This window comes from Mustelus asterias, chromosome 22 (assembly GCF_964213995.1).
Source record: "Mustelus asterias chromosome 22, sMusAst1.hap1.1, whole genome shotgun sequence".
Taxonomy (NCBI): Eukaryota; Metazoa; Chordata; class Chondrichthyes; order Carcharhiniformes; family Triakidae; genus Mustelus; species Mustelus asterias.
In genome coordinates, this window is record NC_135822.1 from 22,626,220 (window position 1) to 22,744,788 (window position 118,569).

The 118,569-nt window shown below is 46.7% G+C and overlaps 1 protein-coding gene and 1 non-coding gene across 10 annotated transcripts; one reads left to right on the forward strand and one right to left on the reverse strand.

Moving 5' to 3' along the window:
• Positions 1-22,393: 22,393 nt before the first annotated feature.
• Positions 22,394-110,103, reverse strand: c1qtnf12 (C1q and TNF related 12). 9 transcript variants are annotated; one of them, XM_078238892.1, is made up of 10 exons: positions 109,798-110,026; positions 109,133-109,357; positions 82,203-82,340; positions 71,125-71,241; positions 68,139-68,250; positions 60,754-60,935; positions 41,895-42,003; positions 36,207-36,297; positions 30,065-30,143; positions 22,394-23,876 (listed from the first exon to the last, which is right to left on the reverse strand). In XM_078238892.1, the coding sequence occupies exons 2-10, from the start codon at positions 109,271-109,273 to the stop codon at positions 23,778-23,780; spliced, it is 1,068 nt and encodes a 355-aa protein (XP_078095018.1). In that variant the 5' UTR covers positions 109,274-109,357; positions 109,798-110,026; the 3' UTR covers positions 22,394-23,777. The 9 variants fall into 9 exon arrangements, with proteins under 9 accessions (XP_078095018.1, XP_078095020.1, XP_078095013.1 ...); XM_078238894.1 differs by having other exon boundaries at positions 71,131-71,241; positions 109,798-109,919; XM_078238887.1 differs by having other exon boundaries at positions 22,394-23,955; positions 109,798-109,894.
• Positions 28,855-28,961, forward strand: LOC144510307 (U6 spliceosomal RNA). The gene has a single exon (XR_013500611.1). It is a non-coding gene; the product is annotated as a U6 spliceosomal RNA (small nuclear RNA).
• Positions 110,104-118,569: the final 8,466 nt, after the last annotated feature.

A 118,569-nucleotide genomic window follows, 5' to 3' on the forward strand; every position in this document is an offset into this window, starting at 1 on the left:
ATGTGCGGGTTAGGTTGATTGGCCAGGTTAAAAATTGTCCCTGAGATGTGTAGTTAGAGGGATTAGCGGGTAAATATGTGGGGGTAGGGCCTGGGTGGGATTGTGGTCGGTGCAGACTCGATGGGCCGAATGGCCTCCTTCTGCACTGTAGGGTTTCTATGATTTCTATGATTTCTATGAATCCAATTCTGAAGCTACCTGTAATAAGTTGCAGTGGTTCAGTCATTTTCTTTTTATTCTACCATAACTAACCATGGGACGCTTTTTACAGCCGTTTCACTACATTTAATGGACTAACAATTGTGATTCAATCTATTGTTCTATTTTCGTTCAATCAAGCACTTAACTTTTCTTAACTTTCCATCTTTCACTCAATACTTCCTTCATTTCCAAAGACGTGAGTGAAAGGCTCTTTATGACTTCCTTTAACCCCCTGACCCATCCTTGAACCTTTGGGTGGCTGAGAGGGGACCTTAAATACCTTCCATATTATCCAGGAAATCCCACTTAAGGGGATGTGACCATTAGTGACGAAGCTTGGTGGAATTTTTAATCGCATGCTCCCTTTCCCAAGGTGCCATTCAACGGAACGTCCAGAGGTCAGCAATTCCTATTGCCGGATTGTAATTATTTTGACAAAATACAGGACTCCCATTCCATTTGCTGCTCCTTTTTACTTTGTTAGTGTCTAAGAAAGATGACTCTCTTAGGTCCCATGAGTGTCCTGGGTTTGCCCTTATGTAATTAACCTTATCTATCCAAGGACTGCGCTCCATTAATCAGCCTGACACTCTGAAGGCAATGGGGGAATCTTGTTTAAGCTGCCAAGTTATAAACTACAAAATCAGCTGCATGAATCTGTTCTCTGGCATTTACCCCAATGTGGAAACATTGAGGTTTCCTTAGTTTCTTGGTGAAGAAGGTAACTGATAGAACCATAGAAAATTACAGCTCAGAAACAGGCCTTTTGGCCCTTCTTGTCTGTGCTGAACCATTTTATGCCTAGTCCCACTGACCTGCACTTGGACCATATCCCTCTACACCCCTCTCATCCATGAACCCGTCCAAGTTTTTCTTAAATGTTAAAAGTGACCCCGCATTTACCACTTTATCCGGCAGCTCATTCCACACTCCCACCACTCTCTGCGTGAAGAAGCCCCCCCTAATATTCCCTTTAAACTTTTCTCCTTTCACCCTTAACCCATGCCCTCTGGTTTTTTTCTCCCCTAGCCTCAGCGGAAAAAGCCTGCTTGCATTCACTCTATCTATACCCATCAAAATCTTATACACCTCTATCAAATCTCCCCTCAATCTTCTACGCTCCAGGGAATAAAGTCCCAACCTATTCAATCTCTCTCTGTAACTCAGCTTCTCAAGTCCCGGCAACATCCTTGTGAACCTTCTCTGCACTCTTTCAATCTTATTTACATCCTTCCTGTAACTAGGTGACCAAAACTGTACACAATACTCCAAATTCATGTTTAACTGATATCCAGTTAAACATGGCAAAGACTGCCATCTAAAAAGAGGCCAATATATCATAGAATCATAGAATCTTACAATGCAGAAGGAGGCCATTTGGCCCATCAAGCCTGCACCAACCACAATCTCACCCAGGTCCTATCCCCGTAACTCCACGTATTTACCCTGTTAATCCTTCCTGACATTAAGGGGCAATCTAGCATGGCCAATCAACCTAACCTGCACATCTTTGTACTGTGGGAGGAAACCGGTGCACCCGGAGGAAACCCCCGCAGACATGGGGAGAATGTGCAAACTCCACACAGACGGTGACCCAAGGCCGGAATCGAACCCGGGTCCCTCGTGTCGTGAGACAACAGTGCTGACCACTGTGCTGCCAGGTCCTACATAATCATGGGATGGTAAATAACCTGTAATACTTTAAAATAACTCCTGCTAAACTTAAGGGGGCTAAACAAAACTCAAATGCAGGAGGGCCAATTTTCCTGTTCTCTGCCTCACCTCTCCCCTGAGAACCCCTCCCTCCCCGATACCAGGCCACCCAGGCAGGCAATGCACGTCTGAATGTGTTCCATCTGCAATAACACACAACTTGTCAGGAAGCTATCCTATCCCAGCACAGCCCTGCCATAGGCCCACTCCCTGGAAGAGTGTAGCAGCCAGAGACAGGGTGGGATGGGAGTACAGCAGTTGTTCCAGGTTGTCTGTCATTGTGACCTCACCATGATTTGAATTCAATGATTCGATTCTGCCCCCGACAACATCTGCAACCTACCCAACTCCTTGCCGGATATTCTAAGCTTTGTCTACTTCTTTCAGGTTTGAAGCCTTTTACTCAGCTATTTTCGAAGAGAAGAATTGAATAGAATCCCTACAGAGCAGAAGGAGGCCATTCAGCCCACACTGACAACGATCCCATCCAGGCCCTATCCCTGTAATCCCACATATTTACCCTAGCTAATCCTCCTGACACTAAAGGGCAATTTAGCATGGCCAATCCACCTAACCAGCGGTTAGTGCTGCAGCCTCACAACACCAGGGACCCGGATTCCTGGTGCTGTGAGGCAGCAGCGCTAACCACTGTGCCACCGTGCTACCTCATGTTTCTGATCTGCTTTTTGTTTAGGTTTTCCAGATGAAAAGACTGCCGGATAAGGCCAGGCTAATCTCTGATAGGAAAATGAAATGCCAGTAACATCTTGTAACTCGGAAGGTTAATCCTTCATTAAGTGCAAGAACTTCCCCAAAAAATGGACAAACTCAGGTGAGTGGCTCCATCACTGACATTCATCACATCACTGACAAATTCTGGTATTATCTAACCTGATCTGGTCATTATCTAATGAGTTCCAGTACTCCCTTCCATTATCTAGTACTATCTAACCAGGCTGATACTGGTGAACCAGGTCTCATACTGTATAACAAGGTCCAGCACTGCCTACTGAGCTCTGGTACACTCTAACCTGGTCTAGAACTATCCAATGAGGTCTGGTAATACATAACCAGCTCTGGTGCTGCTTAGCTAGTCAAGAAGGGGATTTTGAACCAACTAATAAGATTTATCGGCAGAATGCAATCTTTCAGAGTACAGGGGATCAGTAAAAGGTTAACTGATTATTGGGCAAGCTAACACGAACAGTTCACACATATGTGACTGCAGCAAGTGAATCAAAACAAGTAATTATGATTTTAAAACATATAAGCTGATATTTTAAATATATTTTAATGTATTGTACACTTTAGTCAAGCAAAGTTACCAAAAGGCATTGCGGTAAAGGTCATTAGTTTAAAACCAGAGGTCTGGGAACCAGTTAGTCAGCAAGTCTTATCAGGAGAATTCCTATGAGGGTACATATCCTGTAAAATTATTCCATAGATGCATTCACTGTCCCGACACAAGGATAGATATGCCCCTGGATGTAGGAACACATATCTATTCAACTTGCCAGTGAGCCGGTGGGAGTATCTATTTTGACCTTGCGGTAATGTCTGCTGTTACCAGGCAACAGGGATGTAGTTAGAGCCAAGAAGGGAGACTACATCCGTATTAACTGGGCAATGAGATATCACCATGCTATTAAATATCATATGGTTGGCTGAGATTTATATTGATGTATGACTGTTGAGTGAAATTGATTTTAAGCTAATGAAAGGGGAATTATTGATTAGAAAAAGTATAACTGATCTGTATTTGACTCTGTGCTTCAGTTCTTTCGGAGAGGTTCTGTTGCTCTGTCCATAGAGCTATTTAACTCTTTTGGAAGTCTCCGGTTGGCTGTACGTTTGTTTTGTTTTTTCTATGTTTTATGTGAAATAAATTTTGTTACATCTTTGCACAAAGATATTTGCCTTGCAAGTTTTGAATTGTCTAAGACACCACTGGCCACCTTGAAATTTTTTCACAACAGCTAGGTCTGCTACCGCCTAACCAGCACTGGTGCGACTTAGCTAGGTTTACTAGAACCTATCCAATTCTGGTACTTTTTATCTAGGTCTACTACTTCCTCAGCAGTTCTGGTGCTACTTAACTAGGTCTACTAGAACCTATCCAGTTCTGGTACTACTTAGCTAGGTTTACTAGAACCTATCCAGCTCTGGTACTACTTAGCTAGGTCTACTAGAACCTAACCAGCTCTGGTGCTACTTAACTAGGTTTATTAGAACCTAACCAGTCCTGGTGCTACTTAGCTAGGTCTACTAGAACCTAACCAGCTCAGGTGCTACTTAACTAGGTCTACTAGATCCTAACCAGTCCTGCTGCTACTTAGCTAGGTCCACTAGAACCTAACCAGTCCTGGGGCTACTTAGCTAGGTCTACTAGATCCTAACCAGTCCTGGTGCTACTTAGCTAGGTCTACTAGATCCTAACCAGTTCTGGTGCTACTTAGCTAGGCCTACTAGAACCTAATCAGTTCCTTTTAAAATTAACGTTTATTTATTAGTCACAAGTAGGCTTACATTAACACCGCAAGTTACTGTGAAAATCCCCTAATCGCCACACTCCGGTGCCTGTTTGGGTACACTGGGGGAGCATTTAGCATGGCCAATGCACCTAACCTGCACATCTTTGGACTGTGGGAGGAAACCAGAGCACCCAGAGGAAACCCACGCAGACACGGGGAGAATGTGTAAACTCCACATGGACAGTGACCCAAGCTGGGAATCGAACCCCGTCCCTGGCGTTGTGAGGCAGCAGGACTAAGCACTGCTACTTAACTAGGTTGACTAGAACCTAACCAGTTCTGGTGCTACTTATATAGGTCTACCACCGCCTAACCAGCTCTGCTGCTATCTAATGAGGTTGGCTGTTATGTAACCAGCTCTGACACTATCTGACCACAATATGAGAAAACAATCTTTGTCTCAAAGTTTTATACTTAATGCAATGCTTCAAATTAACTAAAGTAACAATGCCATGACAAATCCAACATTTGGATTTAATTTCGTGTTTTAACTTGATTCTGGGGAATTGAGCCTCTGACGCTACATTAATATTCAGCCAGCAATAAAAGATTGATGTCTTTGCATAGCTTTACACCTCTTAAAACAGGCTTAGTCCTGTCTAGTATCAACCGAGTGTGAAAGGCCTCGACTGTATCATGTTACTAAATGTTTTTATGTGACAGCACGAGCCTGTCTCATATCTGCTTATTATAAAAATATTATTTAGAGTCAGGGAATTGTTGTCTGTGGGTTCACTGTGGGTTATTCAAACTTTCTGGGACAATTTATTCACTTGGGTTCACCCACGATTTGGTTGTTTCAGGTAGAATTGCCGGAATGTTCTTCAGCACGTGGAACCGGACAATAAATTCACCGTTGATCGGAGCCAGTAAAAAAATTACCGCAGCAGCAAAGGGGCAAAGCCTTTCTGATTATTCAACAAGTGACGAACTGCAAAGAGCCATTGGACAAGAATTTGCATGGCGGACTCTCACAATCATCTACTGTCACTACATCCAAAAACTTCTGGAGAAACAGCACAGATATTGGGTGGATTGGCCATGCTAAATTTCCCCTTAGTGTCCAAAGATGTGCAGGTTAGTTGGATTGGCCATGCTAAATTTCCCCTTAGTGTCCAAAGATGTGCAGGTTAGATGGATTGGCCATGCTAAATTTCCCCTTAGTGTCCAAAGATGTTCAGGTTAGTTGGATTGGCCATGCTAAATTTCCCCTTAGTGTCTAAAGATATGCAGGATAGGTGGATTGGCTATGATAAATTGTACCTTAGTGTCCAAAGATGTGCAGGTTAGGTGGATTGGCCATGATAAATTGTACCTTAGTGTCCAAAGATGTGCAGGTTAGGTGGATTGGCTATGCTAAATAGACCCTTAGTGTCCAAAGATGTGCCGGTTAGATTGATTGACCATGGTAATGTGTTGGGTTATGGGGATAGAGCGGAGATTGGGCCTCGGTAAGATGCTCTTTCAGAGAATTGGTGCAGGGGCTGAATGGCCTCCTTCTGCACTGTAGGGATTCTAGGATTCTATGGTTCTAATGGGCTGAATGGCCTCCTGCTATGACACTCGGAATGGCAGTTTTTAGCCATTCGCATCAGTTCGCCTGGAGTGATGGCAGAACATCAAGAAAATGCCCAGCTGAATTTTATTTTGTTCTGGGGGGTGTCTTTGGCATGCTGTAGCTATAATTCACCCCTAGACACACAAAGATCCACTGGTTCTGGTAGAAGGCAGGATTCAATTGTAATATGGATGGAGGTTCTAGGAGACGGTGGAATGGGAGCGTGATTCCAGTAAAAAGTCTCACCTGGATTGGTCTCTCTAGACCTTGGCGCCAACTCTCATGAGGTTACCAGGAGGGGAAGCCACCATTGTTTCCCTGCTCAGGCTCTGGGGTTAAAATGGCCGTTGTGCCTTGGTCTGCATGTTGGGAGGCCCAGTGGTTCCTGGTGGATATTCGCCTTGCCTGCTCTGAATAGCAAGTCAAAACCAACACTAGAGAGAATGATAGGGTCCGTGGAATGGTGAGATCCTGGGTGATTTAAACAGCCTGTTACATGGTTTCCAGGAGGAGAGCTAATTAATCCCTCCTCCAATTCAAAAAATGGTTCTAATCTGTGTAAACATTACTCTCCTTCAACAGAAGTACTGTGTGTATTGATTGTTCTGATGTCATAGAATATCATAGAATCCCTACAGTGCAGAAGGAGGCCATTCGGCCCATCGAGTCTGCACCGACCACAATCCCCACCCAGGCCCTATCCTATAACGCCATGCATTTACCCAAGCTAGTCCCCTGACACTAAGGGGCAATTTAGCATGGCCAATCCACCTAACCTGCACATCTTTGGACTGTGGGGGGAAACCGGAGCACCCGGAGGAAACCCACTCAGACACGGGGAGAACGTGCAAACTGCACACAGACGGTGACCCAAGCCGGGAATCGAGCCCGGGTCCCTGGCGCTGTGAGGCAGCAGTGCCAACCACTGTGCCACCGTGCCACCCTTTTTTTTATTTGCCACCATGCAAAGTAAGTGCAACGAGTTGTGAGGTTCTGCCGAGCCTCTCTCAGCGCCTGTATCTGTGGAAAATGAATGCCTCCCAATGCTTCCTGATCAAATCTCAGTTAGGAGCCACCCTCTCCTAGAGGCTGAAGCTGATAAGGTGCGAGCGAAAGTGTTCACCACATTGGGAACTCAGCCAGGTGTGGGAAGTAGAGGTTACAAATCCAACTCCTTCCAACAGATCCATTTGCACTTGGTTAAGTTGTCAGTGCATCTTACTGGAAATTGCAAGGGGGTGGGGGTGGGGGGATGGGTGGGGGTGGGGGGAGTGGGGGGGGGGGGGTGGTGGGGGGGAGGGTGGGGGGGGTGGGGTGGGTGGGGGGGGAGGGGTGGGGGGGGGGCTGCCTTGCGTCTTAACGAGGCATTTGGTCTCCTTCCCTGGGAAGAAGAGACATCCTCCGTGATTCAGAAGTCTTTCGGGGACCCACCCTAAACTTCCACAGGGAAAAAGCAACTCAGATTTATTTAGTACTTTTAAGCAGGGACAAAAAAAACATTTCAACGTGCTTCCCAGTAGCGCAAGGAACAACAACGGATGTCAAGCCAAAGAAGAAGATATAGGACGAGTGCCCAGATGCTTGGGTGGAGAGATAAGTTTCAAGTAGGGTCCCAACACGGTGGCACAGTGGCTAGCACTGCTGCCTCACAGCGCCAGGGATCGATTCCTGGCTTAGGTCACTGTCTGTGCAGAGTTTGCACGTTCTCCCCGTGTCTGCGTGGGTTTCCTCTGGGTGCTCCGGTTTCCTCTCACAGTCCAACGATGTGCTGCTTAGGTGCATTGGCCGTGGTAAATTCTCCCTCAGTGTACCCGAACAGGCGCCGGAATGTGGCAACTAGCGGATTTTCACAGTAACTTCATTGCAGTGTTAATGTAAGCTTACTTGTGACTAATAAATAAACTTTACTTTAAAAGGCCAAGATGCAGGGAGAGGGTGAGAATTCAAGAGAGTTGAGTCCAGACGGTTGGAGGCATTGCTGCCAATGGTGGGCAGATGGGAAGTGGGTATGCAAACAAACCGCAGTTAAAGAAAGCCATAACATGCAGGAGCAGAGTTGGGCCATTTGGCCCATCATGTCTGCCTCGTCATTTAATGAGATCATGGCCCTGTCATAGGGCGGCACGGTGGCACAGTGGTTAACACTGCTGCCTCACAGCGCCAGGTACCCTGGTTCAATTCCAGTCTCGGGTGACTGTTTGGAGTTTGCACGTTCTCCCCGTGTCTGCGTGGGTTTCCTTCGGGTGCTCTGGTTTCCTCCCACAGTCCAAAGATGCACGGGTTGGGTTGATTGGCCATGCTAAATTCCCCCTGAGTGTCAGAGGGATTAGCAGGGTAAATACATGGGATTACAGGGATAGGGTCTGAGTGGGATTGTTGTCGGTGCAGGCTCGATGGGCCGAATGGCCTCCTTCTGCACTGTAGGGGATTCTATGATTAATTTAATGAGATCAACTTCACTTTACCCGCCTTATCCTCATAACCCTTGATTCCTTTTCTGATTAAAAATCTGTTAAAGGAGGGGGGTTTTGGTGGTCTCGAGGATGTTACGGGGATAGGGAGGAGTGAGGACCTGAAGGGATTTAAACACAGACGGTGCCCCTGAAAGATTTCACAAAATACTTCAGTGACACAATTATCTCATGTGTCAGGCACTGTTTTATCCTCTAAATGCACTGCAAACAGATCTCAGCAAAAACCTTGCAATTATTTTATTCCTTCTTGGGATTAAGCATTTACAACCCATTGCTGGTTGTCTGAGAAGATTGTTCCACTTTTAGAACCACTAGTTGTTTTGTATAAACTGTGGTTTGCTGTTATTTCGGAGGGGAACTGAGAGTCTACCATACTGGTGTGGAACTGAAGACCGGATTTTTTTTATTATTCATTTGAGGGACATGGGCGTCACCGGCTGGCCAGCATTTATTGCCCATCCCTAGTTCCCCGAGGGCAGTTGAGGGCACCAGACATGGGGTAAGGACAGCGGGTGTCAAATAAATATACAACATTGACAGATGGGGAAATACCAGTTGGATGGTTCATCGAACCTGCCCCTCAGCTTATGACAATTGCAGCATCGTAGCAACGCACCATCCCCGCAGTAGCGAACCCTACTCCTTCCTCACCCCTGCCACAACCATACAATCACTTGACAGAGCCAATTAAAACAGAAAAAAAAAATCCCAGGACCAGTAAGAGGAAAAAGGGAATCGGAAAACTCTCCCTTCAGCCTTCTCATACAATCCTTCCTGAATGGACATTAATGAACAAATGGGTTTTCATATTTCACCTTCCAATCTCCAAAAGAATATTTCACAGAGTGTCAAATGGATGCAAATCCGACCACTATTGTCATCAAACCTCAAGCGAACACAAGCATGTTGAATCCCCCTTCACTTCCAGCTCCACACCCTCATATTCTTGGAGACAAATTGTTTTTTTTCCCTCAAAATTGTGTTTTGTGGAATACGGTTATGGGGTGAAAGCAGGATTCGGCTACTGAGTTGGACAATCAGCCATGATCGTGATGAATGGCAGAGCAGGCTCAAAGGGCCGAATGGCCTCCTCCTGCTTCTATGTTTCTATGTTTCTATCTTTATTATGAACAAAGCATACATGTGACAAACCACATAGGCAGAATACTAACATTAGAGGATTCATGTAGGGGGGAAAATCCTGTGTGACACCTTGACCTCTGCTCCCGTCTCCATGGTAAACCCTCACAGGAAGCACATCATAGGTTTCGTAAGATCTACCTCGAGTATTGCTGAAAAAAGACATTGTTGTCGAAGCATTTTGTCTTGCATTTATCAGGACAAGAATACACAACAACAATTTATACTGCATGAGATGACAGTGCCGAATGGTTGACAAGTGGCTCTGATTGGTAGAGACATTGCCATGCAGATTGCACCAGTTACTAATGACTGATACCTGCCTTCAAAACTACTGGAGATACTGCCATTGAAGACCATAAGAACATAAGACAAAGGAGCAGAATTAGGCCACTCGGCCCATCGAGTCTGCTCCGCCATTCAATCATGGCTGATATTTTTCTCATCCCCATTCTCCTGCCTTTTCCCCATAACCCCTGATCCCCTTATTAATCAAGAACCCATCTATCTCTGTTTTAAAGACACTCAATGACCTGGCCTCCACAGCCTTCTGCGGCAAAGAGTTCCACAGATTCACCACTCTCTGGTTGAAGAAATTCCCCCTCATCTCTGTTTTAAAGGACCCTCCCTTTAGCTTGAGGTTGTGCCCTCTGGTTCTAGTTTTTCCTACTGGTGGAAACATCCTCTCCACGTCCACTCTATCCAGACCTCGCAGTATCCTGTAAGTTTCAGTAAGATCCCCCCCTCATCCTTCTAAACTCCAAAGAGTACAGACCCAGAGTCCTCAACCGTTCCTCATACGATAAGCTCTTGTGAAGGCACAAGACTTAATTTGTTGTGGGGTTTGGGGTCACCTGGATCCTCAGCAGAGGTAGTTTCCTCCTTTGCATATTTTTCATTATTTTGAAGTTTACAATTTACACAGATATCTCAGTTTTCATTCAGGTTAGAAAGATAATCAATTGCACAATTTAACTTACCATTATTAATTTCCTGCATATTTTAGGTACTCTTTGTCACAATTTTGGTGATTCATCAATCGCTGTTAGGGTGGCGAGGAGAGGAATTTGTTTTATAATTGCTGAAAAAACAATGAAGGATTTAACTCCACCCTCCCAGATCGTTCCAGTCAGGGATGCAAGGAATTTCAAAATATCTACATTCCCTACAAATGTTACCATTTTCCGCTTTCTCTTATGGTGGCAGGATCTGTCGGGTGGACTCAGCAAAGAAGCTTCCCAACAACTTTGACATCAGAAGTAAAGCATCCTGGTCCATCTGAAATACTTTATAGTTGACACATTTTTAAGCCAAATGTCTCGACATGGTGGACGTGGACAGGATGTTTCCTCTTGTGGGAAAAGCTCGAACTGTTTAAAAATAAGGGGTTGCTCATTTAAGACAAGGTGGCACGGTGGCACAGTGGTTAGCACTGCTGCCTCACAGGACCTGGGTTCGATTCCTGGCTTGGGTCACTGTCTGTGCGGAGTCTGCACGTTCTCCCCATGTTTGCATCGGTTTCCTCCGGGTGCTCTGGTTTCTTCCCACAGTCTGAAAGATGTGCTGGTTAGGTGCATTAGCCATGCTAAATTGCCCCTCAGCGTACCCAAACAGGAGCCAGAGTGTGGCGACTAGGGGATCTTCACAGTAACTTCATTGCAGTGTTAATGTAAGCCTACTTGTGACTAATAAACTTTTTACTTTATGTGAGGAGAAATTTTCTTTCTCAGTGGATCCTGAGCCCTTGGAACTCAAAGGCGGGCTGTGTGGTGGCACAGTGGTTAGCACTGCTGCCTCATAGCGCCAGGGACCTGGTTCGATTCACAGCTTGGGTCACTGTCTGGGCAGAGTCAACACGTTATCCCTGTGTCTGCTTGGATTTCCTCCGGGTGCTCTGGTTTCCTCCCACATTCCAAAGATGTGTAGGTTATGTGGATTGGCCATGGTGAATGTGCGGGGCTATGGGGATAGGATGGAGGGGAGGGTCTGGGTGGGATGCTCTTTCAGAGAGTCGGTGCAGACTCGATGGGCCGGATGGCCTCATTCTGCACTGTAGGGATCCTATGATTCTGTGAATGGTGGAAGCAGAGTCTTTGGATATCTTTAAGGCAGAGCTAGATAGATTCTTGATTAACGAGGGGGTGAAAGGTTATTGGGGGTAGGCAGGAATGTGGGATTAAAGTTACAATGAGATCAGCCATGATCTTATTGAATGGCGGAGCAGGCTCGAAGGCAGCATTTGACCGCATGTGGCATCAAGGAGCCTGACCAAAACTGGACTCAATGGGAATCAGGCGGAAAACCCTCCACTGGTTGAAGTCCCATCTAGCACAAAGGAAGTAGGTTATGGTTGTTGGAGGCCAGTCATCTGAGTTCCAAGGCATCGCTGCAGGAGTTCCTGAGGTTAGTGTCCTAGGCCCATCATAGAATCCCCACAGTACAGAGGGAGGCCATTTGGTCCATCGAGTCTGCACCGAATCTCCAACAGAGCATCTTAACCTTACCCTATCCCCGTAAACCCACACATTTATCCCGCTAATCCCCCTAACCTACACATCTTTGGACTCTAAGGGGCATTCAACCTAACCAGCACATCTTTGGACTGTGGGAGGAAACCGGAACACCCGGAGGAAACCCACGCAGACACGGGGAGAACGTGCAGACTCCGCACAGACAGTCACCCGTGACTGGAATTGAACCCGGGTCCCTGGCGCTGTGAGGCAGCAGTGCTAACCACTGTACCACCGTGCCTCCCTTCCAACAAAAGATCAGAAGTGGGGACATTCTCTGATGATCGCGCAATGTTCAGCAGCATTCGCAACTCCCCAGATACTGAAGCAGTCCATGTCCCAATGCAACAGGATTTGAACAGTATCCAGGCTTGGGTTGACAAGTGGCAAGTAACATACGTGCCACCCAGGTACCAGGTAATGACTATCTCCAACAAGAGAGAATTAACCATTGTGCCTTAACATTCCATAGCATTGCCAGCAACATCGTGGGGGTTACCATTGACCAGAAACTGAACTGGACTCGCCATATGCATATGGTGGCTATAAGAGCAGGTCAGAGGTTAGGAATCCTGTGGTGAGTAACTCACCTCTTGACTCCCCAAAGCCTATCCACCATCTACAAGGCACAAGTCAGGAGTGTGATGGAATACTCCCACTTGCCTGGATGGCTGCAGTTTCAACAACATTCAAGAAGCTCGATACCATCCAGGACAAAGCACCACATCCACAAACAGTCACTCTGTCGATCACCAATGCTCAGTGGCAGCAGTGTGCACCTAGAAGATGTGCTGCAGGCACTCACTAAGGCATCTTAGACATCACCTTTCAAAGCCACTATCATCTAGAAGGACAAGGGCAGCAGATACATGGGAACACCACCATCTGGAAGTTCCCCTCCAAGCCACTCACCATCCTGACCTGGAAATATATCATAATTCCTTCACTGTCGCTTGGTCAAAATCCTGGAACTCCCTCCCTTTCAGCACTATGGGTGTACCTACATTATTATGGACTGCAGTGGTTCAAGGAACCAGCTCACCCTCACCTTCTCAAGGGCAAGTTGGAATGGACAATAAATGCTGGCCTTGCCAGCGACACCCTCAACCCATGAATGAATTTAGGAAAAATTCTGACATTTGATTTGCTCAAAAGACACCTCATCACTCATTTCTTCATTCAATTCCTCTAATCACCCAATCTACCAGTTGATGGATATTTGGATTTTGCAGTGTCCTAAGCACAGAGAGGTTGAGATTGCCCTGTCAGCAGTGGTGTTCTGGTGGAGCCGCCTCTTCCATTATCAGTGAAACATGAACAGGGTCCATCCCATGAACAAAGCTGGTTCCCGGCAGTGTTCTGCGCACGGAGAGGGATCTGGTTACAGAATCTCGGTGGTCTTGCAAGGTTACAGATGGGAAGGTTGGCTCCTCTAGACCCCGTTTCCATTCAATGTCCCTCAAGCCCATTCAATGTCTCTCAAGCCCGTTCAATGTCCCTCAAGCCTTCTCTCTTTCCATTCAACCTGGTAACAACATGGAGTGTGGGGCCCAGGCTTTTAAAAGGCTGAGGCCTGAACTTTAATGAGATATTAAACAAGACAAAATATACTTCAATTGATACAATTAATCACATTGTGAAGTAGTTATTTTTGGAATTGAACCCTTTTTTAATTTAACTTCTTATTTTTCGGACATTGGAAATTTCAGTTACAGAGAAAAAAATATTTTGGTCAACAATATTTCCAGGAAAGATTGGAGCGATTCCTAAAAAGTGCCACCCATTGGCTCCAGCCTGCAACTACATGATAAAGAGCTTGAATGGCATCAAAGATGAGGGGTGAAATTAATCTATGCCAGTCACGCCCATCTTGAATCAGCCCCCATTTTACATCACCATTAATTTTCCACTCCACTGGGGTCAATGAGCTTGTTTGGGCTCTTCACATAGGCCAACTCCTCCCCCAGCACCTCCCAATGGGATCACTGGTACTCCAGCTGTAGTGCCATCTATTGGAACCAAAGTGGACCAGCTCTGTGTAGACATTGTACCGCGACACTTGCGTAGGAATGTTTACATAGGACTTTTCAATGGAAAGAGTTGACAATTTTACAGTGTAATGGAGGATCTATTAATATTTTTTTATTCATTCATGGGACATGGGCATCATTGGCTGGCCAACATTTATTGCCCATCCCTAGTTGCCTGAGGGCAGTTGAGAGTCAACCACATTGCTGTGGCTCTTGAAGGTCAGACAAGGACAGCAGATTTCCTTCCCGAAAGAACATTAGTGAATCAGATGGGTTTTTCCAACAATTGACAATGGTTTCACTGTCATCAGTAGATCCTTAAATCCAGCTTTTTTAAAAATTGAATTAATTCCATCAGCTGCCATGGTAGGATTTGAACCCAGGTCCCTGGAATATTAGCTGAGTTTCTGGATTAATAGTCGAGTGATAATACCACTAGGCCATTGGGGTAAGTGGCATTTGGGGTTGGTGGGATAATTGAAATGGTTAAGAAATGTAGTGGGAAGTTATTTAGACCGAGAAGCATGAGAGTGAAAAATAAGACAAAACTATATAATTGGAAAATTTTGTACAATTGTAGAAGATCATGGATAAAGCAAAAAAATGTGAAATATATAAAAATTAATCTACGCCAGTCATGTGAAATGGTAGATTGAAATGAATTTCTATATGTTTGTATAATGCATATATATATATATAGTGTGTACAGAATAAATATATCTATCTATAATACATTAGTAATCTTATGTCTGCATCTATGTCCATTATAAACTTCTGTGTGAACAATTATAATGGAAAGTACTTACGTAAAGTTGTCATGCAGTAACAATGCCTATTTGCTGGAGTGTCTCAATGTTGCGCTTCCAGCTCATCCACCTGTACCACAGAGAAACCCAACCAGCAGAACGGTGGCACAGTGGTAAGCACTGCTGCCTCGCAGTGCCAGGGACCCGGGTTCAAATCCTCGCTTCAGGTCACTGTCTGTATGGAGTCTGTATGTTCTCCCTGTGTCTGTGTGGGTTTCGTTGGGGCGCTCTGATTTCCTCCCAGTCCAAAGATGTGCAGGTTAGGTGGATTGGCCATGCTAAATTGCCCCTTAGTGTCAGGGGTAGCAATAGGGTAAATAGATGGAGTTATAGGGCCAGGGTGGGATTGTTGTCGGTGCAGGCTCGATGGGCCGAATGACCTCCATTTACACTGCAAGGATTCTATGATTGAATTTTACTCCTCTCCATCCTAAATTGCCATAGATTTCCTAATTAACCATAAATAATTACTTTAAATTTCTTCATGGAATCTGCCATGCTCCCACTGTAACTCTAGCAGAACCCATTGGCAATAGCTGAACCCCTGTTGTACTGATTTCTGGTGGGCCCCAGTAGTATTCCCCCCTCCCCCAACCCCCCCATAAAATATGACCCTCAATCCAGTCCTTAAATGCCAATGATGCCCAGGGGTGAAAACTGGGTGTGGGGACTCGCTTTGCTTGTAGGTCCTCCTTTCTTTCAAGGAAAAATTAGATATCGCTCTTGGGGCTGAAGGGATCAAGGGATATAAAAGTTTATTTATTCGTGTCACAAGTAGGCTTACATTAACACTGCAATGAAGTTACTGTGAAAATCCCTTGGTCATCACACTCCGCCTGTTCGGGCACACTGAGGGAGAATTTAGCATGGCCAATGCACCCTAACCAGCACATCTTTCACACTGTGGAAGGAAACCGGAGCACCTGGAGGAAACCCACGCAGACATGGGGAGAACGTGCAGATTCCACACAGACAGTCACTCAAGACAGGAATCGAACCCGGGTCCCTGGCACTGTGAGGCAGCAGTGCTAACCACTAATGGGGAGGGTGGGGGGAGGCGGGGGGGGGGGGGGGGGGGGGCGGAAGTGGCGGGATCAGGAGATTGAATTTGATGATCAGCCATGGTTAAAATGAATGGCAGAGCAGGCTCGAAGGGCTGAATGGCCTACTCCTGCTTCTAGTTTCTATGTTTCATAGTCTCTGGAGAGATCAGATCTAATACTGAACACTACAGAGTGGTGAGTTGTACTGATCACCAGAATGGCCTCACTGGGGGCTCACCAGTTGTGGGGTTTAGGTGAGTGAAGAGAAAAACGCTTGTGTTTGTGGTTAAATAAAAGAGTACTTGTAACACTTTTCACAACATCAGAATGTCCCAAAGAGCTAATTAAGTATTTTGAAAATGTATTGTCATTGTTGTAATGTAGGAGGCAGAGCAGCCATTATGTGCACAGAAAGCTCCCACATACAGCAACACGCTAATGAACAAAGAACGGAACAGCACAGGACCAGGCCCTTCGGCCCACCAAGTCTGCGCTGACACATGGCGCCTTTCTAAAGACCTTTCGCCTTGACATTGTCCATATCAAACTATTCCATGCCCCTTTATGTATCTGTTGAGGACAATGACCTGATAAATCTTTCTTAGTGATGTTGAAGTACATCAGTACAGGAAGTACTCTGAACTCTCAAAGACAGGCACAGTTTTAGGTCCCCTTACACAGGGGGTCAGGGGGAGAGCTGGATGGGGTCAGGAGGGGGCACGACCTTTGCACCCAAAGATAATAGGTAGATATTGTCAATTCCAAGCAGCACTAAGCAGGCTGTGGCCTGATCCGCCCTGAATGAAACACTCGCTGCTGATCTCATGCTAAAAGGTGCCTCGCTGCTGACATCCAGATTCTAGCGGGGCCCCTGTCAGATGACACCCTCCCCAACAACCAGAAACAGAGCCTGAGGCCTAATGATATAAATAAAATCCAAGTATTATACAGAAAGATAGTAAGAAGTCTCACAACACCAGGTTAAAGTCCAACAGGTTTATTTGGTAGCACGAGCTTTCGGAGTACTGCCCCTTCATCAGATGAGTGAAGGGGCACCTGATGAAGGAGCAGCGCTCCGAAAGCTCGTGCTACCAAATAAACCTGTTGGACTTTAACCTGGTGTTGTGAGACTTCTTACTGTGCTTACCCCAGTCCAACGCCGGCATCTCCACATCACAGAAGGATAGAATGCCTATCTTTAGAAAAGGGATGGTATGCTGTAGATAGGCAACTTGTTCTTGTTCACGTTTTTCATTTTCTGTTCAATATATAAACATGGGGGCGGCACAGTGGTTAGCACTGCTGCCTCATGGCACCAGGGACCCAGGTTCGATTCTTGCCTTGGGTCACTGTCTGTGCGGAGTCTGCACATTCTCCCCGTGAGTGCATGTGTTTCCCCCGAGTGCTCCAGTTTCCTCCCACAGTCCGAAAGACGTGCTGATTAGGTGCATTGGCCATGCTAAATTCTCCCTCCGTGTACCCGAACAGGCGCCAGAGTGTGGCAACTAGGGGATTTTCACAGTAACTTCATTGCAGTGTTAATGTAAGCCTACTTGTGACACTAATAAATAAACTTTATAATTGAGTTTTCCTGTGCAAAGAGCTGCCTGTAACTCTCTCTTGACGAACATTCGCCCAAAATGCTTTCCCACCTTTTTCAATAACTGAGATTAATAAGGTACAAAGCTATGGATGGCATGGTGGCACAGTGGTTAGCACTGCTGCCTCACAGCGCCAGGGACCCAAGTTCAATTCCGGCCTCGGGTCACTGTCTGAGTTTGCACGTTCTCCCCGTATCTGCGTGCGTTCCCCTGGGTGCACCGGTTTCCTCCCACAGTCCAAAGATGTGTGGGTTAGGTTGATTGGCTATGCTAAATTGACCCTAGTGTCAGGGGACTAGCGGGGTAAATATGATGGGTCATGGGAATGGGGCCTGAGTGGGACTGTGGTTGGTGCAGACTCGAATGGGCCGAATGACCTCCTTCTGCACTGTAGGGATTCTATTCTATGATAAAGCAAGTTTTAAAAAGCGGTACCCTATGATTAAAATGAACAACCGCGATGTCTTTTGTGCTCCATAACACCTTGATTAAGGTTTGAGTTTTGAGGCCTCGGCCTATCGCTATTTTACCTCACAAAATTTGAGAGCTTTCTGTGTCAGTCGCAGATTTTCCCAGCTTGCAATTAATGGATCAACAGACACTGTTCCTTCATCCTGTAAGAATCTCGAATGTGCCTTTTTTCCTTCCAAAAATCACTTCTGGAAAAGAAACAGGATGTGGGAGCAGTGTGTGATTGTGTGGTAGTTGTGGGAGGCTGATGATGCAATTCAAAGAAGCGGTGTCGGAATCTCGGTGCATCCGAGATAGTTTTAGAACCGGGGGGGGTGTGGGGGGTTCTGGGGAGAGGCGGGGGGGGGGGGGGGGGGGCATTAGAACACAATGCAAGATGGGTAAATGGGAGTCCTTGAAATGGAGGCCTTAGCGGGCAGAGAGGGTTGGAATTCCAGAGAGGTGGGAGCCAGAACAGAACACAAACAGAATCAAACATTGGCAGCAGAGAGAGACTTGGGAACAAACAGAGAAGGGAACTTAACAGAGAAGTGGACTTAGAAGCAAATAGACACTTATAGAACAAACGGAGAAGGAGTTCGAAGCAATTAGAACAGGAGCTACAAATGCAAACAACGGTGGTAGTCTTACAAATGAAAGAGAGAACATATTCAGGAGAAATCTCTCCCCCAACTCCCCCCACCCCCACTCCCAATAACACCTCAGACAATGAACGCTTGTATAATCCAGAAAAACAAAAAAAAGTTGTTCCACAATCTTCACACTCTGTACAGACTGTGACTCGGGGGCAAGGCTGGCTCAGAGCAGGATACATTTGAAATGCTGTTCCCAGCTTGCCTGACTCGTGGTTGGGACCCTGGGCACAAGGCCAGCTCACGTCCAGAGACAACAACAGAAAAAAAGACTCAACCTCTTGTTTCTAACTGGGAATTTGCAGGCGGACTGGTGACTGGAGATAAAATTGAAGCCACTGTGTTCTGGGGACAAGGCCAACACAAAGCTGACGATGACACTGAAGGTGCGTCGCCAACTGCAACGTCAGCACAAAGTTGTTCTGTTCGCAAAGTCACCGCAGCATCTGGATGAAGCCGATTTCCTCTCACATCAATACCGGAGATACCGTTGAAATCGAGCATTGAATCACAGGATACTACAGTGTGGAAGAGGCCCTTTGGCCCATCGAGTCTGCACTGATGCATGAAAAGCCCTGACCTGCCCACCTAATCCCACTTGCCAGCACTTGGCCCATAGCCCTGAATGTTATGGTGTGCCAAGTACTCATCCAGGTACTTTTTAAAGGATGTGAGGCATCCCGTCTCCACCACCCTCCCAGGCAGCGCATTCCAGACCGTCACCACCCTCTGGGTAAAAAAGCTTTTCCTCAAATCCCCCCTAAACCTGCCAGCCCTCACTTTTAACTTGTATCCCCTCGTAACTGACCCTTCAACTAAGGGGAACATCTGCTCCCTGTCCATGCCCCTCATAATCTTGAACACCTCAATCAGGTCGCCCTCAGTCTTCTCTGCTCCAGAGAAAACAACCCAAACCTATCCAACCTCTCTTTATAACTTAAGTGTTCCATCCCAGGCAACATCCTGGTGAATCTCCTCTGCACCCCCTCCAGTGCAATCACATCCTTCCTATAATGCACTGCTCTAAATTCTTGCCCAGTCTTACTCACAATTCCCGCTGGACTCTCTGTGTGACAAAGTTGTGGCTCAGTAAATGTGACAACAGGAGGCTGTGCACTAGACATGCTTTGAATATATTATTTGCCACCAGAGTCTAACCCTGACACTGTGACAGAGAGTTACATACACTGGAGGAGTGAGAATCGATCTGCTTCACTTCATCACTCATCTACTCTGCAGGCTCTCTGCTTTGGATCAACACTAAACCTCCTAATGGGATATTAACGCACCATAACACACAATTCCTGGGCACATGCTGCAGATGTGATGGCAAAGTCATCTCAGAAAAAACAAATTGCTAATGCTGTTCCCAGCCTGGGCGGGTGAAGGGGGGCGGAAAGGAAAATAAATGAACCATGTTCCTCAAGCAGGCCACTGTAAATCCTTAGGGGCACAGAGCAGCTTAATAAAGGAAAGACATCTCCAACATCGCATTGGAGCCAGAACCTGCAGACAGGCCATTGGACGGACGGGGAAAAAAGGAGAACATTGAAAGCCAGACTTCATTAGCATGCTGTTGGGAGACTGAACTTTAGTGAGGCTGCATTTGGAATATTGTGCGCTGTTCCGGTCGCCATACTACCAGAAGGACGTGGATGCTTTGCAGAAGGTTCACCAGGATGTTGCCTGGTCTGGAGGGCTTTAGATATGAGGAGAGGTTGGATAAACTCGGATTGTTTTCACTGGAAAAACGGAGGCTGAGGAGAGACCTGATAGAGGTTTACAGAATGATGAGCGGCATAGACAGGGTGGATAGTCAGAGGCTTTTTCCCAGGGTGGAAGGATTGACTACAAGAGGGCACAGGTTTAAGGCGAGCGGGGACAAGCGTAGGGGAGATGTGAGGGGAAAGTTTTTCACGCAGAGGGTGATGGGTGCCTGGAACGCGCTGCCAGTGGAGATGGTGGAAGCAGACATGTTAGCAACGTTCAAGGTGCATCTTGATAGACCCATGAACGGGAGGGATAGAAACTTCGTATGGGCACAGGCTTGATGGGCCGAAGGGCCTGTTCCTGTGCTGTCCTGTTCTTCGATTGGAGTTGAACAATTACCGGAGAAAACACAGCCAATCGAAGCGTGTACAAGTTGTGAGGTTGGAAATGAAGGCCCGATTTTAACATAATCTGCCCAAAGTGAATGGGAACCAATCTGGGTCAGATTCCTCCTCTAAACCCTTGCCCAATCTTACTTACAATTCCCGCTGGACTTTCCGTGTGACAAAGTTGTGGCTCAGTAAATGTGACAATAGGAGGCTGTGCACTAGACATGCTTTGAACATATTGCTTGGTAAATGCCGTGGGGCATTTCGCACTGAGTCAGAGGACATGCTACTTTATAGTCAAGAGGTGTAAGATCGGAGCAATGGATGACCCTATCCCCTCCCCCCTCATTTGCACTGGGTAGCTGATCGAAAACAAGACAAAGTTACAGAGAAGCCAATGGCCATTTAATGCAGGGAAGTAGCAGCAGTAACATTGGGCAGGGTCCCCCCCCACCCCAGCACCTCCCCCTCTCCAGGGTGGCACAGCCAGCTCACCTGGCTGCCAGCTGGAGCATCACGTCCCATCTATGGTGTTTTGCACGGCTTGACCAGGAAACCCACCACAGCAGTTGCCTTGGGCAAGACTGGAAGATCTTGCCAAGTGGGAATCATAGAATCCCTGCAGTGTAGAAGGAGGCCATTTGGCCCATCGAGTCTGCGCTGACTCTCTGACAGAGCAGCCCACCCATGCCATATCCCCATTACCCCACGTATTTAGCCTGCTAAACCCCCTAATCTACACATCTTTGGATACTAAGAGACAGTTTAACATAGCCAATCCACCTAAGCTGCACATCTTTGGAAACTAAGGGGCAAGTTAGCATGGCCAATCCACCTAACCTGCACATCTTTGGAAACTAAGGGGCAAGTTAGCATGGCCAATCCACCTAACCTGCACATCTTTGGAAACTAAGGGGCAAGTTAGCATGGCCAATCCACCTAACCTGCACATCTTTGGAAACTAAGGGGCAAGTTAGCATGGCCAATCCACCTAACCTGCACATCTTTGGAACTAAGGGGCAATTTAGCATGGCCAATCCACCTAACCTGCACATCTTTGGAAACTAAAGGACAAATTAGCATGGTCGATCCACCTAACCTACCCATCTTTGGACACTAAGGGGCAAGTTAGCATGGCCAATCCCCCTAACCTGCACATCTTTGGACACTAAGGGACAATTTAGTATGGCCAATCCACCTAACCTGCACATTCTGGGAAGGATGGGAAAATCTTGTCATTATTTCCAAAGGGAAAATCTGGGAATACTATCAACTGTTAATCCATTTATGTAAAAATCATAATCTGTCTGAAATAAAAGCTTTGAGAATTTGATGGTTGCTTCCCATGGTTTTTTTAAAAATCAAGCACAGGCATTCTCAAATATGGTGATGTGATGGGAACTTTTCTTTCAACTCCTGTTAATATACAAGACTATTCTAGGAAACCGGAAGGTATACAATGTTCAGAATAAGCATTAACAGCACAGAAAAAGGTCGTTCGACCTCACTGTTTATACCAGTGGTTCATGCTCCACAAAAGCCTAAACGTGTATCAAACAGCTGGGAGATAAAGTTAACCAGCTGTTGAGGTCGTGAAGTATAAAGAACTTTAATGAAGGTATTACAAAGACAATTCAGTGGGGGATTATCATAGCGAATTAAACCATATTCTCACAATTGTATTTGCTACCTTCCTTTGGACAGTAGCCATTTCAGTTATAAAGACAAAAAATGGCAGTTCTTAAACACATTAAGTGATCTGTGGGGCAAAGATAACATAGCGTCGCCTAATCATGTAATAGGATGGCATCTTCTAACAATGGGATTTACACTTCAGTGCCACCGAGTGGCATTACAGGTAACAGTTCGTGTACCATTGGTATAATTATTCAAAGTTTCAATGGAGTACACATAACACACAAGATTTCAAACCAAATATATATGGTAGCTACATGTAATATATCAAAACCGTACTTCAAAGATGTTTGAAATAACAGCCAAGAGTCACAGGTCTAAATCTTGGAGGGAAATGCCAAGAATAAAATGTGCTTTGCAATTCCCACTTCTGAGTCCACAAATTTACCCCTCGGGTTCTCTCGCTTTTTATACAAATATAATGTGCTTTGCAATTCCACTTCCAAACCCACAAATTTACCCCTGGGGTGCTCTCGCCCTTTACACATTGGTTGCTCAACTAGCTTCAGATATTAATATCTCTCGTTGCTCAAGTCCTCTGGATGTTTGCTTTGCAAGCCATTTGCTTTGAGCCTCCAACACAGTATTGGACTCTTTTTTTGTTCAAGTTCCTGTGTGTAATGTCCGGTTTCTCCCAGACGCCAGCTTCCCTTCTATTTAGAACTTCCTGTACAATTTGGGGGGCCTCCCCCCCCCTCATGTGAATCCAAAGGCCCATCCCAGCGACCCAGTGTCCACCGAAACATCTCAAAAATTGCTGGGCGGCGTTGGATTAAGGTAAAAGCCGCCAGGTACCATAAATCGCTGAGCGTCTGATGATCACGGTTCCAATATTTAAATGATATCTGATCAATAAAATTAATAATTCCATTGTCACAAGGAGCTTCTTAACGTCATTAGCGAGGGAATAAGAGCTCGAATGTACACCTCATGTTCAGCCTTTCTACTGTCTTGTCTGACTGAGTTGGTCACAATCACATATTGCAGTCCAGTGTTGCTGATAAAAACTTGCCGCGGAGGGTGACATTATGCATGCTTTTGGAGCAAAGGTTCTAATGAAATGTGGATTTCTAAAAGGCTGATGATAGGACCCCGATGGACAGGGTACAAAGGTAAGCAGGTTGTTGAAGGTAAAATCCCACCAATGTTTCTTCACATCCACAGCTGAATGAATAATTCCATCTCAGATTCATTTGTTTTTTTAAGGATTGAGATTCTAATAACGTCAAAGTTGGTGTTAAAGTTAGTTTCTTCTTAACGGGAATGCAACTTGCTATACACCAACAAGTATCCCCATGAAATCGGATCCAGTCTGGATTGACAATGGTGCCCCAGCACTGTTGTCCACGAATATGGAGGTATACTGTCCAGCCTGAAAAACACAAGAGAAAAATACACCAACCTGAGCAATGGTACAGTTTCTGTCGCCTGCAAGTAGCCGCAATCTTTCTCTGAATAAAAACACAAATCATTTTATTGTAACCATTGACACTTGAATCACTGATTAAATGGTGCAGACGGGAGTTGAGGGAAATTTCCAATTCAAATGAAGTTAATTGAGAGAAACTGATTAGTGTCAGGCCACAGACAGAAGTACACAGCGTCATAGGATTGTTACGGTGCAGGAGGAGGCCATTCGGCCCATCGTGTCTGCACCGGCTCTCCAAATAGCATCATGGCTTAGTGTCATTCCCCTGCCTTTTCCCTGCACATTGTTTCTATTCAAATAATCATCTAATAGAAACATAGAAACTAGAAGCAAGAATAGGCCATTTGGCCCTTCGAACCTGCTCCGCTATTCATTTTGATCATGGCTGATCATCAAATTCAATATCCTGATCCCCTCCCCCTCCCCCCATAACCCCTGATCCCGTTGGCCAAAGAGCTACATCTAATTTCTTCTTGAAATCAGGCAATGTTTTGGCCTCAACTACATTCTGTGGTAGTGAATTCCACACATTCACCACCCTCTGGGTGAAGAAATTTCTCCTCACCTCAGTTCTAAAAGGTTTATCCCCCAATCCTCAAACTATGGCCCCTAGCTCTGGACTTCCTCCACTATTGGGAACATTCTTTCTGAATCTACCCTGCTAATCCTATTAACTATCCTCTTGAATGCGTCGATTGAACCTGCCTCCACCACACTTCCAGGCAGCGCATTCTAGACCGCCAACCACTCACTGTGTGAAATGTATTTTTCCCTCATATCACATTTGCTTCTTTTGTAAAATCACTTTAAATCTGTGCCCTCTCGTTCTTGATCCTTTTACAAGTGGGAACAGTTTCTCCCCGTCTACTCTGTCCAGCCCCCTCACGATTTTGAACATCTCTATCAAATCTCCTCTTAACCTTCTTCTCTCCAAGGAGAACAGTCCCAATCTCTCCAATCTATCCTCGTAACTGAAGTTTCTCATCCCTGGAACCATTCTTGTAAACCTCGTCTGCGCTCTCTTTCCAATGTGTTCACATCCTTTATGTAGTGTGGTACCCAAAACTGTACACAATATTCCAGCTGAGGTCTAACTAGTGTCTTGTACAAGTGCAGCATAACCTCCTTGCTCTTGTATTCAATGCCCCATTCATAAAGCCCAAAATACCGCATTTCCTTTTATTCATTCATGGGCGTCGCTGGCTGGGCCAGCATTTATTGCCCATTCCTGGGAGCATTTAAGAGTCAATTGCATTGCTGTGGCTCTGGAGTCACATGTAGGCCAGACCAGGTAAGGACAGCAGATTTCCTTTCCTAAAAAACATGAATGAACCAGATGGGTTTTTCCGACAATGGTTTCATCAGTAGATTCTTAATTCCAGATTTTTATTGAATTCAAATTTCACCATCTGTCATGGTGGGATTCGAACCCCGGTCCCCAGAGCATTACCCTGTGTGTCTGGATTACTAGCCCAGCGACTCTACCACTATGCCTCTGCCTCCCCAGCTTTATTAACTGCTCTCTTCACCTTTCAGTGGTACACCTGCCATGAAGCCAACCTTGGTCCTCAGTTAGTGCTAAAGGACCTCGATTGTACATTCGATAATGTCATGGCATGGCCAGCACTCAATGTCTGTTGGTGCTTGGCACAAAGGGGCAATGTGCCATGGTCAAATATGGTACTCTTTTGCTCTTAGGTTGGGACCATTCTTGGGTTCTAATCCTACATACACTTGCTGTCAGAATATCCACTTGGAAGATCTTAATTGAAGATGCCAATTCAAAGAACGGGAGGGCAGGTCCCTGAGGCTATATGTCCAATCAGAGGGAATGGAAGGAGTACCGCCCCATGGTAAAGGCACTGCCACTTTAGGATGGAGACCACAATGGTGCCTCCATGTTGATGCACCCTCTGAAAAGTGATATTTAACAATTGACAGCCAGGTCAGGCCTGTGGAGGGAAAGCCTCTCCTCAGAATGTCTGACGTTCACAGCTGAGGCCCACTGATGCTGCTGCTTCAGTGGTGGCGCGGGGGGAAGGGGCGGATGGACGGACCGCGGGGGGGAAGCTTCGGACATCGAGGCCTTCCTGGCCAACCACCTCCAGGACCTCCTGTCAGTCGGGGTCCTGTCTGCAGTTGGGAAGATACCAGCGGCATTCCCAATCAGCACACACATGAGTATTTAATGAAGCAGGTTGGGGAGCTACCATTGGTAGGTGGGTAGCCTCTGCCAGTGCTGACCCACCTCCAGAAAGATCACCTGGAAACGGGAATGCATTAGGCCATTGATCCGACAGAGAGAGACGCATTTCTCAGACGTTCCTCCCAGTCCCACTCCCATGGAAGTGGGAAGATTCTGTTCTTGGTTTCACAGTTATCCATTTCCTCTCTCTTTAAGGTAACAATGGTATAAACAATTGCCCTGAAGACACTGACCATACAAATTCCCACACACACACATCTATGAGTGACACGGTGGCACAGTGGTTAGCACTGCTGCCTCATAGCGCCAGGGATCCAGGTTCAATTCCAGCCTCGGGTCACTGTCTGTGCGGAATTTGCACATTCTCCCCGTGTCCGTGTGGGTTTCCTCTGGGTGCTCCAGTTTCCTCCCACACTCCAAAAGTGTGCAGGTTAGGCGGATTGGCCGTGCTAAATTGTCCCTTAGTGTCCCAAGATGTGTGGGTTAGGGGGATTAGCGGGGTAAATTTGTGGGATTCTGGGGATAGGGCCTGGGTGGGATGCTCTGTTGAAGAGCCGGTGCAGACTCGATGGGCCGAATGGCCTCCTTCCGCACTGTAGGGATTCTATGATTTTGGTTCAATTTCTGAATCAATGTTCTCAAAGTTCCTGCACGAGGATGTTCCGAAAACACCTCAACGTTTCATAGCGGGCATCAGAGTTTGACTGCCATCAGTGAATTCCTGAGCTCTTGCAAAGCCAGGAAGTTTTCCGAATGGTGCTTGATGCATTGAAAAATAAATTATGGAGCAGAATGAGGCATCAGTCACCAGCCTGCATGGAAACTTGGATCAGGCAGCAAACGTCTCCAATGCATGCCAGAAACAATCTGAAGGCACAGAAACTCTGGGTCATGGTGACTTGTACTGCCAATGGCATGCCAACAGTAAATTTGTTCTGGGCTCTTTTATTTCCCAGGTGGCATATCACTGGCGTGGCATTCCAGCCTAACCTTGGATTCTTTAGCACTGCTTCAGTAATTCCCAATTATATCCAAGGTGGTCACACTAACATGCTCCCTATGGATGCAACGCTATTAATGCCAACCGGCCATTTGAGGTTGGCCAAGAGTTTGATGGATGGGGTTGCGATGATGCTCTGAAATCTCACTCCTTCTCTGCTGGGGGGAGGAAAGGGGCTGCTTGGGATAAATGCAGACAAAAAGCTTTTAATTTTGTGCGAAACGGGTTAAGCATGTTTGTGGAAAAGCTAATTTTTTGAACACTGCCTATTGTGGGTTTGCACTCTTGTGATGATAAAATGCAACAGGGCAAAACAATAGCCAAAATGGGAGATGAAAATGGTAACCTGACAGATATCGGTGGGGGGAGGCACATGCGCTGAACTGTCAGCGGGGAGATCTGTGCATGCGCAGTAGCCTCGCACTGCAGGCCTCCCGGTTGCTGGCCAGCTCCATCGCTGGCCCTCCTACCCCCACCACAGCCTGACCCGCTGGCCCCCTGAACATGCCTGGGCCCAGCCATGACTACATCCCCCCCCCCCCCCGCCCGCTTCAATGTCCCCTCCCCAGGGCACCCCCGCAGCCCTGATCTCCTGAACCTCCATGCCCACCCCGGTGGCCAGCCCTGATCACTGGCCTCCCTCTCGCACTCAGCCCAAATGCAGAGTGGCAGCTGGAGCCCCACCCCCACCGATTGCCTCCAGAGGCCCCGCCCCTTCAGGCCCCACCCCATATATTCTGCGCCCTTGGCACTGTCCTATGCCCGGTGGGCAGTGACAAGGTGCCCCCTGGGAATTGGCACTTTGCCCCTTGGGCAATGCTTTTGGCACTGCCAAGGTGGCAATGTCCGGGGGCACCCCCGGTGCTTGGACCTCTTGGGGGTGGGGGGGGGGGGGGCTCGATTGCCCCCCCTTCTCTCCATTCGGGATTGGGCCACCAGCTCCCCGCAAGTGGGGAGCTATAGTAAACCCTGCTGGAGTGAAATCTCCTGGTGGGGGGTGAGGGCAGGGGGGGGGGGAGTTCTAGCAGGCCCGGAGACTTCAGTCCCAGGCCCGCTATTGAAATTTAAAATAGATGGAAATAGCCATTTCCATCAATTATGCAGCTCTGCGCAAATGTCTGGCATGGAGCTGACGACACCGGAAATCCAGCGCGCAGAAAATCGCGGAGGCCGTAGCGTCCAGTGGGGAGCCCACAAAACAGCCTCCATTTGAGTCTCCCAGCCCGCTGCACTACAAAAGCAGCACAAGGGGCTGGGAGAATCGCCCCCATATTCACCCTCTCCTTTCCCTCACCCCTATGGACTCTATGAACGGTATGCCTTGTCTGTATAGCGCACCAAGAAACAATACTTTTCACTGTATCCCAATACATGTGACAACAATAAATCAAATCAAAACATTGCGTACGTCAAGTGAAAGGATAACAATGGGGTCCTGTGTTACACTGTGTGTTACGAGCGTTCCAGGTACACATGAGTGAATAAATCCAATTACATTTTCATTACATGCTATTCTGGGATTTTTTACTAGTGCTTTGGAGTTTTAAACTCCTGGCCCAGAAAATCCATGGGTTGTTGGGAGGAGAGAGAGATGAGGGTCACACTGTAATCTTACTGGGAGCCCAGTGGAAAGTGATGGAAATCCGGCTGCTCTGATTCCCCTGTTTGCGAGGGTTTCTGATGTGTCAGGAACGGGAGCAGCACAGCGAGGATACGAGCTCGCTTCAGCAGCACATCTACTAAAATTAGAACGATACAGAGAAGATTAGCATGACCCCTGCGCAAGGATGACACGCAAGTTCATGAAGCAGGGGCGGCGTGGGTGGCACAGTGGTTAGTACAGCGCCAGGGTCCTGGGTTCAATTCTGGACTCGGGTCACTGTCTGTGTGGAGTTTGCACATTCTCCCCATGTCTGCGTGGGTTTCCTCCAGGTGCTCCGGTTTCCTCCCACAGTCCAAAGGTGTGTGGGTTAGGTGGATTGGCCATGCTAAATTGACCCTTAGTGTCAGGGGATTAGCAGAGTAAATGTGTGGGGTTACAGGGATAGGGTCTGGGTGGGATTGTGGTCAGTGAAGACTCGATGGGCCCAATAGCCTCCTTCTGCACTGTAAGGATTCTATGAATCTATGATCCATTCACCTCTTGCAATGCAAATGCCAAGTTTTAAGTTTTAAAGTTTTTGGGTTTTATTTATTAGTGTCACAAGTAGGCTTACATTAACACTGCAATGAAGTTACTGTGAAATTCCCCTAGTCGCCACACTCCGGCGTCTGTTCGAGTACACTGAGGGAGAATTTAACACGGCCAATGCACCCTAACCAGCACGTCTTTCGGGCTGTGGGAGGAAACCCACGCATACAGGGGGAGAACGTGCAGACTCCACACAGACAGCGACCCAAAGCTGGAAATCGAACCCGGATCCCTGGCTTTGTGAGAGGGCAGTGCTAACCCACTGTGCCACCCCAAGGAGAAAGATGCAAGGGTTCTCAATGTTGGGGTTCAGTATATCTGTGAAGACCATGGTGTTGTAGAAGTTTAGGCTTACTGACCTCCGAATGGGGGAACCTGGCCCACAGCAACAGAGACCTGGATCACTGAAGGGGACAATACATTTTTTACAGTTTAGTTATTGGGCCAAGTTGAAGGACTGAAGGAGGGACATGGCTGGTCTCACGGTAATAATGACAAGATGAGTTTCCCCAATTGGAATCAATTTGCAAGTGGTTTTTTTAAGGAGCGCGGGAGAAAGTCGAGGTCAAATAGATCAGACTGCACCTATGAGCTTTCCGTCACACTTACAGACAAGGGGTTACGTACCCCTTGGGCTGAAAATAGTCTAGCGATAATACCACGAGGCCATCACCTCCCCACTGTGCAGTGCCAGCACTCATACGGATGATCTTTTGTTAGAGATGCACACTGACCTGTAACTGGAGTAGTCCGTGCACATAGACTGTGAATATTTTGCTGTTACTCTCAAGTCCGGCTATAACTTCAAGGGAGCTGAAATAGAGGAGGCAAAAGATCACATCGGTATGCTATTAAAAGTCAGTGAAAATAGAATGATGCAATTTGTGGGCTGATATCACCATCCGACTCAAAAAATAAACAGAAGTATTGTTATCGGAGTCTGGTTTGAGAAGAACATATTTCCCGTGTGTGGGGAGATCTGAAAAGTTTTGAAAAATTTGGGAAGGGAGGATAAATGGAAAGATTGTCCGAGAGAAAAAAATCTGAGGGAAAGCAACTGCGTAAAATAAAATATGATACTAAATGCCAAATGTCTACAGACACAGTAAAGGTCAGATTCCTGTATAATTATGTGTTGTGCCGTTCAGCAAAAAAAAAACCCACAATAAAAGATCGATTCACATTTGTAATTAACAAAACACTTGAGGATTGTCCCTGACAAAATGCAAAAACAAAACACCTAATGCCCGCTTAGGCAAGTGTGGCAAAAAAAACTGAAGGTTTGTGGACTATTTTGCCCTCTTTCTAGTTGGTCACAGCAACCATTGGGCAAGAATGTTCCTGTTAGCTATTCCTGAAGGCAAAAAAAAAACATAGGCATCTTCTACTGGTCAACATGTGTAGGTTGACTGCTGTTTTAATAGCATTTGGATGGAGCCCCATCCCACAGGTCACGTGTTTGGTGCGGGCCCATGAATTGAAGCTATTCATTTCAGATCAAAGCGTCTTGTCTGGCCGCCTGCAGTCCCTCTCTACTTTGGCAGCTTTCTCTTCAGGACGGCCGCCATTTTGCATCCTGTGACTGGTTAATCAGCAAACAAAATTCAGGGATGTATGGGTTTTTAAAATCCTTTTGTTTTTGAGACACCTTCAAAGAAACCAGGAATTGGACTTTGAGTGAACTGCAACCAAAGGGTGGCATGGTGGCACAGTGGTTAGCATTGCTGCCTCATTGCGCCAGTGTGGCACCCAGAACGGTACACAATATTCCAGATGAGGTCTAACTAATGTCTTGTATAAGTTCAGCATTAACCCCCTTGATCTTGTACCCGGGTTGCAAATCACCCTCGGGTCACTGTCTGTGGGGAGTTTGCACGTTCTCCCCATGTCTTCCTCCGGGTGCCCCAGTTTCCTCCCACAGTCCAAAAACATGGGTTAGGTGGATTGGCCAGCTCAATTGTCCCTTAGTGTCAGGGAGATTAGCAGGGTTGACGTATGGGGTTACAGGAATAGGGCCTAGTTTTTTTTTTGAAGTTTATTTATTAGTGTCACAAGTAGACTTACACTAACACTGCAATGAAGTTACTGTGAAAATCCCCTAGTCACCACACTCCGGCACCTGTTCGGGTACACTGAGGGAGAATTTAGCACGGCCAATGCACCTAACCTGCACGTCTTTCGGACTGTGGGAGGAAACCAGAGCACCCGGAGGAAACCCACACAGACACGGGGAGAACGTGCAAATTCCACACTGACAGTGACCCGAGGCTGGAATTGAAGCCGGATCTCTGGCGCTGTGAGGTGGCAGTGCTAACCACTGTACCGCACATTAAGTTCCCTGTGGAGAAGTGTGAGGTGATGCATTATGGCAGGGAGAACATGCAGAGGCAATATAAAATAAGGAGTAAAATTCTGAAGGGGGTGCAGGAGTAGAGGAATCTGGGTGTGTAGGTGCATAGATCATTGAAGCTAGCAGAACAGGTAGAGAAAGCAGTTAATAAAGCATATAGTATCCTGGGCTTTCTTAATAGGGGCATAGAGCACAAGAACAAGGAGGTTAATGCTAAACTTATACCAGACATTAGTTGGACCTCAGCTGGAATATTATGTACAGTTTTGGGTACCACACTACATAAAGGATGTGAACACATTGGAAAGAGAGCGCAGACGAGGTTTACAAGAATGGTTCCAGGGATGAGAAACTTCAGTTATGAGGATAGTTGGAGAGATTGAGACCGTTCTCTCGGAGAGAAGAAGGCTAAGAGGGGATTTGATAGAGATGTTCAAAACCATGAGGCGGCTGAAAAGAGTAGACGGGGAGAAACTGTTCCCACTTGTAAAAGGATCAAGAACGAGAGGGCACAGATTTGAAGTGATTTGGCAAAGTAACAAACGCGATGTGATAAAAAGTTTTTCCACACAGTGAGTGGTTGGGGTCTGGAATGCACTGTCTGGGAGTGTGGTGGAGGTAGGTTCAATCGAGGCAGTCATGAGGGCGTTAAATGGTTACTTGAATAGAAACAATGTGCAGGGGTACGGGGAAAAGGCAGGGGAAATGGTACCAAGTCATGATGCTGATTTGGAGAGCTGGAGCAGACACGATGGTCCGAATGGCCTCCTTCTGCATTGTAACAATTCTGTGATCCGCTTCCCTCAAGGACCTGAGTGAATCAGATGGGGTTTTATTTACAATAATCGATGACAGTTGTCATGGTCACCATGACTGAGACAGGATTTATAATTGCAGAGTTATTAATAGAATACAAATTCCACCGGTTCCCATGTCCAAGGCATTGGCTGGGGCCTCTGGATTTCTACTCTAGTGACAGTACCACTGGGCCACCATCCCCCCATTATGTGTGTCAAGGGTCAGATTAACGATGAGGCTTAATGCCAGAGAAATGGTTCTCTTGTTTGACATTTTGGGAGCAGAGAATTTTGAAATTATTCTGAACTGATGTGTCTGTATTAATTTCCCGGTTAACGTTCAATAATTTGTTAATTCCGTTGCTTGAGCAGCCCAGTCACAGAATGTGTATTCTTCGGCCTATTGCAGAGGATGAGGCAAATGGGACGGCATGGTAGCACAGTGGTTAGCACTGCTGCCTCACAACGCCAGGGACCTGCGTTCGATTCCCGGCTTGGGTCACTGTCTGTGCGGAGTCTGTACGTTCTCCCCATGTCTGCGTGGGTTTCCTCTGGGTGCTCCGGTTTCCTCCCACAGTCCGAAGAAAGATGTGCTGGTTAGGCCATGCCAAATTCTCACTCAGTGTACCCAAACAGGCGCCGGAGTGTGACGACTAGGGGATTTTCACAGTAACTTCATTGCGGTGTTAATGTAAGCGTATTTGTGACACAAAGTAATAAATAAATAAATAATCACGGGGCGACACATGTTACAGCGAGAGCAAGGTGATAGATGATGATAGATACCCTACAGTGCAGAAAGAGGCCCTTCGGCCCATCGAGTCTGCACCGACCACAATCCCACCCAGGCCCTATCCCCATATCCCACCCACTAATCCCTCTAACCTAGACATCTCAGGACTCGAAGGGGCAATTTTAGCATGGCCAATCAACCTAACCTGCACATCTTTGGACTGTGGGAGGAAACCGGAGCACCCGGAGGAAACCCACGCAGACACGAGGAGAATGTGCAAACTCCACACAGACAGTGACCCAAGCCAGGAATCGAACCCAGGTCCCTGGAGCTGTGAAGCAGCAGTGCTAACCACTGTGCTACCGTGCCGCCCAATAGGTGCAATAGGTGTTAAAGATGCAAAGGAAATGAAGGCAAGTCTGTGGAAAGTGGTGAGGGGGAGGTGAATGAGGTAATTGCTGTTTTTTTGGGAGTTTGTGGGAAAATTGGCTGTTTTGCTTCCCCAAAGTCACAACAGTGATAATACTTCAACGATACAGCTCACTGGCTGACGCGGAGTGCTTCGGGATGTCCTGGGGTGATGAAAGGTGCTGTTATAAATATACCTTTTCCTTGATGCTTTCATCCTTTAAAAGCACCAGACGGAGCTGGCAGAAGGGGAAGGATGAGTTAAATGAAGAGGGGTAACTCACACAAATTGTTAGCTTTTTTAAATTGAAAACAAGAGTGTGGGTGTGGCGTTAAGTCTGCCTTTCCTATAGGGCAGGGGAGGAGGAACAGGGGGAGACACAGCTTTGGCATTCCATTACGTTCTACAGGATAATCTGAAAAGTCTTATATCTCCGAGAGTCGTAGAGATATACGGCATGGAAACAGGCCCTTCGGCCCAACTTGTCCATGCCGACCAGGTTTCTTAAACTCAACTAGTCCCATTTGCCTGCGTTTAGCCCATACCCCTCTAAACCTCTCCCATCCATGTACCTGTCCAAATGTCTTTTCAATGTTGTAATTGTACCCATCTCCTCTGGCAGCTCATTCCATTCACACACCACCCTCTGTGTGAAAAAGTTGCCCCTCAGCTCCCTCTTAAATCTTGTGCTAACACTGTGCCACCGCGCCACCCCCCCATAATTTGCTCAATAACTCAGACTTTAAAAGAGGCCTGAAGTTGTGATGTTTATTAAAAATGAGCAATATCAAGGAATTGATGGAATGGTTCCTTATTTTGGGCATGTTTGCAATAGGTTAACTAGATCTTAATGCGAGCGATGGTGCTTTTAATGGAATGATATTGGAATCCGATGGAAGAATGATCTAAAGCATGTAAGCTAAAAAACCTGGAGTAACAGGAGTAGAAAGTACCCAAAATTAGAAGTTCATGCAAAGGAAGAAAATCGATTTATCCAATGCTGACACTAATGGTTCAACAGGTTCAATTAGCAAGTCAACCATTGCATTAAAAATGCGTGCAATGTATTTGCTGTGGACATGTTAATGAACAAACCGCCAGAGTAAATGAAACTTCAGTGGCATTTTAGAAAGAGAATTGCCCCGTTTCAGCTTTGATATTCCTTTTGCTAATTGTATATTAATTGTTATGCATTAACTGGAGATTCACTCGAGTCGGTACGAACAGACACAGACTGAAACTGCAGTCAGCTTCGGAGATTTATGCTTGTAACCTGTAGCTCTGTGAATTAACATTGAAGTATGTAAAGATTGGACACAAGAACATAAAAAATAGTGGCACAAGTTAAGCATACATCTCTTGATCCCATTCAATACAATCAAAGTTGATCATCAGCCTTAACTCTACTTGCCCCCCGAACCCCACCGCCGCCACTCCCCATTTCCCTTAATTCACTGAGAGACCAATAGTCTGTCCCAGCCTTGAATGTACTCAACAAAGGAGCATCGACAATCCACAGAGAATTCCAACAATTTACATCTCCTCTGAGTGAAGAAATTTCTCCTCATCTCGTTCTAAACAATCGGCTTCTTACCCCGGGGCTGCACCCCCACCCCGCCGTGTTCTATATTGCCTAGCCAGAGGCAACAATCTCTCAGTGTCTACGCCATCAAGCCCCTTCAGAATCCTCAGTGCAATCACCTCTCATTCTTCTGCCTCACAGCGCCAGGGACCGGGTTCAATTTCCGGCTTGGGTTGCTGTCGGTGCAGAGTTAAGAATCCTATAGTGCAGAAGGAGACTATTCGGCCCACTGAGTCTGCACCAACTACAAATCCCACCCAGGCCCTTTTCCCCATAAACCCATGGATTTACCCAAGCTAGTCCCCCTGACACCAAGCTAGTCCCCGATCCACCTAACCGCACATCTTTGGACTGTGGGAGGAAACTGGAGCATCTGGAGGAAACCCACGCAGACATGGGGAGAACGCACAGACTCCGCACAGACAGTGACCCAAGTCAGGAATTGAACCCGGGTCCCTGGCACTGTGAGGCAGCAGTGCTAACCACTAAGCCACCGTGCCCCCCTATCCCCACCGCTCCCAATTTCCCTTGATTCCCTGAAAGACCAAAAAACTCAGCATGTTCTCCCTGTGTCTGCGTGGGCTTTCTCCGGGTGCTCCAACTTCATCCCACACTCCAAAAGACGTGCTGGTTAGGTGCTATGCTAAATTCTCTCTCAGTGTACCCGAACAGGCACCAGAGTGTGGCGATGAGAGATTTTCACAGTAACTTCATTGCAGTGTGAATGTAAGCCTACTTGTGACACTAGTAAATAAACTTTAAACTCTAAACTCCGCAGAGTACGGACTCATTTACTCCGCCTCAGATTCGAGGACAATCCTCCAGGTCTATCCTTGCCTTTCTGACAGAACAACTTCAGCCTGTTTTCTAATTCTCACATTAAAGTGATGGCTTTCAGTGGATTCGATCGTTTGGTCAGTCTGTAGAGACATCTTGCTAAGAATTAGGAGGACACCCGAGCCAATAATTGGCGGAGTCAGTTCAAAATGAGTTTCGAGCACTTACATATTCCGTTGGCAGAGGGACTCGATACAAATGAGAACTCGCACATTGTCTCTTGGACGGAGTGGTCCTTTGCTCTTCATTTCGCTGTGATCTAGGGCGGAGAGAATGAAAAGTCAGGCGATAAAAGAGCATTTCGAATTAGATACAGTGAGCTATTGCTCCAGCTAAGAAAATGTCAAGATTCTGGTTTCTTCTAATAAAAATGGAACAATCAACATGGTGGCTGAAGAATATTTTTTTTTCCATTTGCAAGCAAGGCATCACAGTGTAAACACCATTCCTTGTTGATCTAAACTCACTGTGGGAGACTATTATGAGTCTAGTACAATTATCTCTCATTAACATTGTCTACCAGATTCTCTGACGCTGTCTCCATCATGTAGACTTGCCGTCTGCCCTAAGATCACTAGCAGCGTTGCTCAATGTTAGGGGATAATGAAAGCCGTGTAGGACAGGGACTAACCCTCTGATTTTCCCTTTCCTTGAAGGAATTTGCCTCATCTTTGCCTGGTACCTGCTCCCCAGAGCCAGACTACTGCAACCCAGATTTGATTTGATTTATTATTGTCACATGTATTGGGATACAGTGAAAAGTGTTGCTTCTTGCGCGCTACACAAAGCATACCGTTCATAGAGTACATAGGGGAGAAGAAAAGAGAGGGTGCAGAACGCAGTGTTACAGTCATAGCTAGGTAGGTCCATTCAGAAGTCTGATGGCAGCAGGGAAGAAGCTGTTCTTGAGTCGGTTGGTACGTGAGCTCAGACTTTTGTATATTTTTCCCGACAGAAGAATGTGGAAGGGAGAATATCCGGGGTGAGTGGGGTCCTTGATTATATTGACTGCTTTTCCGAGGCAGCGGGAAGTGTAGACGGAGTCAATGGATGGGAGGCTGGTTTGAGTGATGGACTGGGCTACGTTCACAACCCTTTGTAGTTTCTTGCGGTCTCGGGCAGAGCAGGAGCCATACCGAGCTGTGATACATCCAGAAAGGATGCTTTCTATGGTGCATCTGTAAAAGTTGGTGAGAGTTGTAGTTGACATGCCGAATTTCCTTAGCCTCCTGAGAAAGTAGAGGCGTTGGTGGGCTTTCTTAACTATAGTGTCGGCATGGGGGGACCAGGACAGGTTGTTGGTGATCTGAACATCTAGAAACTTGAAGCTCTCGACTATTTCCACTTCATCCCCATTGATGTAGACAGAGGCATCACTGTGCTTCCTGAAGTCGATGACTATCTCCTTTATTTTACTGACATTGAGGGAGAGATTATTGTCATCACACAAACTGGCTCGTGCATCAAGCCACGCATTTATCCCCCATCCCAGAAACAAACACAGCTCAACTCCCACTCCCACAAACATTGCTCCCATTCTCACTTCTCTTTTCCTACACTGTCAGCCTCCCTGGCTGTCCATTCTACATCTATGTCAGGGAGGAAAGGTGGTTTTGCACCTTCCCTCTTCCAAGCTTTGAGCCACTAACCCCTTGTTTCAGAGGCTGCAGTAATCCCAAACTTCAAGTTCTTTGTTCTTTCAGGAACCTGGAATGTTTGAACCAATGAAACTGAATTTCTTACACCCTCTTTCCAGGGTGGTGACATTCGCCGCGTGCGTGCCTCTGGCTTTAACCGTGTGGTTGGGGAATTCACCTCAGCAAACCTCAAGCAGAATCATAGAATCCCTACAGTGCAGAAGGAGGCCATTTGGCCCATTGAGTCTGCAATCCCACCCAGGCTCTATCCCCGTAACCCCACATATTTACCCTAATCCCCCTGACACTAAGGGGCAATTTAGCACGGCCAATCAACTTTACCTGCACATCTTTGGACTGTGGAAGGAAACCGGAGCACCCGGAGGAAACCCACGCAGACACGGGGAGAACGTGCAAACTCCACACAGACAGTGACCAGAGGCGGGAATCGAACCCGGGTCCCTGACGCTGTGAGGCAACAGTGCTAACCACTGTGCTGCCCGAGGCTCCCCCAATGCCAGCAATGCTGCACCGCAAAGAACTTTAAAGGAACAACTGGCACAGCAATGCTTTGTACTCTGAACTCTGAGCCCTAAAACGCAAAGCAACAGGTGGTTGGTGTTTTATTTGAGTTATGTTTAAGTTTAAGCATTAGTGTCACAAGCAGGCCTACATTAACACTGCAATGAAGTTACAGTGAAAATCCCCTAGTCTCCACCCTCTGGCATCTGTTTGGGTACACTGGGGGAGAATTTAGCATGGCCAATGCACCTAACCAGCACAGTACAATGGTTCTGCATCCCCCCCCGCCCAGCACCCCCACCGATTAGTCCAATGCACATTATTCATGGTTAAACTTTAAACTGTCTGTTTATCTCACATCACATGATGCAATTCTATATGTTCCTTTCAACCAAGTGGGGTTGGATAAACAGGCAGGTCCCCTGTCACACAATTACAACTCCTTTCACAACAATCTCTTCACTCTGCCGTTTAGCCAAGTTTTAATCCAATTTAGATGTTTGCCACATCCTGTTTTTTTTTTCCCTTCTCGACTAATTCTTCATATAACATGGCATCAAAATCCGTGCTGAAATATTAGAAGCACAGCACGAGTTGCCAGCAAGGCCCACAGTCCTCAAGGAATTCCAATAAATTGTTCGGCAAGACCTCCATTTTTCTGGATGCTTCCCGACCTTCCCGTGCCAGATGAATTCAACTCCCCAAACTGCAAATCCCTCATTGAGAAATCCTAATCGAGACTGTCGTTCCTTACCTCGTGCCCAGCTAAGTTTTCTTTAAAGCTAACAGTTTCTTTATTAGTGTCACAAGTAAGCTTACATTAACACTGCAATGAAGTTACTGTGAAAATCCCCTAGTCGCCACACTCCGGCGCCTGTTCGGGTACACTGAGGGAGAATTTAGCACGGCCAATGCACCTAACCAGCACATCTTTCGGATTGTGGGAGGAAACCCACGCAGACACGGGGAGAATGTGCAGACTCCACACAGACAGTGACCCAAGTTGGGAATTGAACCCGGGTCCCTGGCGCTGTGAGGCAGCAGTGCCACCGTGTCGCCAAGATGCTTTTTCAGAGAATCAGTGCAGACTCGATGGGCCAAATGACCTCCTTCTGCACTGTAGGGATTCTATGATTCTATGAACTTGCCGTTTTTGCTGGGATGGCATGGTGGCATAGTGGTTAGCACTGCTTCCTTACAGCGCCAGGGACCCAGGTTCAATTCCGGCCTCGGGTGACTGTGTGGGTCTCCCTGTGTCTGCGTGGGTTTCCTCCGGGCGCTCTGGTTTCCTCCCACAGTCTAAAGATGTGCGGGTTAGGTTGATTGGCCGTGCTAAGTTGCCCCTTAGTGTCGGGGAATTAGCACGGTAAATACATGGGATTACGGTTATAGGGCCTTTGTGGGATTGTGAATGGCGCAAGCTTGATAGGCTGAATGGCCTCTTTCTGCACTGTAGGATTCTATAATTCTCCATGACTCGGCAGCCCACAGAGATCCAGGGCTTTGTAAGAAGTCTATTGTGGTGTTTTCTCATGTGGGAAATGAACGAGTGTGTTCAAAGATTAGGGGCGGGATTTTCCAGCCCCAAAACTGGAAAATCTCGCCCGAGATCAACAGACCTTTGCAATGGTTCGCCCCTCTGCCCGCTACGATTCCCGTGGCGGGTGGGACGGGAGAATTCTGGTCTAGGATTAGGTTGGGGCTCAGCGTAGGAGATGTGCTTTTGACAAGACAGGTAAAGGGTCACTTTGTCTTTGTGAGGTTATGATGCTGACATTAGGGGCGGGTGGTGATGAGGCTGAATGAAGAAAACCAGCCAGCAACAAAACTGAGAAATGTAACACGTGACCAGCTGCTTCTTTGAGCATCCACGCATAGAACGCAGACCGTGCTGGTGTTTTATCTTCCTTTAGAAATGGTTTTGCTGCCTTGTTGCAGAAGGCTGTCAGTCTCTTACGCTCGGCAATTGAGACATTTTAATGTCATCCCAGCCTGCATCCTTTTCCAGTGTGGCTTGGTTAAAGACAGGCCAATAACAGACCTCCTGTTAGTCAGATGAGCTGATTCACCTGTCTCACTCCCGAATCACTCATTATTCCCAGTTACAAACTGCTTACCTAGATCATGCAACCCATTCCCAACTGAACTAAAAGAGGAATCTCATAGACAAACCAGCATTCTCCTTCTATCCCCACACCTTCATACCAACACTAGCTTTCCCTCTTCCTCTACCTACTTAGTTGGCACAACTGTGTTGCCCTGTTTACCAACTTCCCGTAAGCCTGCTTCAGTTGTTATTTCCGCCACCGCCCAGTACAGCAGCACCCATTCACTCCCATCTTTGACTGAATATTATTCCCAGCACGTAAATCACATCTTACAGCAGGCAGAAACGGATTTCAAGGCAAGTCAGAAGGAGGCTATTCGACCCATCGGGTCTGCACCGACTCTCCCGACAAAGGATCTTTCCCAGGCCCATCCCCTGCCCTATCCCCATAGCCTTGCGCATTTAACTCGCTAATCCCTCTAACCAACACATCCTGGGACATGTTGGTAGCACAGCGGCACAGTGGTTAGCACTGCTACCTCATTGCACCAGGGATCCGGGTTCAATTCCGGCCTCGGGTCACTGTCTGTGCGGAGTCCCACATTCTCCCCGTGTCTGCGTGGCTTTCCTCTGAATGTTCCGGTTTCCTCCCACAGTCCGAAAGAAATGCTGTTTAGGTGCATTGGCCATGCTAAATTCTCCCTCAGTGTCCCCGAACAGGCGCCGGAGTGTGGCGACTAGGGGATTTCCACAGTAACTTCATTACAGTGTTAATGTAAGCCTACTTGTGACACTAATAAATAAACTTTAACAAAGGGGCAACTTGGCATGGCCACATCCAACTAACCTGCACATCTTTGGTTCGATCTTTGGAAGTTATTTGATTCTAAATTCTTCAAACTGTTTCCCCAGCGTTGAAACATATTTGCCTAAAGCTCCACTGATAACACCACATATACAATCAATAAAGAACCTACTTGCTTATGTAGAGTATCTGGCAGTATCTTTAGAATTTCCTGAATCACTTCTCAACCCAATAGATTACTCCTGAAATAGTCACTGTTGTTATAACTTTATATACCATTCCTGCACTGTCGCTGGGTCAAAATGTGGTATTGTCGCTGGACTAGTAATCCAGAGACCCAGGGTAATGCTCTGGGGACCCGGGTTCGAATCCCACCACGGCAGGTGGTGAAATATGAATTCAATAAAAATCTGGGATTAAAAGTCTAATGATGGCCATGAAACCATTGTTAATTATCGGAAAATCCCATCTGGTTCACTACTGTCCTTTACAGAAGGAAATCTGCTGTCCTTACCTGGTCTGGCCTACATGTGACTCCAGAGCCACAGCAATGTGGTTGACTCTCAAATGCCCTCAGGGATGGGCAATAAATGCTGGCCCTGGCAGCGACGCCCATGTCCCATGAACAAAAAAAACCCTGGAGCTCCCTCTCTAACACACCGTGTGGACTGCAGTGGTTGAAGAAGGCAGCCCGCCACCACCTTCTCCAGGACAACTAGGGATGGGCAATAAATGCTGGCCAGCCAGTGATGCCCTCAATCCTTGAATGAATAAAAGAAGGAATGACTGTTTCCTTTTAGGCAAACATCTACTGAAAAAGTATTGGATTCTGAGTCGGCACTTACCAATGTGTACGTTAGCAGAAAACTGGTAGATGCCAGTTATGGGTGCTGTAAATCGCCCAGTCGATAGATTCATTCCCGTTCCTCTAAGGAATGCACCTTTTGCAGGTGGCTATAGGAAAACAGGACATGTTTTTGTAAATGAAACTAATGCAAAAAATTACTGCCCATAAATCACTGCCGGTTCTATTAAATAGCAGCAAACGTGTTGGCACCTTCCTACGCCTGGAGACATCAACAGGTCTATTTGAAAATAGGTTAGTGGCTGTATTGCAACAGACAAAACAATGTCGGAAGCAATTATTAATTGGCTTCTAATTTTTGCCAGCAATAAATTCTAAACTTTGCCATACTTTGCTTGATATCTGCTTGAAGATTTTTCATCCATCTGTAACCTCATCAAACTATAAAATGATTTTATCCTGTCTGCACACTTAATACTTTCGTGATTTCAGATAAGCACAGAATAAATAATCTCAAAACATACAACCGCAGTTTAAGAGCAGGATTAAGGAGTCCTAGATGAGTCCAGTTTAGCAGTCTGCTGGGGCTAAAAGACTTACGAAATCATTCATGGGCTAAGTAACCGTGGGGGTGATGAGGACTAGAAGAGTAGGACACAACCTGACGTAGCCATTGTTAAAACATCTTGTCCCCTCTCCATCCACCATTCTCTTTACTGGCCCACTTACAGATCCGGCTGTACCTGCAGACTCCCTCCACTCAAGTCAACACATCCCTGAAGACATTTAGAAAATAAACTGCCCTCTTTTTCAAATCAAGCACGGAGCCAATTTCTGCACATATATTCCTGGTAAATGCCAGGGTCACAGAATGATTGGATGCATTGGCCGTGCTAAATTCTTCCTCAGTGTACCCGAACAGGCGCCGGAATGTGGCAACGCAGGGATTTTCACAGTAACTTCATTGCAGTGTTAAGGTAAGCCTACTTGTTACACTAATAAATGAACTGAAAGTGGACCAACACACTTTAATGCAATCAGATTGTCATCTTATACAGAATCACATGATTGTTATGGTGCAGAAGGAGACCATTCGGCCCATCGTGTTCCGGCACCGGGCTCTCCAAATAAGCATCATGACTTAGTGCCGTTCCCCAGCCTTTTCCCCAATACTCCTGCATAATGTGCCTGTCCAAATAATCATCTAACGCCCTCTTGAATGCTTCAATTGAACCTGCCTCCACCACACTTCCAGGCAGCCCATTCCAGACTCCAACCACTCGCTGTGTGGAAACCTTTTTTTCTCACATCACATTTGTTACTTTTGCAAATCACTTCAAATCTGTCTCCTCTCATTTTTGATCCCTTTATGAGCGGGAACAGATTCTCCCCGTCTACTCTGTCCGGCCCCCTCGTGATTTTGAACATCTCTATCAAATCTCCTCTCGGCCTGGCTTCGCTCCAAGCAGAACATTCCCAGCAGTGGGAGGAATCTTCCAGTCTCCACCTGCAGTGGGAAGCATGGCCAGCAGGCGGGAGGACGAAAGGAACCTTCCCGACGGCAGGATGAACTTTGGCATTTATGTTCCCAGAACTTTAAAGGTGTCCCAAGCTTCCTGAGGATGTCGGGAAACCCTTTTTGCTTGCATTAACCAGTCACGCGTGCTGATTAAAAAGCCGTAATTAAGATCCCCCCCCCCCTCTCCAAATTATGTTCCCCATCAGCGAGAAATCAGAACATTCATTTTTATGGCTGCACATAGTGATGTGCACCGGGCGAGGTAGAACTCTTCCAATGGTTAATGATGAGTTGCCGCTGTATTGTCCTGTTTGGGGAATGTGTATTTACACACAGTGAAAAGTATTGTTTCTTGCGCGCTATACAGACAAAGCATACCATTCATAAAGAAGGAAAGGAAAGGGTGCAGAATGTAGTGCTATAGTCATAGCTAGGATGTAGAGAAAGATCAACTTAATGCGAGGTAGGTCCATTCAAAAGTCAGGGAAGAAGCAGCTCTTGAGTCGGTTGGTACATGATCTCATACTTAAATGCCGGCCTCTGCTCGAGATCGGGCAGGACGTAGTTGCGCTAAAGATGCCCAAGGAAGGGAGGAAGGCTTAGCGGAGAGTGTAGGAGTGAGGGGGGTGCAGAGGAAGGGCAAAGGTGGAATTGAAGGCACCGGCAGACTAGGTGCCCTTTAACTATGGCGCCCGCACCTTTGACCCCCATGAGGTAATGGCAGAGGATGGTAACTTCCTGCCCGCCTTCACCATGCGATTCGATGAGCTCCCTTTGGATTCATATTTAACGACTTGAACAGAGCAAGGTCAGCGGGTGGTCAGCTGACCCGTCCCATACAGCGGAAAATCACTCCCACTTCCGCCATCAGCTTCAGAATGGAAAATTCCGGCTTTATTTAATAATAAATTAACCTCAAAATTGCTGTTAACCACTCACGCAGTTTCATACTTTTATAAAAGGTGTAATTGCCTCAACACGCAAAAAACGTTCTGAAGAAATAGTTCTTCAACTTTCCATGGCAGTGTAAATCTGAACAATCACAGATGCTGCTGATCACCAATTAGCGTCAGGGGATTAGTGGGGTAAATATGTGGGTTACGGGGATAGGGTCTGGGTGGGATTGTGGTCAGTGCAGGCTCGATGGGCCAAATGGCCTCCTTCTGAGCTGTAGGGATTCTATGATTCCTGTTACTGAACAGCTCAGAATAGAGAAAAGAACCTGCATTTGTTAATAAATACCAGGGAAAGATGCGCGGGTTAGGTTGATTGGCCATGCTAAAATTGCCCCTTAGTGTCCGGAGATGCGTAGGTTGGAGGGATTAGTGGGTAAATATGTAGGGATATGAGGATGGGACCTGGGTGGGATTGTGGTCGGTGCAGACTCGATGGGCCTAATGGCCTCTTTCTGCACTGTCGGGTTTCTATGATTCTAAAGAATAGCTTCAACAACGTAAACTGCCTCCCAGGTTTTTTTTGGATAAGGCAAAGGAATTCTCGATTCCTCCCAGGATGAGGAGAGAGATCCAGCGAACAATCCAATCACAGGCTGGGCAAACCGCACATGCTCAGAATACGCAGGGTGATCAACTGCTCTTGGTTACTGAAATATCCACTCCATAGAAACCCTACAGTACAGAAGGAGGCCATTCAGCCCATCGAGTGTGCACCAACTGCCTGACAGAGCATCTTACCCAGGCCCACCCCATAACCCCACATATTTACCCTACTAATTCCCCTAACCTACGCATTTTGGAACACCAAGGGGCAATTTAGCGTGGCCAATCCTCTTAACCTGCACATCTTTGGAGTGTGGGAGGAAACCGGAGCACCCGGAGGAAACCCATGCAGACACGGGGAGAACGTGCAAACTCCACATAGACAGTGACCCGAGCCGGGAATCGAACCCAGGTCCCTGGCGCTGTGAGGCAGCAGTGATAATCACTGTGCCACCGTGCCGCCCTGTCAAGCTTTTGGAACAGGCTGAAGCTATAAGGTTTCACAGGATATTAAAAGGCACAAAATACAGGGTGTATTAATAGCACCGGTTGCCCTTGAGAAGGTTGTGCTGAGCCGATGCCCTGAATCGCTACAGTCCTTGTGGGGCTGCCGTGTTCTCATTGATGTTCTGCAGGAAGTCCAGTAACAATGAGGGTCCAATCAGGACAGTGCGTACACCATTCACACATGTAATTGTGTAACTTTTATTGTTTCATTTAAAATCTTAATTTGAACAATTGAGCTTTCTGTTACTGAGTCTAATACAGCAACAAACTATATTTTCAACCAAGAAAGCTCGATAACGTAGCAGACAGTGAGAAAGTCCATGCTGTAGGGTGTCGGATACCATTTCCCAGTTGTGACGGGAAACTGAATCCCTTCCCACACCCCGCGCATTTCCACAGTTTCTCCATGGTGCTGGTGTACGTGTGTCTTTCCAGCTTGATGACCTTTTGGCAAAGGTCAAGTGTAAGCACCCACGGTAGCCAATGAGGTTAAACCGAGGCTTTACCTGATGTAATTTTTTAAAGCCATCTGGGCCTTTTGGCTAAGATGAAATATTAGACCAAGCCCAGCAATGGGTGCAATGCATCATCCTGTCAGCTTGGATCTTGTTTGATCCAGCCCAAGATGAGATGTATATCTTGTCTTGTCGGCTTGGATCTGGTTTGTCCCTCATGTGGGGACTCAATTGGCTTTTTGGTCAGGGATGGAATCGGCAACAAGGCAAAACATACCTTTCGGGCGGCACGGTGGTTAGCACTGCTGCCTCACAGCGCCAAGGACCCGGGTTCAATTCCGGCCTCAGGTCACTGTCTGTGTAGAGTTTGTACGTTCTCCCCGTATCTGCGTGGGTCTCCTCCGGGTGCTCCGGTTTCCTCCCACAGTCCAAAGATGTGCGTGTTGGGTTGATTGGCCATGGTAAATTGAACCTTAGTGTCAGGGGGATTAGTAGGCTAAATATGTGTGATTATGGGGATAGGGCCTAGGTGGGATTGTGCAGACCCGATGGGCCGAATGGCCTCCTTCTGCACTGTAGGGATTCTATGAATAAAGTACCAAGAAAAAAGGTTGATGGTCAGTTGAAGCCAGACACAGAAGATGTGTACAGTTTCTCCTCGGTGTGCTGTTTTTTCAGGTTGTGCAACTGGTTAATGTTTGGCAGGTCCTAATGGAGATTTCATAGCCTCGGGTAGGTGTTACAGTGGTCATGAAGGAAAGGGGGGCATCATTAATAGATCTCCCTGTGGGCGTCGTGGAGCATGCGTTTTCCCACTGAGCGAGCAGGAGTTTGCCAATGAGAGACAAGTGGCGAGAGTTTAAAACCCGCAGCCTGGAGTGTGGGTTATGCAGAGCAAAGGCCTTGGTTTGCATTGAGTACTGAGGCCGTTGCAGCAATGCCATCATCGTGGGGGATGCTGGTGTAGAGTGCCGAGACATCCATTGTGACGAGGAGTGCTCCTGGTTCAACTGCTCCATGTGTGTTGAGTTTCTGCAGGAAGTCCGTAGTGTCACGACAAAAGCTGGGGGTTCTTTGTACAATGGGTTTCAAGATGCCCTCGACATAGCCGGAGAGGTTCTCGCACAGGGTTCCGTTTCCTGAAACGATGGGACGGCCGGGTGTGTTCGCCTTGTGTATTTTTGGGAGGCAGTAGAGATCTCCAACGCGTGCTCGGATGAGGAGGATCACAACAGACACCTCCAGACGCTGAAAGATGCCCTCATAAGCACAGGATATGGCGCTCGACTCATCGATCAACAGTTCCAACGCGCCACAGCGAAAAACCGCACCGACCTCCTCAGAAGACAAACACGGGACACAGTGGACAGAGTACCCTTCGTCGTCCAGTACTTCCCCGGAGCGGAGAAGCTACGGCATCTCCTCCGGAGCCTTCAACATGTCATTGATGAAGACGAACATCTCGCCAAGGCCATCCCCACACCCCCACTTCTTGCCTTCAAACAACCACGCAACCTCAAACAGACCATTGTCCGCAGCAAACTACCCAGCCTTCAGGAGAACAGTGACCACGACACCACACAACCCTGCCACAGCAACCTCTGCAAGACGTGCCGGATCATCGACATGGATGCCATCATCTCACGTGAGAACATCATCTACCAGGTACACGGTACCTACTCTTGCAACTCGGCCAACGTTGTCTACCTGATACGCTGCAAGAAAGGATGTCCCGAGGCATGGTACATTGGGGAAACCATGCAGACGCTACGACAACGGATGAATGAACACCGCTCGACAATCACCAGGCAAGACTGTTCTCTTCCTGTGGGGGAGCACTTCAGCAGTCACGGGCATTCAGCCTTGGATCTACAGGTAAGCGTTCTCCAAGGCGGCCTTCACGACACACGACAGCGCAGAGTCGCTGAGCAGAAACTGATAGCCAAGTTCCGCACACATGAGGACGGCCTAAACCGGGATGTTGGATTTATGTCACCTTATCAGTAACCCCCACAGCTTGCCTCCTGGACTTGCAGAATTCCACAAGCTGTTCTGTCTGGAGACAATACACATCTCTTTAACCTGTGTTGAATGCTCCCTCCACCCACATTGTCTGTACATTTAAGACCTGGCTGGCTGTAGAGATTTGCATTCTAATCAGTATTCTGTAATTTGATTTCTGTGTCTGTGCCCTGTTTGAGAACAGATATCCACTCCTTCTGACGAAGGAGCTCTGCTCCGAAAGCTTATGGTATTTGCTACCAAATAAACCTGTTGGACTTTAACCTGGTGTTGTGAGACTTCTTACTGTGCTTCCCCAGTCCAACGCCGGCATCTCCACATCAACCCTATTTGTGCCAGACCATTATACTACGGATACCTGAAAACATTGACACTTGCTAACTTGCGAAACTCTACGTTTAAAATTGATTTTTAGCTTTTTTATTATTTAATAGTGTCACAAGTAGGCTTACATTAACACTGCAATGAAGTTACTGTGAAAATCCCCTAGTTGCCACACTGGCACCTGTTCGGATACACGGAGGGAGAATTTAGCATGGCCAATGCACCTAACCAGCACGTCCTTCGGACTGTGGAAGGAAACCAGAGGAAACCCATGCAGACACGGGGAGAACGTGCAGACTCTGCACAGACTGTGACCCAAGCTGGGAATTGAACCCGGGTCCCTGGAGCTGTGAGGCTGCAATGCTAACCACTGTGCCGCAATCTTTTAAGTCATATTCTGATATCTGAAAGTAATCGAGTGAAGGAACAGATCTGAAATTAGATCAATTGGGAACATTTATTTACTTGCAATTGTAGAAACCACATTAGCTGTGAACAACAACCATTCACCTGACGTCACTGATGTTAAACCCTCATAAATCAGTGATTGGAAAGCTCCAAAGTGTGCTCACAGCAAGTGCTTGGAGGGCATAGACTGGTGAAATGGGCAGACACAGGGCAGATGAAACTGAGCGCAGAGATGTGTGAAGTGATACATTTTGGAAGAGAAATATGTGAAGAGGCAATATAAACGACATGGCATAATTTAAAAAGGGGTACAACAACAGAGAGCCAGGAGTTCACACACATCAACAGTCAGCAGCAGCAGAATAACACCGTTAGAAAAGCATGCAGGATTCTTGCCTTTACAAGGGCATGGAGTGCAAAAGTAAGGAAGCTGCGAAAAACCATTACAAATCCCTGATCAGGCCTCATCTGAGGCACTGCACCTTTCAAAGGATTTTGGAGAGAGTGCAGAAGAGATTTAGCAGAATGATTTGATTTGATTTATTATTAGAACATAGAACATTACAGCGCAGTGCAGGCCCTTCGGCCCTCGATGTTGCGCCGACCAGTGAAACCAATCTAAAGCCCATCTAACCTTCCAATATCATCCATATATTTATCCAATGACCATTTAAATGCCCATAATGTTGGCGAGTCCACTACTGCTGCAGGCAGGGCATTCCACACCCTTACTACTCTCTGAGTAAAGAACCTACCTCTAACATCTGTCCTATATCTCTCACCCCTCAATTTAAAGCTATGTCCCCTCGTGTTAGCCATCACCATCTGAGGAAAAAGGCTCTCACTATCCACCCTATCTAATCCTCTGATCATCTTGTATGCCTCTATTAAGATAGAACATGTATTGTCACATGTATTAGATACAGTGAAAAGTATTGTTCCTTACGCGCTATACAAAGCATACCGTTCATAGAATACATAGGGGGAGAAGGAAAGGAGAGGGTGCAGAATATAGTGTTACAGTCATAGCTAGGGTGAAGAGAAAGATCAGCTTAATGCGAGGTAGGTCCATTCAAAAGTCTGACAGCAGCAGGAAAGAAGCTGTTCTTGAGTCGGTTGGTACGTGACCTCAGAATTTTGTATCTTTTTCCTGACGGGAGAAGGTGGAAGAGAGAATGTCCGGGGTGAGTGGGGTGCTTGATTATCCCGAGGCAGTGGGATGTGTAGACGGAGTCAATGGATGGGAGACTGGTTTGCGTGATGGACTGGGCTGTTTTCACAACCATTTGTAGTTTCTTGCGGTATTGGTCAGAGCAGGAGCCATATCAAGCTGTGATACATCCAGAAAGGATGCTTTAGTTACATAACTGAATGTAACCTCAGTGATGTGAAGCAACTCGAGAGACTGGGTTTGATCTCATATCATAGAATCATAGAATCCCTACGGTACAGAAAGAGGCCATTCGGCCCATCGAGTCTGCACCGACCACAATTCCACCCAGGCCCTACCCCCATATCCCTATATATTTACCCACTAATCTCTCTAACCTACACATCTCCGGACACTGAGGGCAATTTTAGCATGGCCAATCAACCTAACCCGCACATCTTTGGACTGTGGGAGGAAACCGGAGCACCCGGAGGAAACCCACGAGGAGAATGTGCAAACTCCACACAGACAGTGGCCCAAGCCGGGAATCGAACCCAGGTCCCTGGAGCTGTGAAGCAGCAGTGCTAACCATCTCCTTAGAACAGAGAAGGTTAAGGGGAGATTTGATAGAGGTGTTCAGAATCCGCAGGGTGTTGACAGAGAAGGAGAAACTATTTCCACTGGCAAGTGAGTCATTAGCCAGAGGGCACAGATTTCATATAATTGGCAAGAAAAATTATCCAGGAAGGAAATGAAATTCTTTTATGCAGCAATTTTTGAAATGATCTGAATGCACTGCCTGAAACAACAGTGGAAGCAGATTCAACAATAGCTTCCACAGGGGAAAAGAAAGAGTTTGCAGACAATTAAACCATCCTGGCACTGAAAGAGAAGATTTTCTGGCTGCCCTGTGAACTCCAATCAAATCAAAGACGTTTAAAGTTTATTTGTTTATTAGCCTCACAAGTAGGCTTACATTAACACTGCAATTCGGCATGGCAGCTACGACTCTCACCAACCTTTACTTATGCACCATAGAAAGCATTCTTTCTGGTTGCATCACAGCTTGGTATGGTTCTTGCTCTGTCCAAGACCGCAAGAAACTACTCAAACTATTCAGAGAGAAGGAAAGGAGAGAGTGCAGAATGTAGTGTTACTGTCATAGCTAGGGTGTAGAGAAAGATCAACTTAACGCGAGGTGGGTCCATTCAAAAGTCTGACAGCAACAGGGAAGAAGCTGTTCTTGAGTCAGTTGGTACATGACCTCAGACTTTTGTATCTTTTTCCCGACGGGGGAAGGTGGAAGAGAGAATGTCCGGGGTGCGTGGGGTCCGTAATTATGCTGGCTGCTTTGCCGAGGCAGCAGGAAGTGTAGACAGAGTCAATGGATGGGAGGCTTACCTCGCGTTAAGTTGATCTTTCTCTACACCCTAGCTATAACTGTAACACTACATTCTGCACTCTCTCCTTTCCTTCTCTATGAATAGTATGCTTTGTCTGTATAGCGCACAAGAAACAATACTTTTCACTGTATATTAATACATGTGACAATAATAAATCAAATCAAAAAATCAAACATTACTGTGAAAATCCCCTAGTCGCCACTCTCCGGCACCTGTTCAGGTACACTGAGGGAGAATTCAGCATGGTCAATGTACCTAACCAGCATGTCTTTCAGACTCTGGGAGGAAACCGGAGCACTCAGAGGAAACCCACACAGACATGGGGAGAACGTGCAAACTTTCACACAGACAGTGATCCAAGTTGGGAATCGAACCCAGGTCCCTGGCGCTGTGAGGCAGCGGTGCTAACCACTGTGGCACCTAAAGCACATCCGAAAGAGAGCGCAAGAGAGAGGAAGGATAAATTGCACAGACTGCATTCTCCGAGGAATGGGAGCAATAGTTAACATCACCTCAAAATAGGGTTTGATTATATTTTGCCCTGCGGCCTTCAATAGTTGCTGAATTAAGTTTCAGTTTGATGAAGTAGTTATTTCGAGTGAAATTTTATCTTGTTTGAGCTTCGTGCTGAATTTTATTGAATTTTTACACAATATTGTTGAACTTTATTGCATTCCACTCTTGCCTTTCAAACTTGCTTCTCCTATTTCTTAAAACCTAGGATCCCACTTCTAAAAATCTGTGCAACTGAACTCCTAATTCTCTGTTTACACAACCCCTTTTACCATTTAGTGTATCCATCCTCCGCTTATTCTTGCAAATATATCATCTCACATTTTTCTGCACTAAACTGCTCTGGTATCTGCTTGCTGCAACCAGTAACTGGATTCCTGACTGTCCTGTCGGGATTTACAATCCTTCGTACAATTAGCCACTTTTGCAATCATGTTGCATTTTGCAAAAGCTGCTGTTATGCTCCCATACCCCAGTCCAGATCGGTTATATATGTTCCGAGTGCACCAATGCAGAGACCAGAAGTGCACCACCGTTTCCCCCCAAAATATCCATTAACGACCAAAATAAAAGCAAAATACCTAGCATGCTGAAAATCATAGAATCCTTACAGTGCAGAAGGAGGCCATTCGGCCCATTGTGTCTGCACCAACCACAATCCCACCCAGCTCTTGCCCCCATAGCCCCACGTATTTACCCTGCTAGTCCCCCTGACACTAAGTGGCAATGTAGCATGGCCAATTAACCTGACTCGCACATCTTTGGACTGTGAGAGGAAACCGGAGCACCCGGAGGAAACCCACGCAGACATGGAGAGAATGTGCAAACTCCACACAGACAGTGACCCGAGCCAGGAACCGAACCCGGGTCCCTGGCGCTGTGTTTTATCTGAAATAAAAACAGAAAATGCTGGATAAACTCAGCAGGCCTGTCAGCATCTGTGGAGAGAGAAACAGAGTTAACGTTTCAAATCCGTTTAACTCCCCACAGTCAGTAGTGACTAATCTTTTTAACCAATTTCTCATCCAACCTGTCACATTTACTCTGTGCCTTCATTTTATTGAATAGCTCCAGCGCCTTATCAAACGCTTTTAAACATTCACACCCATGTCATCCTCTGCACTTTTGCAAATCCTATTTAGAGAATAAGGCCTGGGTGGGATTGTGGTCGGTGGAGGTTCGATGGGCCGAATGGCCTCCTTCTGCACTGCAGGATTCTATGATTCTATTACGATCCACAAGTAGCAATCTCTTGCATTTCCACCCTCACCAGTCCAATAGATTACCGGTGCTCGCTGCATCGTTACTTTGCTCCAAGTTAGTCCAGAAGATGGAAATTGGGGAGGCATGGTGGCACAGCGGTTAGCACTGCTGCCTCACAGCGCCAGGGACCCGGTTCAATTCCTGGCTTGGGTCACTGTCTGTGTGGAGTTTGCACGTTCTCCCCGTGTCTGTGTGGGTTTCCTCCGGGTGCTCCAGTTTCCTCCCACAGTCCAAAAATGTGCAGGTTGATTGGCCATGCTAAATTGACCCTTAGTGTCAGGGGATTAGCAGAGTAAATACTTAGGGTTATGTGGGTAGGGCCTGGGGGGGATTGTTGTCAGTACAGGCTCGATGGTCTGAATGGCCACTTTCTGCTCTGTAGGGTTCCTATGATTCTTCATACACCTCTCCTCAGTCCACTTCCAGTGAGTACCTTTATTTATTGGCAGTGATATTAAGTACACAAACTGTGCAATTCTTTATATTCAGTCAGTGAGGCATATCGAACTTGAGCTGTGAATGTAGAAAGTCTTTTTGCTCCATAATCTACATCACGTGTCAGTGTTATTGCTCCCTTTTCTGGGGATGCCTTGATATGAAGGGAGTCACTCTAGATTTCAGCACTTTTGTCCATGTTTGACCCAGGGCTGTAATGAGGTCAGGAGCTGAGCTAACCTAGACTATCTTTGCAGAATTGCTTCTACCTAATTCATCCTCCTCTCTTTTGCAATGTCTTGGCAAGGTGCTTTAAATGCGTTTGATTTGCCTGTAGCTCATAGTGAATTCAACGCAGTAAGAACATACCAGCTTTCCCCTGACACTAGCAGGACGGTTTAATTATATCTGACAGGCTTGGCTCCAAACGAAATGATTCACGGAATTATTTGTCATTTACACCTCCCAAATGAGGGCTTCTTGACTCACATTGTAAACATGTCTGACAACCAGATGGACTGGGGTAGCCAGCCATGTTCAAAGGATGTAGGTGTCGCTGGCTAGACCAGCATTTATTGCCCATCCCTAGTTGCCCTGGAGAAAGTGGTGGTGAGCTGCCTTCTTGAACTACAGTAAGAAGTTTAACAACACCAGGTTAAAGTCCAACAGGTTTATTTGGTAGCAAAAGCCACACAAGCTTTCGGAGCTCCAAGCCCCTTCTTCAGGTGAGTGGGAATTCTGTTCACAAACAGGGCATATAAAGACACAGACTCAGTTTACATGAATAATGGTTGGAATGCGAATACTTACAGCTAATCAAGTCTTTAAGAAACAAAACAATGGGAGTGGAGAGAGCATCAAGACAGGCTAAAAAGATGTGTATTGTCTCCAGACAAGACAGCCAGTGAAACTCGGCAGGTCCAGGCAACTGTGGGGGTTACAGATAGTGTGACATGAACCCAATATCCCGGTTGAGGCCGTCCTCGTGTGTGCGGAACTTGGCTATCAGTTTCTGTTCAGCGACTCTGCGCCGTCGTGTGTCGCGAAGGCCGCCTTGGAGAACGCTTACCCGAATATCAGAGGCCGAATGCCTGTGACCGCTGAAGTGCTCCCCCACAGGAAGAGAACAGTCTTGCCTGGTGATTGTCGAGCGGTGTTCATTCATCCGTTGTCGCAGCGTCTGCATAGTTTCCCCAATGTACCATGCCTCGGGACATCCTTTCCTGCAGCGTATCAGGTAGACAACGTTGGCCGAGTTGCAAGAGTATGTACCGTGTACCTGGTGGATGGTGTTCTTATGTGAGATGATGGCATCTGTGTCGATGATCCGGCACGTCTTGCAGAGGTTGCTGTGGCAGGGTTGTGTGGTGTCGTGGTCACTGTTCTCCTGAAGGCTGGGTAGTTTGCTGCGGACAATGGTCTGTTTGAGGTTGTGCGGTTGTTTGAAGGCAAGAAGTGGGGGTGTGGGGATGGCCTTGGCGAGATGTTCGTCTTCATCAATGACATGTTGAAGGCTCCGGAGGAGATGCCGTAGCTTCTCCGCTCCGGGGAAGTACTGGACGACGAAGGGTACTCTGTCCACCGTGTCCCGTGTTTGTCTTCTGAGGAGGTCGGTGCGGTTTTTCGCTGTGGCGCGTTGGAACTGTTGATCAATGAGTCGAGCGCCATATCCTGTTCTTATGAGGGCATCTTTCAGCGTCTGGAGGTGTCTGTTGCGATCCTCCTCATCTGAGCAGATCCTGTGTATACGGAGAGCTTGTCCGTAGGGGATGGCTTCTTTAACGTGTTTAGGGTGGAAGCTGGAGAAGTGGAGCATCATGAGGTTATCCGTGGGCTTGCGGTACAGTGAGGTGCTGAGGTGACCGTCCTTAATGGAGATGCGTGTGTCCAAGAATGCAACCGATTCCGGAGAGTAGTCTATGGTGAGTCTGATGGTGGGATGGAACTTGTTGATGTCATCATAGAGTTGTTTCAGTGATTGTTCACCATGAGTCCAAAGGAAGAAAATGTCATCGATGTATCTAGTATATAGCATCGATTGAAGGCCCCGTGCGGTGAAGAAGTCTTGTTCGAACCTGTGCATGAAGATGTTGGCATATTGAGGTGCGAATTTGGTCCCCATGGCTGTTCCGTGTGTCTGGATGAAGAACTGGTTGTTGAAGGTGAAGATGTTGTGGTCCAGGATGAAGCGGATGAGATGTAAAATTGCATCTGGAAACTGGCAGTTGTTGGCGCTGAGCACTGAGGCCGTTGCAGCAATGCCATCGTCATGGGGGATGCTGGTGTAGAGTGCCGAGACATCCATTGTGATGAGGAGCGCTCCTGGTTCAACTGCTCCATGTATGCCGAGTTTCTGTAGGAAGTCCGTAGTGTCGCGACAAAAGCTGGGGGTTCTTTGTACAATGGGTTTCAGGATGCCCTCGACATAGCCGGAGAGGTTCTCGCACAGGGTCCCATTGCCCGATACGATGGGACGGCCGGGTGTGTTTGCCTTGTGTATCTTCGGGAGGCAGTAACGTCGGCATCTCCACTTCTTGAACTACTGCAGCCCGTGTGGTGTAGGTACATCCACAGTGCCGTTAGAGAGGAAGTTCCAGGATTTTGACCCAGTGACAATGAAGGAACGGCGATATATTTCCAAGTCAGGACGGTAAGTGACTTGGGTCGGGAACTTCCCAGTGGTGATGTTCCCATGTATCTGCTGCACTTGTCCTTCTAGATGGTGGAGATTGTGGGTTTGGAAGGCACTGTCTAAACAGCCTTTGTGACATCCTGCAGTGCATCTTGTAGATAGTACAGACAGTTGTTATTGAGCGTCGGTGATGGAGGGAGTGGATGATTGTGGATGAGGTGCCAATCAAGCGGGCTGCTTTGTCCTGGATGGTGTTGAACTTCTTGAGTGTTGTTGGAGCTGCACCCATCCAGGCAAGTGGGGAGTATTCCATCACACTCCTGACTTGTGCTTTGTAGATGGTGGACATCTTTGGGGAGTCAGGAGGTGAGTTACTCGCTGCAGTATTCCTCCTGACCTACTCTTGTAGCCACTGTATTTATATGGCTAGTCCAGCTCAGTTTCTGGGCAATGGTAAGCTCCAGGATGTTGACAGTAGGGGATTGAGCGATGGCAATGCAAGGGATGATGGTTAAATTCTCTCTAGTTATCATTACCTGGCATTTATGTGGTGCAAATGTTACTTGCCACCTGTCAGCACAAGCCATGGACTGCTTCAGTATCTGATGAGTTATGAATGGTGCTGAATATTGTGCAATCGTCAGCGAATATCCCCACTTCTGACCTTATGATGGAAGGAAGATCATTGATGAAGCAGCTGAAGATGGTTGGGTCGAGGACACTACCCTGAGGGACTCCTGCAGTGATGTCTTGGAACTGAGCTGAGTAACTTCCAATCACCACCACCATCTTCTCTTCTCGAACCATCACAAACAGTTTGACAACCCGCTGCTGCATTGTACTGCCACTCATCTGCTCCTGCTTCTCCTAATCATCATGTGTTAATAATTGGCCATCCTTTATCAAGGCCCATTAGGCAACTCAAGTGTGAAAAATGCCCAGGATAAAGGGAGGGAAACCCCACTCCGGCCATTGCAAATACCAGGGCATCAGTCTCAAGCTGCGTGGCACAATTAATGAGTTAGAGGAGAGCGCACTGAGTGAGGGACTGATAATAAGTGAGCAGGATGGATGTGTACAAAGATAGTCCAGGAAACAGTTCCCAGAGGCCAAGCTCATATCCTAGTTCTGCTGAAGGGGGCACAAGTGCAGGCTCAAAGGGCTGAATTGCTCCTAATTCCTATGTTTTGGATGTCCAATTTTTAATAGGAAAATGATTTCTATATGCCAGCAAGTTCCTGCTGGGTCATTGGTGAATACACAGCAGAGGGAGCTTCTACGACATGTTGGAAGATGATCTATTAGCAATTTGCATACAGTCTACATGAAATCAACAGCCTGAAGCCAACCTCCCTCAGTGTAAAACTAGATTTGGGCCCTCCACGTAGCAGGCTCTGGCTTCTTCAGGCACCTTCGCTAATGGATATTCCGGTGCTGGCACCATGTAGACTCTGGACTCCATCATCCTTTAAGGGCGGCACGGTGGCACAGTGGTTAGCACTGCTGCCTCACAGAGCCAGGGACGTGGGTTCGATTCCGGCCTTGGGTGACTGTCTGTGTGGAGTTTGCACATTCTCCCCGTGTCTGCGTGGGTTTCCTCCAGGTGCCTCCAGTTTCCTCCCACATTCCAAAGATGTGCGGGTTAGGTTGATTGGCCATGCTAAATTGTCCCCGAGTGTCAGGGGGTCTAGCAGGGTAAATATGTGGGGGTTACGGGAATAGGGCCTGGGTGGGATTACATGCAGACTCGATGGGCTGAGTGGTCTCCTTCTGCACCGACTGGATTTTATGATCTCCTCGCCTTGGGACAGGCTGGGGTAGCAGGTAAATAGGGGCTTCAGAACACCACAGATCTCCTGGAGTCTGCTCTCCTGGAGTCTGCTCTCCTGGAGTCTGCTCTCCTGGAGTCTGCTCTCCTGGAGTCTGCTCTGGGAAGTGCTGAGCCAGACGTACTGGCAACAGTGCAATGGGAGTGCCACTCACTCAAGATAAGACGTCCATCTGCCCCTCAACCAAGCCTGCACTGATGCCACGTGACCAAGTGGCTCCCCTGGCAACAGCCTGAGTGGAAACATTGAATATAAAACAAACAAAAAATCCTCCAATAAGTCTGCCTAATTGGCCCAATTCTAAAAAATACACAGCGCAAGTGAGGTTTATGGAAATCATTATTGCTCGGTGAAAGTATGCGGCTTGTAAATGTGTTTATTCTTGTTTGGTCAAGCTTACAGTCTCATTTCTAAGCCTCCAATTGGAGTGTGGGATGAAAATTATACACTACCTGACAAAAATCATATTACATTACATGTGCATGGCATCAGAACGGTATAATTTTCCAGGTATCTGTAATTGCTTTGACACATTTCTGTGCTATTTACTGACTGCTGGAGAGCAACATGTCAACTCCCGGGGACAATAACAGGCAGGTTCATACCAGACTTACAGCAGATCTCCTTATCTTGACCAATAGGGTGGAATTAACTGGAATTGCCCTTTCACAAAGCAGTGCAACACAATCGGGAGGAACCCAGTTATTACCATACCTTTTTATTTCATAATCCGCTCATTAACAACTTCAAAACATGAACGCATTCAAACGCTCGTCGTATCCTCAGAATTCACCTCGATTTGGGTCACAAACGTTCCTCTTTAACGTGGCGAGTTCACCAAGTGACGACACGTTAGCCACGCTACAAAACTCACCACACCAAGAACAGCTACATCCTCTCCCCTGGAATTATGGGAAGCTCCTGTCGTTAACTTCATTCACTGCCATGGGAATAGCTCAAATTATTGCCCTAATCCCTTCATTTTGGCTCACCTCTATTCAGCAAAAGATTCGACAAGCCTCACAATTCCCCCTGTTATTCCCGCTCTCTACTTGAAATTCTCATAGAATCATCACAGAATTATGGAATCCCTGCAGCGCAGAAGGAGGCCATTCGGCCCATCGAGTCTGCACCGACCACAATCCCACCCAGACCCTATTCCCGTAACCCCACTTTTTATTTTAGTCATTTGTGGGACATGGGCGTCGCTGGCTGGCCAGCATTTACTGCCCATCCCTAGTTGCCCAAAGGCAATTGAGAGTCAACCTCATTGCTGTGGCTCTGGAGTCACATGTAGGGCAGACCAGGTAAGGATGGCAGATTTCTTTCCCTAAAGAACATTAGTGAATCAGATGGGTTTTTCCGACAATTGGCAATGGTTTCATGGTCATCAGTCGATTCTTAATTCCAGATTTTTTATTATTGAATTCAAATTTCACCATCTGGTGGGATTCAAACCCAGGTCCCCAGAACATTAGCTGGATTCCTGGATTAAGAGTCTAGTGAGAATACCACTAGGCCATTAACTCTATTTACCCTGCTAATCTCCCTGACACTAGGGTCAATTTAGCATGGCCAATCAACCTAACCCACACATCTTTGGACTATGGAGGAAACTGGAGCATCCGTAGGAAACCCACATCGACACGGGGAGAATGTGCAGACTCCACACAGACAGTGACCCAAGGTTGGAATTGAACCTGGGTCCCTGGCTCTGTGAGGCAGCAGTGCTAACCACTGTGCCACCGTGCCGCCCCAACTCTCAATTGTCTCAGCTCTTTCCTCAGTCTTCTCACAGAGCTAGCCAAGAGCAAACAATTCCTCACTGGGTAGAACTTGAATGTAAATTTGTTTCACATTCATTCTAATCTGTTGACAGATTTCTAAAAGCTTATTGAGGCAGATTTTGATTTGTGTGATGGTGTAAGTTGGGGTGACCTTGTCGACTGTTTCACGGTTCTCTCCATTTTTACTCCTAGTGAGTGTAAAACTGCACCTATGAGCGGGCATTTCCCACCGCGCTCGCCCCAAGGTCGGAAAATCCCGCCCGAGGTCAACGTGGTCCGTGTCCCGCCTGCTACGATTCCCGAGGCGGGCGGGACAGGAAGATTCCGGCCTATGTGTTGGGTGGTTAATTATATTGGCCGGGATTTTTGCCGGTATCGATTCCGGCCAGGAACTGTGGCGTTGAGGTTGCCGACGGCAATGGCTGCTCCTCCGGGATTTATTTTTTAAAAACTTGCAGTCACAGGTTCCACGTTGGTGCGATGGCCTCCGATTCGCCCGCCCCGCCATCAAATCTGAAACCCGGTGACTTGGGCGCCAGCACGCGGCGAGCAAACCAGGAAACAATCTTCACCCTGGCACCCTACTGAAATCAAGTTGGCACCCCCTGGCATTACCCTCTCCCCCCTTCCCCCCGGACTGCATTCACCTCCACACTCCCCTGGGAATGCTGCCCGCCTTCTGCCATCGCACTGCCGCGGATGGATGTTTCAATGTGTGGGGGGTGTGATTCTGGCGTACGGGTCAGATAATGATATGATAATTTATTATAATGAGCTACTGCCACTGACGGAGAGAGGGAATAATCGCTTCGCAACTTTGGCCTTCTTGCGATACCTTCCATTCCTGTCTCCAAGCCTGCCCGACACCAACATAAGCCAAAAAAATCCCAGCACTCGCTCTGTTGCCCAGAAGTGCCCCATTTTCAGTTGGGAAAAGACAACAAAAATAAATTTAATCAGGCCCAAACAACCAAAATTCAGCCGCTTGGCAAAGTTCAATTCACCAGCCGAGCATTGCAGATTGGTGCTGTTTTTTTTCCCCAATTTAAATACCTTTATCTTAATATTTCTTGCTCCATAGTGTATTATTTGCACCTTTTTTTGCTATTTAGCCCTTTGATTCCAGGTGATATCTGAATAAAGACTTTCTTACCGTCTGGAAGTTCTGAAGTTCTAAGAGAGTCTTTTTGTCCACAATAACAATCCCCTTCAGTTTGCAGTGAAACGCTTCCTCCACTCTTTTGTACGGACCGATGTCCTCAAATGGGAGGGAAGGTGGTGGACTCAAACTTGCATGGACGTCGGTTAGCAAGACTGCCCGCCTTTCTGCTGATTCTGAGAAAGGCAAAACCAGCACACTGAACAATGAACGCCCGACAAAATTACAGCAAAAGAACAGGATGGAGCTGTGGTTAAAGCATTGTGTGATCTTCTCTGTTTTATCCATTATTGCGCCTGGAAAGGTACGGGCCAGAATTTTCGCGCAGGTGGAGATACTCTCCTTCTTGTAGAAATGGTGGTGAATGTACAAACCTGGAAATCCCGCAGCAAATCTAGCACTCGCAATTTTCACATTGTGGAGGGTTGGGGGGCGGGGGGTGGTTCTAAATTGCACATATATGGTTTGGAGGCTGGAAAGCTGTCAAGAGAGATGTCAAGGCATTTAAAACCCCTACCCTTTAAATATTTGAAGATACTCTTTTCTTTTATTCATTCGTGGGACATGGGCGTCACTGGCTGGTCAGCATTTATTGCCCATCCCTAGTTGCCCAGGGCAGTTGAGAGTCAACTACATTGCTGTGGCTCTGGAGTCACATGTAGACCCCCCCCCAGACCAGGTAGGGATGGAAGATTTCCTTCCCTGAAGGATATCACTGAACCTGATGGGTTTTGTGCCAATCGACAATGGTTTCACGGTCATCAGTAGATTCTTAATTCCAGACTTTTAAAAAATTGAATTTGAATTCCACCATCTGCCGTGGCGGGTTTTGAACCAGGATCCCCAGAACATTAGATGCATTTCTGGATTACTAGCCTAGTGATAATAGCACTGGGCCATCACATTCTCTTTACATTGTTAAAAAAAATAGTACTTGCCACTTCACTCGGTCTGTTGACATAAGCCTAAGACTCACTATTAAGCAACTAGTTTCTGTAAGTTCACAGCGAATTAACAACTCCAAGCGCTATAAAGTTTCTGAAGTGGGACTATGAATACAAATGTTTGTTTTTATAAGGAATTTAAAGAAAGTTAAGTGTAGTGGATGGGTTTTAATCAATGAAACTTCTTAAAAATTGTGAATTCATCAATAGACATTTAAAAACTTTATTCAATCTCAGCATGGAACCTAAGAACATAAGAATAGGAGCAGGAGAAGGCAATTCAGCTCCTCGAGCCTGCTCCGCTATTCAATACGATCATGGCTGATCTTGTCTCAGCCTCAACTCCACTTTCCTGCCTGTTCTCCATCACCCTTCAACCCATTACTAATGAAAGATCTGTCCATCTCCTCCTTAAATTTACTCAATGTCCCGGCATCCACCGCAGTAGGGCGGCACGGTGGCACAGTGGTTAGCACTGCTGCCTCACAGTGCCAGGGACCCGGGCAGCACGGTGGCACAGTGGTTAGCACTGCTGTCTCACAGCGCCAGGGACCCGGGGCAGCACGGTGGCACAGTGGTTAGCACTGCTGCCTCACAGTGCCAGGGACCCGGGGCAGCATGGTGGCACAGTGGTTAGCACTGCTGTCTCACAGCGCCAGGGACCCGGGGCAGCACGGTGGCACAGTGGCTAGCACTGCTGTCTCACAGCGCCAGGGACCCGGGGCAGCACGGTGGCACAGTGGTTAGCACTGCTGCCTCACAGTGCCAGGGACCCGGGGCAGCACGGTGGCACAGTGGTTAGCACTGCTGCCTCACAGTGCCAGGGACCCGGGGCAGCACGGTGGCACAGTGATTAGCACTGCTGCCTCACAGTGCCAGGGACCCGGGGCAGCACGGTGGCACAGTGGTTAGCACTGCTGCCTCACAGTGCCAGGGACCCGGGGCAGCACGGTGGCACAGTGGTTAGCACTGCTGCCTCACAGTGCCAGGGACCTGGCTTCGATTCCCGGCTTGGGTGCGGAGTCTGCACATTCTCCCCATGTCTACGTGGGTTTCCTCCGGGTGCTCCGGTTTCCTCCTACAGTCTGAAAGGCGTGCTGGTTAGGTGCATTGGCCGTGCTAAATTCTCCCTCAGTGTACCTGAACAGGCGCTGGACTGTGGTGGCTAGGGGATTTTCACAGTAACTTCATTGCAGTGTTAATGTAAGCAGACTTGTGACGCCAATAAATAAACCAAACTAAACACTCTGAGGTAGTGAATTCCACAGATTCACGACACTTTGAGATGTAGCTTTCCTCATCTCTGTTTTAAATTGACTCCCCTTATCCTAAAACTATGATTTCTTGCCCCACAAGAGGAAGTATGCTCCCTACGTCTACTTTATCGACACCTTTTATCATTTTTCATACCTCAATTAAATCTTCACTCATTCTTCTAAACTCTAGCTCAATCTCTCTTCATAAGACAAGCCCCTCATCTCTGGAATCAATCTAGTAAATCTCCTCTGAACAGCCTCGAATGCCACTGTGGTAAACCACTGTTAAGCTTATTGCCTGTGTGTGTGTGTGTGACATGCCTGGGCATGCCCCTGCCGGCCCTGCCTGGGACTCCTCCCCCCCCCGGTCCAGGTATAAAGGTGACTGCTCCCAACCCCCCTGCCTCAGTCGCTGGACCAGTTCATCAGCATGGGTGTGCTCCAAGTCTTTTGTGAATAAAAGCCTATTTGTTCTTGCATACAAACTAGTCTTTGCTTGATTGATAGTGCATCAGCCACTATATCCTTTCTCAAATAAGGAGACCAAAACTGTGCACAGCATTCCAGGTGCAATCTCACCAATGCCTTGTATAGTAGCAGCAACACTTCCTTACCCTTTTATACTCTATTCCTTTCTCTCTAAATGCCAAACTTCCATTTGCTTTCCTTAAAACCTGCACTACCTGCACACCAGTTTTCTGCGGCTCATGCACGAGGACACCCAGATCCCTCTGCACCAAAGCATCCCAAAGTCTCCCCCCATTTAGATAATAAGTTTCCATTTTTCTGACCAAAATGGATAACCTCACACTTATCCACCTTAAACTCCATCCCGCCGCACTGTGGCCCACTCACCTAACCTATGTATCTCCATTTGTAAATTTCTTATTTCTTCTTTGCAACTTACTATCCCACCTATTTTAAAGTTTTCCCCTGGTGGATACTGGGTGAGTTGGCATGGTAGGTGTGCTGGGCGTGTTGGGGGGTGGGTCATGGGTTGGCATGAGTTGTCACTAAGTGGCATTAGGGCCATAAAGGGCCAAGGAGGCAGCTAGAGGGACACGTGGAGGGTATGGAAGGTCATGGGGGTTAGTTCTGAGGGGCATGAATTGGCATGGTTGGAGCAAGGGGCACGTGTGGCGGAGGGTAAGGCTCTTTTATTGTTTTATTAACTTTTCGACAAAGTGCCGGAGCACTGAGGCCAGATTTTCGCCACGCCCACCTCTGCACCCAGAAGCTTCCGGACACTTTCTGGGGGTCGCCTGTCATAACTCTCATTTTCACCGGGTCCCCCAACCGAAAATTCAAACTCTGGGACAGATTTTCCTGGGACAGGGTTTGCGGAGCTGGGAAATGTCCACACTTGTGTTGTTAAAATGGCTTCTGGTGCTACCCTCGTCCATATACTTCATATATTCTATATGCTGCTGCACAGCGCCAAGGACCCGGGTTCAATTCCTGGTCTTGGGTCATTGTCTGTGCAGGCAATTGCCTGCATGGGTTTCCTCGGGGTTCTCCAGTTTCCTCCCACAGTCCGAAAGACGTGCTGGTGAATTGGCCGCGCTAAATTCTCCCTCAGTGCGCAAAGATGTGCGGGTTAGGCTGTTTGGCCATAGTAAATTGCCCCTTAGTGTCAGGGAGATTAGTAGGGTAAATATGTGGGGTTGCGGGGATAGGGCCTGGGTGGGATTGTTACCAGCGCAGACTTGATGAATGGCCTTCTTCTGCGCTGTTGGAATTCTATGGCAACTTCACTCGGGTGCTGCGACTTTTCCACTTGTTGTCTCGGTCACGTCTCCGGCCGTCCTTTCCTACTCGGGAAAGCAGGGTCTGCGAAATTTCTGTCACCCTGAGAATGCTCTGAGAGCCGGTTCAGAATCTCATTCCTTCAAGAAGCTTGGTCAAAGTGACATTCTTGTGGCTCAACTGAGGAGCAGTCTACGAACTCTGGCCGAGACTTGGACTAGAATTCGGATGCTACCCTTCAGTATTAAGAACACAAGGTTGCTTTCGAAACCTCACTGCATGCCACGGAGCAGTAGGACGTGGGTGCAAACCTATCATTTTTGTGGCCAGGTTCTGTTTCTGGTTGTAGGGGTGCCAAGCATGAAAGTTGTGGTTTCCTTTCGGATGGGAAGAGTGAGTCACTCCAGCTGGGAGAACATTATTTTCTACTGTGTTCACAACACAATATGCTGTAACTTGTTATGATGTATAGCTTTCTTTCATAACATGAATGGAAAACATAGTGAAGACTGCTCACCTAATTTACTGATTATACCACAATTATTAAGAGACACCAGCTTCTCGTTTTGCAGATGAGTCATAGTCGACTTGAAACATTAACCCTCCTTCTCCATAGATGCTGCCAGGTCTGTTGAGTATTTTCAGACTTTCTGGGTGCGATCTTACCACCCACTCATGCTACCCTCCCACTGCAGCGAAGATGGAGATTTTGGCAACAAACCAAATCTCCATTCACTGCAGCGGGATGGGAAAATCCCGCTTGTGTGAAAGGACGGAAAATTCCAACCTCTGTTTTTCTTCCAGACTATCTAATTTTTAAAAATTCATTTGTGGGACATGGGCGTCGCTGGTTGGCCAGCAATTATTGCCCATCCCTAGTTGCCTGAGGGCAGTTGAGAGTCAACCACATTGCTGTGGCTCTGGAGTCACATGTCGGCCAGACCAGGTAAGGACGGCAGATTTCCTTCCCTAAAGGACTTTAATGAACCAAATGGGTTTTTCCCGATAATTGATTCACGGTCATCATTTTAATTCCAGATACTTTTTATTGAATTCAAATTTCACCATCTACCCTGGTGGGTCCCCAGAACATTAGCGGAGTTTCTGGATTAATAGTCTAGCGTTAATACCACTGGACCATCGCATACCCTAATGAGTTAAGGAAACTGTACAATGATCAAGGCTAATGATTTCCCAACGGCTTATTGGATCAGTGTAGAACAAAGAAAATTACAGCACAGGAACAGGCCCTTCGGCCCTCCAAGCCTGCACCGACTATGCTTCCCGACTTAACTAAAACCCCCTACCCTTCCGAGGACCATATCCCTCTATTCCCATCCTATTCATGTACTTGTCAAGACGCCCCTTAAAAGTCACTACCGTATCCGCTTCCACTATCTCCCCTGGCAACGAGTTCCAGGCACCCACCACTCTCTGTGTACAAAATCTGCCTCGTACATCTCCTTTAAACCTTGCCCCTCGCACCTTAAACCTGTGCCCCCCTAGTAATTGACTCTTCCACCCTGGGAAAAAGCTTCTGACTATCCACTCTGTCCATGCCTCTCATAATCTTGTAGACTTCTATCAGGTCTCCCTCTGAACCTCCGTCGCTCCGGTGAGAACAAACCACGTTTCTCCAACCTCTCCTCATAGGTAATGCCCTCCATACCAGGCAACATCCTGGTAAATCTTTTCTGTGGCCTCTCCAAAGCCTCCACATCCTTTTGGTAATGTGGTGACCAGAATTGAACACTATATTCCAAGTGCGGCCTAACTAAGGCTCTATAAAGCTGCAACATGACTTGCCAAATTTTAAACTCAATACCCCGGCCGATGAAGGCAAGCACGCCGTATGCCTTCTTGACTATCTGCTCCACCTGCATTGTCACTTTCAGTGACCTGTGTACCTGTACACCCAGATCCCTTTGCCTATCAATACTCTTAAGGATTCTGCCATTTACTGTATATTTTCTATCTGTATTAGATCTTCAATGCTACTGACTACTGAACAACACAGGTCAAAAGGGACCCAGGACTGACCCCTGATCCATGCTGTTCATTAATTGCAGTGAGTCTGGATGGAAGGTGACTATGATTGAATCGATAAGATTTGGTATTGATAGAGGTATTCAAAATCCTGAAGGGTCAGAAAGAAAGAAATTGTTGACATTAGCGTAAAGATTGAGAACCAGAGGACAAAGATGTCAGGTGGCGGAGTGTGGCGACGAGGGGATTTTCACAGTAACTTCATTGCAGTGTTAACGTAAGCCTACTTGTGACAATAATAAATAAAAGTCGACTTGTGATACTAAGAAATAAACACATTAACTGCCTCTCCCATTGTTGACAGCTGTCGCTGCACTGTTCACTCATCAAGGGAAGTGACCCAGTCGCAGTTAAATAAAGCCCAGAGATTAAAATCACAGTGGCCTTGTACTGCTTCCAGTGGACAGGAAGTTAATGTGCCAGACCCATATCTGACTGGTATTACTATAGACAGTGCAGAGGGAGGCTCTTCAGCCCATTGAGTCTGCACCAACTCTCCAAAAGAACCTCTTACCCAGGTCCACCCTGCTGTCCTATCCCCATATCCAGCGCATTTTCCATGGCCAATCTACCCAACCTGCATATCTTTGGACTGTGGGAGGAAACTGGAGCACCCGGAGGAAACCCACGCAGACACGGGGAGAATGTGCAAACTCAACACAATCACCTGAGGCCAGAATCAAACCTGGGACCCTGACGCTGTGAGGCAGTGGTGCTAACCACTGTGCCACCATGCTGCCTCAACGATGATAATGAGCAACTCTGGTGGGTTACATCAAAGAAGAAGTGACTGTTTAAGTCCCCTTTCCGTACCGAGGCTCTGGGGGGGGTACAGAAATTGTAGAATTCATCATGACTGTTAAACAAACAGGAAGTTCTTGGACCTCTATCCCTGTACAATTTTCTTTTATCATTCATGAGATTTGGGTGTCACTGGCTGGGCCAACATTCATTGCCCATCCTTAAGGGTATTTTAAAGTCAACCACATTGCTGTGGCTCTGGAGTCACATGTAGGCCAGACCAGGTAAGGATGGCAGATTTCCTTCCCTAAAGGACATTAGTGAACCAGATGGGTTTTTATGACAATCGACAATGGTTCCACGGTCATCAGTAGACTTTTAATTCCAGATTTTTTTATTGAATTCAAAATACCACAATAGTTTTTCAAAGTTCACAAACTAATGCGGATTCTTAAAGTCCAGGCCAGGTTGTAAATTTACATTCTGTATCTGTCATACCAGGAGGTAGGAGACTGAGACATGAGCCCCCATCCAATAGTCTGTTCCATTCTCTTCACTGACCATGGGGCAGAAGGGATGTCAACCCCCAGGACTCTGGTGTCAATCCATGTTACAAGTACCCATAAGGGTCACATTCACACCTTACCTCTTATCATATCTTTAAATTCACGTAGCAATATCTCTTGTGTGACCTCAGCTCCAGGCGGCCCGGGTGGTCCGGGGGGTCCTGGAGGTCCCGGTGGGCCAAAGAGGCTAGGCTGAGGAGTAACACGTAGAAAGACGTCATTGGACAATGATTCTGGCTCCGTCTGCGTAGAACATTCTTAATCAAGTCTAAAGGCCGAAAGCAAAGTAACTGCAATATTGGTTACGGGGCAAGTTTAACCCAATCTGTTTTGGGGCTGGAATCCCACAGGATTAGCTAGTTTGTTCAATATTATCCTCCAGCAACTTCAGTGGAAAGTGAAATAGGGCAGGATATGAAAATGCAGCATTATACCCCAAACCACTAGCCCCCACAATGGGCAAGTTGGGTTAAAATTGTTCTTGAACCAACTGAAATTATAATCACTTTATATTCATCTCTAGGTAACGGAGTTCCTTTCTCATTTTTATAACATTATATTATGAATGCATCTATATAAGATGACTATAAATTCTGCAATTCGTTTAAATCTATGTCCCCTGTTTTTTTAGATCCTCTGATAATGTAAGTAGGTAGTCCCTATTTACTCTATCTAGGTGCCTCATAATTTTTGACACCTCAGTTAAGTCACCCCTCAGCCTCCTCTGATCCTAGGTAAACTACCCCAGCCAATCCAATCTTTCCCCATAGCTAAACATTTCCAGCCCAGGTAACATTCTTGCAAATCTTCCCTGCACCCTCTCCAGTGCAATCACATCTTTCCTACAATATGGCAACCAGAACTCAGTATGCAGTCACAAGCTGTGATCTAACTAGTGTTGCATTGCTGAAAAGACACATGTGGTCAAAACTTTCTATCTTGCACTCATCAGGACAATTCGGAAATGTAAAACGAAGAGCAATTTATACTTTGTGATCAAGATCCAATCAGCATTCTCTTCTCACGAAGTATAAATTGTTGTTCCCATTACATCTGGTATTCTTGCGAGTGTCCTGATGAGTGCAAGATGAAAAGCTTTGACAGCATGTGTCTTTTCCAGGAATACTCATGTTCTGTACTAAAACGACTAGGGTTGCAAACAGTTCCAGCAGTACTTCCCTGCTATTATATTCTATGCCTCGACTAGTAAAGGAAAGCATGTCGAATCTTCTGGACCATCTGATTGACATGTTCTGCTACCTTCAAGGATCTGTGGACACCCACTCTAAGCTTCCTCTGTTCCGCCACACTACTCAGTATCCTCCCAAATATTGTGCATTCCTTTGCCTTTTATGGACTTCCCAAAATGCATGACCTCGCACTTTTCTGGATTGCATTCCATTTTTCACATTTCTATTAAACTTATAGGACCACCATACCTTTCTACAGTCTAAAGCTTCCTTCATTGTCAACCACACGGCCAATTTTTGTATTACCCGTAGACTCCTTTACCAGAGTTCCCCGTTAGTATAGTGGTTAGTTGTCACGCAGGAGCCCGGGGTTCAATTCCCCGATGGGGAGCTGAGAAATTGTTCAGAGTTGCACTGGCTGCTCAGGTGTGCTGTTTAGGGTGGCACGGTGGCACAGTGGTTGGCACTGCTGCCTCACAGCACCAGGGATCTGGCTTCGATTCCAGCCTTGGGTCACTGTCTGTGTGGAGTTTGCACATACTTCCTGTGTGTGTGGGGGAAACCCATGTTTCTTCCGGGTGCTCTGGTTTCCTCCCAAAGTTAGGCCATGATAAATTGCCCTTTAGTGTCAGGGGGATTAACAGGGTAAATACGTGGGTTACGGGGATAGGACCTGGGTGGGATTGTTGTCGGTGCAGGTTTGATGGGCCGAATTGCCTCTTTCTGCACTGGCCCTTACGTTTCAATCTAAATCATTTATATAAATTACAGAAAGCCAGGCTCCAGATGAGCCTTGCAGAACCCCACAAGTTATATTTGCCAGTCACATAAACACCCATCAGATATTCCCCTTGCCTTCCAGCCACCAGGTCCATTTTATATCCAATTTGCCTTCTTTCCTTGAATCTCGAGGGTTTTGTTGACCAGCATGCTGAGAGAGACTGTTTCAAATACCTTCCTATAACTCACGTAGGCCACATCCATCACACTGCCCTCACCCCTAGGTTACAGAAGGCGGGAAAAAGAAAATTGGCCAGAGTTGACGACGGCACGGTGGCGCAGTGGTTAGCACTGCTGCCTCACAGCTCCAGGAACCCAGATTCGATTCCCGGCTTGTGTCACTGTCTGTGTGGAGTTTGCACGTTCTCCCCGTGGGTTTCCTCCGGGTGCTCCGGTTCCCTCCCACAGACCGAAAGACGTGCTGGTTAGGTGCATTGGCCGTGCTAAATTCTCCCTCAGTGTACCCGAACGTGTGGCGACTAGGGGATTTTCACAGTAACTTCATTGCAGTGTGAATGTAAGCCTACTTGTGACTGATAAATAAACTTTACTTTAACTTTATTTTTCCCACTCACTAGTGTGAAACCACCCCTGATGAATCTTCGTGCATATGGATACGGCCATTGGTAGGATTGCGCTAAGCCATGTTTCTGTGTCAACATTCGCTGTCAAGGCATGTTGGGTGGGGTACCTGATGTTAGAGTGTAACCGGTGACAACTTTGTATTGGTTGTAATGTGACCAATGGGAACAAGGTGTAAGGGTCAGCTGACCCAGTAAACCATTGACTCAATTACAGAGTGATGTAATAGTCAGCTGATTCACTATAAATAGGAAACTATGTAGAATTGTAGAGAGCCTGGAGTGGCCCAGGGCGAGGCCCCAAGTTTGGAGTAATGATGTTTCTTTATTAAACCCTTTCTTTGATTTATAAGTTGAAGTAAGTTTTGTTGTATTTTCGTATCTGCATTTTTGAAGAGTTCCTTCTGAAGAAACACCTACAGAACCATAGCCCTGGCAGGAAGTCATGGTCTGGCGAGGAAGTGGGATGAAAGAAAAGGGTGTAACGACAAAGGAAAAAAAAGCATGAAAGATACCAATACTTTCTTCCGGTTGGCCTTGCATTTCTTGCTTTTCTTGACTCCATCTCGTTGTACAAATTTTATCCAGGAGGAATGTGGATCCACTGGACGAAGCTCTTGGTTTTCCGGGAGCTGGGAATAAAGAAACAAATTATTTACCCTGGCGGTAGGGTGGCCTGGATATTACAGTGCCCGGTCTTCAGCTTTTGCTGTACTGCTATTGGCTAAAATCAAGCAATCAAACCAGGAAACTGGAGATCATTGCTCCTTAGATATTAACAATCCCCTAGATCATTGCTCCATAGATATTAACAATCCCCTAGATCATTGCTCCATAGATATTAACACTATCACCAGATCATTGCTCCATAGATATTAACACTATCACCAGATCATTGCTCCATAGATATTAACACTATCACCAGATAATTGCTCCATAGATATTAACAATCCCCTAGATCATTGCTCCATAGATATTAACAATCCCCTAGATCATTGCTCCATAGATATTAACACTATCACCAGATCATTGCTCCATAGATATTAACAATCCCCTAGATCATTGCTCCATAGATATTAACAATCCCCTAGATCATTGCTCCATAGATATTAACACTATCACCAGATCATTGCTCCATAGATATTAACACTATCACCAGATCATTGCTCCATAGATATTAACACTATCACCAGATCATTGCTCCATAGATATTAACACTATCACCAGATCATTGCTCCATAGATATTAACACTATCACCAGATAATTGCTCCATAGATATTAACAATCCCCTAGATCATTGCTCCATAGATATTAACACTATCACCAGATCATTGCTCCATAGATATTAACACTATCACCAGATCATTGCTCCATAGATATTAACACTATCACCAGATAATTGCTCCATAGATATTAACAATCCCCTAGATCATTGCTCCATAGATATTAACAATCCCCTAGATCATTGCTCCATAGATATTAACACTATCACCAGATCATTGCTCCATAGATATTAACAATCCCCTAGATCATTGCTCCATAGATATTAACAATCCCCTAGATCATTGCTCCATAGATATTAACACTATCACCAGATCATTGCTCCATAGATATTAACACTATCACCAGATCATTGCTCCATAGATATTAACACTATCACCAGATCATTGCTCCATAGATATTAACACTATCACCAGATCATTGCTCCATAGATATTAACACTATCACCAGATAATTGCTCCATAGATATTAACAATCCCCTAGATCATTGCTCCATAGATATTAACAATCCCCTAGATCATTGCTCCATAGATATTAACACTATCACCAGATCATTGCTCCATAGATATTAACACTATCACCAGATCATTGCTCCATAGATATTAACACTATCACCAGATCATTGCTCCATAGATGTTAACACTATCACCAGATCATTGCTCCATAGATATTAACACTATCACCAGATCATTGCTCCATAGATATTAACACTATCACCAGATCATTGCTCCATAGATATTAACACTATCACCAGATCATTGCTCCATAGATATTAACACTATCACCAGATAATTGCTCCATAGATATTAACAATCCCCTAGATCATTGCTCCATAGATATTAACAATCCCCTAGATCATTGCTCCATAGATATTAACACTTTCACCAGATCATTGCTCCATAGATATTAACACTATCACCAGATCATTGCTCCATAGATATTAACACTATCACCAGATAATTGCTCCATAGATATTAACAATCCCCTAGATCATTGCTCCATAGATATTAACAATCCCCTAGATCATTGCTCCATAGATATTAACACTTTCACCAGATCATTGCTCCATAGATATTAACACTATCACCAGATCATTGCTCCATAGATATTAACACTATCACCAGATCATTGCTCCATAGATATTAACAATCCCCTAGATCATTGCTCCATAGATATTAACAATCCCCTAGATCATTGCTCCATAGATATTAACACTTTCACCAGATCATTGCTCCATAGATATTAACACTATCACCAGATCATTGCTCCATAGATATTAACACTATCACCAGATCATTGCTCCATAGATATTAACACTATCACCAGATCATTGCTCCATAGATGTTAACAATGCACCAGATTGTGGAGGATACTGACCATCAATGCCATGCATCCTTACAGCGCGGCACAGCGGTTAGCACTGCTGCCTCACAGCGCCAGGGACCCGGGTTCAATTCCGACCTCAGGTCACTGTCTTTGTGGAGTTTGATGTGGAGATGCCGGCGTTGGACTGGGGTAAACACAGCAAAGAGTCTAACAACAACAGGTTAAAGTCCAACAGGTGGCTACCAAATAAACCTGGACTTTAACCTGATGTTGTTAGACTCCTTACTTTGTGGAGTTTGCACATTCTCCCTGTGTCTGCGTGGGTTTCCTCCGGGTGCTCCGGTTTCCTCCCCCAGAGCAAAAGACGTGCTGGTTGGACACATTGGCCATGACAAATTCTCCCTCAGTGTACCCGAACAGGTGCCAGAGTGGAGCGACTGGAAGATAGGGAGCCAGATGGGTTTTTATGACAGTTTCATGATCATCCAGCTTTTTAATTCCAGATTTGTCACTTATCATAGAATCATAGAAACCCTACAGTGCAGAAAGGTGCCATTGGGCCCATCGAGTCTGCACCGACCACAATCCCACCGAGGCCCTACCCCCATATCCCTACATATTTACCCGCTAATCCCTCCAACCTACGCATCTCAGGACACTAAGGGGCAATTTTAGCATGGCCAATCAACCAACTGGAGGGTCTTAGCTATGAGGAGAGATTGGGTAAACTGGGGTTGTTCTCCCTGGAAAGATGGAGAATGAGGGGAGATCTAATAGAGGTGTACAAGATTATGAAGGGGATAGATAGGGTGAATGGTGGGAAGCTTTTTCCCAGATCAGAAGTGACGTTCACGAGGGGTCATGGGCTCAAGGTGAGAAGAGCGAAGTATAACTCAGATATTAGAGGGATGTTTTTTACACAGAGGGTGGTGGGGGCCTGGAATGCGCTGCCAAGTAGGGTGGTGGAGGCAGGCACGCTGACATCGTTTAAGACTTACCTGGATAGTCACATGAGCAGCCTGGGAATGGAGGGATACAAACGATTGGTCTAGTTGGACCAAGGAGCGGCACAGGCTTGGAGGGCCGAAGGGCCTGTTTCCTGTGCTGTACTGTTCTTTGTTCTTTGTTAACCCGCACATCTTTGGACTGTGGGAAGAAACCGGAGCACCCGGAGGAAACCCACGCAGACACGAGGAGAATGTGCAAACTCCACACAGACAGTGACCCAAGCCGGGAATCGAACCTAGGTCCCTGTGAGGCAGCAGTGCTAACCACCCACTTAATTGAATGCAAGTTCCCCCAGTTGCCATTTGAATTCGAAGCCCCTAAGCATTCGTCCACACCTCAGGATCAGTAATCCAGTCAGATTATCACTGCGCTATCATCCCCATCATCACCTCACCCGATGATATTTGATTTGATTTATTATTGTCACATGTATTAGTATACAGTGATGTATTGTTTCTTGCGCGCTATACAGACAAAGCATACCGTTCATAGAGAAGGAAAGGGCGCAGGTCTATAAAACTACATTTTACAGCAGGGGGCAATCAAGAGCAGAAACCCTCCTTTAGAGACCATGGCTAATTGCGCTGCTCCTTAAGCAGTGGGGACATTCACAGATGAATATGCAAGGTTCAGCATCATTCGCAATACCTCACCAACCGAAGCAGTCCATGACAGCATGCAGCAAGACCTGGACAACATTCAGGCTTACGCTCATAAGTGGCAAGTAGCATTCGCAACACACGGCCAGGCCACAGCCATCTCCAACAAGAGAGAATCTGACCATCTCCCTTTGACATTCCAACACTGAATCCCCCACTATCAACATCCTGGGAGTTACCAGAAACAGAACTGGAACAGCCATATATGTACTATGACTACAAGAGCAGGTCAGAGACTGGGAATTCTGCAGCGAATAACTCACCTTCTGACTCCCCAAAGCCTGTCCACCATCTACAAGGCACAAGTCAGGAATGTGATGGAATATTCTCCACATGCCTGGATGACTGCAGCTCGACAACTGCGACACCATCTCGCAAGAAGTCTCGCAATACCAGGTTAAAGTCCAACAGGTTTATTTGGGATCACGAGCTTTTGGAGTGCTGCTCCTTCATCAGATGAGTGCCAACCCAAGTCCAACACTGGCATCTCCACATCATGGACACCATCTTGGACAAAGCAGCCTGCTCAATTGGCACCGCACCCACCATCTTCAACATTCACTCCCTCCATCACTGACACACAGTGGTGGCAGAGTGTAACCATCTACAAGATGCACTGCAGCAACTCACCAAGTTGGCACCTTCCATAGCACCTTTCAACCCAGTGACCTCTACCACCTAGAAGGACAAGATTAGCAGAAACATGGGAACACCACCACCTGCAAGTTCCCCTCCAAGTCACACACCATCCTGACTTGCAACTATATTACCATTTTTTCTCTGTTACTGGGTCAAAATCCAGGAATTCCCTCTGCAACAGCACTGTGGGTGTACCTACACCACATGGACTGCAGCGGTTCAAGAAAGCGTTTCACCATCACCTTCTCAAGAGCAATTAAGGATGGGCAGTAAATGCTGGGCCTAGTCAGCAATGCCCACATTTGAAGAATGAGTTTTAAAACATTGTCTATGAAGCACTCATAGGGCCCCAGTATCAAGAAATCATACGGAATTTGAGGAAAGTTTACCACCTTTTCTCGTCCTATCTAAAGCAAACATTATTTACCATTCTTAAAGTTCTTGGGCTGGGTAGGATTTTCCGGACCGGCCACCAGCAGGATCTTCTGGAAAATTCCGGCCTCCGCTTCTCGGTAGGGAGAGGGAGACAAAATGGGAAGCGAGTGCTCTGCTTTCTCCCACCCCCACGGTCTCTGCCATTCAATCAAGTGTCTAATGGTTTATTGGTCTGGAGCAAAGGTCAATTAGGGATGCAAAACCAGTGGAGGATGAGGTTCTGTGGCCAATCAGCATTGCAGGCCGGGACACCATGTGGGCAGAGGGATAATGCTGCTAATTGGATTGGATTGCCAATTGGTTAATTGATTGCCGATTGTGTTGTTAATAGCCAGGGGGGCGATGGCCTAGTGGCTGGACTATTAATCCAGAAACTCAGCTAATGTTCTGGGGACCCAGGTTCGAATCCCGCCACAGCAGATGGTGGAATTTGAACTCAATAAAAAATATCTGGAATTAAGAATCTACTGATGACCGTGAAACCATCGTCGATTGTTGGAAAAAACCATCTGGTTCACTCATGTCCTTTAGGGAAGGAAATCTGCCGTCCTTACCCGGTCTGGCTTACATGTGACTCCAGAGCCACAGCAATGTGGTTGACTCTCAACTGCCCTCTGGCAACTAGGGATGGGCAATAAATGCTGGCCAGTCAGTGACGCCCATGTCCCACGAATGAATAATAAAAACACAGGAGATTAGTCACGGTGAGAATTGTAAAGGTCTGCATCTCTTCAAATCTGCCTATATTTTATAAGGAAGGCTCAAAAAAGATTTTTAAAAAGTCATTCGAAACATACAGATGCTGTGATCTTCCCCAGCAGAACTCTTTATTTTTTCGTGGGACATGGGTGTCGCTGGCTGGCCAGCATTTATTGCCCATCCCTAGTTGCCCTTGGAGGGCAGTTGAGAGTCAACCACATTGCTGTGGCTCTGGAGTCACATGTCAACCAGACCAAGTAAGGACGGCAGATTTCCTTCCCTAAAGGACATTAGCGAACCAGATGGGTTTTTCCGACAATTGACAATGGTTTCATGGTCATCAGTAGATTCTTAATTCCAGATATTTTTTATTGAATTCAAATTCCGCCATCTGCCCTGGCGGGATTCAAACCCGGGTCCCCAGAATATGGGCTGGGTTTCTGGATAAATAGTCTAGTGATAATACCACTAGGCCATCATCGATCAGCTGATACATCAACCATAGTCTTGTGCCAGGTCTTTTGTACCCCCTTGTGCCAAATTCCCCACACCCTTATTATAGCTGCCGTAAAAGACTCTTAAACTTATCTTTTCTCGTCTGATACCCGGGAAATGCAACGGGGCAACAAAAGATTGTGGACGATTGGATTGTTAATAGCTTGCTGGTTAATGATTTCAAAATGGCAGATGGTCTGTCAATCTTGGCCTCGGTCTGTTTTGGGAATCTAACGTGATGGCACTGTATTACCGATATGGTGTCAACGGCAGGTTTTCCCGTCAGCACGGGTAGGCGGGGTGAGGGGTCAGCATACCCGGTGTGGGAAACATAAAATTCAGCCCCTGGGTGTGCCTTGTCAGTCAATAATTCCAAAAGGCAGGCTTAACGATTCACAACATGGGGCTGAATCAGCAAACGCTGTGACGAGCACATCTGCGTTCCATTTCCCAAGCATTCCAACTCTTTGTTATAACAAATTAAAATATTTTGCCCATGAGCAAAATATGTAACACTTTAAAGGATTACATGTTAGAGCTTCCTCCACCAAACGTCACAGGTTTTAAACTGTCGTTCCCTTTTTAGCAGGGGTAAGTGTACTTATTGCTGAAGAGTTAAGATTCTGTGCTGTTGGACAAGGGGGAGTCAATATCAGGCGTTCTCTTCTGGGGTTGGGGGGTCAGGTGGGGATAACTACTTTCTCAGAAGACTGAGGAAAGTTGGCATGTCCGCTACGACTCTCACCATATACGATGCACCATAAAAAGCATTCTTTCTGGTTGTATCACAGCTTGGTATGGCTCCTGCTCTGCCCAAGACCACAATAAACTATAAAGGGTTGTGAATGAAGCCCAGTCCATCATGCAAACCAGCCTCCCACTCATTGACTCTGTCTACACTTCCCACTGTCTCGGCACAGCAGCCAGCATAATTAAGGACCCCACACACACCGGACATTCTCTCTTCCACCTTCTTCCGTTGGGAAAAAGGTACAAAAGTCTGAGGTCACGCACCAACCGACTCAAGAACAGCTTCTTCCCTGCTGCCATCAGACTTTTGAATGGACCTACCTCGCACTAAGTTGATCTTTCTCTACACCCTAGCTATGACTATAACACTACATTCTGCACTCTCTCATAAGTTCCTTCTCTATGAACGGTATGCCTTGTCTGTAGAGCATGCAAGGAACAATACTTTTCACTGTATGCTAATACATGTGACAATAATAAATCAAATCAAATATCAGGTGTTAATCTCTAAGTATTCTGAAATAATAGATATCCATTCCAATTATAAAATAGGAGAACGTGTCCTTATTTTGATGTATGTACTGAAGTGTATTATTCATTCTTAGAAAACATGTGGCAGTTTGGGGAACAAGGGTGGCACAGTGGTTAGCACCGCTGCCTCACAGCGCCAGGGACCCGGGTTCGATTCCCGGCTCGGGTCACAGTCTGTGGGGAGTTTGCACATTCTCCCCGTGTCTGCGTGGGTTTCCTCCAGGTGCTCCAGTTTCCTCTCACAATCCGAAAGACGTGCTGGTTAGGTGCATTGGCCATGCAAATTCTCCGTCAGTGTACCTGAACAGGTGCCGAAGTGTGGCCACTGGGGGATTTTCACAGTAACTTCATTGCAGTGTTAATGTAAGCCCACTTGTGACAAATAAGTAAACAGAGTTACTCGGCCCATGGGAAAATCACCCGAGCAAATGCAAAAGAGTGCCACTCCTGGCAGGGCGGTGTAATTACAACGTGACACGTTTACATAGGAAGTTTCCTTTACAAATAGACTTTATAAAAGAAAAGTCGACAGGGGAGTGTGACAAAAACACAATGTGACAACAAGAAGTAAGGTTTTCTGGGCAAGGAGTGTACATCGACGCAAGACTTTTTAATACGTTATGAAATTTAAAGTAACAGAAACAAAAAATGCTGGGGAATTTCAGCGGTGCTGACAGCACCTGTGGAGAGAGAGCAGAGCTAACATTGGCTCTATTCTCTCGCCACAGATGCTGTCAGACCTGCTGAGATTTCCCAGCATTTTTTGCTTTTGGTCCAGATTCCAGACAGTATGTTACAGGAAAATGTAACTGGATTGATTAGTAAGTTTGCGGATGACACAAAGGTTGGTGGATTTGCGGATAGCGATGAGGACCATCAGAGGATACAGCAGGATATAGATCAGTTGGAGACTTGGGCGAAGAGATGGCAGATGGAGTTTAATCCGGACAGATATGAGGTAATGCATTTTGGAAGGTCTAATACAGATAGGAAATGTACAGTAAATGGCAGAACCCTTAAGAGTATTGATAGACAAAGGGACCTGAGTGTACAGGTGCACAGGTCACTGAAAATGGCAATGCAGGTAGAGAAGGTAGTCAAGAAGGCATACGGCATGCTTGCGTTCATCGGCCGGGGTATTGAGTTTAAAAATTGGCAAGTCATATTGCAGCTTTATAGAACCTTAGTTAGGCCGCACTTGGAATATAGTATTCAATTCTGGTCGCCACACTACCAGAAGGATGTGGAGGCTTTGGAGAGGGTACAGAAAAGATTTACCAGGATGTTGCCTGGTATGGAGGGCATTAGCTACGAGGAGAGGTTGGAGAAACTTGGTTTGTTCTCACTGGAGCGACGGAGGTTGAGGGGAGACCTGATAGAAGTCTACAAGATTATGAGAGGCATGGACAGAGTGGATAGTCAGAAGCTTTTTCCCAGGGTGGAAGAGTCAATTACTAGGGGGCATAGGTTTAAGGTGCGAGGGACAAGGTTTAAAAGAGATGCACGAGGCAGATTTTTTACACAGAGAGTGGTGGGTGCCTGGAACTCGTTGCCGGGGGAGGTAGTGGAAGTGGATACGGTAGTGACTTTTAAGGGGTGTCTTGACAAGTACATGAATGAGATGAGAATAGAGGGATATGGTCGCCGAAAGGGTAGGGGGTTTTAGTTCAGTCGGGCAGCATGGTCGGTGCAGGCTTGGAGGGCCGAAGGGCCTGTTCCTGTGCTGTAGTTTTCTTTGTTCTTTATTCATTAAATTTAAAGTGTTGTCACTGTTGTAATGCAGGGGGAAATGCAACAGGCAGTTTGCACTGAGCGAGCTCCCACAAACAGCCATGTGATCATGATGGGGTAACTGTTTTAGTGGTTATGTTGAGGGATATATGGTTCAAGACCCTGCGTAGGAGTGTCTGGGAGAGCAGTTTAATGTCTCACCCAATAGTGTCACCCTCCCTTACTCCTACACTGAGCTACCAGTCTAGATCAGCGATGGGCAACCTAGGCTCGTGAGTGAACCAGATGAGTGGCCCTTCTCCATCTCAGTGGACAGCAAGATTGAAATCGGGCTTGTTCACTAACCATGATCCCATGAATAAGATTAAATACATTCAATACACGCCGAATATTTCATAACGAGTTATAGAAAATACTTAATCAATTATATATTAATAGAACTATCATCAACAGCAAATGGTAAAACGAAAGAAATATTTATACTTTGGACACAGAGGGAGCGCACGGCTCTCACAGTCAATGTTGTGAGCAATCAGCCCACACCTCACTTCACTTGCCTTTTCTTTACATGCGAATCACTTCAGTCACACCAGCAGGAAAAAAACTACGCAGACAGAAATCAGCAACACCACGTGTGGGCAGCAGTCAGCAAAATATCTCGTGGGGCCGCACTCGGAACCCAGATAGGCCGCATGTGGCCCCCAGGCCCCAGGTTGCCCACCACTGGCCTAAATCATAATAAGAATGTAGCCAAATGAAACCGACCTCTCAATTTATGAGCCAAATCTAAACAGGCCTCACATTACCCCATCATTGTCAGTTTAGTACAATTTGGTATATATTCTTTCACCTTGAGCCAATGGCCTTGGAGAACCAGTTTCCTTCACTCCTAAGAATGATTCCCCCACATGATCAGCAAAGAACGGGAAGTCTTTGGAAGTTAAATCTTGTTTCCAATGATGGGACCCACCATATTAGGAGGGACCGGCTGGCTGAGATCCATTTCATACACTCCCCCAAAAAAAATCTTGTGACCCAGAGACTGTTGATTAGATTCCGTACAACAAACGTGAGAGTGACTGTTTGAACAGCACCGGCCTCTGGTAAGTACAGAGCTAGGGAACTAAATTCATTGAAAAAATGTTCTCACAGGCAAATGCGAGGAGAGAAGGGACGACATGAGGTAAGGCATTTGAGAAATGAAGGATCTGCGAGGCTTTAAGTAAGACATTGGCAAATAAGCTAAACGTCATCCTTGGAGGGAAGGTGCCATCTTCGAGATATTTTCCAGTACATTATTTCTTTTCCCCATTTGCAGTGATAATGAATTAGAGAATACCTTATCAAATAATATCATTAAACTGGAATGTAAAAAGTTTTGATAAATTGACAGATAAGGGTGGCACGGTGGCACAGTGGCTGGCACTGCTGCCTCACAGCGCCAGGGACCCGGGTTCGATACCAGTTTCGGGTGACAGTCTGTGTGGAGTTTGTAGATTCCCCTCCCCGCCCCCCCGTGTCTGCGTGGGTTTCCTCTGGGTGCTCCGGTTTCCTCCCACACTCCAAAGATGTGCGGGTTAGGTGGATTGGCCATGCTAAATTGACCGCCACGGGAATCAGAGCGGGCGAGGGGCGGAACCGTGGAAAGGTCCGTTGTCCTCGGGTGGGATTTTCTGGTTTAGGGTGAGTGAGGCCAGAAATTTAGTATCAGGAGGATTAGCAGGGTAAAATACATGGAGTTACGGGGAGAGGGCCTGGGTGGGATTGTGGTCGATGCAGGCTTGATAGGCTGAATGGCCTCCTTCTGCACTGTAGGGATTCTATGATACGCAGTGGAATAAAGCCCAATAAGGTTTTTAAAAATGTGATTGGGACAGTGTAGGCGGGAGAAAGGTTAAGGAAGTCACAACATCTGATTCAAGTACAAAATCCAAGCCTATTCTGCCCAAGAGCTAGAAGCTCAGGTCCACCAGCTACGTTGTTGCCAGATCGCCAGGGGTTGGGGTGATGGCACCACAGGGGAAGAGGGAAAACTCACTTGGGTCGTCTCACCCTGCAACAAGGGTGCCACCTGTTGGCTGGCCATGGGTTGGCACTGGCGTCGGAGGTCATGCAGAAGTCTACGCTCCGTTCTTCCGCCCTCCGGGATGGAGGAGGGGGTCTGGAGGGAAGGACCCTTGAGATGGAGAAAGGGAGAACATAAATAAAAAGAAAAAGGAATCAATTAAAAAAAAGTCAGTTGCCAGTATAAAGGGGGCGACTTCATTCTCAAAAACCAACTTTTGTTTCGAATACTGCCACAATGCCTCAAAAGAATCACCATTTTGCTCCAATGGAAGACTTCATTTTAGGGCCCTGAAACTCTGCACGCCAAGGGGGCATGTTGGCACATTATTTAGATTGGCAAATGGGCGTGCAGGCTCAAATTATTTGTGGAGTTGACCCATAATCCACTGAGGCCCTGTTGTGCGGGCCTTGTGCCAGCGGGTTGGGGAGAGCAGTATTTCTTGTACCCACCCCTTCAGTCACTGCCAGAACTCCCGCCAATCCTGTGGCTGTTCTAAAGTGTCTCAATAGGTCGATAAAACCACCAAACAAGTTCACCAAAGCAGTACATTGGTAAGGTGGTCAGATGTAATGACACATTAGATTGACAGCAGTTCCTGACTGAATTGTCCTTGGATACAAAAAGTACGAGACGCAACGGCTAAACAGTAATAACCCGCACATCTTCGGACTGTGGGAGGAAACTGGAGCACCCGGAGGAAACACACGCAGACACGGGGCGAATGTGCAAACTCCACACAGACAGTGACCCGAGACTGGAACTGAACCCGGGTCCCTGGCGCTGTGAGGCAGCAGTGCCAACCACTGTGCCACCCTTACTGCAGTCCACATGGTGTAGGTACATCCACCTTCTAGAACAAAGAACAAAGAGAAGTACAGCACAGGAACAGATCCTTCGGCCCTCTAAACCCATGGCAATCGTGATTCCCAGCTAACCTAAAAAAAAATCCTTCTGTCCTTATTTGTTCCGTATCCCTCTATTCCCTTCCTATTCATGTGCCTACCCAGATTCCTCTTAAATGTTGCTAATGTGCCTGCTTCCACCACCTTCTCTGGCAGCGCGTTCCAGGCACCCACCACTCTGCGTGGCAAACCTCTCCCACACATCTCCCTTAAACTTTTCCACTCTCACCTTGAATCTGTGCCCCCTTGCAATTGGCACTTCCATTCTGGGAAAAAGCCTCTGACGATCCACCCTGTCTGTGCCTCTCATAATTCTGTAGATCATCTACAGCCATTTGACACACCTGGGTGGCTCACTGGGCCATTTCAGAGGCAGCCGGATTGCTGGGGGTCTGGAGTCTCGTGGGCAGGATTTTTCCCATGGTTGGGGGGGGGTTTCCTCGCCCCGCCACCCGAAGAGTCAACAGGAAATGCACCCCTGCCAATCAGGGCAGCCCAAGAGCTATTTAACACTCCGAGGAGCATTCATTGGCTGGAGACGGGATTTCTGCCCCCCCCCTCCCCCACACCACCACGTGGATGGACGTCTTGCCTCAGGAAGCTCCGAGGTGGTTGGCAGGAACATTCACAGTGAGAGGGAGCATTACCTTTCCTTCGGAGAAGAATCCGGAGATTGGGGACAAATAGGAGCCATGGTTTTTTGGCCCATAGGAGAGTTACAGTGGTTTTAAAAAGAAAAGGGAATTTTTGAAGGCTGACAGATTTTGTATCCTTTAAGTGACTTTAACAATGATGGAAAGCGTGTGGAAATGTTAAACAATACTTTCCACATGCCAGCCTGGGTAATAATGAGGGACCGCACCATTGGGTAATCTTACTGGACTTGCTGCTTCTAGCAGACAGTAGTCCTTGTAATAGATTCTCCCACAGGAGGAAACATCTTCTCCACATCCACCCCTCAGGATCTTATTAAGATATTAAACAAGATATTACATGCCGTACATGTTTTTCATTGCTTCCTTTTACATGCTGATCTGCGATTGAGGGAAGCTTTGAGAGGAAGGGGAGGGTATTGTGGTACTGCACCCTCTACTAATGGTTGGCAAGTTGCCAAGGGTATAAAATGCAGTGAGGGTAAAGTAGCTTGAGCTGCACACAGTCCAGGATTACAAAATGTGACCTGCTACCTTGGCTGCCCTGGGTATGTACAATGTAAGAAGTCTTACAACACCAGGTTAAAGTCCAACAGGTTTGGACCTGTTGGACTTTAACCTGGTGTTGTAAGACTTCTTACTGTGTTCACCCCAGTCCAACGCCGGCATCTCCACATTATGTACAATGTGGCACGGTGGAAATCATAGATCATAGAAATCATAGAAACCCTACAGTACAGAAAGAGGCCATTCGGCCCATCGAGTCTGCACCGACCACAATCCCACCCAGGCCCTACCCCCATATCCCTACATATTTTACGCACTAATCCCTCTAACCTACGCATCTCAGGACACTAAGGGCAATTTTTTGCATGGCCAATCAACCTAACCCGCACATCTTTGGACTGTGGGAGGAAACCGGCGCACCGGGAGGAAACCCACGCAGACACGAGGAGAATGTGCAAACTCCACACAGACAGTGACCCAAGCTGGGAATCGAACCCAGGTCCCTGGAGCTCTGAAGCAGCAGTGCTAACCACTGTGCTACCGTGCCGCCCGGTGGTTAGCACCGCTGCCTCACAGCACCAGGGACCCCGGGTTCAACTCCGGCCTCGGGTGTCTGTGTGGAGTTTGCACATTCTCTCTGTGTAGGTTTCCTCCGGGTGCTCTGGTTTCCTCCCACAGTCCAAAGACGTGCAGGTTAGGTGGATTGGCCAGGCTAAGTTGCCCCTTAGTGTCAGGGGGCTTTAGCAGGGTTAATACATGGGGTTACGGGGATAGGGCCTGGGTGGGATTGTTGTCAGTGCAGGCTTGATGGGCCGCCTTCTGCACTGTAGAGATTCTATGATAGCAATCTTCCTCTGGCATTGAGTAAGAGTGTGAGTTAGCTGAGCTTGGAACTGTCCAAACCATATCTTCTCACTGGGTCTTGCTTCTCTCCCTCAGGCAGTATGTCTGCATTGCCAGATATTATACAAGTAAAGTTGCCATAGTCCCAGATGACCATAGGCTTCTCTACGGAGAGTTGACTGGTGGTGATTTAACCTGAGGATCACCATACCTCAGGCGAGGGGCAAGGTGGGCCTCCATGAATAACCTCAGTCGGTACGGGAATTGAACCTGCGCTGCTGGCATTGCTCCGCATCACAAGCCAGCCATCCAGCCAACTGAGCTAAACCTCTCAAACAATACCTCAAGGATTATTTGGGGCTCATTGCCCTGACGGACCGCCAGTCTCAGACAATGCAGTGAGTCAAATCATTTGAGACACAAAGCGGGGAGACAAATGAAGGAAAGAACTGAGTACAGCACATATTCGATGGCCCAAGTGGCCTTCTTCTGTGCTGTTCTTTGGTTCCATCACATTACAATACATTCCAGACAAAAATGCTTCTTTCTTTGCATCAAGAAAACAGATGTCAGACTTTTCCTACATCACCACAGAAGTTACGAACTGTGAATTAAAAATTGAATATAAACATAGAACATAGAACAGTACAGCAAAGAACAGGCCCTTCGGCCCACGATGTTGTGCCGAGCTTTATCTGAAACCAAGATCAAGCTATCCCACTCCCTATCATCCTGGTGTGCTCCATGTGCCTATCCAATAACCGCTTAAATGTTCCTAAAGTGTCTGACTCCACTATCACTGCAGGCAGTCCATTCCACACCCCAACCACTCTCTGCGTAAAGAACCTACCTCTGATATCCTTCCTGTATCTCCCACCACGAACCCTATAGTTATGCCCCCTTGTAATAGCTCCATCCACCTGAGGAAATAGTCTTTGAACGTTCACTCTATCTATCCCCTTCATCATTTTATAAACCTCTATTAAGTCTCCCCTCAGCCTCCTCCGCTCCAGAGAGAACAGCCCTAGCTCCCTCAACCTTTCTTCATAAGACCTACCCTCCAAACCAGGCAGCATCCTGGTAAATCTCCTCTGCACTCTTTCCAGCGCTTCCACATCCTTCTTATAGTGAGGTGACCAGAACTGCACACAATATTCCAAATGTGGTCTCATCAAGGTCCTGTACAGTTGCAGCATAACCCCACGGCTCTTAAACTCCAACCCCCTGTTAATAAAAGCTAACACACTATAGGCCTTCTTCACAGCTCTATCCACTTGAGTGGCAACCTTCAGAGATCTGTGGATATGGACCCCAAGATCTCTCTGTTCCTCCAGTCTTCAGAACCCTACCTTTGACCCTGTAATCCACATTTAAATTAGTCCTACCAAAATGAATCACCTCACATTTATCAGGGTTAAACTCCATTTGCCATTTTTCAGCCCAGCTTTGCATCCTATCTATGTCTCTTTGCAGCCTACAACAGCCCTCCACCTCATCCACTACTCCACCAATCTTGGTGTCATCAGCAAATTTACTGATCCACCCTTCAGCCCCCTCCTCTAAGTCATAAATAAAAATCACAAAGAGCAGAGGACCAAGCACTGATCCCTGCGGCACTCCGCTAGCAACCTGCCTCCAATCTGAAAATTTTCCATCGACCACCACCCTCTGTCTTCGATCAGACAGCCAGTTACCTATCCAATCGGCCAACTTTCCCTCTATCCCACACCTCCTCACTTTCATCATAAGCCGACCATGGGGGACCTTATCAAACGCCTTACTAAAATCCATGTATATGACATCAACTGCCCTACCTTCATCAACACACTTAGTTACCTCCTCAAAAAATTCTATCAAATTTGTGAGGCACGACTTGCCCTTCACAAACATGAAAGAAAACTTGTCCTGAATTCGAAAGAAAGATAGATCTGAAGCAGCAATATTTTGGACTAACCGTTGATGCATCTGGTGTCTGTTGTCCAGCCCTGGTAAGGGTTTTTAAAGGGTAGCTCATTCTAATTCATAAATATCTGTATTCTCAAGACTTTGAAAGTTCAAGTAAAATTCTACATACTTATTCCTTGTACATTATTCACATTGTAATTTCTAAATGTGCAGATTATTCAATATTTTGTCAATGTCCTGCATGAGTTTGCTGAATAAAAGACTCACATAGTAAAAACAAATGATACGGAACATTCAAAAGCTGGAACGATGGTTAGCGCTGTTGCCTCACAGCGCAGGGATCTGGGTTTGATTCCCGGCTTGGCTCACCGTCTGTGCGGATTTTGCCCGTTCTCCCCGTGTCTGCGTGAGTTTCCTCCGGGTGCTCCGATTTCCTCCCACAGTCCAAAAGACGTGCTGGTTAGGTGTTAAATTGTTAAATTCTCCCTCAGTGTATCTGAACAGGGGCCGGAGTGGGGTGACTAGGGAATTTTCACAGTAACTCCATTGCAGTGTTAATGTAAGCTGACTTGTGACACTAATAAATAAACTTTTGGCAAAAAAACTTGTAGGCTTGGCTTTGGGTAATCACACTGTGTTAAGGGTGAAAATATATGCTCACTGTCCGCAAGCTGGGATTGTCCCCACACATACATCACACACACACTCTTGTCTATAATGAATGCAGACAGCTTGTGGGCCATTCGCCTGCGAGAGATTCTAGCCCCTCCAGCTTTATGGAAAACACATGCCATGTGAAGACCTTTGCATAATCCCCTTATGTATCATTCCAGAGTTCCAATGTGAGGAATCCATGTCAAACGGGAAGCAGGGAAAACAACAGCACTGGAAACTGACACTCATGTTCCCTCCTGTACAGGGAAGGTGCAACAAGCATTCCAATCGTGTTGGCTTGTGGTTTAGACTCTAAGTCACCACAGAAACAGAAATTCTGCGCTTCAGGCAGTATGCTGAAAGACGCGTTACAATATTGCTTGGTGTAACCCACACGAACGTTTTATCCCCTGGGATTGAATTTAATGAGCTGTTAATAAATCAAATCCCTGGCAACCAGGCCAGACTGAGAGGCTGTCAGCAAATTCTGCGCTGCATGTGCCAATGAGGCTGGAAATAAAGACACAACAAGGCAACAGAGAAGGTGAAACCAACACGTGACCCAGAATTCTGTCATTTCTCTGAGCAATAAATACTATTTTGAGAAGATAATTTGGCTGCTGCTCCTGTTTATGAATGCGGTGGATCGACAGGTTGCCTATTTGCTCTTGCTTTCAGTAAGCAAGAGGGAGATTGCACCTCTGTGTAGATAATTACAGGGAGCTGTACTCATTGCACTTGGACCTCTTAAAAGACTGACACAAGCCAACCCTTGGTCTGCCACAAGCTACTGATTCACACACACACACACACACACACACACACACACACACACACACACTGACACACAAACGCACACACATGTAAGATCATAGAATTTCTACAGTGCAGAAGAGGCCATTCGGCCCATCGAGTCTGCACCGACTCTCTGACAGATGCCGGAATTCTATCATCCCGCCCGCCATGGAATTGGAATGGGCGAGGGGCGGACAACGGAAATGTCCATTAACCTCGGGCAGGAATTTCCAGTCTCGCTTGAGCAAAGCCATAAAATCCCCCCCACAGTATTGTACCCAGGACCCCAGAGCATCTTACCCTATCATAGAATCATACAGTGCAGAAGAGGCCCTTCAGCCCATCAGCTCTGCACCGACATGTGAGAAACACCCGAACTCCCACCTAACCTCACCTTCCAGCACTTGGCTCATAGCCTTGAATGTTATGACGTGCCAAGTGCTCATCCAGAGACTTTTTAAAGGATGTGAGGCAACCAGCCACTACCACCCTCTTAGACAGTGCATTCTAGACCACATCCCCGTAACCCCACGCATTTCCCACGGCTAATCCATCTAACCTACACAAAGGGGCAATTTAGCAAGGCCAATGCTCCTAACCCGCACAGGAGTGTGGAAGGAAATCGGAGCACCCGGAGGAAACCCACGCAGACACGAGGAGAATGTGCAAACTCCACACAGTCACCCGAGGTCGGAATCAAACCCGGGTCCCTGGCGCAGTGAGGCAGCAGTGCTAACCACTGTGACACCGTAAGATGTTCAAGATGGCTATGATCTGCTTGGACATGTAAGGCAAATGGTACCAAGACATTAAGCCATGATTTGACCTTCCTTTTGCTGAAAGCTTTACACCAGATACCAGGAGGCAGCACGGTGGCACAGTGGTTAGCACTGCTGCCTCACAGCGCCAGGGACCCGGGTTCGATTCCCGGCTTGGGTCACTGTGTGGAATTTGCATGTTCTCCCCGTGTCTGCGTGGGCCTCCTCGAGGTGCTCCGGTTTTCTCCCACAGTTGGAAAGACGTGCTGGTTAGGTGCATTGGCCATGCTAAATTCTCCCTCAATGTACCCGAACAGGTGCCAGAATGTGGCGATTAGGGGATTTTCACAGTAGCTTCATTGCAGCGTTAATGTAAGCCTACTTGTGACAGCAACAAATAAACTTTGTCTCGCTTATTCTTAGCAGGAAATAAAATGCTCCAATGTTCCATTCTGCTTTGACATGATGATTACAGGATCTCGCCTGACATCCTGCCTTCCTGGTGGATGGATCTGACTTCCAAATTAACTCATAATTTGATCAAGCTGAGTTCACAGGTCGAAGGAATGTGTCTGATGATGTATGAGTGCTGTGGCCACCTTTATTATAATGTACATCAATGATCTGCGCTTAGCAACAAGAATCTCAAGATCAAAAGGAGTAGATGACACCAGATGAGGGAATAGAACTAACACTGTGGAAGAGTGCAACATAAGGCAAAAAGATATTAGAAACTGGTTAGGTGGCAAATTAACTTTAACAGAAATGTGAACTGATGCACTTTGGGAGGTAGAGAGGAAACATCACCAACACCTTAGAAAATGTTTTTATTCCTTCGTGGGACAATGGGTTCTCAATTGTACATATGTCGTTTGGGGGTGGGAAAGAGAGATATCAAGGGTTTTAAAACTCCTGCCATTTAAAAATATTATTTTTTATTCCTTCATGGGACATGGGCGTCGCTGGCTGGCCGGCATTTATTGCCCATCCCTAGTTGCCCAGAGGGCAGTTGAGAATCAACCACATTGCTGTGGCTCTGGAGTCACATGTAGGCCAGGCCAGGTAACGATGGCAGATTTCCTTCCCTAAAGGACATTAGTGAACCAGATGTGTTTTTCTGACAATCGATGATGGTTTCGTGGTCATCAGTAGATTCTTAACTCCAGATATTTTTTACTGAATTTAAATTCCACCAGCCGCCGTGGTGGGATTCGAACCCGGGTCCCCACGACATTAGCTGAGTTTCTGGATGAATAGTCCAGCGATAATACCACTAGGCCATCGCCTCTCCCCAAATAAACAACAAATTGAATAGGGCGGAAGAACAAAGGGATCTAGGTCTAGGACCAGAAGGCATAATCTCAGAGCAAGAGGTCTGAGACAGTAAGACAGAGATGAGGAGGAATTTCTTCTCTCAGAGGGTAGTGAATCTGGGAAATTCTTTACCGCAGAGGCTGGGTCATTAAGTATGTTTAAGGCTGAGATAGACAGATTTTTAATCAGTAAGGGAATCAAGGGTTATGGGAATAAGGTGAGAAAGTGGATTTGAGGATTATCGTTTCAGATTATCTCATTGAATGGTGGAGCAGACCCGAGGGGCTGATTGGCCTCCTTCTGCTCTCAAATCATATGATCTTAAATCATTAAGAACAACATCGCAGATGAGCAAAACAATTAAAAATACGAACAAAAAAGCTGCCATTTGCTTCCAGAACTATAGAATTCAAAAGTGACGAAGTGACGTTAATCTTGAATAGGATTTTGGTCAGGCCACACCCAGAGAGAACTGTGCACAGGTCTGGACTCCACACTATAGAAACAACATGGAGGAGCTGGAGGAAGTGTAAATATCAGCACTATCACACCCATTCACTTTGCACAATTCATAGTGTTTATCTCCCAAGAGGCTCATGCTAAAGTTTAGCAACCTCTTTCTTAATTAGTTGTTGGAAACTAGCCAGATTGTTATCCATGCTCTCCTCATGGCTGCTTTATTCTGCGTTCTCTCAGCGGAACTGTCATGTCTCCTTTGCTTTTCCTCTTGGCTATAGAGCTCTTGTCCACTCCAATTGCAATATTAGAAGGATTATCTTTGCAAACATCTTTCTTGAAGTTTTTTTTCACTTTTCCAGCTCACTGTATCTCTTTGCCTCCATTAGGTTTTGCTACATAGTGTATGTCCTCTCCTCATTCTTCCTCCAAAAGATGTCAACTCACATTCCACCCCCTCCCCCCTGCTTAAATTTCATCTGTATTCATTCCAACAAGCTAAGAGCTTGTCTACGACCATCTAGAGGTAATAACATGAACAATAACGTCCATTTTTGTATCATCTGTAAACTTTGATATTTTATCCATTGTCCAAATTTAGATACTATACATTTACACACATACAGTGCCAGGGACCTGGGTTCGATTCCCGGCTTGGATCACTGTCTGTGTGGAGTCTGCACGTTCTCCCCGTGTCTGCGTGGGTTTCCTGCAGGTACTCTCCCACATTCTGAAAAATGTGCTGGTTAGGGTGCATTGACCCGTACAGGCACCGGACTGAGGCGGCTAGGGGAATTTCACAGTAACTTCATTGCAGTGTTAATGTAAGCCTTACTTGTGACTAATAAATAAACTTTTACATATACATATGTGTGTACACACACATATATACATGTGTGTACTCAGACAAGCACATCCATGCACATACATGAATGGTTCCAACACAGCAGTTATAGCAAATTGTGATGGGGGTTGTAAAAAAATGAAGTGGGAGATAAAAGAAGAGCTTAGAACACTTTAGGTTAGGTTGATTGGCCATGCTAAACTGACCCTTAGTCAGGGGGATTAACAAGGGAAATACATAGGGTTACGGGAATGGGGCCTGGGTGGGATTGTTATCGGTGCAGGCTCACAGGGTCGAATGGCCTCCTTCTGCTCTGTAGGGATTCTATGACTAAGTTAACCACTCTTTAGGATGGTGTCAAAGAAAATAGAGCTCTGTGCTAAAGATTTTGTCACCACCTTCAATACCTCATTCAAAGTCCCCACCATCACAGATGCCACTCTTAAGTCAATTCAATTTATTCCACGTAACATCAAGAAGTTAATAAATCGGAGTGGACCATGCAGCCTGTCACACCTATTCCACCATCCAGAAGATCAAGACTGAGCTACATTTCCAATCTCCACTTTCCTGCCCTTTCCCCACATCCCAGGATTTCTCTTCATCCAAAGAATCTCTTGATCTTGAATATAACAACCCACGTGGGGTCGAGAATTCCAAAGAATCACAACCCTCCAAGTGAAGAAATTTCTCCTCACATCAGTCCTAAATTTCCAACCCCTTTTCCGAGCTGCAGCTCTAGACACCCCAGCCAGGGGAAATAGTCTCTATCCTCTCAAACCTTCAAAGAACTTTCTGTGTTTCAGTGAGCTAATTCACCTAACCTGTACATCTTTGGACACTAAGGGGCAATTTAGCATGGCCAATCCACCTAACCTGCACATCTTTGGACACTAAGGGACAATTTAGCATGGCCAATCCACCTAACCTGCACATCTTTGGACACTAAGGGGCAATTTAGCATGGCCAATCCACCTAACCTGCACATCTTTGGACACCAAGGGGCAATTTAGCATGGCCAATCCACCCAACCTGCACACCTTTGGACACTAAGGGGCAATTTAGCATGGCCAATCCACCTAAACTGCACATCTTTGGACACCAAGGGGCAATTTAACATGGCCAATCCACCCAACCTGCACATCTTTGGATACCAAGGGGCAATTTATCATGGCCAATCCACCTAACCTGCACATCTTTGGACACTAAGGGGCAATTTGGCATAGCCCATCCACCTAACCTGCATATCTTTGTACTGTGGGAGGAAACTGGAGCACGTGGAGGAAACCCACGCAGACACGAGGAGAACGTGTATGTTAGATGGATTAGCCCATGGTAAATGCATGGGGTTACAGAAATAGGACAGGGGAGGGGGCCGGGTAAGGTACTCTGTCAGAGAGTCAGTGCAGCATTGATGGGCCGAATGGCCTCCTTCTGCACTGTAGGGATTCTATGATTCTGTGAGCTCACCTCTCATTATTTTAAGTTTGTAGAGATTATAGATCCATTCAGTTCTGAAGCTGAGTGCAACAGACACAGCAAAAACTATGGATCCCAAAATGTCAGCCGCTGTGGGCCCAAGTACAGTTACAAAACTGGCATCAAGCTGACAATATGAAAAATAGACAGGTCAGTTTGGTAGATAGAAAAGGACAAATCCAACTAGACCAACTGCCCTTCTATCAATCATCAGAAAATGGGTAGGATTCATCCACAGGGCTAACAAGCAGCACTTGCATACCAGTAACCTACTCGCTGACGCTTAGTTTAAATTTCAGTTCCAGCAGGGTCACGTGACTCCAGACCTCATTACATCTATCCAGGAGTTTCAACAGGTGGGAAACCATGGCCCGGGATTTTCCGGCTGCACTTGCCCAAATCCGGAAAATCCTGCCTGAGGTCAACGGACATTTCACGGTCCGTCCCTCGCCCTCTTCGATTCCCTTGGCAGGAAGAATGGGAAAATTCGCCCATATAAGCTTTGTATACCCAAAATTTCCTGAGGCACACTCCCTAAATGGGTCATTCTCCGCTTGGAATGCCAGAACATAGAATCACACTTTAGAATTATTCTTTGCATTGTTTTAATGTAGTCACTGTTATTGTAGTTCACTATTTGCTGGGAATTTTTTTCTGAATGATTTTGGGAGGTAGAGGAAATAGTAAAAGCCATCTGGTACTGGCACACACATACCACCCAGATACGTCCGATACTGGCACACACATACCACCCAGATACGTCCGATACTGGCACACACATACCACCCAGATACGTCCGATACTGGCACACACATACCACCCAGATACATCTCATACTGGCACACACATACCACCCAGATACGTCCGATACTGGCACACACATACCACCCAGATACGTCCGATACTGGCACACACATACCACCCAGATACGTCCGATACTGGCACACACATACCACCCAGATACATCCCATACTGGCACACACATACCACCCAGATACATCCCATACTGGCACACACATACCACCCAGATACATCCCATACTGGCACACACATACAATCTAGATACGTCCGATACTGGCACACACATACCACCCAGATACGTCCGATACTGGCACACATATACCACCCAGATACGTCCGATACTGGCACACACATACCACCCAGATACGTCCGATACTGGCACACACATGCCACCCAGATACGTCCGATACTGGCACACACATACCACCCAGATACGTCCGATACTGGCACACACATACCACCCAGATACATCCCATACTGGCACACACATACAATCTAGATACGTCCGATACTGGCACACACATACCACCCAGATACGTCCGATACTGGCACACATATACCACCCAGATACGTCCGATACTGGCACACACATACCACCCAGATACGTCCGATACTGGCACACACATGCCACCCAGATACGTCCGATACTGGCACACACATGCCACCCAGATACGTCCGATACTGGCACACACATACCACCCAGATACGTCCGATGCTGGCACACACATACCACCCAGATACGTCCGATACTGGCACACACATGCCACCCAGATACGTCCGATACTGGCACACACATACCACCCAGATACGTCCGATACTGGCACACACATGCCACCCAGATATGTCCGATACTGGCACACATATACCACCCAGATACGTCTGATACTGGCACACACATACCACCCAGATACGTCCGATACTGGCACACACATGCCACCCAGATACGTCCGATACTGGCACACACATACCACCCAGATACGTCCGATACTGGCACACACATGCCACCCAGATACGTCCGATACTGGCACACACATACCACCCAGATACGTCCGATACTGGCACACACATGCCACCCAGATACGTCCGATACTGGCACACACATACCACCCAGATACATAGAATCATAGAAATCATAGAAACCCTACAGTACAGAAAGAGGCCATTCGGCCCATCGAGTCTGCACCGACCACAATCCCACCCAGGCCCTACCCCCATTTCCCACATATTTACCCACTAATCCCTCAAACCTTCGCATCTCAGGACACTAAGGGCAATTTTGAGCATGGCCAATCAACCTAACCCGCACATCTTTGGACTGTGGGAGGAAACCGGAGCACGCGGAGGAAACCCACGCAGACACGAGGAGAATGTGCAAACTCCACACAGACAGTGACCCAAGCCGGGAATCGAACCTAGGTCCCTGGAGCTGTGAAGCAGCAGTGCTAACCACTGTGCTACCGTGCCCCCCTCCTGGCACATACATACCACACAGATACGTCTGATAGAAGGTCCGTCAATGTGAACAGGGAGGCAGCCACAGCTCAGGCACTACCCTGGTAGAGCAGCCAGTCCCAATCCCACATTCCCACACTTTCCCTCCCCATTCCTCGAATGCTTGCAAGACCAAAATGGGAAGACGCTTGAAATAAGATACAAAGGGTCGTCAATTAAAATAGGATTCAAAGCAAGCGGCAGGGTTTCCCGAAACATCATTCACACACCCATGGGACAAAGCAACTTCCACACAGCACGCGGTTAGATTTACCCTCAATGGCTTGGCAATTAAACATAATTATCCCTGTCCTGTTTTCACACCATGGTTTAGTCAGCTATGTGTATTTGGCAATGAGCACAGATTAGGCAATCCACCACTCTCCCTCAAAGTGATGTGAGGACACGAAGCAAAAACTGGTGTATTCCAGAGATCTGAGGGGGCTGGGATTTTCCAGCCACTCTCGGCCCAAGACCGGAAAATCCCACCCGAGATCAACGGTCCTTTGCATGCTCCTGTCCCGCCCATCAGGGGAATCGGGATAACTCCGTCCCCTGAGTATTTCCAGTAAGGAGAAAAGTGCTCAATAATTGGCTGATTACCAACATTTTGATGATTACAAATGTGTGCCCTCCAGTTAATGACTCAACAATTGGTGGAAACATTATTTTCCAGATCAAAGCCACACAAATTCCTGCTTCCAATTGTGACACATCGATTAATCAAGTCAGAATGAAGAGCACAAGGTTGACGGGAGGCCACAGCTTCACTCTTCAGCCTTTGGTTAATGACATCCCTCAGAGCCAACAACATCAATGGAGTGCAGCTACAGTAAGGCATCAGGATAATCATTGAATTCATAATAGACATTGTGAAGCAGCACCCTAACCACCTAGGCCGACTGAGCAGCACTCTACAATATAGACTCACCCCAAGACATAGAAGCAGAAGGCCATTCGGCCCATCGAGTCTGCTCTGCCATTCAATGCGATCACGATTGATCCGATATTCCCCAAATCCACTTTCTCACCTTATCCCCTAACTCTTGATTCCCCGACTGATTAAAAATCTGTCCATCTCAACCTTGAACATACTTAATGACCCAGCCTCTACAGCCCTCTGTGGTAAAGATTTCCACAGATTCACTCCCCTCTAAGAGAAGAAATTCCTCCTCATCTCTGTGTGAAATGCGTGCCCCCTTACTCTGAGATTATGCCCCCCTGTCCTAGACAAGGGGAAACAACCTCTCAGCATCTACCCTGTCAGGTCCCCTGAGAATCCTATATATCTCAATAGTGTTAACTCTCATTCTTCTAAGCTCCAATGAGTACAGGCCCAATCTACTCAATCTCTCCTCATAAGAAAATCCCCTCATACCCCGGATCAACCTAGTGAATCTTCTCGAGACAGCCTCCAATGCCAGTATATCTTTCCTTAGATGCGGGGACCAAAACTGTTCACAGTATTCCAGGTCTGGTCTAACTAGTGCCTTGTATCGTTTTAGCAAGATTTCCCTATTTTTATATCCCATTCCCTTTGACACAAAGGCCAACATTCAATTTGCCTTCCTAATTACCTGCTGAACTTGCATGCTAGCTTTTTGTGATTTGGGCTAAATGGCCTCCTTCTGCATTGTAAGGATTCTACGATTCTATGCACGAGAACCCCCCAACTCCCGATGCGGCGCAACTTTCTGCAGCCTCGCTCCACTTAAATAATACTCAGCTCACAATGTGCATCACAAGTGTGATGTCCAAAAGGGTATAAGTCTATATTAGATGGATAAAGAGGCTTCCAGACACAAGTACTGGACTAGGCGACAACAAAGGAAAACAAGGAACCAGACGAATAACCTTACTGAATCACATCTGTAAAGAGCTAGAAACATATGGGGGAGATTCTCCTCGAGAGATGTTTGCCAAAGTGCCTCATCTACCCAACCGGTGACCTAGGTCAAGCCACAAAAGGCACTAGCCCAGTCAACCACTTGGCACCAGCCCAGTCACAGAACTACACAAGCAAGTTACTGAGACAGCAAAACAGGGTCATTCATCAAACAGAGGGGATGGAGAGGGTCCACAAAAGGAGGGGGGGGGGGCGGTTCAGAAAAACTCAACAAGTAATAGTCAGATATCGTAGACCCCAAAACCAAAACAGATGCAGCAATTGTGTGTTCATCCCTGGGCGAACCAGTTGGCCTAAAGTCCAAGATATAAATGCCAGGCTCATGTCTATTCAGTTTTAAGTATTAGTGTCACAAGTAGGCTTACATTAACACTGCAATGAAGTTACTGTGAAAATCCCCCAGTCGCCACACTCCGACGCCTGTTCGGGTATGCAGAGGGAGAATTTAGCACAGCCAAAGCACCTAACCAGCACTTCTTTCGGACTGTGGGAGGAAACCCACGCACACACGGGGAGAACGTGCAGACTCCGCACAGGCCAGGTCCCTGGCGCTGTGAGGCAGCAGTGCTAACCACTGTGCCACCGTGCCGCCCTGTTGATATACTTTAATTCTGGTCATAGTTAATACCTAATCAGCAATCATTCACTGAAATATCGACAGGCATTGCTGTACTTGTTACGTGTACATGGTTACGTGTCGAAAGTGGTTAGCGTGCATGAATCTTGCTCCGGAAGGTTCTAAAGTTACAAGCTTTATCTAATTGCATTTTTGTTTGGCAACGCATCCATAAAATGTCAGCTTCCCTTTGTCAAGAAAGAAGATAAAAAATAGAGTGTGTTTCCAGATCCTTTGGCTTTTACTCGACTGCCAAGGTCATTGAGACAAACAGCTCGGTGAACATGTGATTCAGATTTCATGTGAACTGCTTACTTAATGATATGGTTTGGAACAACGCGCAGTTACTGATGAACATGTGAAGACTGGACTATTAACATTCACAGTGGCAGCTGACAGTACTTTGTCATTCCGCTACACCCTTCCCCAGCAAAGCAACTATTTTCATTCCAAGAGACCAGTCTAACTGTGGAGAAGGGTGGGGGAGTGGTCAAATGAACTGTACGTTGTAAAGCCCAGTTTTCCTTGCATTGGCTTGATTCACTTTACTTCACGGGGCCAGCATTCTTGGCAACTCTTTGCCCTGACATTGGACAGGTGCCAGCATGCCCAACTTGTGCTGCACCAGCTGTGGGCAATGACTTTGGTGGGCACCACCTCCCGTATAGGCCCGATGCACAACGGGGCATTGAACTGGGAATTGAATCATAGAATCACACAGTGCAGAAGACGCCCTTCGGCCCATCAAGCCTGTACCAACACATTAGAAACACCTGAACTCCCACCTAATCCCATCTGCCTCCACCACCCTCCCAGGCAGCGCATTCCAGACCATCACCACCCTCTGGGTAAGAACGTTTTTCCTCACATCCCCCCTAAACTTCCTGCCCCTCACCTTGAATCTATGCCCCCTCGTGACTGACCTTTCAACTAAGGGAAATAGTTGCTCCACTCTGTCCATGTCGCTCATAATCTTGTACACCTCGATCAGGTCGCCCCCTCAGTCTTCTCTGCTCCAACGTAAACACAGTAAGAAGTTTAACAACGCCAGGTTAAAGTCCAACAGCTACCTGGTGTTGTTAAACTTCTTACTGTGTTTACCCCAGTCCAACGCCGCCATCTCCACATCATGACCAACGTAAACAACCCAAGCCATGGCAACCGCTCTTCATAACTTAAAAGTTCCATTCCAGGCAGCATCCTGGTAAATCTCCTCTGCACCCCTTCCAGTGCAATCACATCCTTCTGATAATGTGGCGACCAGTTGTGGCCTCACCAAATTTCTACACAACTCCAACTTGACTTCCCTGCTTTGGTAACCTATGTCTCGAATGATAAAAAGAGACGAGTAGACCCACACCACTGACCCAAGACAGTTGTTGGAGAATGAGATTAGAAGCCAATTCCTTCCCCCTCCCCCACCTCTGCACCCCACACCGACCTAGGAATTGATTGGTAAATTAAGAAAAGGGCAAAATACTTAGGTTCGTTATTCAGTTTTTTAACATAGTCTGTTAACATAGAAACACAGAAAATAGATGCAGGAGGAGGCCATTCAGCCCTTCAAGCCTGCTCCGCCATTCATTTTGATCTTGGCTGATCATCAAATTCAATATCCTGATCCCACCTCCCCCTCCCGCACCCCCCCCCCCCCCCCCCCCCATATCCCTTTAGCCCCAAGAGCTATATCTAATTTCTTCTTGAAAATCAGACAACATTTTGGCCTCAACTACTTTCTGTGGTAGTGAATTCCACACATTCACCACCCTCTGGGTGAAGACATTTCTCCTCACCTCAGTCCTAAAAGGTTTAGCCCGTATCCCCAAACTATGACCCCTAGTTCTGGATTCCCCCATCATCGGGAACGTTCTTTCTGAACCTACCCTGCCTAACCCTGTTAGAATTTTATACGTTTTGATGAGATTCGGAGGAGGGTTACCCGAACGCAAACCCCCGCTGTGACTGGACGATCCCGGATCACACAAACAGGGCATTGAAGAGGAATCCCACCTTCCCACCTCATTTCCATGACTAGGTTTGGCCCCGCACCATGTTGACGACAAATTCCCTACATTCCCAGAGCAAGAATTGGTTTGTGTCCCATTTGCTTTCCTGAATTTGGCATTCAGGGAATGAATGCTTCTTGAAAATGAATTTGCTTCACTGGACACAAAAGTAAAATTCCAGAAATGCACAACTGTAAGTGACACGAGATTATAGCTACCTCTGGATCTGTTACTCTGTTACGGCACGGTAGCACAGTGGTTAGCACTGCTGCTTCACAGCTCCAGGGACCTGGGTTCGATTCCCAGCTTGGGTCACTGTCTGTGTGGAGTTTGCACATTCTCCTCGTGTCTGTGTGGGTTTCCTCCGGGTGCTCCGGTTTCCTCCCACAGTCCAAAGATGTGCGGGTGAGGTGGATTGGCCATGCTAAAAATTGCCCCTTAGAGTCCTGAGATGGGTAGGTTAGAGGGATTAGCGGGTAAATATGTAGGGATATGGGGGGAGGGCCTGGGTGGGATTGTGGTTGGTGCAGACTTGATGGGCCAAATGGCCTCTTTCTGCACTGTAGGGTTTCTATGATTTCTATGATCTCTGTGCAAATGCTAATGCCCCCAGAAACTAACACGATCCAGTAACTGAGGAAACATTCTATCCTGTATTTCCCTTCTGTGGGAGGTCATCCTCTTTGTTAAGCCATGCATTTGTGTGCTCTGTCCTGTTGATCTTGCTCCGTAATGGAGAACTGAAACACATTCTCAAAAAGCCCTCTGACCAAGACCGCAAGAAACCACAAAGGGCCGTGAACGAAGCCCAGTCCATCACACAAACCAGCCTCCCATCCATTGACCCCTGTCTAGACTTCCCGCTGCCTCGGAAAAGCAGCCAGCATAATCAAGGATCCCACACACCCCGGACACACACTCTTACACCTTCTTCCGTCGGGAAAAAGATACAAAAGTCTGAGGTGCCAACCGACTCAAGAACAGCTTCTTCCCTGCTGCCATCAGACTTTTGAATGGACCTACCTTATATTAAGTTGATCTTTCTAAAGCTTAAGATTATTTATTAGTGTCACAAGTAGGCTTTCATTCGCCACACTCCGGTGCCTGTTCGGGTACACTGAATTTAGCATGGCCAATGCACCTAACCAGCATGTCTTTCAGACAGTGGGAGGAAACAGGAGCACCCGGAGGAAACCCACGCAGACACGGGGAGAACGTGCAGACGCCGCACAGATGGTGACCCAAGCTGGGAATCGAACCCATGTCCCTGGGGCTGTGAGGCAGCAGTGCCACCATGCCACCCCAACAGCCTAGCTATGACTGTAACACTCCATTCTGCACCCTCTCCTTTCCTTCTCTATGAACAGTATGCTTTTGTCTGTATAGTGCTTAAGAAACAATACTTTTCGCTGTATACCAATACATGTGACAATAATAAATCAAATCAAATCGCAGATGTCTCAGAGTAAGGCCATGTCATTCTGTTTTTTCCTGGGTTTAATGAGAGTTTTGTTCTTGCACTACTACCTTGGAGTTGGACGTACGGGTGACACATCCACACGCTCCTCTAAAGCACCCTCAATTCAATGCCAATCAAAACCTTAACTGGCATTTCTCCAGTAGTTTTGGTGAACCACTTCCATTGCCAGAACCCTGTCATCTTTGGGGTCGTGTTTCTGCTTTGGGTGCCATGAGGACATTGCACCCAAGGGGTGGAATTTAATGCCCGTCCCCCATGGTAAGTTTGGCAGTGGGGGCAGTTAATTGTGCGGGTGGGTGGAGACCCCACTGCCTTCTCATCCCTGCCCCAATTAAGTCCAGGTAGGAAGACCTTTGGACATCCTTCCTGCCCTCCCACCACTTGAGGCTCTTAGTGGGCAATTCCACCCCTCTTCTAGCTCTGAAGAAGAGTCAGATCGACTCGATACACGGGGTGGGATTTTCTGTCCCCTCGCCGTGAAGTATATTGATAATGGAGGTGGCCGCCATTGGCTGATGTCTACCGGATTTTGTGTGCCGCTCACCCTCCGCTGCCAGGGAACACACCGTGTGGGTTCCCCATTGGTGGGACTGGAAGATCCCTCCAGTGGAAAAGGCTGGAAAACTTTTGCCATTAACTGTTTATTCTCTCTCACATGCTGCCAGACCTGCTGAGTTTTTCCTGCATCTTCTGTTTTTATTTCAGCTTTCCAGCATCTGCAGTACCTTTGCTTTTATTCACCCAGAATGGGGCCTGAATGCAAAAGGTTTGAAGAAAGTATGAGTGTTTTGCGCGGCACGGTGGCACAGTGGTTAGCACTGCTGCCTCACAGCGCCAGGGATCCGGGTTCAATTCCTGGCTTGAGTCACTGTCTGTGTGGGGTTTGCACATTCTCCCCATGTCTGCGTGGGTTTCCTCCGAGTGCTCCGGTTTCCTCCCACAATCTGAAAGACGTGCTGGTTAGGTGCATTGGCCATGCTAAATTATCCCTCAGTGTACCCGAACAGGCGCCGGAGTGTGGATTTTCACAGTAACTTCATTGTAGTGTTAATGTAAGCCTACTTGTCTCACTAATAAATAAACTTTAAACTTTAATAAAGTGTCATTCGAACTCAAAACGCTAACTCTATTTCTCACTCATAGAAACACAGAAAATAGGAGCAAGAGGAGGCCATTCAGCCCTTTGAGCCTTCCCTGCCATTCATTATGATCATGGTTGATCATCCAACTCAATAGCCTGATCCCACCTTTCTCTCCCCCCTCCCCCCACCCCCGCATATCCTTCGATCCCCTTTGCCCCAAGAGCTATATCTAACTCCTCCTTGAAAACATACAATGTTTTGGCCTCAATTTCTTTCTGTGGTAGCAAATTCCACAAGCCCATCACTCTCTGGGGGAATAAATTTCTACTCATCCCTCTCTTAAAAGGTTTACCCCATATCCTCAGACTGGGATCCCTGGGTCGGGACGCTCCCACCATCGGGAACATCCTTCCTGTCCAGTTCTGTTAGAATTTTATAGGTTTCTATAAGAACCCTTTTCATTCTTCTGAACTCCAGCGAATATAATCTAATTGACTCAATCTCTCCTCATCAGGTCAGTCCCGCTATCCCAGGAATCAGTCTGGTAAACCACCACTGCAGTCCCTCTAGAGCAAGAACGTCCTTCCTCAGATAAGGAGACCAAAACTGCATACATTTTCCAGGTATGACCTCACTTAGGCCCCGTATAACTGCAGCAAGACATCCCTGCTCCACAGGTGTGTCCAGGCCTGCTGAGTTATTTTCCAGCATTTTCTGATTTTATTTCAGATTTCTAGCATCTGCAGCATTTTGCTTTTATTACGCTGTTTGCTTTACTCCTTCATGGATGTGGGTTTTGCTGGCAAGGCCAACATTTCTTGCCCACCCCTAATTGCCCTCGAACTGAGTGGCTTGCCAAGCCATTTCAGGAGCAGTTAAGAGTCATATGTAGGCCAGACCAGGTAAGGACGATAGATTTCCTTCCCTAAAGGACATTAGTGAACCAGATCGATTTTTACCAGAACTGATGGTAAATCTCATGGTCTCCACGAGGTTAGCTTTATTTTCAGATTTATTAGCTGTTGTGGTGATTTAAACCTGTGTCTCGAGCATTAGCCTGGATTAGCTTCTGGATCACTCGCCCAGTGACTAGGGCGGCACGATGGCACAGTGGGTTAGCACTGCTGCCTCACGGCACCAGGGACCCAGGTTCAATTCCTGGCTTGGGTCACTGTCTGTGCGGAGTCTGCACATTCTCCCCATATCTGCGTGGGTTTCCTCCCACAATCTGAAAGACGTGCTGGTTAGGTGCATCGACCATGCTAAATTCTCCCTCAGTGTACCCGAACAGGCACCGAAGTGTGGCGACGAGGGAATTTTCACAGTAACTTCATTGCAGTGTTAATGTAAGCCTGCTTGTGATACCAATAAGTAAACTTTTAAACGGTGTCACTATGTCTGCACAGGTTGGGGGTCTTATCTAAAATGAAATCATAAAATGTGAAAAATTGCAAACCTTTTAGAGGGATCACCGCCATCTAGAATGCTTTAACAATCATGTAATTTTGATGATGACAGACTGTTTGAGACCTGCAAATCAGGGCAGGCCTCGATTCGCTTATGTAACATTGAGACAATTAGACAGGAAATTTGGCATGTCAGCTACGACTCTCATCAACTTTTACAGATGCACCATAGAAAGCATTCTTTCTGGTTGTATCACAGCTTGGTATGGGCTCCTGCTCTGCCCAAGACCGCAAGGAACTACAAAAGGTTATGAATGTAGCCCAATCCATCACGCAAACCAGCCTCCCACCTGTCTACACTTCCCACTACATCGGCAAAGCAGCCAGCATAATTAAGGGCCCCACGCACCCAGGACACTCTCTCTTCCGCCTTCTTCTGTCGGGAAAAAGGATGCAAAAGTCTGAGATCATATACCAACCGACTCAAGAATAGCTTCTTCCCTACTGTCATTTTGAATGGACCTACCTCACACTAAGTTGATCTTTCTCTGCACCCTAGCTATGACTATAACACTACATTCTGCACTCTCTCATTTCCTTCTCTATGAACGATATGTTTTGGCAGTATAGCGCGCAAGAAACAATACTTTTCACTGTATACTAATACATGTGACAATAATAAATCAAATCAAATTAAATCAAGGAAAAGGGCATTCCCGCCTTTACTGAATTTGGAAAGTTCTGGATAAACTCAGCAAATCTGGCAGCGTCTGTGGAGAGAGAAGCAAAGCCAACGTTTTGAGTCCAGTATGACTCCTCTTCAGAACTGAAGTGCTCTGATAGAAGTTGCAGATTGAATTCAAAATGTTAACTCTGTTTCTCTCTCCACAGCTGCTACCAGAGTTTATCCGGAACTTTCTGATTCTCTATTCCTAATCTCCAGCATCTGCAGTATTCTGCTTTTATTTTTCTGGATTCCGATGGATCTCAGATGCTGAGATTGCTCTGATTTTCTCTGCATACCTTATGACAAATTAATTATCCGGGACCTTTTAAGACCATAAGATATAGGAGCAGAATTAGGCCATTCGGCCCGTCGAGTCTGCTCCGTCATTCAATCATGGCTGATAAGGTTCTCAACCCCATTCTCCCGCCTTTTCCCCGCAACCTTTGATCCCCATACCAATCAAAAACCTATCTACCTCTGTCTTAAATACACTCAATGACCTGGCCTCCACAGTCTTCTGTGGCAATGAATTCCACAGATTCCCCACCCTCTGGCTGAAGAAATTCCTCCTCATCTCAATTCTAAAGGATCATCCCTTTACTCTGAGGCTGTGCCCTCGAATCCTAGTCTCTCCGACTAATGGAAACATCTTCCCCATGTCCACTCTATCCAGGTCTTTCAATATTCTGCAAGTTTCAATAAGACCTCTCCCCAATCCTTCTGTACTCCATCGAGTAGTGACCCAGAGTCCTCAGACATGCCTCATATGTCAAGTTTTTCATTCCTGGAATCATTCTTAAGAACTGCCTCTGGACCCTCTCCAAGGCCAGCACATCCTTCCATAGATACGGGGCCCAGAATTGCTCGCAACATTCTAATTGTGGTCTGACCAGAACCTTTTGGAATGCTGCAAGTCAATTTACCATGTGTCATCTCTTGTGGAAAAGCATCACATTGCAAGGATGAGACAGAAACATTACAGGGAGAAATTTTACTTGGATGGTGGGTGTGAAATGGCCAGGATCAGGTAGACCATCCATCGTGCACAGCACCTGATATTGAGTCCACAACTGCCAATTTCTACACCTTATGCATCCAGTCCTTAGAAGAATATATGAAGCAGGAGTGGACTATATGGCCTGCTCCTCCATTCAATACCATCATGACTAATCTTGGGCCTCTACTCCACTTTATTGCATTGGAACTCTGTGACGAAGGGGATTATGCAAGTCTTCACATGGCATGCATTTTCCAAAAAGCTTGGGGGGCTAGAATCACTCGAGAGCGAATGGCCCACACGCTGTCTGTGTTCACTACGAACAACAGTGCATGTGTGTTGCATGTGGGGGATAATCCTAGCTTGCAGAGAGTAATTGTATTACTTCATCCTTAACACTGTGTAATTGCCCACAGTCACACAGTTAGTGTCACAAGTAGGCTTACATTAACACTGCAAAGAAGTTACTGTGAAAATCCCCTAGTTGCCACACTCCGGCGCCTGTTCGGGTACACTGAGGGAGAATTTAGCACGGCCAATGCACCTAACCAGCACATCTTTCGCACTGTGGGAGGAAATCGGAGCACCCGGAGGAAACCCACGCAGACACGGGGAGAACGTGCAGACTCCGCACAGACAGTGACCCAAGCCGGGAATCGAACCCGGGTCCCTGGAGCTGTGAGGCAGCAGTGCTAAAACCACTGTGCCGCCCATATATCTCGATTCTGAGAGACCGAAAATCTGTCTATCTCAGTCTTAAACATATTCAACAATGGAGCATCCACAACCCTGTGGAATAGAGAATTCCAAAGATTCCCAACCTTTTGAGTGAAGAGATTTATTTTATCCTCAGTAAACAATCAACTCCTTATCCTAAAACTGGATTCCCTTGTCTCAGATTCCCCGACCGGGGGTAACAACCTCTCAGGGTCTACCCTGCCGAGCACCTTCACAATCTTATACCTTTCAACCAGATCACCTCTCATTCTAAATTCCAGAGAATATAGAGCAAATTTACTCGGCATCTCATCATTGGACAACCCTCTCATTCCAGGATGATTCTAGTAAACCGTTGCTTTAACACCTCCAATGTAAGTATATCATTCCTGAAATATACAGACCAAACCTCACACACTATTCCACATGAAGTCTCACCAAATCCCTGCACAACTGTGGCAAGACTTCATTATTCTTATATTCCAATCCCCTTGTAATAAAGACCAACATGTCATTGCTTGCTGCACCTGCAAGCTATCTTTGTGTGTTCCTTGTACAAGCACATCCGAGTCCTTTGGAACATCAACATTTACAACTCTTGTGCTTTGTAGAAAATATTTTGCTTTTCTGTTCCTGCAGCCAAAGTGAAGAATCTCACACTCCCCTATGTTGTACTCCACCTTGTGGCCCATTCATTTCTCCCATCTGTATCTCTTTGCAACCTCCGAGTGTCCTCCTGACAGCTTGCACACCCACCTAGCTTGCTATCCTCGAACCCCTACGTTTTGTAGGAGGCCATTCGGCCCATCGAGCCTGCACCAACAACAATCCCACCCAGCCCACCCCCGTAACCCCACGTATTCACCCTGCTAATCCCACTGACATTAAGGGACAATCTAACATGGCCAATCAACCTAACCTGCACATCTTTGGATGGAAACTGGAGCACCCGGAGGAAATCCACGCAGACACAGGGGGAACATGCAAACTCCACACAGACAGTGACCTGAGCCGGGAACTGAACCATCCTCTGTCCATGTGAATATATCATGCACAACTCCATGAGTTCTTCTGTTGTTTAACCCTTTGTGCGGCACCTTACTAAATGTCTTTTGGAAATCCAGGCATACGACATCTACTTTCTCCAACTAGTCACATCCTCAAAAAAACTCAAATGCATTTGGTCAGAGCAGATGCTAAAGCATGTTAACTCCCTCCAATCAGTCTGTGCTGTTCTCAGTGTATTATCAAGACTTCCTTAATAACAGCTTCCAGCACTTTTCCCGATGGCTTGATGTCAGGCTAACTGGCCTTGCAATTCCCCATTTTCTCTGACAGCCGTTTACCTTCCAATTGAAATAATGCTGGACCCAGACCCCTCTCAGCCTCAGCCACGACCCTGGTCCCCTCTGTTTCCTCCAAGTCAATTATATTTCTCCTCCCAAATTGATCTTTCTCTACACCCTAGCTGTGAAGGCTACATTCTGCATCCTCTCCTTTCCTTCTCCCCTATCTACTCTATGAACGGTCTGTATAGCGCACACGAAACAATACATTTCACTGCATCCCAATACAGATGACAATATTGGGTGACACGGTGGCACAGTGGTTAGCACTGCTGCCTCATAGCGCCTTGGGTCCGATTCCCGGCTTGGATCACTGTCTGTGCGGAGTTTGCATGTTCTCCCCGTGTCTGCATGGGTTTCCTCCGGGTGCTCCGATTTCCTCCCACAGTCCGAAAGACGTGCTGGTTAGGTGCATTGGCCGTGCTAAATTCTCCCTCAGTTTACTTGAACAGGGAGTGTGGCGACTAGGGGATTTTTCACAGTAACTTAATTGCAGTGTTAACGTAAGCCTACTTAGAATAGAAGATCATAGAATCCCTACAGTGCAGAAGGAGGCCATTCGGCCCATCTAGTCTGCACTGACCACAATCCAACCAGGCCCTATCCCCATAAATCTGCATATTTACCCTGCTAATCCCCTTGGCACTAAGGGTCAATTTATCATGGCCAATCAACCTAACCCGCACATCTTTGGAGTGTGGGAGGAAACCGGAGCACCCGGAGGAAACCCATGCAGACACGGGGAGAATGTGCAGAGTCTGCATAGACAGTGACACGAGGTGGGAATTGAACCCGGGTCCCTGGCACTGCGAGGCAGCAGTGCTAACCACTGTGCCACCCACTTGTGACACTAATAATTAAATTTGATAATAAATCAAATCAAATCAATACATTGCTGACAGAGGGGCGATGAGCTACAACTGAGTCGATCTTAGTAGCTGATATTTGCAGGGGGGGAGGGAGTTTTTTGGTTTGTTTTAACCTGGAGAAAGGACTGAGAAACGGGAATAGGGACTGGGCTGGAAAAGTAACAATGTGAGAAATTGACGTGGAGACTACCATAGAAATTGACGTGCCCTAGAATAATCAGTGCAGTCCGGAAATGGGACAAGCCACCACAAATAAATAAACAAACAAATAAATAAGCAAGCAAGCAAGCCCCCCCTGACAACCCAGAGCACCCCCCCCCCCCCATCCCAGGCACCTTGCACTCACCTCATCGCTGTTGGTTAGGCTGGTGTTGTAGGGTTCTGTGTGCTGGTTAGTCCTGAGGGATTTCTTGGCCAGAGCCTGTCTGTGGAGGACTAGCTGTTGCCACAGAAGGATGCTCACGATGGCCACTCTGCAGACATTCATTCTCAATCGGCTCCAGGAAGCAAGAGGCACTGCAAGGTGGCTGGGCTGGAGCTGGGCGAGAGAAAACTTCAGCGGCGACCCTTCCTTACACGTGGGTGAAGATTAAAAAACATTAGCTGCTGTACACACACACAACACGCACACAAAACAGCAGCAGCAGCAAGCTCCGGATCCACCTTGTAAAAACAAACCAGATGAATCTTTAAATGTTGGATTTGAGGAAATGTGTGGGAGGGAGAGGGGAAAATGCTGTAAATTTAAAGAAAGTGAATGATCAGACTGGATTATCTTAGATTCTGCAGATGCCCAGTGTTCACATAGCGAGCAGCAGCCAGTCTCCCGCCAGAGTGTCGCTGGTTAATGTGCACACACACACACACACAGATGTCCTCCTTTTCTGCTGACTGTATCCAGTTAACTCATTGGGAGCAGTTCCCCTCCGCCGCTCCCAACCTTCAATGAATCTCTCCCCACCCCTACACACAGCACCCAGTCCCCTGGCTGGGGGAGTCTTTGTAACTCACCCCAACAACACCACCTTCCACTCCTGCCCTCTCCACCCTCTCAGGACAAGAACAGCAGCAACAACAAAAAACTGAAAGGACTTTTAAAATAATAAAAGCCAGATACTAATCCTCCTTGCAATGACCATTGAATGTGCAGCGTTGGGGAGTGACTAACTCTCCCAGGCACTTTGTCAACACCTCCAGAGGCGGGTTAGTATTATTCTCTCTTCATGTCTTCCTTTGGGGTGGGTGGTTGGGGGGGGGGGGGGGGGGGGGAACTAGAGGCGAGTCTGCTTGATCCATTAACAGCAGCACTCTGACCCTGTGCAAGGATGCCTGCTTCTTGTTTTAACTGGGGAGGGGGTTGTGCGGGGGGGAGATGAAAGCTTTGTGTGTCCCGTTCCCCCCCCCCCCCCCAAACTGGTGACACAGACCCTCAGCTTCTCTCCCACCCTCTCTATAGGGCTGTTGTTTAATTGTTTCCAGCTCCCTTCACTGAACAGCGGAATTGGCCACTCACTCATTCAGCCCCCTTTCCCCAGCCGGATAAATATTGAACATTTCTCAAAAAGCAAAACAGACGCAGCCACAAGACGCCAGCCAGCCAGTCCAGTCCTTTCTCCTCCACACGCTTTCCAAAGCTAATGAGATACCGATTCTCAGAGCACAATTCGCCCCCATACAGCACAGAGATTTTTCAAAGGCATCACTTTATTTGTATGTAAGATTTCAGTTGCATGAAATATAACACATTTAATATTGCTCGACCCATTAATATGTGCTTGGAAAATTTTTTATGTAAATATTTATGTAAAATGTGATTGATTTTTTAAAATAAAGTGCAAATTACTCCTGATCATTTCTGCAAGAAATGATCATGGGTCTATAAGTGGACTCATTTTGTGAGGCAGTGTCCACATTCAATCGAGATGCATTTACTTTTCTTGATGGAGTGTGGAGATATATTAAACTGCGTGACCTGGCCCAAAAAGCAACATACTTTAATATTACATCCAAAAATGTTTTTAAAAATGCCTAATTGACGAGTGTTAATTGATGGCCGTTGGGTTCTATCTTTTAACAGATTTCTAATTGGCTGGAACTATGGGACTCCCTCACTGCCTGACATCCTGAGAGATAATTCCACACTCTCCAAGCTTTAAGCAAATACAGCCCAGAGTTTGGGTCCGAGAAAATCGAGTGTGTGGGGAAATGAAACCACGTGTACAATGTACACATGTACCAAATGTGTTGGCGACATGAAATGCAGTCTTTCCAATTATGTTGGGTACATACAGCTAAGTGTATATGGTACATACAAGAAAGTATATGGTATATACAATAAAGTACATGGTACATACAACTAAGTGTATATCATACATACAGTTAATTGTATATATTACATACAGCTAAGTACATACAACAAAATGTATGGTACATACAAGAAAGTATGCAGTACATATAATAAATTATATGGTACATACAAGAAAGTACATGGTACATACAACTAAGTGTATATCGTACATACAGCTAATTGTATATACTACATACTGCTAAGTGTATATGGGACATACAATAAAGCATACAGTACATACAACTGTTCAAAGTTTATTAGTGTCACAAGGAGGCTTACACTAACACTGCAATGAAGTTACTGTGAAAACCCCCTAGTCGCCATACTCCAGTGTCCGTTCGGGTACAGGGAGGGAGAATTTCACATGGCCAATGCACCTAACCAACGTGTCTTTTAGATTGGAAGGAAACTGGAGCACCTGGAGGAAACCCACACAGACACGGGGAAAACATTCAGACTCCGCACAGACAATGACCCAAGCTGGGAATCGAACATGGGTCCCTGGCGCTGTGAGGCAGCAATGCTAACCATTGTGCCATCGTGCTGCCAACTCTGTACATGGTACATACAACAATGTATCATAGAATCCCTACAGTGCAGAAAGAAACCATCTGGCCCATTGAGTCTGCACCGACTCTCCGAAAGAGCATCCCATCCAGGCCCTCCGCCCTATCCCTGCAACCCTGCACATTTACCATGGCTAATCCCCCTAACCTACACATCTTTTGGATACTAATTTAGCATGGCCAATCCACCTATCTTCATCTTTGGAGTGTGGGAGGAAATCGGAGCACCTGGAGGAAACCCACGTAGACACGGGGAGAATGTGCAAACTCCACACAGACAGTCACCCAAAGCTGGAATCGAACCCGGACCCCTGGCGCTGTGAGGCAGCAGTGCTAACCACTGTGCCACCGTGCCAATATAGGGAACAAAATCTGCCATCCTTACCCAGTCTGGCCATTTGTGACTCCAGATCCATAGCAATGTGGCTGACTGTTAACTGCCCCTTGAAATGGCCTAGCGAGACACGCAGAGGCAATTAGGGATGGGCAACAAATGCTGACCTTTGACACCGAATCCAACATCCCATGAATGAAATCAAAAGAAAGAAGAGATGGGTCTAGAAGAAATGGGAAAAGCAGTCACTGCAATCAGCTGGCATCCAGGAAAAGAGGATTGGGGAGGGGGGGGGGGAAGAGGGGTGGGGGGAATGGTTAGAATCTGAAGTTGTTGAGCTAAATGTTGAATCCAGAATGTTGTGAAGTGCCCAATAAAGGGCGAGGTTCTGTTCCTCACATTGCGTTGGGCTTCATTGGAGCAGTGCAGGGTGCCGAGGGCAGAGAGGTCAGGGTGCAATGGAGAAATAAAATGACCTGAAACCCAGGATCAGACCTGGCGATTAAATGGCCGTCTCTGCTTGCCCAGCCTGTGTTTGCCCCCCCCCCCTCCTCCTAGTGTAGAGGAGACAGCTTCACCCTGTCATAGAGAAATGCAAGCACGTTCCTGTTTCAGCTGGAAGGAATGGTCGTGGCTCTGGATGGAGGGAAAGGAGGAGATAAAAGGGCAAATGTGACATCTCCTGCTCTTGGATGGGAAGGTGCCTTGGGAAAGGATTGGAATTATTCTCTTATCAATGGGGAGGCAATGGGATAGTGGTCTTCTCGCTGGACGAGTAATCCAGAGACCCAAAGTAATGCTCTGGAGACCCAGATTCAAATCTCACCACGGCAAATGGTGAAATTTGAATTCAATTAAAAATCTGGAATTAAAAATCTAATGATGGCCATGAAACCATTGTTGATGTCAGAAAAACCCATTTGGTTCACTAATGTCCTTTCGGGAAGGAAATCTGCCATCCTCATCTGGTCTGGCCTACATGTGACTCCAGATCCCTCCTCAGTTGCTTTATTCCATGCTGACATTGATTCCTAGGACAGGGATTCCCAAACTGTGGGTCACAAACCCCAGCATGGTTACATGATGAGATTTTAGGGTTGCAAGCTCAAAGGCAGTAATGGCAGCTGTGGAGCTCAGATGGGTAAACCCCATTAAACATTTATGTGTGTTTTTTGTGGGCTGGTGTCTATTCTCTGAGGCCCATCTGATGTTACAACCTGTAAAAAGGTGTATCTTTGCTTGTTTCAGGGCAAACCCAGAAGTTTTAAACTTAACCCCCCCCCCCCCCCCGCCCCCCACCCCCCACCCCACAACAACAAATATTTCCCCACTCCCACTGAACAACTGTCTCAACCCCACAATTTTCACTCTGGAGTCATACGAAATGGGATCACATGGGAAAATGTTTGGGAAGCACTGGCCTAGATATGTATGAACCATATACATGGACAGCACTGTGGCGCAGTGGTGGCATAGAATACAGGAGAGTAGGAAAGGAGAGGGTGCAGAATGTGGTGTTTCAGTTACAGCTAGGGTGTGGAGAAAGATCAACTGAATATATGGTAAGACCTTTCAAAAGTCTGATGGCAGCAGGGAAGAAGCTGTTCTTGAGTTGGTTGGTACGTGACTTTTGTATCTTTTTCCCGACGGAAGAAGGTCGAGGAGAGTATGCCCAGAGTGCGTGGGATCCTTGATTATGCTGGCTGCTTTTCCAAGGCAGTGGGAAGTGTAGATGGATTCAATGGATGGGAAGCTAGTTTGCGTGATGGACTGGGATTCGTTCACAACCCTTTGTAGTTTATCACAGTCTTGTTCAGAGCAGGAGCCATATCAAGCTGTGATACATCCGGGAAGGATGCTTTCTATGGTGCATCTGTAAAAATTGGTGAGAATCATGGCGGATATGCCCAATTTCCTTAGCCTCCTGAGAAAGTAAAAGCGTTGGTGGGCTTTCTTAAAAAAAACCCACCAAAGTAATACTTGACCCACTCTGCAACAGTGGACATATTAATCTGTGAGAACCTTTGCAGGGAGCACATTTTATGAGATTCAAGCGGCAGGTTAATGAGCAAGACATCAAATGTAAGAATTGGGACTCAGTGCATCCGTCATCAGTGAGCTGACATTCCTGCCATTGAACTCCAAGGTCAGGGGCAGTGTTACAGGGGGTACAGTTTCAGAAATATATTCTTGTTGTGCGTGTGTGTGTGAGTGTCTCTGAGTCACTGCAGCTTATTTATAACAAAGACCATCCTATAATGATGAACAAAGTTTGCATTGACTGCTAATGTCCTCAGCTCTGGCCTGTTGGTCAACTGGTTCAGAATAATCTCCACAATTGATTGATACCAGGTTGGGAAATGGGACATATCTCCTGCATTACACTAACTTGGGCACTAAAAAGGCTGGTTCCATATTTTTATCGATTTGAATCATTAGTTTTGCCCCTGTGAAGGAAAACCACTCTCCACGTGGAATTAAGTGCTTTGAATAGAAGGAAAAAAAAATTCAGCAGTCAACCATCAGGTGGGCAGAGAATTGCTTTAATCAAACACTACCATCTACAGGCTGAAATGTGAATATATTAAAGTGCACAGGGCACTTACAACCAAGCATATAGCCAGCCACATACGTGGTTACATTTTAAAGTCATTGATTACAGGGAAATGTATTTTTGAAAAACCTGTATTGGGTTTATGTTAATTGAGTTTTGAAAATTGAGAGAAACTGTTTCCACTGGCAGGAGTTTGGACAATCAGGAAGACAGAAATTCGCGAAAGAACCGGAAGGGTTTTTTTTACTGAGTTGCTATATTCTGGAAGGATGGTAAAAGCAGATTTAAGGAATCAGACAGCTGCCTGAATAGGGACAAAAAGAAATCCTATTCAAAGATCCTGCATTGACACGATGGGCCGAATAGCCTCCCATGCTGCCTGGTTCTCTGCACAACTAACAATGCGACAGAACAAAATTCCCAAAATCCATCCTTAAGCACTGGGCTAATCTGTTGATGTTAAAAAGAAAGCATTTTGTCCGTGTATACCCTTTACCCAAGATCTGATCCTCTGTGAATTCAGTCTCTGTTTAGTGCATTAACTCATTGTCGTATGAGGAGAGACTGGTTCGATTGGGCCTGTTTAGAAGAATGAAAGGGGATCTCATTGAAACGTATAAAATTCCATCAGGGCTGGTCGGAAGGGTTGGCTGATGCCAGTGCACCCTTGCCCCTAGGTTCCTGATGCCAATGCACCCTTGCCCCTAGGTATCTGATGCCAGTGCACCCTTGCCCCTAGGTTCCTGATGCCAGTGCACCCTTGCCCCTGGGTTCCTGATGCCCGTGCACCCTTGCCCCTAGGTTCCTGATGCCAGTGCACCCTTGCCCCTAGGTTCCTGATGCCAGTGCACCGCTGTCCCCTGGTTTGCTGATGTCAGTGCATTACTGTCCCTGGGTTTCAATGCTCTGGATGTCAATGTAATCCTGTCCATGGGATTCAGCGCTGGAATGGCCATCCATGCTGTGCTGAGAGGATTCCCTCTGGCTTGGTTTCTGCTCTGGCCGACAGTGACTCTGTGGCAGGGTTAAGGGCCAAGTTCCGCACACATGAGGACGGCCTCAACCAGGATCTTGGGTTCATGTCGCACTATCTGTAACCCCCACGACTTGCAAAATCTCACTAACTGTCCTGGCTGGAGACAATACACATCTCTTTAACCTGTGCTTAACCCTCTCTCCACTCACATTGTCTATACCTTTAAGACTTGATTACCTGCAAAGACTCGCATTCCAACCATTATTTTGTAAATTGAGTTTGTGTCTTTATATGCCCTGTTTGTGAACAGAATTCCCACTCACCTGATGAAGGAGCAGCGCTCTGAAAGCCTGTGGCTTGTGCTACCAAATAAACCTGTTGGACTTTAACCTGGTGTTGTGAGACTTCTTACTGTGCCCACCCCAGTCCAACGCCGGCATCTCCACATCAGGGTTAAGGGGCCCAGGGGGTCTGCAGCAATGGGAGTAGAAGCTGTATCTCTGCCCAGGCCTCACTGACTCATTCCAACAAGTCACCTCTCGGTCATCATCCCCACTGAAAGCATCCCCAGCTACCCCAGAGTCCCAGCTTGCCTTCCAACACAGGCCTGTCTGCCTGCATCCCTTACATCAGATTGTACCTCTGATTCAGGACTTGAACTCTCTCTGCTCGCAAGATCCTAACACTGCACAGATGTGGAAAACCATTTGTCATAACAAACCCGTCCATGCAGAAAGATCCTAAAATCACCAATTGCAGCATCTAATTGGTCCTAAACTAGTCCCAGACTCCTTATTTCCTCTAGTGTCTGGAATACTATAATATATCTTGAATACTTTCTGTAATACTGACACTCTTTCTGGAATATTGCACTGTTTCTCCAGAAGGATTACTCCAGAGACTGGGAGGAGGTGACTAGTCAGGATTCAGGCGATGATCTTCCTGGCGTCGGAGAGTAGGGAGATTCCTTGTTAGTTCCCACAGTCCACTTTGTCTCCTTTCTTGAAGATGGCGGTGATGACATCATCCCTGCAGTCAGGAATTTCTTCCCTGTCCCGGATTTTCAGGAACAGCTGGTGAGGATGATGAAGAGGGCGATCTCTTCTCCAAGTTGGAAAGTCTCAGCTGGAATCCCACCCACTCCTGCGGCTTTTCCATCCCTCACATGTTTAATGGCAGCTTTGTCTTCCATCCACATTTGGTGGGAGTCCAAGATCATCTTTGATAGGGAATTGGGAATTTTCCTCATTGATGATTGTATCACAGTTTAGGAGTTCTTTGAAGTGTTCTCTCCATCAAAGGCTGATATTTCCTGTCTCTCAAGAGGGTTCCATCCTTACTCTGCTCGGTTTGAGGGATAATACAGTCTATTTGCGATACCACACTCTACTCTATCTGGGATACTAATTGTTCTATCTGGAATATTATGCACTCTATCTGGGATAAGATACTCTATCTGGGATATTATACACTTTATCTGGAATACTAGTCTCTACCACTGCCTTGGGGCGGCATGGTGGCACAGTGGTTAGCACTCCTGCCTCACAGCACCAGGGACCCAGGTTCAATTCCAGCCTCGAGTCACTGTCTGTGTGGAGTTTGCATGTTCTCCCCGTGTCTGCATGGGTTTCCTCCGGGTGCTCCGGTTTCCTCCCACAGCCCAAAGATGTGCGGGCTCTGTTGATTGGCCATGGTAAATTGCCCCTGAGTTTCATGGGGATTAGCAGGGTAAATGTGTAGGGTTATGGGAATAGGGCCTGGGTGGGATTGTGCTCGGTACTGACTCGATGGTTCGACTGGCCTTCTCTGCACTGTAGGGATTCTATGATCTATCTGGAATTCTATTCCACGTGTCGATCCTTTTTGTGAAGATTTAATAGTATTGTTCCTAAAATTGCCATTTACTAGTTGAGTCTCGAATCTGCATCCTCTTGTGTAAATCTTGAAATATAATCCAACCATCTACATTTCTCTGTAAGATCTCTCCTTTCCTGTCTGAAATGGTCACCTTTCTCCGGCCACGTTACGGTTCATTCCATCGGCTTTAATCATTTTTGCATCGTCTCCTGTGCCCCTTCATCCAACATGTTTTGAAAAACCAAATATGCCACATTCACTTTGACAAAGGGCCATTCAGACTCAAAACATTGGATCTAATTTACCGGAATAATTTACTAATTTACTGGAATTCTTTGAGGACATGACATGTGTGGTGGACAATGGAGAACCTGTGGATGTGGTGTATCTGGATTTCCAGAAGGCATTTGACAAGGTGCCGCACCAAAGACTGCTACATAAGATAAAGGTGCACAGCGTTACGGGTAATGTATTAGCATGGATAGAGGATTGGTTAACTAACAGAAAGCAAAGAGTGGGGGTAAATGGGTGTTTTTCTGGTTGGCGATCAGTGACTAGTGGTGTGCCTCAGGGATCAGTGTTGGGACCACAGTTGTTTACAATTTCCATAGATCATTTGGAGTTGGGGACCAAGTGCAGTGTGTCAAAATTCGCAGATGACACTAAAATGAATGGTAGAGCAAAGTGTGCAGAGGACGCTGAAAGTCTGCAAAGGGATATAGATCATCTAAGTGAGTGGGCGAGGGTCTGGCAGATGGAGTATAATGTTGGTAAATGTGAGGTCATCCATTTTGGTAGGAATAACAGCAAAATGGACTATTATTTAAATGGTAAAAAATTGCAACATGCTGCTGTGCAGAGGGACCTGGGTGTCCTTGTGCAGGAATCTCAAGGAGTTGGTTTCCAGGTGCAGCAGGTAATTAAGAAGGCAAATGGAATTTTGTCCTTCATTGCTAGAGGGATGGGGTTTAAAAGCAGTGAAGTTATGTTGCAGCTGTATAGGGTGCTGGTGAGGCCACACCTGGAGTACTGTGTACAGTTTTGGTCTCCTTACTTGAGAAAGGATATACTGGCACTGGAGGGGGTGCAGAGGAGATTCACTAGGTTGATTCCAGAGTTGAGAGGGTTGGCTTATGAGGAGAGACTGAG

Bases quoted from the DNA above. Each gene is read 5' to 3' on its own strand.
- c1qtnf12 (XM_078238887.1), bottom strand. From the start codon at position 109,273: ATGAATGTCTGCAGAGTGGCCATCGTGAGCATCCTTCTGTGGCAACAG. The intron at 60,936-68,138 runs GTAAGGTGTGAA...TGCCTTTCTCAG, and splicing joins ATTTAAAGATATGATAAGAG to AATCAGCAGAAAGGCGGGCA. The intron at 23,956-30,064 runs GTCAGTGTGCAT...GTTTTTATTCAG, and splicing joins ACGGACTACTCCAGTTACAG to AGAAAGATTGCGGCTACTTG.